Consider the following 107,950-nt stretch of genomic DNA (forward strand, 5'->3'; position numbering starts at 1 on the left):
ATAACAAGATCTTGAGAGAAAAACATTTCCTAGGCAGTACAGAATATTCAGGCCTAACTCACAATCAGGCACAAGACGAGAAACAGTGTACTGCTGACTCCTTGGCTTTACAGAGGTCTTATGTGCTAATCTAGAACTGATCATCCCAAGAATGGAAAGGGAGGCTTATAAAATATGTGGGGAAAACAATCTGAGCAAACCCACAGAATTTTTTTAAAAAATTTGTTAACATATTAACATATGTACATAATAATTAACATATGTACATAATCATACATTGAACCGTATACATCTGTTTTTACCCCTTCCCTCCCACCCCCCCACCCCCACCCCCCATTATATCTTCATATCTTTAGCCATGTGCACAGATTCTTCATTCGGGCAGCAAACCCACAGAATCTGAGGAGAAATGTTAGCATTAATTTTTTTAAAAAACCTCATGAACTTTCTGTTAAAACAACTTATTTCTCAAACAGTAGCTGGAACCCTGCAAATTCAGCTCTTGATTCTCCTTAAACCAGCTTTGTTGCATTGAAATAGTAGTTCTCAATTGGGTTGCAATACCAAACTAAGCAGATATACTGAAGAGTAGTGGGAAATACAGAATGGGAGGTTTTGTAATGTGAAATGTGAAGCATTGTAATGTGAACCATATAGTGGCTACGCCCACTCGCTTCATGCCATTACATGAGAAGCAGAAGTCAGAAGATGACAACTTTAGAAAGCTCAATCGCATTTTTGGAAGAGACCATCTGTTGTGCATAGCGTTCTGCTAAATGTAAGGGGTGTGATGCCAGCATGGAGCTTTCATAGTCAGCTAAGGCATCACATGTCTACCAGTTGGTGACAATATGCTAAAAAGCTGAAATTTGCCATCTCTTTCACACCCACCTTTTTCATATTCACTTTATCTGCCACATACCTTGGAATCATTATTTGATTGGTGGATTGTAAGCTCAAGCATGCTTATTTCCAAGTAAATAAATCTAGCAGAAGCGTCTAGTCTAAGGCTTGGTTTCTTGCATGGAAAAAAAGCATCTCTGCCTTGTAGAATTTGTATTGGGTGCCATGAATTATTAAGGGTGTAGAACATTCCCATGTGAGCAAAAGCAAGTCTCTGGTATTGCAACAGTAAGACAGGCTCACTAGTGGTTGAAGGCAAGAAAACTTGGCCTGGGGCAACCCTACCGGGGTTTTAAGCCCACAGGAAGGCTTGTGGTGGTGCAGCAGACAAAATGGAGAATGTGAGGGCTTGCCTGGAGGAAAATGCCAATGATGAGGGTGGAACATCTGACAACGTGCAGATCCCCAGCTAGAGGATATGAGAGTGTAGTTGATTGAACTCTGCTGTTCCCAGAAAGACAGTGACCTAGCAAGTTTGGGGAAGAGTTTACTGAAGAAGGGGAAAGGACACTGGAGCGTGGTGAGATGTTCCAAGAAAACGTGTTGCAGTTTGGATGGCACAAGCAGTGAAAAAACCTCCCCATGGAAGCAGCCTTATTCAGAATTTTTGCAGGCTAAGGAAAAAAACTAGGCCAAAAATGATTATGAATACAACCTTCAAAGTCCATTTTTAAGGGAGATCAAAAAGTCACAAGTTTGTGAGTAATCATTTAAATTTTCAATAGGATAAGCTATAGTGTTGTAGGAAAGAGACATACTGCAACTGGCAAATCCAATGCATGCATTCTCTCTACATACTGCAGAGGAATTGCACTGCAGCAAGGGAAAAGGTCAGCTGAAGCAACTTTTTAGACATTTAAACAAATAGGGGACATGGTATACAGTTAAATATATTTAGCACTAGGATTTAGTTTAGACCGTAATACCAAACCATGCATTGTGCCATGTGAACAAAGCTCCAGCATATATGCTTTTCTTGCAAACTACTAATTACTGACAAAATCCAGAATAGAGTACCTTTAAACCTGGGGAATGAAGTGGGTTTAAATGCGCCTGTGCTGCAACATGATCATCTCATTCACATCTTTAGCTGATAGTCTTGTAGAGTGCAATATTCTTTTTCTTCTATGGAGTATGCCGTCACTGATACTTTCTTGATTACAGTTGTTTCTTGACTGCATACATTATTTGGAAGGTGGAAATGGCTATCTAATCAAATACAGTAACACCTCTTGGGGTTGTAGTGGACAGCTCAATGAAATGGCGACGGAGCGGCAGCAGCAAAAAGGGCAATTTCCATGCTGGGGATTCTTAGGAGAGGCTAGGGGTGCAGCCTTGTTTGCGATATTGTGTGCAGTTCTGCTTGCAGTATCCCAAAGAGGATATTGCAATGCTGGAAAATGTACAAAAGATGGCAACCAGGATGATTAAGGGATTGGAGTACCTTGCCTGTGAGGAAGGCTGTGAGGAAAGGCTGGAGAGTCTGAGAGCGGAACTACAAGTGACAAAAGGCACAGATTGGACACTTGTCAGCTTCCCTCAAGTTTTGATGGGAAATGTAGGCAGCTTGGCGGAATGTTGGACAAGTGACAGTTGAAAAGTCCATTGGACAGCAGTCGGAGAGCGAAGCTGCCAGACCAGGACGCCTACATTTCCCATCAAAATTTGAGGGAAGCTGACAAGTGTCCAACCTGTGCCTTTTGTCACTTGTAGTTCCGCTCTCAGTCTATTTTTTTAAAAAGATGGCCAATGGGAGCATGACAGATTTATAAAATTATGCATGGGGTGGACATGCATCCCTCTCCCATATTACCAGAAGTCAAGGGCACCTATTGAAGTGGGTCAATAGGTTCCAGACAGACAAAAGAAAATACTAATGTACCCAGTTAGTTGTAATATTCACAAAATGTGGATGTAGTGATAGCCATAAGCATAGATGGCTGTAAGGACAGGCTCAGCAATGGCTACGAGCCACATGGAGTGTAAAGAAAGGCAGCAAACCTCTGACTACCAGTGCCAGGAGGCAGGACCGAGCATCATACCTCGTTTGTTGGCCCTTCGGGATAATTGGTTGGCTGCTGAGTGAAACAAGATGCTTGACTTGATGGACCACTGATCTGATCCAGCACATTTTAAGACTAGAATTTATTGTGTATCTAGGCTGCAAGCCTATCACCTCTAAAGACTGCCTTTTCAGTTAAACAGAGAACAGTTGTACTGTCTAAACACTGGCGTAATACACTTATTACGCCAGTGTTTAGACAGTACAACAGAGCCAACCCAGAAGGTTAATATCTGTACTTTCTAAGTTTCAGCGCTATTTGAGAACTCTTCATTGTGACATTCAATGTTCAAAAACTATATCCAATTCCCAGCAGGTGAGAAGCAGAGAATGGCATTAACTGCTGTCTCATTTTGCCCCCTCCCCTGATCATCGTTCCTCTGGGGCTTTCACAGTTGAGTGTTATTAGCATAGGATTTCTGTAATGAATTTTCTTCAATAGCTTTTGCTTTATAAATGTTGCTGTTTTCTGTAATAACTGAATATAAGAAAAAAGTCAGACACATAGATCAATGTAAATAAGATTTACTTGTGGACTTTACTTTGAGCACCACTTTGATATGCAAATCTGCTAATTACAACAAAGGACTTTTCCCCCTTGTTTTAAATGGGTTTTCATAGATCTCTGGGTACACATCAAATAGAAGTTTCTGATCCGCAGTTGGGGGGAAAGACCCAAGCCCAAGCTCATCAGATCAGACCCTGACCTCTGGCAATTCATGTACAAAGAACTGAATATGAATTTCCAACCTACAAATGAATAAATAAAATCTGTGCTTCCTTTTACTGATCGATTGACTGAAACAGACCACCTGTTTTCACAGTAACTAGTAACAATTAGCCCTCAACATCTTTTTTTTTAAAAAAAGACTAAGGTGTCCTACAACAAATGTGGTCCTGTTAACACATGGAATAAAATCCTATAGGATAGAAGATGCAAAATGTGAGCACAGCTCGCCCCTGGGGACATATATTACTGGCAGGGTGATGTCTCATGTGATCCACTGTCCCCACATAATGTTGTTTCTTCATAAAATTAGAGGCTGTATGATTGTTTAAACACATACATATGCAGCACCTTAAATAAACAAGCAAAATCAAAAATGGCCAATGGTCCACAACGCTGCGAGAAAGCAGTACCACTAATGATGAAACAAGCTCCCCAAAGAAATTATGAATTGTTTGATGTACCGGGAGGTATGTGTTCCATTTGAAGAGCAAAGGCAGCAGGAAGTCAGGCTAATACATGAGGCTCAAAACCATGCTGACCTTTATATGTATTCTAACCTCCCCCATTCCATGCCACACTTACAATGTCTTCCCAAACCACACAGTTTGACTGTTCAGCTCTACTCTCAACAGCATGATCATATATTTTCCACCATGTGATAAAGGTGTTGCCCTCATGTTCTGAATTGTGGGGTCCTTAAAGGAAAGTTGAGGATGAGCACTTCCCTGTAGGGGGGTGGGGTAACCATATCACTTCATAATAGCAGATCCTGGTTTTGGTGAGATTCTCCACTGCAACACAGTTGGCATTCCTCTTAACCAAGCCTGAGGAATTAAATAATTTGCAGTTTTGATTACACATCTTCCTTGTTGTCACTGTTCATTCTGACTTATATTCATATTTCATAGGCATTGGCAATTTATTTCCAAAGGGAGATTGTGATTTTGTGTCTTCTTCCGTCGTTTCTCCCTGTTCATGAGCCAGTCCATTCAGCATAAACGAGCAAGACTTCAGCAAACCCACCAAGAAAAAGACTGTTAAGAGAGCACAGAGGTTTTATTAACAAAGATAACTTATGCGGTTACCAAAAAAACCTCCAAATGATCATTGTACAAAAGCCAGTAACGTCAACTCTGAATTCTTGCTTCAGATTATTAAATTGAAGGATAACTCTTGGTTATTTCCTGAGATTGACTACATCTTGCATCTAAAGAAGTTCAAGACCCAGCTAGCCTTCCTTTCTGCCTTCTCTTTGAGATCTCTGTCACTGAACTCTACAGGAAAACTGAGGAACCATAAAGTAAATGATTTAAGAAAATCCCACATCATTGGAAAAACAACAATTCCCAGCTGACACTCCATTCATCTTGGGCCATGGCAGGTCCAGCTCTCTCATAATGTTACATTTAAGAAGAAGTAGGGAGATTCTGGCTTGTCTCCATTTCCTTTACAACCATTAACTGTTCTAGCTTTGCATTAAACTAAAGGCTTAGTTTATGAAACAGCAAAGCGCCTTACAGAATGTTACGAATAAAACAAACGTTTGTAGACTTTATTGGTGAGAGAGCAATTTTACATGGAAAACATGTAAAGCTGACAAAGCTGTCTGGATTTTAATAGCATTACACTCACTTAAATTGAGCTGTTTTGTAAACTGTGCAAGTTTCATTGTTCATGAGAAGGGCACATTCTTATGTAACAATGTTAACAGTATCCTGTTTTATAATTATGCCATTATGCATTATAAGCCATGATGCTGAGGAGAAAATAGAGCATAGACACCATGTATGGGGAGGAGGCTGGGGCAGATTTCATTAGAAACATTCTATGCACACTTACTTGAGACTAATTCCTATTAAACACAGAGAGACTAACTTTGCATTGCACTAGGCTGCAGAGACACAGACTTCCAATAAAAGTTTTGAAAAACAACCTACTTGGAATATTTGTTTTTTGTTTGTTTTTTAATCTCATTTTTCTTTTCTGAGACAAGGGACGCATAAACATACACACTTCAGCTCCTATTGTTCTGATCTTCCTACATAATATTCCTTCTAACTCCCTCTGTTCCACTATTTGGGAGACAGTGCAATGAAGGTGAACTTGGTACTTCATTTGCTGTATCCATTCCACACATTCCACCAAGTCTACACTTTTACTGCTTGGCTGTCTTTGTTCTGAACTGCAGCAGGTAAACAACGCCTCTTTGTGTTCACAGTGGAACGGCTTTTGCAAGCACTCAAAATGCAGCATGTTTAACATGAAATATATGATACTACATAGAATGCAATTATGTATTTTTCACATTGTCCCATTGAATATATAATTTGTAGAATAATAAAAAATATATGTCAATGCACACACCACTATATGCCTAACCTACTTTTACAAACTTTTTTATTATTGAACTTGGGCCATTATTTTCTTTGTGAGGCTAGTTTAGTACTCCTTAGGCACTTCTGGATTGTCTCTTCAAAAGTATGGCCAGGGGGAGTCTCATGGCAAAGTAGATGCATGACCCTAGAGCCCTAAAATTTGGTAAGCCAGCCATCTTCAGAGCTGTTTGTGGTGGAATACTGAATCATTGAGTAAATGTGGTATAGTGGTTAGAACTTACATCAGGGACACCCACATTTCAGATTCCTCCTCCAGCTTCAAAGCTTTCTGGAAATATAGTTTGAACGAACCTCAGTTTGTAGTGTCCCAACACACCTTTAGTAGTATAAATAAAATAGCCTGAACTCTTCATGCAACTGATGAAGTCAGCCATTACTGGCCACTGAAATCAGGAGTCCAGATCTACCCCCATTGAACATAAGAGCTCATTAAAGTTTAAAGGTTCTATGGCCACTGAATAACAATGACCTGGTCTTAGAGTCCTGGTAGACATGGATCTGGAGGCTAGGCCTACGGCCCATAAGAAATAATGGAGGTAGACCTAGTATCTGAGGCCAGGCCCACCTTCAGTGCCTCCCCCAGATATTTGGTGATGGATGGACCCTCTAAATTTTAAAGAGTTACTGTTTTAAATAGGAGTAGATTTGGCATCTTTAATTTGGAAGCCAGCTTTGTCCACAGAAAACATTGGCCCTTTAACTTTTAAAGAGACAGTGTGCTGCAGAACACCTGGTAGCCTGACACAGTTCATATCTCTCCCTTCTTCCCTATTCCTATTCCCCCCCCCCCAAAAAAAACCTGAAATACTCCTGAAATTCTGGGATATAAGTTACCGTTAATCCTTAAATTTCAGGAGGATAATTTAAGACTGCCCTTAGCTGGTCCAAAACACCTAATTTCAGCTAAGGTATATTAAATGCACTACCCTAATTCTCATGTTGTTTCATGTTGAGCACAATAAGTTAAATTCTTTCTTTTGTACAAATACTGGTAGTTAAACTTTTTTTAAAATGTCCAAAGGAATAAAGGAGCATAATATGGAAATTAAAAAAAAATCACCTTGTGATACATACCAACAGGTTGTTGAAACATTCACTGTAATCTCAAAGATGATTGGGGACAGAGCAGCCGTGATAACCTACAAAAGGTAACAAAAACAATGACTGCTTGTTACATCAACTTCCTGTTACATCCATTCTGAAGAAACTAAATAGAATAAACATCTGTTCAATGCATGCATGTGGAGGAGGCTATAGGGAGATTAACACTTAAAAATTAGGGCTACATGTTTTAACTGATTTAACAGGTAGACTAATTAATTTAATGATTAACTACAGAGTAAAATGCCTTCCCCTACCAATTAATAGGTGCAGTGAAGATCAAACAAACTCTTCTGACTCTTGTAGGATACCATCTGAGCCCTCTCCCTTGTCAACTTTCCTTTCACTTTCTCTTCAAAACTGGTATGTATTTGGCCTTTAGGATGAAACTACTATAGCTTCCTTTTTTTAAAAAAAAAAACCCTGTTTTTATAGTTGTTCAGAAAAGTAAAAAGATAAAATCTATACATAATAAGCAGCAAAGCTAATTCTAGGGACCTTCTTTAATGAAAAAAAATGCTAGTGCTCAACTGAAATTAGGGTGGTCAGTTCCCCGGATTCCCCTGCTCCCACCCTCCACCCCTTGCCACCACTCACCTGGTGGGTAGGTGGGTGGGAGATGGATAAACAGGCGTCCCAGGGTGAGCTCCCAGCACAGTACAACAATGTCACTTCTAGGAGTGACATCACCATGCAGGCCAAAGGAATGCTCCCGCACTTCGCACCAGGCCGATTTGAGTCCCAAACAGGGAGCACTCCCCTGGTCTAAGGGGTGACATCACTCCCAGAAGTAATATCATCATGTCACCATCAGGAGCATGTGTGTCAAGGTGAGTGCCGAGTTCCCCAGCCTCCCACTGGAAGGGTAAGAGGACCTAGCAACCCTAACAAATCATTTAGTACTCTTTTTCTGCCTGGCTGTTCCATGATGGAAACGTGTTTATTTTTTAAGTCATTTTGCTTCTGGTGTTGCTGTGAATAAACAAGGAATAGAAAAAATTCTCTATCCCCAACTTTTATCTAGTTGGTCTTTACGGTCTACTAAGACCCAAATCTTGCTCTTTCATTACTAGAGCTAATAGTTAACTGGCTGGCCTGAGTGAGGACAACAAAAGCCACACATTGGGGCCACCCCTTACCCTTCTGGTGGGAGGATGGGGAGGGGCCAGGGGACTGCTCTCTGTTTGGGGCTCAAACTAACTGAACTAACTGCACACACATCTTCTGGGGAAGTCTTCCCAGTCCAAGCTTCCGTTTGACCTCTGACCCAGGAACTTTTCTCACACCAGTAACTAGTTACAATGAAGGTGGTACCATTTTACTGTAAAGTAAGAATGGCTTTTTAAAGCACAGCAGGAGCAGGCAGGAGAGACAAATCATCTCCCTACCTACTCTCTCTACCCCATGCAACTGTTTATCTCTAATAATTTCTCTCCCACCAAGTCTTACCACTACTAGTAGAAATGACTGAGGGTTTTTTTTGGCAGAAAAACTGTAAAACTGTGGGTGGAAGGTTCACTACCCTCTTCCAATGAGCCAAGCAGCTCATTAAATGCCCCTTCACTCACTAATTTTACAAAAATTCATAACAATCTGCATTGTAAACGTTGTGCCACCATAGCACTGAATTTCACCTGAATGACATACTAAATCATAGGAACAACACCCCATCCTCTTGCGCAAATCCCTCAGCTTCTATGAGTCTTGTACATAAAAACAAATAGCGACTTTACTTTTACAATGAATTATTTTGTCTTTTTTTTAAGTAAGTGAGATGCTGAATTTTTTTTACAAATATCTTTCAATCATTCAAAGTAACTAGAAAACTGGAGTTTCACATCTTCCTTTTAGCGACAAATAAACTCTTCAGGAATGTGTAAGGCAAATTAGTTGAATCATTTCCACTCTCTGCTATAAGCCAAAACTTATATTAGAAGTCTGCAATCTCAAACACAACTAAAACATAGTCAAGAGGGCATTGAGGGCAACCAGAGGGAGAAGAAGAAAAATGGTGCATGCCAATTTGCTGTGTTTATTTTCTAAAAACAGTACAAGTAAAGGGGAAATAGAGCATTCAGCTGTGCAATTTGCTTAAGGACAAAACTGCAAACACATTCCTTTAACTTGGAACATAATCTTTCCACTTTCTAAATTTAAACAAGAATGACTGCATTATTTTTAATACAAGCAAGGCTTTATCTTGATTAATACAATAAGTGTATTTTTAATCCTGTAGAACCTTTGGCAGAAATGAATGAAATAAGATCTCAATCTCCCTCTCTCTCCCACACACACACACAAAATCAGACTGCAGTGTGCTACAGGACCTGGACTAAGTAAATCTTGTACCACAAACACTCCGGGGAGTGTCCAGCAAGTCACAGTGCAATCCTGAGACCACTTTCCTGAACGTAAACCCTATTGAATAGTTGTGAGTAGGATTCTGGATAGACCTGTTTATTATTGCTCTCAGTCACTCACTCTTCTCATATGGTTGTTGTGAAGGAAAAGAGAATTTAAAAAGAAATTTATAGAGCCACCTGCTCCCATCTGAACTTGCCTAGGTGTCATACTCTGTGTGCATTCTGAAGAAAGGGGAGTGGTGACAACACATTTGCACTTGTAGCACCTCACATATAGAGAATGCTTTCTCTATGTATATTTGCCTGGGTGTCTATAGTATAGTACTGAGTTTTAGGAGCCAGGTGATGACATTTCCCAGATATTTATGGTTTCCTCACTTAGATCCCTATATTATTGTATTCATTCAGTAAAAATTGCTGCCATTTTTACTGTTTTTAATATTATGCTGATTTTATTAATTTTTTTTTTCAGATCTCACTGTAGTTTGCCTTTCTATATTGAGCGGTAGAACAGAGATGCATTAATAAAACAATGTATTACTGAATTACAATAAAAAAGCTTCATCAAATGCTTGTATAGGCATTTGTCCCCATTAAAAATAGTACTGTATAAGACAGACACGAAGCCGTCTTATACTGAAGCAGATCACTGATGCATCTAACTTGACTTCTGAAGCAGGAGCCAACCTTGTGGGAATGACCTCGCTCTGCTTCCCAAGCAATTTGCATTCTTCCTTCCATCCCATCGTTTACTATCACTGCATTTATTAACTAGCTTTATATCACAGCTTTTGAGCAGATCCTCAAACTGGTTTGCACACATCTTCATATCCCTGTATCTTCAAACATAATAAACTGGCTCTCACTAGGAGGCATCATTCTATTGTAGCTCATCAGTCCCCCTTATCTGATACCCTCTCCGTACCATTTTGTAACTAGTTAAAAAAATACTCTTGTCTTTTCATGCCCGAAATATTGTTCTCAAACAGATCTGCGCATGTCCAAAGAGCCATGAAAAAAACAAGGGAACCAGGAGGAGCCATTTTTCTTCACCTGGCAGCACTGGCACAGTCAGGCATTTGCTTGGATGTGCACTCTTTAGTTTTTTTTAATCTACGGCTCGAGATCTTTCAATGTCTCAGAGTCTAAGCAGGAAGGAACCAAGTGCTGTTCTACACATGAAAAAAGGTCAAATTTCTGTGAACACAAAAAACAAAATAGAAGAGTACTACAGGTCTCAAAATGAAAAATAGATGTATTATGGGAATCCAAAATGAGAAACATCTTAGCCCATAAAATAAATAAATGGATGAAACATATAATGATACAGTATATCACTGCTGAAAATTGAATAAAACATCAAAAGAGTAAAATACACTATAATGGTCATACAATTATGAATCACTAGCAAATGATACAATATGCAAAAAATACTGTTTACACTAATGACCATATAATCACAATGACACTTGTCATAACCCATGAACAAAATGCACCGTAATAACTGCATCGTTTTAAAACACTGACCTAATAAGGGTAATGACTTATTTGAAGCAGCAGCATCTCCAGATTCTCCTCACTTTGAATATAAATATAATATGAACTGACTTTAAATCTTACTTGAGTTTCAGATACTATGACTCCGGCAGATGATCCAAGTTTCTATATTCTGAGGAGGATTTTTTCAAAATTGAGCTAGCTAGCATTATTTTTGCTCGTGTTATTGTACCATCATTGTGAACTCTATTTTTTAATATTTTGATACTATCAGTGATTGAAATTGTATGGCCGTTTTTCCAGGGCCGGTGCCAGTTTCTGGCACTTGAGGCTGGGGGCAGCTTTAGGGTTGTTGCCGTGCGCACGCGGACTGCATGATGACATCACTGCATGTGACATCATTGCGCAGCATGCTGCTGCGAGCCAGCTCCATTGGCGCAGGAGGCAGCTGGGATGGCATGTGGGTGGCCTCCGAGCCCTCCCGCTCAGTTGCCCCGCGCTGCCCCAGCCACCTGCCATGCCTGGCCTGCAGCTGTGTGCAGGCGGCAGCAGCACAGGGCAACTGAGCAGGAGGGCTGGGAGGCTGCCCACTGAGACTGCTTCACGCTGCCACCGCCAGCATGTGCTCCTGGCTGGGCGCAGCAGCTGCGGGCCAGGTATGGCAGGTGGCCAAGGCGGCACACGAGTGACTTCCCAGCCTTCCCTCTCAGCTGCCAGCGCTGTCGCTGCCAGCTCCATGGCGTGCGCTCCCGCCCCTGGCGCCCCCTCCAGCACCTCAGCGCTTGAGGCGGCTGCTGGACCCACCTCCATGGATGCGCTGGCCCTGCATTTTTCAGTATGAGACTTCTAGTTGTCTTGTGCTGTCTTCTTCACTGTTCCAGTAAGACGGATGGTGAGCTCTCTAATCCCACTGCTTTACTACAGGTACACCAACACAAACCATGATTCTGGCATTAACCAGTGCCTGTAGCCATGGTTTAAACTGGGTCTGCAAGTGATGGTTACAAGAGAACCTGGATTGCATCAGTACTCCTATAATATGAAAACATGGCTTAAAGCTGAGAAAGAAAGCAAAGAGAAAAGGAGCTTGTCATTAGAGAGGGGGCCGAATCACAATACAAACTAAATTTCGCCACAAACCGGGCCAGGTTGTGCTTCACAAACCAGCAGTTCATGGAACCACGTGTTTATGGAACACGTTTGGTTTGTGTTAAACCCCAATACCAGGGCATTTAAACCCCCGGATCAGCTGCTTGTTGGGGATCTCCCTGACAAGCAGCTGATCCAAGCCTGTGGGGGTGAAATGCCCCTTTCCTAGCTGCTGCAAAGTGGCACAGAAAGGGGCATTTAATCCCCCCAATCAGCTTCTTGTCCAGGATGTAAATAGGGGGCATGTAACTTCTTTCCCCTTGGTGGTGGAAAATGCCATCCAGTCATAATTGCCACTGCAACACTGGTTTGCCTGGACTAACCAGGTCAGGGGCTGTGATAAGGTCAGAATTATCATTATTCCCCCAGAACTGTTGGGTAATTGAGACTTGTTTACCCAAGGTTAGCTACTGAGTCCAATCAATTATGGGACTTAAACCAGCACGGTGCTGATTCGTGGCCCAGTCACTTAACCACAACATTTTAGCAACTCATTTCAGCCATCTTTGTCTGATGGATCCAAACCGTGGATCTTCTCCCTTTCACTAGTCTGTTGAGAGGCCCAGGGGTAGGCTGAGACCTGGGAGCTGGGCAAGTCTAGGCCACAGGCTTGCACTCTCTGAGGCCTGGGAGGAGGCTAGGCCTGCCTTTGTTGACATACCACCAGAAGAAATTTTCCAGGCATTCTTGCCTGATGGGTCCAGGCCCTTGGGCTTTTCTTTTTCACTGGCCTGTTGAGAGGCCCAGAAGGGGGCCAAGGCCTGGGAGTTTGGAAAGTCTAGGCCACAGTCCTGTGCTCTCAGAGGCCTGGGATGTGGCTATGCCTGCTTTTGCTGACATTCTGCCATCCAGGCCCTTGGGCATTTCCCTTTCACTGGCCTGTTGAGAGGCCCAAGAGGGGGCTGAGGCCTGTGAGTCTGGCACCACTAGGCTGCAGCTTTGCACCCTCTGAGGCCTGGGAGGCGGCTGGGGCCTGCTGTTACTGACATTTCCACCAACAGAAATTTTCCCGCCAAAAGGAAAAATGAAAGTGAAAGCGCGTCTCATAAGTCCCAGCTGAAGGAAAGAGAAATAAATGAGGCCTCCCTTTTATTTGCAGTGAATTGGCTCCGAGGCTTCTGCTACTCTTTTCTCTTCCCTCCTTCCTTTTGTGGTCCCCATTTACTGCTGGGTCAATCTTACCACAGTTCAGTCAGGGCTGCCGGGATTGGAGCAGTTCCTCTGCTGCTGTTGGAGGCTGCTCCTTCCAAAGAGTTCCCGATAATATTGGTCTCCATGACAGGCTACCGCAGACTCAAACACTGCACCCTCTGGCCATCTGAGGGGGGTTCCTCTCATCCTGAAGGTGGGGAACCTCAGTGGAGTTTTGTGGTTGTGGCTGTGGAACCTATGGACCTCCAGCTCAAACGCTTGCCATCACTCTGAGCAAAACAGGGGTGGGGTAGGGCAGCAGGCTCTTTCCCTTCCTGTGTGAGCTCTGCACTGCCTGTGGCCATGGCCTCCCTGAGTACTGGGATTACAGGCATGCACAACCATTCCCAGCTCATCTCTGGCAGTTTCTTCTTTACTGGGATTGCTGCGCTCTGCAGAGCATTGCTGAAGGCATCCTGCTTGGATGGCAGGACCAGAAAGACTGGTGATTCCAGGGACAAGTCCCTCCTCTCCAGGATCAAAATTAGACGCCTAACCCTATCTTCGGAGAAGAGGAGCTATATCCCAAAAGTATGGACTGCCCCACTCCTAGGACCACCGGAGAAAGGGGTATTTCAACCCCATATCAGCTGCTTGTCAGAGATCTCCCCAACAAGCAGCTGATCCAAGCCTGCAGGGGTGAAATGCCCCTTTCCCTGCCACTTTGCAGCAGCAGAGAAAGGGACATATAACCCCCTGGATCAGCTGCTTTTTAGGGATCTCCCCAACAAGCAGCTGATCCAAGCCTGTGGGGGTGAAATGCTCCTTTCCCTGCCGCTTTGCAGCAGTATGGAAAGGGGTATTTAAACCCCACAAACCATGAACCACGAACCAGTTTGCGAAATGGGGCAAGTTTGTGAAAGTTCATGTTTCGTGAAACCAGACAAACCACGAACCACAGGGTTCATTTTTTCCCCCGGTTCGTGCCCACCTCCACCTGTCATACACCTTGTTCCATTTTGCCATTCAAATACTGTTTCCACATTAGCAAATGTTTGAATTTACATGTCCAATATCAGTTCTAAGAATCATTCAGACATAACAAGGATACAGTAATAAGGATAGCAAAAATACAAGTCAGTGGCATGAACAGAGTTTGAGAATAAGATCCTAGCACCTTAAAGACTAGATTAACACAATTTTAGTTTTCATGAAATCTTCATGAGTTAGAGCTCACTTCATCAGATGCACTACTTGCCACTGGACTGCAACTTGGAAAAGTATTCAGTCACCCAGACCTTGGTGCTGGGCATTTGTTTAGTCAATTTCCCCCTTGTTTAGTCAATTTATTTAGTCAATTTGTTTAGTCAATTTCCCAGTTCGTCTCATGCACTCTCAAATAAAGGCTTATCCAGAAACTTGCACACTTTATTCATTCCTAATCTGCATTTCATTATCAGTCCTCATGGCTAATTAAATTTCAGCACTCACTAATGCTGAAGAGGGCACATTCAGCCCTTCTCAGTTCTCAGGGCACGCCCTGCATAATTTTCTAAGAAGAACTGGGGTGGAGGGTGGCAGTTATAAAAAAACAGGATATTTTTATCATTTGCAATTAATTATCAACCAATTATGAAATTTTTAATGGTAATCTACCAAGACCTTTCCACCATCATTCTAAACATATTTCCCATAAGGCACTAACTGTGTCCTAGGTGGCATACAGGATGCAGAGGTAACTTCCCCAAGGTTTGAAATGTACGTTACATGGGATAAGAGGCCAAACAAAAACAAAAAGGCGGCTTCTTGTGACAGAAAAGTTGCAAGGGCAGAGATGCTTGTGTTCATGCCTCTGGGGAATTTCCCCCCAGAAAAAAGGAGTTTCAAAGAACTCCTTTTAGCAGCGCTAGAATCCCTTAAGAGAGAGCTCTAGGGATCGAAACTTTAGCCAGTAAAGGTCATTTGCAATGAAAAATTCTGTCAAATGATTTGAGATCATTTCCTACTGATTTGGAGCTGCACCAGTGTCTGTGTGTGTGTCGGGGAGGGGGGGATGTCAGGAAAATTGGTACACTGAGGACCAACTCAAATACATACAAGACCCTTCAATTGCATAACAGGGGTTATGTGTAGATTACTTATTTATTTACTGTAGTTATCAGCCACATTTTTCATTGAGTCTCAAAGCTGATTACAGAGTTATAAGAACAATGAAGGAAAAATAATAGTGTAATATATGAACAGTGTAATAGGATGGGAAAGTAGACTAGAGCAACTCCATGGGTTCTCTTTTTGGCTCCTGAAGATATAATGATATTCTGCTATCATGGCTTTTCCATTGATTGGTCAGATTCAAAGGGCACGTGCTTACTGTAGACTGTCTAATAAACACTGAAAGGAGAGTTACTCTGGTCTAAGCTCATTAATTTCAATGGGCTTAGACTGAAGTAGTTTTGCTTAGGATTTCACTGTTAATACTATACAACTTCTTGACAACAAATTATTTGGTCATGATGAAATCCTTCTACTTCTCTGCCTTTTTGTCATTTGCTGTTCTCCATTCAGTATTCAAGTACATAGATAACAGAACTAAAGGAAAATTTAAAACATAAATTAAAAGAATACTTTTTTTCTTATTATCTAGTCCTTTTCATTATGTTTATTCCAATCTTATTTTAATGTAGTAAACTGCTAGGGTTTTTTTACTTTCTTAGGTGCATACATTACTTTGAATTCAGAAGTCATGCCAGAATAACTTATGTCCCTAAACCACACAGAGTAAAACGGTTACCCAGCATTTTAACTATTTCTTTTATATGTTGATCTGTTATTATACATGCTATTTATGCAAAATTTATTAACTAAAACATAAGTCAGTTTAAAGAAAACTAAAATATTGCAGAATTCTTTGTCACTGAAAATAGTGACATTGGGTAATATAGATTTTTTTGTCTCTCAAATAAAGTTACTTATGGCTCTACTTGGGAGGGAAGGTGGCAGTGTAGAGCTTAATCTTGTCAGATCCTGGAAGCTAAGCAGGGTCTTTCCTTAGATGGGATTTGAGGGAAGACTGTGCAGAGGAAGGCAATGGCAAACCACCTCTGCTTCTCACTTGCCTAAGTTGAAAGCTCCTTGCTGAGGTTGTCATAAGTTGGTTGCAACTTGATAGCACATACATACATACATACATACATACATACATATGGCTGAGTTCAAACATCATACATAATTATTGTCTATTGTTATACTCGCATGTTTCTCTCTCCTCCTCCTCTTGTATGCACAGCATGCTTCTTCCCAATTTGGAATTCCAGTTGGCGGAAAGGAAACAAACTCCAGTTTGCTCAAGCACTAGACATCAACAAGACAAGTTATAGCTTGATTCAACACTTCCAAAATCAGGAAGCTGAGTTTCAGAAAGGAACGAGGAGATGGAGGGTGGAAGTGCACAATCATGGCAATGAACTGTGTCCATGCCCATCATAAACAAAAGTTTCTCTGAATACAATCTCGCTGAAAAGTACTCTTCTTGGTTTTCAACAGCTCATGAAGCAAATTATAATAGGAAAAAACCTAGGTTTGCATGCCTTTTTGTTAGATTGTTTTATGTCATTCCCCAAGATATAAAAACATATTCACATGAATTCCAGTAGATGTTGGAAAAATTCAAAAGATCAGCTGATAAGACACTCAAAAACACAAATGATGACAGCTGGCATCTGAAAGGGTCTGGGGCAACAGCCTTAGAAGGGCTGATAAGATGCTATCCTTGTGTAAAAAAAAAGCCTAATGCATTTTCACAGCAATTAACTTTTGACCTTGCATTAGGAGGTCATATAATGCACGACTGTCTATATTCATCAAAGCACAGCTAAGGAAAAAATATGCCATTGTTAACAACTTGGTGAAAAGAGATGAGGAGCTGGGAGACCCATGATTCCCAGAATCTTTTAAACATTTCAGTTTTGAAAGGCCCTGATTCAGATTGCTTCTGCATGGGAAGAAGGCGATTCATCCCCCAACATTTCGGCTGTCTAAAACCAGGAGGCAGCCTTGGAAGGAAGGAAAAGTAAGACAGACAAAACCATGGCAGGGGTGGAAAGATCTCCTCTCCACCCTATACAGTCCAATTTAAACCCACTTGAAATTTACCATTTAAATGTGATAGGAATAGGGTTGCCAACTCTGGGTGGGAAAATTCCTGGAGATTTGGGGGTGCAGCTGGGAAGGGCAGGATTTGGGGAGGGGAGGGTCCTCAGCAGAGTATAATGCCATAGAGTTCACTCCCCAAAGCAGCCGTTTGCTCCAGGAGAATTTATCTCTGTAGTCTGGAGATTAGCTGTAATTCCAGGAGATCTCCAGGCCCCACCTGGAGACTGGCAGTCCTAGATAGGAATATGACAACCAGAGGGAGAATCATCTGGTTTAACCACAGAGATTGGGGCAAATGCTAGAGCACCATCCAAAGCGATGTCACTTTCAGGTCATGCTGGAATTGACATCTAGGCCTTACTAACAGCACTGATCATCCTTCTACCCTTCTACCCCACCCCACCCCAGTCCAGTTCAGTGGCCACTGACAGAGGAGGCAGGTGGCAGAAGGTCTCCTGCCAAAGAGGGAGACCTGGGTTCCATGGACAGGAAGATCCAGTGAGGGATTTTCCAGAGTAAAAACACAATTATACCCCCATGTCCAATGCAGAAGACTTTGGCTATTTCCACATGCCCTTAAACGGACAGCCCACTTACCAAACACTGGCAATTTTCCCTCACAAATCCAGATGTCTCTATCTGCAAAACAGTTGTGGGCTGTTTGGCTTCCATTTTTTCTACACCTTTTTTTGGAATGCACTTTCTGTGGTCCCAGAAAAGGTTCTGAAAAAACAGAAGCCAAATGGCCCGCATCAGTTTTGCAAATGAAGACGTTGCCAGAATTCCATTTATATGCCATCCCTTTAAGAACGTGTGGAAATGGCCTTTCTCTTAATATTTTTCCTGTGTGCTTCATTTAATCATGCCTAATATCCATTCTTTGTTAGTGTTAATAGTGATATACTGAATCATGACTTTGATTTCTGGAACTTATTTCCAAATAAAGGAGTATAAAACCTAGCTTCTTAACATAAATATTGTGATGAATTTTTTTGAAATGGCAAATCTTTTATTCGGAAGTTGTGATATTTAGAGAAACATAATAACCTTTTTAGAGACACAAACAAGATATTGGGACTTCCAGAACTGTACCGAAGCAATACAATCTTTTTGTATTAAGGAAACATGATTTTGATCCCCCTCCATAACTTCTCAGACTTTAAACTGCCTGTGATTGCATGAGGGAATCCATGTTGGATAGTGGGCTACGAGCAATCAATATACTGACTCAGAAGGAAGTAGCCAGGTTTCCCTAGGGGAACAGATATTTTCCCAACAATGGTTCTATTCTTTGGCTTCCTGAGAGCTCATCAAAGTGCAGTCCATGATTAATGATCAAGGTTTACAGGACAATAACATACCTCTTAGACTCATCTAGGAATCTGCCTTATTAATGTAGACTTCTCTGGAAACCCTTTGCATGCACAAAAATTGAACACATTGCCAGCACGAGTTAAGAGCCAAAACAGACGTTATGAATTACACGTGATTGTGCGAGTGCCAGCGATCCTGTCTGTTTCTGCCCGCCCGTGCCCCGTTCCTGGGTTTGTGCACGTGTCCTGCCCCCCGCCGTACGTGAGTGTGTGTGTCCGCGTCTGCACATGTCCCTCTCCACGACCAGCGAGCTGACCTCAATGAGCGGCTGTTTTTCCATTCCCGTGGTTGTAGCCATTTCACTAGCTGCCAGATGGCGCTATTGCCCACGCGTTGCAAGTGAAGGGGTGACGCAGGCCGTGGCCTTCCTTGGAGCGCTGGCCCTCTTCTGTGGCCCTGCTCCGATTAGCTGAATTGTGTGGGGCGTGGTTGAGGCACAAGCGCGGTTGAGGCACTTCCCCCCCGGGTGTCCTGCTATTATCGCGTGCAAAGGGGGGGTCCTGGCTGTGCCTCGCCAGCGTGCCGGTGTTCTGGCTTCTGCTCCTGTTCCACCCGTGTGTGCTCAAACAGGCTACATTAAAACTTCCAAAGGTTTTATTTTTATTTTTTAAGAGGGATATCCAAAAACACAGGGTTTGAAAAAAAAATTATTTCCCACAGACTTTGGGCACACATGGCCATGTCACTTTCCGGCTGGCCTACCACGACTGTTGCAACATTGGGCAAATGCCTGGGGTGGAACATGCTGCCCAGTAAGCCCTGCGGCCACTTTGAAGTTTTGGGGTCCGGGGAGTTTGTTTCGACGCCGTATCCAAGATAGGCTCAGATCGGTGCATGTTGACCTGTGAAATGTCTCCAGACCAACCAGCTTCCAGAGGGTGCGGCGTGCCTCATGATTGGTTGCCTGTGTCATTTGCCCACGCACACAAGACTAGGCTTCTCGTGTCGACCGCACATGTCAGTTGCCTTGCAGGGAAGAATGGCGGAGTGGGTGCCGAGTAACTGGTGGCAGGAGTGGGCAGCGGAGGCAGCCATGGCCTTGGAGGCCAAGGGAATGAGCAAGCACGAGCGCAACACGGCTGAGGAGACCACGGTCCCATTCCACCTAGAGTCTCTCTTCCCGGACCGTGCTGAGCTCTTGCACATGGTCCGCCAGTCGATGACCTCTATGATTGAGGAAATAGAGGTCGATATGGTGGAGCAAGAGTTCCTCGGCACGAGACCGTGGAGTAAGTGCGATCCCCTCCCGCATTTCTTTAATGAACGCTTTGCGGCGCTCCCCCTTTGCGGGTGGGGGTTGGCTTAGACAGTTGTGCGGTTTCTCCAACACACCATCTCATTGCAAGGGGGGTTTGCAATGCAGCCCTCTGGCGCTGGCGCAGAATTCATCCCTGGTCCCCGCTGCTGATAGGCGGCCAGCGTCCTGCTTCATGAGGTGGCATGCCCCACCTAGAATGCACCGTCCATTCCTGCTGCCTTTGATCTGAAGTGTATGGGCCCTCTGCTCCTGTCCCAGGACAACATGAGGTGTGCTGCTACAGGTTGCAGGATTTATCGGGGGATGAGCTCTTGTGAGTCAGAACGGTCTCCTTCAGGCTCTCCTTGGAGAGCCAAGCTGTGGAACCGGGATGCCTACATTTCCTATTGAAACTCGAGGGAAGCTGACCAGTGTCCAAACTGTGCCCGGCGTCACTTGTAGCTTGGCTCGTAGAAACTCATGGTTTCAGCTTCATTCTTGACTGCAGTAGGCCTTATATTGCTGGAGGTACAACAGTTGCTAGTCGATGGTTGAGCTTGCAGTCCTAAGAACGCATTCAAGGACATAAGCCCTCTTGAGTTAAAAGTGAGTTTTCTTAGGAGCAATCCAGAGGAGTAGCTCTGTTGAATTATTAATTTTTTTACGTCATCAGGTTCTGTCTCCAGTGGGGAACCCAAAGCAGCTCATATCATTCCACTCTCCTCCGCTGTATTATTCCCACAGCCCTGCTAGATTGGGTAGGCAGAGGGTGTGTGACTGGTCCAAGATCACCTAGCAAGCTGGCATGGCAGAGTGGGGATATTGGTCCAACACCATCTGCTGCGCCACAGTTGCTCTCAGCAGCATCTTAAATGTTAACAAATTTATGATGGCACAAGCTTTTTATGGGTCAGATGTGTGAGGTATTCCATTCATTTGGCGAAGAGCTTTACATCCAGAGTTACAAACAATAAGAGAAACTGGGAGGCGGGGGGTGGATTTCTCTCACTGTAGTATCACATGCCTTATCAGAGGCAGGAAATGGCCAACCACCTGTTACTCTCTTGCCTTCCAAAAGGCCACCAAGGATTGCTGTGGGTCAGCTGTGACTTGACAGCATTCTCCACCAGCAACCCTGAAAACAAGACACTAGAGGGATAAATCGAAAACCCAGCCTGAAAGATAATACTTGGTCAAAAACATCCTGTGGCCAGGGTTAGATTTTGTACTGAGAGGCAGACCGCCTTAACCAGCATTACACCTTTCCAATCACATTGATCTCAATAGACTCAGGAGGGATAACTTTGATTTGAGTTGGGATGACAGTCAGTCCTTCGTTTTCCTGACGCCCTGTCCCCCACATTGGGAATGGATTGCTTTACGTGGGAGGGCCTTCAAAATGCGCACAGCATTGCAAAGCGTGGCTTGTATGTTGGGCGCTGCAGCGATCCAGCATCGGGGATCGGATTCGCAGACTTGCTGGGTCTTCCCCCCACCTCACTCAACCGAGATCCCAACTAGGCAGTGGCCGCGAAATCAGGGGCACTGCACGGGAAAGTCAGCATTTGCCGTCTGGCAAGGTGGTGCTGGCGGGAGGAAATATCTCAATCGTGTTACCGCTTCTCTTTCAGCCTCTGCCAGGGAGTGCAGAATCGAGGCGGTGGGCATGGCACATGAGAGGATTCAAGCGCGGTGGGAGCAGTTCTGGAGTGAGTTTCTTCCTGCAATTTCACAGTGGATCACACAGCGCAGGGGTGCCTGGAACCACGGGTCTTCTCCAGCGAGGGTGGCCGCCATTGTTGGGGTTGCTCTAGGCCGCAAGGGGATTGCACCTCCTGGTGGTCTCGGGGTTGCCAGAAAATGTGTGGGGTGAGCGGGGGGGGGGGTTCGGGAGGGTTAGGGGCTTGGCAACCCTAACCCCAAACACTAATTTAGAATTTCTTCAGCTGAACTGCAGGAACAGTCTATGCTTATTTAAACCTCTTCCTCCTTCCCACAACGCATCCCTTTCACTCAAAGCACTGCTCAGAGAAAACCTGCAACCCGCAACCCTCACCCCTACTCCCCCACATCCCTTGTCTCTGAGGATACACACTGTATGCACATAGCAACATTGAGGGTGGGTTCGCACACACCTGTGGGAGGAACATCTAGCATAACCTTCCACTAGGAGTTAGCTACTAGCCCAGTAGTTTATCGCTCTTGCCAAATTTGCCTATATTTTTCTCTTTTCCTCTTGTTATTCGTACATTGTTATTTTTACATGTTCAAAAAAGGTTAAACCTTAAGTATCATCTCCTCTACTGTCTACCATTCTAAGTCCTTTCCTAAGGTGTAGCCCAAGATAATGCTCATTTCAAGAACAGAAGTCTCTTTACATGGAGGTCTGGGAGTACTCTGAGCATTTCTGAGAAATGTTCACAGTGGTGTTTCTCCTATTAATATAGGAGTTCTACCAAAACCCCTCTGGGCAGATGCTTTGATAAATAATCATACATGATAAATAATCATACATTAAGTTCATGTAAACTGTCAGTTCTACTCAGTCAAAGTTATCTAGACTCTCAGACAGATCTTTCCCATGGTTGCTTCTCATGCAACTGTTTGTACTTAGATACAGCACAAAATACAGTGTGTAATGTAAAAAGGTGCAAATCCTTTTTACGTGGCTAATGGGAAAGGGAAAGAACATGTAAGCAGTAGTTAATAGACAAATGTACCCTTCATATGCAACCATATGTGTATTTTGCGCTTGACTGTCTCCACCCAAAGCCAAAATGTTGCCCAAGACATTTCTCTGAAATCTCTTAATAAAAAATGCTATAGACTGAACACTGAATTTGCAAAATCACACAATATGCAATTGGGCCAATTATTTTTGCATGTGTCATAGGTTACTTTTTTCCCACTCTTCCAGCATCCTGCCCAAATATTGTTTTTTAACATGTTCGTTATTCAGAACAGAAAGTAGCTGCCTAAGTGAAAATCTGACTGCATATGTACAACCTCCTAGAAAGCTGGCATGTTGCCCAAGTTATTTCAGTTGTTATGAAATAGGAAATTGTAATCATGCTTTAGCTAACTTGTCATCGGTAAGGAGGGCAGCAGCATTAGAAGCAGCACACGAAAACAAAACATCCGTTAATATATTTTTAAATTCATTATCAAAAATAGTAAACTTTCAGCTCCAAAAATACACTCTTTAGTGTCTCTAAAAAGAAAACGACTAAACCCTGTACATTTGGGAATATTTATCTATGCTAATTTTCCATTTCCAACTTCTTTTCCCAACTCATGACTCTTTGGGGAGAACATAATTCAAAGGCAAACAATCCCCAGGCCAGATAACACATTACTTTCCTGCTTCAGATCCATGAGCCCCAAGAAAAATATAGCCAAAATCTTGATTTTGCCACTTTGGGAATATTTCTGCTACTTCTCAGGTGATGTAATGGAAAAGAATTGAAAGGTTAATTTTTATTCAGAATGGAATGAAAGGAGGAACTACAACTGTTCAATATTTTATTTTCCAACGGCAAAATGTTACAAAGCTTTTAAAGAAACATTCATTAATTCAAATACGTAGCAATAATTTTATGAGCATTTGATTCAAAACATGCTGGGAAAGTACAATTATAATCTGGAAATCAGTCTGTGTGCTCCAGATGCAAATTCAATAATTTTTCCACTTTTTATAAGGCTGCTTCCATTCTACACACAACTAGGGTTGCCAGGTTCAGGTTGGAAAATTCCTGGAGATTTTTTTGGGGGGGCAGCCTGGACAGAGTGGGGTTTGGGAAAGGGAAGAGGCCTCAGGGGGGTATAATGCCATAGAGTTGAACCTTCAGAGCAGCCATTTGCTCCAGGGAGACTGGTCTCTGTTGCCTGGAGGTCAGTTGTAATTCTGGGAGATCTCCCAGCTACCACCTGAAGGCGGGCAACCCTACACATAACAGATCATGTAGGTCAATTGGTTCACTTTCTCAAAACAAACAGCAAAGTTCTGAAGGTACAGAAGACTGTGAACGCATCAAAATTCCTGTGCTTGCAAGAATTTTTCAGAGTGGGAGGGTGGAGGCTGGCTGGTATGGGCCAGGAGAGGAAGTGTTAAATGCCCCCCCCCAAACTGTGCTCTTCCCTAGGCAGAAAGGATTTGGCACTGGGCTTTCTAACTTCCAGACTAAACTACTATAATGCTCTGTCCAGAAGCTGCAACTGATCCAAAATGTGGTTGATTGATAGGGATGCACTGCGAGAAACTCCCATTTTACTTAAACTATAGCAGCTGCCAGTTAGTATCTCAGGGCCAAACTACAAGTGACAAATGACACAGGTTGGACACTTGGCAGCTTGCCTCAAGTTTTGATGGGAAATGTAGGCAGCTTGGCGGAATGTTGGACAAGTGGCAGTTGAAAAGTCCATTGGACAGCAGTCGGAAAGCCAAGCTGCAAGTCCAGGATGCCTATATTTCCCATCAAAACTTGAGGGAAGCTGACAAGTGTCTAACCTGTGTCATTCGTCACTTGTAGCTTGGCCCTCAGTCTCCGTCAAAGTGCAAAGTTCTAAATTGTCTTCTTTCATCAGAGTCCTTTTCCACGTGCTCTGACTGTCCAAGGTATGGTGGTAGGCCATTCATAACAATTAGGTTTTAATAATACAGCTTGACAAGTATGTTTTTCACTGGATTTTTATTGTAAGATGTTCGTTTTTTGTTTTTTTTTTTTACAGAAGGCTGGGATAAAAACACTTCAAAAATAAACACATCTTCCCAAATAAAATCCAGCAACGTCTGTTCTTGAGGGCAAGATGTTTACTATATATCAGTCCTGTTTAGCAAAGTTTTCATTTGTTTCTCCAATTTTCTTTTTGTTCCTCTGCTTTATGGCCTAATTATTTACTTCCTTTCTCTTTTTGGGCTGACTATGCAATTCATTAATTGTCAGTTATTTTTTGGTGGAAGAGAGAATTAAGTACTTCGGCAAAACCACTGCTGGATATATTTTTTAAATTTTCTTTTAATTACCTCAATAGCATTTTGATTGAGTGACCTGGCACTATAATTGCATTCTAAATTTTAAAAGTTGCCATAAATCAAATCTTATAAAAAGACTGAATGACTTCAGAGAAAGCAGTGAAATAGGTTTCCAATGGCATAATCTATTTTTGCCATTAAAACTGAAGGGAAAAATCATTTCAATTCCAGATGTTCAAGACAATGTGGAAGCATCACTAGACCTCTTAGCCATTAGACTAACCTACTTTTTGAGCAGATGGGCATACTAATAAAGAGCTCCTAAATGCTTCACAGAGTCAGCAAAGGAAGACTAACAATGCCTTCAAAGTAGGTAACACATCTTCAGCAGAACACCAGCTTACTGACCAGACAACATCTGGGGAGATATACATAAAATCTAGGGGATATATTAAAAAATATAAAATCTGGGTTTCATCAACATATCAGTACCAAAGCTGTGGACAATCTCATTTGAAGAGCTTACACAAATGCATGGAAGAAAATGCTGAACTCTGCAAAACTCCCCAGGATAATGGTTGTTGTGAGTTTTCCGGGCTGTATAGCCGTGGTCTTGGCATTGTAGTTCCTGACGTTTCGCCAGCAGCTGTGGCTGGCATCTTCAGTATTCAGACCCACCAGAAAAATACAACAGATGCTACGTTCAGCAAAAGACAGTAGAGACCCCCTCACCTCTGCAGGAGTATACCGTATACCCTGCAGCTGTGGACAAGTTTACATCAGGACCACAAAGCGTAGCATCCAGAAAAGAATAAAAGAACATGAAAGACACTGCAGACTTGGCCATCCTGAAAAATCAGCAGTGACTGAACACAGCCTAACTCAAACAGGACACAGTATCCTATTCCAGGACACTAAAATACTTGACAACACTTCCAACTACTTCGTCAGATTGCACAGGGAAGCCATTGAAATTCATAAGCATAAACACAATTTCAATAGGAAAGAAGAGACTTTAAGAATGAATAGAGCATGGCTTCCAGCCCTGCAAAACACCAGGCTAACGAAACACTCCACATCCCACAATAGCCCTGCAGAGAAGATTAGTATATCAAGCACCAATCCATATGCAAAAGAACCTCCTCAGGATACAGTGACACCTCCCTCCATTAGCATTCCACACCCTGGGAAACTCCTACAGGATGACTCAGCCCAAACCCACTTTCCTGAGTAGATATAAATGACCTTCCAACATCTTCTCCACACTGTGACACTGAGAGATCTCTGTCTTTTAGTGCTACACCTCTGAAGATGCCAGCCACAGCTGCTGGCGAAATGTCAGGAACTACAATGCCAAAACCATGGCTATACAGCCCAGAAAATCCACAACAACCATCGTTCTCCAGCCGTGAAAGCCTTCGACAATATATCCCCCCGGATAAATCCCACATTATCTCCTATAACTCCTATAACTCCCTTCTACACATGGTAAGACAAAAGGAACTTAAACTGCTTCAAAGCCATTTCCCTGATCCTCACAGCAGGTTAAATGCTTCAGCAACAGTAAGTGATCAACTGTGTTAAAGAAAGCAGAGATCAAGCAGCACTAATATGCAGGCACTCTCTTTCTGTGCATCTGCAAATGGACATTATACACCGGAACTACCAAGTCTATCACCATACCAAATCCAGGCATACAGCCGAATTGAAAAGGATTAAGGGCAGGTGTCACCCAGGAAACTCTGGAGTTACTGTGTGACAACAGAATCACTTTCCCTAGGAAAAGAAGTTTGTAAAGTGGCCTACAATTGGTTAGAACCCTCATGAAAGGGTTCGTCAATAAATGATGAATTACAGCCTCCTTCACAGGCTTAGGAAATCCCTGTGATCTGCCCATGTTGATCCATGTTCTGATTATATCCAAGTTAGATTGCTGTAATGTACTCTAGGTGCTACTGCCTTTGAAAACAGTCTGGAAACTTCAGGTGGTCCAAAAAGTGGCAGCTAGGCTATTGTCAGGGGTTGAATGCTGGGATCATTCTGGTGCTGAAAGATCAGTACTGACTGCCCATTCATTTCTGGGCACAATATAAAGTACCCAGAAAGGCCTTAAACAGCTTTGTATTTTATTTCTGATGGTTAATGTGGGTTTTAAAAATATTTGTTACCGTAAGTTTAAATGCAGGCCTAAGAAGAAAGGGGCCATACAGACCTTCTAGTCCAACCCCCTGCCCAATGCAGGATGAGCCTAAAGCATCCCTGACAAATATTCATCCAGCCTCTTCTTGAAAACTGCCAGTGAAGAGGAGCTCACCACCTCCCTATGCAGCTAATTCCACCTTTGAACTACTCTGACCGTGAAAAAGTTTTTCCTAATATCCAGCTGGTACCTTTGTGCATGTAATTTAGGCTTGGCCTCAACCATTCACTGCCACTGAGACTGCCCCTGTGCCCACTGAGAGTTCTGGAAGCAGCCAAAGTAACTCCCATTTCCAAGACTCACCAGAGAGGAGGGCCAGCAGCCACAAAGAAGAGCAGAACCAAGATGCATCTGACATCAACAGCCCTCATGTACCTTGGGTCATTGATCACACAGCAAGCTAAAGGAAAGCCACACGGTGACTTGAGAGCCATGGGAATGCTCACAGCAAGCCTCACCCAGTCAGATTGGCCTCTGGATGCTGCAAGCAAACCAGCAGCCAGGCCTAGCCTCCCTCTGATGACATCCCAAGCAGCAGCCTCACTGGGAGAGACAGGGAAGGGCGTGTGACCTGGGCCACCCAGGCTGGAGACAGCAAGTTCTTTGACTCCTAGAGATAGCGCAGAGGGCTAGAGAAGGTGAAAACAGAAACTCTCTTAAGTGATGCTTCACCTCTTAGCCCAGGTGTGGGCCAGTATGACGGGTGTGGGCACAAAGGGGTGGGGCTGGGCAGGAGAAAGGATTAAAGGGGCTCCAAAAGCCAGGCCAAGGAGGAGGCAGAAAGAACCAGTCCCTGCTTGGCAAGGCAGCATGGGTTAAGGTTTCCAGGTGCCCACCAGTGGCGGGCAAACTCCAGGGGTTTGCCACCTTGCTCACCGCCCCACCAGTGGTCAGTGGGAGATGGCAAGCTCCCGGAGGTTGCCTGCTACCGGCAGGCACCTCAGGAACGTGCGCTATGCGTGTGCTCCTAACAGACACAGCAACATCGCTTCTGGAAGTGATGTTGTCATGCTGGCCACAGGAGCATTCCTGCGCTTCATTTGGGGCCAATTTGGGACCCAAACAGGCCAAATGTGCCCCGCACAGAGAGCAGGCAAACTGTGTGGAAGCCTGAGAGGGTCTTATTCTATCTAGGTCATGCAAGGTGTGGAAAGGCTTAAATTAGAGGTGCCAGTCCCCCCTTGAAACCAGGGGATGAGTGGGTGGGCCCCAATATAAGTGTCTCGCATGCACACTCCAGAGGCCCTCCAGTGACATTCCTTCTGGTGTAACCCAGAAGAGACAGTGTCTCTTTGGAGCCAAATCAGTCCCAAACAACATTTTTACTATGTTTGGGAATGATTTTGCCCAGATGAGAAACCGTAGCTTCCAGTTTTCAACCAGAAGTGATGTTATCAGGACACAAGACACATGCATCATTTTGCCACACGTTCCACAGCTCCTGGCCTGCCCCCCTGCTTTGCCCCCCTGCTGGCCATGTGAGTAGGGCCAGGGGCAAAAGTTGCAGATCCCTGCTTCCACTGGGGAGCTGGAATCCCTAGCCTGAATGAATCTGTGTCTCTGTGGATGAGAGGAGTGTTTATTCTGTTAGTGAAGATCTATATGGAAAATTGGTCTTTGTGACTGGGTCTGCGAATATACCTTTAATGCTGTTTTGGAACCACCAATCTTAAGAACCTATTCTGAAACAAATACCCTTATCAGTACTCTGCAACCATCACATTAGCTGTTTTCACACACTGATAAGCCCCCGGAAAATCACGCAAAATTCATGGCACAGTGGAGTCTTCATAGTGCAATTTCCCATCATGATCTTGTTTTATGGTGCGATGGCATCAGAAATCACGCCATTAAACAGGATCATGACAGGAAATCACGCTATGAAAACGCCGTTGTGCCGTGAGTTTTGCGCAATTTTCCAGGGGCTTACCGGCATGTGAAAACAGCCATTATGTACTTATAAATAAATTCTACTTCTGATTAAGTGAAAAAGATCTCTTTTTTAACCTAACAGCCACTCACATGGGCTGAACATTCTGTCCTACTATCTATGACAAAGCCTTCCTATAATACCAGTTAAATGGAAGAGATCTAAAGATCAAACCTTTATTGACAGTGCAAATTTTTTGGGAGGCAGCAATATATAGTTTACACAAATGGGGTAAAATGTCACAGATGGTATTAGCTGGGGAATTCAAATCCCCAAGGGAAGGTATTTTCCAGATATAAACCTGAGTAAAGCAAAGAACACCAGAAGCTCTCTGAGTGTGGAAAAAAATGGAGTGTTGGTGGTGATCAGGGACTTCCTGAGGTAAAAGTTTAAGGTAATGTAAGGAGGAGCTGTAATAAAGATCCAAAGCAAGGTTAAAGCCAAACAGCAGAAATGTCATGCTAACAATCATTTCTAATAAGTTTGTATTTAATTACAGACACCGAGCCTGAACACCAAATACTAAAGTAAGACACTATGGTTTGCAATCACACACAAGGTGATGCTGAAATTTTCCCTTGTTCCTACAGTTTTGAGGATATTGAAATTATCTTTAACTGTGCATGTGTAGACTTCCAGATATTGGTGGGTGCCAGTAATATATATATATATATGCAACCTTTTATTTATGAGACATATGAAAAACATGCCTTAAGAAAGAAATTTAATCCCAAATTTAAAGCAATAAAATGCTAGTAGTAGTATAGTGTCAGCCTAGGATCTGGGACTCACAGGCTCAGATCCCCATTCTGCCATAGAAGCTCACTGGGCTCTCAGCCTAACCTACTTCACAAGTTTGTTGTGAAGATAAAATGGAAGAGAGGAGAATGTAAGCTGCTTTGGGTCCTCACCGTGGAGAAAGGTGGGATATAAATGAAGTAAAATAAATAAAAAATAAGCTTGAATAAAAGCGAATTTTATTTATCCATTGCATACAAATTTTACTCTTCCTCTCAGGAGTTCCAAGTACCTTAGAAATGGGTTCCTTGTGGTGCTCCGTCATGCAAGACCAGGTCTGTATAGTTTCAACAGTAGCTACATCACATTTTCAGATCACTCTCTGGCTGCCCATTAAAGCTAAAAAAGAACCCACTCGTTTTAATGGCACCCCGCCTTTTGGTTGCTTCCTCACAGCATGTCCTCATTGCTCAAATGACCTTCCCACACAACCACTTGTGAACAGTACTGATATTTTGTTGATGCTTCCTTGCATATATGCACACCAGCCATGGGTGTGCTCCCATGCTTTGCGCAGGGCTGATTCTGGCCCATTTGGGGCCAAAACTGACTTCAATGAAGTACAGGAGCATGCCCACAGCCAGCATGATGCCATCACTTCAGGAAGTGACATCGTCACACCCCCTGAGAGTTTGCCAGGTGCACACTTTCCTGGGTTGTCTGTTGATGGTGGGTGATTACTGGGGAGGGGGTTTGCCACCTCCTGGCAATCGCCAGTGATCGGTGGGCAGCCTAACAAACCCCCGGGAGATTGCTCACCAGTGACAAGCAACTACTAAGTCTATAAATCCTTCTCTCCTTCAAACCCACTAAACAACTTATTTTTTACCTGTCTCCCATCTTAATCTGTATTTATTAATTTGCTTCATTTTCACACCCCCACAAAGGAGAACCTAAAACAGCTTACATCACTCTCCTTGTCTCCATATTATCCTCACAACAACCTTGAGGGGTACGTAAGGCTGATAGTGTGTGACTGGACCAAAGTCACCCAGTGAGCTTCCACAACAGAGTGGTGATTCCAACCGGAGACTTCCACATACTACACTGCAGCTTTGGGGACTGTTGAACAGTAGCAAGCAGCTGGCCCTGGGTGAGTCATGCAAGTCATGTGTTTCCTTTTATCATTTTGGGGGGTTTTAACCACATAATTTTTTATTTTTTTTTTAGATTTTATATTTTTCTGCAAACCTGGGGCATTATTTATTTACTTTCAATTTCTATTCCACCCTCCCTGACTAGCAGGCTCAGGGCAGATTTTTCAAGTGTGTAGGAAGATCTGTCTTGTCCATTCATGGCTCCAGTCTCCAGATTTAAGAATTCACAGGTCAGGGCCACTTGGTTATTAGTATATAAGATGTTCCCAATGTACAGTTACTTAAAGTTTCTTTCTGTAAACAGGAAAACATCTAAGCCATAAAACAATCCCTCAAAAATCTACTAGTTAAGACAATCAAGTGCTTTTTTGTTGCAATCAATATAACATATTGGGAAAATAAATCCCATTTCTTCTTGCTAAGGAAAACTGATCCAGGAAAGCACTGAAGTGTTCCAGTAGGTTGATGCAAATAACGGGCTTCACTGGAGAACATTTACCTTGCCACAGGCATTTCACAGCTTGGGGTCCAAAAAATAACTCCACAAGTATCAGAAATATTAATTACTAGTAGTAATAGATGCTTGGAACAGACTCTGGGTGTTATGGAACACACTGACCTGCCACAGATTTTCTTGGTTGACATTTTACTACTCTGATACACTGGAATAGAGGATGCTTGACTCATGAAATAGATTTTGTTCTTTATAGGAACAAAGGAAAAGGATATACGCCTGGTTAAGCACTAGCTTGGTGATTAAAAAAGCAATTTAAGTCTGTTCCTTTAATGCAAAAAGCAGCTTAGTAATCATTAGAGGGAAAAGGTACATGGGCAATGCAGGCAGCAAAGTGTGCAAAGCTCAAGAGAGCATGTCTGTTCTTGAACAACAAAGAACAGTGTCTTAGGAAACAAATAAACAAAAGGATTTCAATTAACTCTTAATGCTCATCATACAATATTAATGGATTCCCAGGCTTATTCAAGCCACTAGTTGCTTCATCACTAACTTCATTCATGATAGAATCTAGAGCCTAGTCTCTGAACAGTGGCATTACCAGAGATAAGAGAGTAGCCATAGAAATGACCACAGCTGAACATGTGTCCAGAAATCAATACAACATTGGTTTCAGTGGAGTCCCATCATCTTACATGGAATGAATGTTTGTTTTTATTGCTGAGATATATCTCTAGCTTCTTCACCTCTTTTGTGTCTTCAGATACATTTTCAAGATAGACTTCATTGCAGATTACTAACCTGGGATTACTACTACAGCCTGGTTCTGACCACCAAATGCAGACCAGGATCACCACTATATGACCTGATGGAGAAAAAACCATAGGCTTGCCAAGTTCCCAATGATGGCAGGCAATATCCAGAGATTGTAGTCCCTGCTTGCTGACCATTAGCAACTGATAAGAGGAGGCAGGTCACCCAGAGAGTGTCCACCATTGACGGGAGCCTAGCAAGGAGGGAGAAGAAATGGGAGCAAACACATCCATGTCCCCAGTTGATTATATCACTTCTGGTGTAACCTGGAAGCAACAGCATCACACATAACATAGCTATGTCAACAATGTGATATTGTTGCTTCCATATCACACTAGAAGTGACATCATTGTGGGGCACTGCCAGTGCACATGTGCATAAGGAGAAGATAGGTGAGTGCCTGCTGCCCCCGCAACACCCACTAATTAGTAGGGTGACCTGGCAACACCATCCTTTTACCACTTTCACCTTCTATTTATTGATACAATCAAGGTGGACGTAAAGTGTGGTTGAGGAAAACTGTTTGGATTAGATGATCTTGATAACGAGCTAAAATTTAGATGATAAACAGATACTCACTCCTAAACTCTCCCAAAGATTGCTCTCATCATCTTACCTTTGCTAAACAGTTCCAAGCTGTACATTGTCCAGATGATGTGCTGCTTTTAAGATTTATTGTGTGTAAAGTCAGAAGGAATCCCAGAAGACCACTGTGGAGAATGGTAGATAATCTCATTCAGTTCTTAGTTTAAACTCAGGTACTTCAGAAATCATTATATACTTTAAGTGATGAGCAGTGAATTAACACTGCAATTTATTTTATAGGGCAAAAGACTGAATGTTGCTGTGGCACATTTAGTTTGAATGTAGGAAGCTCAAATTCAAAATCCCACACTGCCATAAACTTACTAGGTGGTCTTGGACAAGTAACCATTTTTACATCCTGAGGGCTATTATAAGGAGAAGAAATTTCTTAGAGTCTTTGGACAAAGGACAGACTACATATGTATTGTGCTTTTTGCAATTGAACTTTAGTAAATTTTGCTGGAAATTTGAAGGTAGCTGCAAGTAGTTGAAGAATTCTTCATAAATATAAAGACAGTGAAGGAGGAAATCAGTTGAAAAGTACTGGGAAAACCCCATTTCTAACTCCAATAAGACCCATTTGGGAATGGATTCCATGTTTCAATGAAGAAAGGTTGATTCTAGCTCTTTAGGAGAGCTATCTGGCAATTACAATCTTGCTTAGTTTTGGTGGGTTTCAAAATTAAGATCAAAGATTAAAAATAAAAACTGAGCTGTTAGAACTACACCCGTTACAAGTAAGACAGTTCCAGCACAACACCACTTACGCATAACACTTGCTAATGTAATGGTCAGATCAGAAAGGAAAAATCAGTTTGCACTTAACTGTTGTTCATCGAGTGTCTTTTATGCAGACACACACAGGACTGCACAGGGCAGGCCAGCTGCAGAGGTTCAGTCTGATGAGATTTTCTAGAGCTTTCCTAAGCGCATGGAGAGCTCCTCTCCTCACCTTGGTGCGAGCTAGTCCTTCCCACCTAAACTGAAACATGACTGGGGGGAGTGCACACTTCCCTCAGTCTCCTCCACTGTGGAGAGGACAGGCTGATACAACAGCACACAGCAGGGAAGAGGGGAGGGATGTGTGCCTGCACAGAAGACACTCAATGAACAACAGTTACAAGTAAGTGCAACCCTGTTTTCATCTTCGTGTCCTCTGTGCAGTCTCACATGGGAGAAAAACAAGCTCACCTGTCTGCAGGAGGAGGGTGTAGGCTGTAGTGGAACAATGATGGCAGCACCCCTTTTACCACAGATGCCTCATTCCTGGAACCTACATCAATGGAGTAATGCTTCATGAAGATGGTAGGGTGAAGCCCATGTCACTGCCTTGCAGATGTCCAAAATTGGGACCCTTCCTCGTAGTGCTTAGGAGGAAGCCTGAGATCTGGTGCAGTCAGCTTTGATTGGAAAAGGACCAGGAACTTTCAGCTTCTCATAGGCAAGTCTAATGGCAAAGATAATCCATCTGGAAATTGTCTGGCCCCTTGCTGGGGCCTGCAAAACATACAAAGAGGTTTCTGTCCTTGAAAAACTCTTTAACCCTGTCCAAATAAAATAAAAGAGATCTCCTAACATCCAATGTGTGCAGGATGCATTCTTGAGGAGACATGGCACTGGGAAAGAAAACTGGCAGTACTATGTCTTGAGAAAGGTGAAACAGTGAAACCCCTCTGAGAAGGAAGGTTACACTGAGTCTGAGGACCACCTTTTCCCAATGTAGATCTAGGAGAGGTGGGTCACAAAGCAAGGACTGTAACTCACCCACCCATCTGGCAGATATGATAGCAACCAAGAAGGGAGTCTTGAAAGAAAGAAAAGAAAGATCACAAGATTGCATAGGTTGAAACAGTTTATACATCAAAGACGTTGGTACCAAAGACAAACTCCATTATGATACAGGAGGAGCAGTGAGTGGGAATAAATTAAACAACTCCTTGAGAAACATTTTTGACAAAGGCAAGGAAAATACAGAAAAACCTGCAACAGTGTTATGGTATGCAGAGATAGCTGCTAAGTGCACCTTGAGATAGGTAACTGATAACCCAAACCCTTGAGGAGAAGCAAATAGCCAAAAATAGTATGCAAGTCACAGAAGAATGAGTCGAACTTGTGTGTTTTAGCACACTTTGAAAACCTGGCCCATTTTGCAGCATAAGACCTTCTGGCGGATCGTTTACGGGCAGAAAGTAGAACCTCTGCAACCCATGAAGCCACATTCTCTAAGGAGTTATTAGCCAAACAGTCAGGTGTAGGGAGGTTATACTGTAGTGTAGAAGCAAGCCTATGTGAATGAGATCCTCTGCTTCTGGGGAAAGGATGTGAACCCCCTTAGATTTTTGCCACAGGGTGGAGAACCCTATCCTCCTTGGCCAAAAAGGGCAATTAGAATACAGGAAAAGTGGTCTGCCTTCAGCTTGGCAATGACCTTTTTCAACAAGAAAGTAGAGTGGAAAGCATAAAGTAGGGTCCCCTGCCAGGTTATTCGGAAAGCATCCCCTATGAAACAGGGGTCCATTGCAGCCAGGGAATAGAAAAACTGGAATTTGGAATTGTGGCAGGAAGCAAGCAAGTCCACTACTCAACACCCTCATAACTGGAAAATAGGAATTAAATAATGGTCCCATAGGGGCCAGTTGTGATTGGAGATACGTGTTCTGCTGAGAGCTTCCGCAGCTGTGTTGGATTTGCCTGCAATGTAAATAGCGATCAGAAAGATGTGATCTATCGCCCATTGCCATAATCGGACTGCTTCATTGTTGAAAGGCAATCAAGTACCCCCGTGTTTGTTGATATAAAATTCCATTGTGGTATTGTCTGTAGCCACTAGCACCATCTTTCCTTCCAGGAGAACTGCAAAAGAAATCAATGCAAACCTCACAGCCCTTAGTTCTAAGAGATTTACGTGAATCTTTCTTTCTGCATAAGACCACAAACCACTGACAGGTAGTTCCTGACAGTGGGCTCCCCATCCATACAAGGAAACATTTGTAAAAAGCTGAATGTCATAGGATAAAGGTCCCAGAGGGATTCCTGTAAATAGGTTTGAGTCTTGCAGCCACCAGGATAATGAGATAAGTAGTATAGGTCTGGGAACAGAGAGCCGTTTCCAGGAATAATCAGATTTGAATTTACGTATAAACTAATTTTAAAGGGACCTAAAATACAGCCTTGCAAAGGACACTACTGCTGTAGTAGAGGTCATTAGACCAAGGAGATTTTGGATACTATGGGCCGTTTGTGATCTGTGCATTGTACAATGTGATATTAAAGCACTTTGGACAGGTAAGAAAGCCCTGCCCTGTGTGTAATCTAAAATACACCAATAAATTGAATTGATTGGACTGGTACCAACTGAGACTTTTTCCAAGTCAGAAAGGGTAGCTAACATTATATCTAGTTGGGAACACAATGACTCTTTGGAAGGGGCCGTGAGCAGCCAGTCATCTAAGTACGGGAAAATGTTACAGCTGTTCAGGAAGAGATGCTCCACCATTACTGAAATGCACTTAGAAAATACCCTGGATGTTGTGGCAAACCTGAAGGGCAAGACTCTATACTGGAAATGAATTTCTGCAAACTGGAATTAGAGGAATTTTCTACAATCAGCATGAATGGAGATGTGGAAGTAAGCATCTCTCAAATTCAGAATAGTAAACCATGCATTTATTTGTAACAAGGAAATAACATCAACAATACATAACATCTGAAACTTAGAAACCTTTAAAAACTTTCAGGTGCCTGAGGTTTAAGATAGGCCTTTCTCCACCATCTTTCTTATTGCCAAGAAAATATCCAGAGTAAAGCCCTTGGCCTATTTCTTGTAAAGGAACAGGCTGAATCACTCCCTTCTGAAAGAGCTGAGAAACTTCTTCCTCAAGAACAGGGGAGTAAGGAATTGAATGAACAGCAGAAAATAATACCAAAGTGGAGGATAGAAACTCTAAGTAGTATAGGAGCTTTGCTTCACAGAAACAAATATGTGTCCAGAAAAAACAATCCTAAGATGATTTTTCTGGAACAGAAAGCAAACACATCCAACCTCCACCACGACAAAGAAGAAACTGAGGGAGGCGCACCCCCCCCCCCAATCACGTGTCGGTTTTGGTGGGAAGGACCGGCTCGCACCTAGGGGAGTGAGGAACGCTCGGCATGCTTAGAAAAGCTCTAGAATATCTTGTCAGACTGAACTTCCATGGTTGGCTTGCGCAGTCTCATATGGGACTGCACAGAAGACACAAAGGTGAACAATAATTAACCACACTTGTAGAGACCTCTATATTCATATAATGAAGTAGATATGAATCCATTTGCAGTGAGGTCAGCAAAGTTATTTTAGATTTTTTCACCTTTCAGGGACAGCATAGTTGATCTCAAATACAGCCAGACTATGACATGACAATTTGGTTGGTTTTGGCAGTTCAGTGGCTTCTAAAATCCTAAGTAGATTTATACTCTTCTAAGTCAATTGAAATCAAAGTGCTTAAAAGGGTGTAACTCTAATTAGGATGGCAATGTTAATCTTTAAAATTCTAAACTGGGTTTTTTGTACAATCATCATCAAAATGAGCAGCAAGCAGTTGCTGTTCAAACCAACTGGATATTTGTCAAACCTTGACCAGTTTCACACATCTTTAAAATAGCAGGATGCTCATGGAAGGCTGCTGGCTTCTTCATACGATTTCTGACACCATCCGTTTACCAATTGGAGGCAGCCAGCCGTGAAAGTGCCATCATCACGGACAGCATCAAAAATCGTGTGAGGAAGCTGGCAGCCTTCCATGAGTATCATGTTATTTTAAAGAAGTGTGAAAATTGCCCCTACCCTGTAGAACGGCTTGCCTGAGGAGGTCAGGAGAGGCCCCACTCTCCTGTCTTTCTGCAAATGATGCAAAACTGAATTATTCAAAAAGTTTTTTTACTCGGATAGGAAGGGTTGTAGGGAGGGGGACTCAGATGCTTCGCTAATGAGTTAGGGACCATAGACTTCACCACTATGTTGCCTTGCATATTATCTGTTGCTTTGAGTATGTATTCCTATATACTACCTGTGCTTCATGTTATCTAATGTCAGTCCTAGAATTGGTTATGCTCTGTGTCAGCAAATCTTCAGTTCTGTATTGGATCCTGGCTAATGCTATGTCTTTGTAAAATCCTATGACATTGTTTATGGTAATGTCCTTGACACTGTTTGGAAATGTCCTTGATACTGATTGTTCTAATCTCACACTATGTAATCCGCCTTGAGTATCAGTGAGAAAGGCGGACTATAAATGACATAAATAAATAAATTCTCTCTCTTTTTACCCAATGTGGAACATTCTCCAAATAATAAAATATACAAGGAAATAAACCCTCTCATACAAACATTGCTATAATACTATGGGCTAATGCTTTGCATTCAATATAAACAACATAATTTAATAGGACTAATTCAATATGCTGAGTATTTACTTCACTTATACCCCAGCTTTTCACCCCAATGAGGATCCAAAGCAGCTTACATCAATGTCCTCTATTTTATCCTCACAACAAACCTATGAGGTAGATTAGGCTGAGAGAGTAACTGGTCAAACAACAGAATTTAATTCTAGATCCTTGTCAGAGTTTCTACAATTTCACTAATTTGAGTCATAAAAAATAAACAGGAATCTTGGGGGACCTTAAAGGCTAACAACATTTTATTCCAGCATAAGCTTTCACAGACTAGGTCTACTTCTTCAGATACAATGAGAATATCCCCAAAACACCAAATATGTTCAGATTGTAGGGACCATTTAAAAGGGCCTTAAAGTTGCTATGAATATATGAAACTGCCCTATACTGAGTCATGCTTTTGGGGCATCTAAACCAGCAGAGTCTTGAGCAGAGAAGACACATCAGATCCTTTAACTGGAGATATCACAGGCTGAATTTGGGACTTTTAGCATGCAAAGCATGTTCTCTACCATCTGTCCACAACCCATTCCATGACAGCTTTTCTTTTTCTGAAATATATATTCATAGTTACATAAGATAAGCTTACCTGGCACAGCAACTGCTGTGAAAGCTATAGAAGTACAGGAATGGAAAATCTAAGGCACTGAAGAGATCACCTGAGAAATAAGGTAGTTCAATGGAAAAATTAACAACTGTAGATCAAAATTGATATGCGTAGTAGATTATATTCTTAAACAACATACACAAAGAAACAAGGCAAACAAGGCAAAGTATCTTCTATAATTAGCAAAGTATTAATTTTTACCTGTTGGGTGGGATGCAAAAGCCAACACCACCACACTGGGGACAAAAAAGCACATTATTCTTTATTATTAGCCTTAATTCTTCAAGACAGACACCAGTGATATTTATTAAGCAATATAACAAATTGTAGTAGAAGTAAAATATTTGAGTTCGCCTGCATTTGAGCTAAGGAGCGATGAGAAGTTTATGTTCATGTACTTTATTTCCTAGCTTTATTTCTGCCATTACAAATGAGACAATGCCCATTCAGGATACAGTAGTCATCCACTTTCTGAATCTCTGAGGGATGATAGTTGAGCATCATCTAAGAACTCAAAATAACATGAAAGTACTATTTCTGAGCAGTGCTGCAAGAAATGTACGTCTCCTCTGGCAAAATTCCATTTGATTCTCAGTTTAGACTTCTTAGACTGAGGCCTGATTGCTTTGGAACATGAAATTACACCATACACTTCAAAATACACTGCTTTTCTGTAACTAATCATTAAAACATACAAAAATGGCTTTATAACACCTCAAATCTCATCATTTTATTAATACAAAAAAGTTACTGTTCATTAGTATAAATTGTATAAATTGTTAATGCAACTATTGGGTTTTCCACATAGGTTTTCCCCATAAATTTTGGCCCTTTGACTTATCCCTGCTGCAAGTTTTTATCTTTAGTTCTTGCTTCAATTTTTTTGGTGTTCCCCCCACCCTGCAATTTCCCCCCAGTTCTTTTGAGATCACTTTTACCCTGATCTTTTTCTTAAAGCTGATTTTGAATTGATTTTTTTCCTAGTGCATAATGTTTCTTTCAGGTTTTGTTTGTCCCTCCCATTCCCACTGACCTCTAACCCACTTTTTGATAATTGGATTTTCATCATCATTGAACCACTCCTCTGCCCCACCTGGAAAGGGACACACCTAGCCACTTGAAAACTTGGCACTCTAGTTTCTGAAATTTACCAGAAATTACAAAGACGTTTATTTATTTGCTCAGACAATATGAAAATGATCTGTTGCCCTATACACAGTAGAAAGTGAATGCACAGTTACCCTGCTTGAATGTTCAGAGATAGGGCAGGCATGCTGGGTGGAGGGATAGGCAGGGATCCCCCCTTTCCCCATATGCTTACCGGGAACAGGTAGTCTTTGTATAATCCAATTTGAAATAGAGATTCTGCGTATAAATTCTGTGTAAAATACACAACCTTGGTTATAGTATAATCGGGAACTTCCAGTTTGGCTAATGGCGGGCTGAAGCGGTCCAGGGAGCTGGACCGTCAAGAGTGACTGTTTTGGGCAGGCCAGGTGCTCAGATCACCGGCTGCCACTCCTCTCCAGGTAGGAGAGGAGCCAGAACGCTACAAGTTCCAGAGAGAGTGAGATCTCAGCGGGGGGGGGGGGGGTCCAGGACGATGGATCTCCCACATCGCTTTGAGGTACTCTCGAAGAAGGACGAGCTAACATCTCTGCAGCACTCTTTGAGTCGTTGTTCGGCATAAGCCCGCCAGGACCCAAGCTTCAGAACCAGATTTGGCTAATGGGTAACGAATGAGGCAGCACGAAAGACCCAAATGGAACAAATCGAGGTAAAAGATTTTTATCTGGCTTTCGGATTTAAAAAGAGAAGGAAAATCTCTACTAAAAATGAAAATTGTGGACTGAGATGATAGAATAAGACAGGAGCAAGACATCTTGAAGGAAGATTTGAAATTTGAAAGATTATAAAGCGTAAAAGAAGAGAAAATAACTTTTGTTTATGCATACTTGCGGTTTGGAGAGAGATAGCTGGCTGTGAGAAAAGGGGAGGAGGTGGAGGAACGGCTGAGTAAATATCGCGAGAGAATGGAATGCAAGAAGAACACCAAGCGGAACTGCTTAGAGAGGCTTGATTTGGAAAACAGGAAGAAAGAAGCAAAGCAGCAAAGAAGTCCCTGAAGAAGCAATGCGAGAAATAGCAGCGAGAAGGCAAGAGGAAGGGGATATTCATCACTTTGAACTACCTTAAAGTTGCCACAGAGACTCTCCGCCCGATATCTGGTGAGATTAAAATAATACGAATATTTAAAGCAAAAGATAAAGAAGATGTCGGGGGGGGGGAGAAATCTAGTGTAAATTTGAAGAGAGTGGAGAAGAAACGGCAGGCTGCTATGCGATCAGCTATAAAATCGTTGGGAGAAAAAGTTGCAGAGGGACATAAAGGGTTGATACAACTTATTCGGGAAACAAACGAAAGTTTAATTAAAAGCATTAAGGATATATTTAAAATAGTTGTGGAATCGAAAGATGAAGAGCAAGCAACTAGGCAGACAACTCAAGGAGACGAGCAGGCAGCAGAAATTGATTACAAAACAGCAGGATGTAACCAACAAAAACGCGAGGGGCGAGGAGAAACGGAGCAGTACTTGCAAGAAGAACTGAATGAAGATTTATCAGGATTTTTAAATATTCAAGTGCAAGGATTAACAAGCATGAAAGAGCCATCCCCAGTTACTTCAAGTGGAAGAAGCTACCAAGTGATAGAAGAATTCAAGTGAAGAAGAAAGCCGAGAAAAGTAATATGAATACAAGAATCAAGCTCTAAGTGGGAGTTACTTAAAAGACTAAGGCCACAGTTTAAAGTCTGAAGAGTTTATTTTTCATTTCTTAGAAGTGGGATGTATGGGGTTTTTAAGGTTAAAAGTCAATTGAAGAATTAGTAAATTAGGATAAAGTGAATAAGGGAAATGTAATGTATAGTTAACTAGGTAATTGATACTAAATAAATTTATATATAAAACGGTAGAAGGAATTAAGAGGAAGGTTAATAGTTTTTTTATTGTTTGTCTATTTGTAGAATTGGGATGTATGATGCAAATGAAATGTTGTGAGCTAAATGAAGAAATTAGCAAATTAAGACAAATGGAAAAATTGGGAAATGTAATGGAAAGTTAACTATGCAAATTGATACTAAGCAAATTTACATATAACTGTAGAAGAAACTAAGAGAAAGGTTAAATTGTTAATTTTAATCTATAGTGCTATTTGGGAAAATATTAAGCTAAATGTATTTAGATAAAAAAATGGGAATCATAAATGAATGGTTTGAAGAAATGTATATGAGCAAAAGAAATATGTTCTGATGGCTTTTTAATAGCTTATTAATAGTTACATAATTGTATTAAGTAATGGTAAGTTAGGATTTTACCTCTAGTTAGTAGGGATAAAGGAAAAGTAATATAGAACAAGTGATAAGAAAATACGGGACCGTAGTGCTGTCGGGAGTCTGCACAGAAAAGGGGGGAGGGGAGGGGTTGGGATGCATTTAGGGACAAAGGGGGAAATGTATTTGTAAGATATGAATGAATTGTATGTCAACCCATCCAATAAAATTGTTTTAAAATAAAAGGTTATAGTATAATCAATGTTTCCTGGAGCTTGATTGTATAATCTATGATAGTAGAGAGTGGTGTCAAGGCATAGCTGACTTATGGCAATCCTTGCTGGGGTTTTCAAAGCAAGAGACTAACAGAGGTGGTTTGCCATTGCCTTTCTATGCATAGACACACTGGTATTTTTGGAGGTCTCTCATCCAATTACTAACCAAGGCTGACCCTACTTTGCTTCCAAGATCTGACAAGGTCCAGCTTGTCCCAGCCATCAAGTGAGGACTATATACCTATATGTTTGAGTAAAATTGTTATGTCATGTATAATTATAATTGTTACATATTTAACATATCCCAATCTTTCTTTTACCATCAATTGGTCTGGCTACCTTCATGCTTCTTAATTAAAATATACAGGAGGGAAAAAGATACAAGCATTACCTGGATGCATAGTTTATATACTGTTGCTCTGAGTCACTAAAGAGAAACAAAATTCATTATTTACAGTGTAATCCCAAGAAGGCTTTCCTGAGAGTAAACCACATAGAATAGTCCTGAGTAGGATTCTCAGCAGATCTGCTTAGCATTGTTCTCTTAAAAGGGGGGGAAACTAATGGCAGCATTTTCTGCCAAGGACTACTTTCACGAATTTCTCCAGGTGACAGATTTGATCAACTGCAGTTTAATTTTCATTTTCAACTGGATGTTTCCATTTTTCCTTCTTTCCAGAAGACCAAAGATACACCTCAGTCTACAGAGCTTTTCTGCTAACTATGGAATTTCATTCCAGTGAAAAAGCATTCCAGTGGGCATGTCACACTTCTCCTGGCAAAGGTGAGGGCTATTAGCAGAAAGCTCCACAGGATCCAAGCAAAACATTTGATAGTAGATCAAATGCAAGACACCCAGGATTTCAAAGTCATATTTGTTTGAACCAATGAACTGGACTTGATTGGTAAACTGAGATTTTAACCCCAGAGTTCTGAAATATAATCAGGGATCAACACAGCAGCACCCAGACAACAGCCTCCTGTCATCGTTAGAACAGTACCGGTAGAGATATTACTTTTCTCACAGGAAACACCCACACTCACTGTGATTGACTGCACATGAAAAGCATGCTGCCCTGGTGGATCCCTGCCAGCCACAAGGACTGTCTGGAACCAGCTTGGTTTATGCTTCCTGGGTTTTCTATACTGCAGTGAATAGGAATTGCTGGATCTATGAACTATGACATCCAAACTTTAAACAAAAGGATAGATTTTTTTCTCTGCTCTTTAAAATAATCTGTCCTTTAAAATAATCTCCATGCTTTATTTATTTCAGTATATAGGGTAGAAAAATAGTATCGTCTGTGGCCCAATTTTGACAGTTTTTCCTTTACCTCCCCTGAAATTCTACTTCACATTGGCACTGACATTTCATTTATCTCATTATGAAATTGAAAGACGCGAATGTGAAGGGGAAAAGAGGGAAGATGAGGCAGGACAAGCAGGAAGGTGGGGGGGGGTGAATAGGTGAGGGTGAGAAGTACAGTCAGTCAGGAAGGGAGGGGGAAAATGGAGCAAAACAGGTGCCAGAGGAGGAAGCATATTTTCCTCCCCCATGAGTCCTTGCAGGCCCTCCACCTGTAATTTGTATTTTTCTGTCTCTGATTCATATTGATTTATGCCTGCATTCACACCATGGACAGTACATATCTAACACAAAGCAAACACACACTTCATTTCCCTTGGTAATCACGTATGTGAAATGTGTCTGTATTATATGATCTGAAGAGAAACTAGTAGATATAGAGAATTCCATTGTTCAATTCTTATCCAACCAAGCTAATGAAGGCATTCTCAGAGAACAATATTTTGAGACTAAGTTTTTGTTGGGTAACTGTCTGTAACATTATGCTGATTTCTTATTCATCACAAGTTACTCTGTTAGTGCTAACGAATGGCCCATAAATAAATTTCCTCTGGCTTCTCTTTGACACAATTTCTATTTCTTTAAGCTAAAAAGATAGGATGGAGCTAAGGAGGGAGAAAGCCTAAACTATATACAGGTACAACAACAAACTTGTATGTGAAGAAAAACATTTTTAATTTGGTTTTGACTCTCCACACAACTATGGCTCAATGTCTTTGTATTTATATATATTTTGTAGCCTTTTTTTAATTACATGAGTTGGTACTTGTTTTCTACTATGCTCTTACTCTGCAATAACAAACCTTTCCCTCTTCATAAAAATCCCCTAAAATACAGAAAAAAATAGATCACCTTAGAGAACTAGGTCTCCACAATTTGTGAAATACTTTGTAAGCCCCTGTGAATCAAATGACATGAAACATGCATCATAAATCATATCATGGTAAAGATACAGAAGAATTAAAATGGATATCAGTTTGAATTTTTTTACTTTCTTTTGCAAAAGTTTAAAAAATATTCTGCAGTATATACAGATGCCATCAGATTATTTTTTTAATCAGAGTACAAAATGGTATTTTGCATTTATAGATCAAAATCTCCTTTTCTTGTTCTCAGCCTCTGCTGCTCTGATCTATTTTAATCTGTTGAGAGTTCTGATCTGCCTATATTTGTTTTCCCTTCCATTTTCTTAATGTTATTCAGTTCAAAGTTGGATCCATTCATATGCCTCTACAGAAAACACATAATAAAGCTTCTAAGTAAATGCAACACAAACAGTCTCTGCTTATATAATTTGTTGGCCATTGTACTGTGGGACAAAACACTGGCAACCACAACTCAAACCCTACCAAAAGGAAAGAGCATTGCACAGTAGGCACATTTGCCTGGAATCTTCATTTTATCCCGTGTGATTTATTAGAAACTTACCAACACACAGCAAATGGGTGACAGCCCAGAAATAGCCATCTGCATCAAACTGCAAAGGAAAACAGCAATATACAGAAAGATAAGCTGTTCCCTCATAAATTGGATTAAAATCTAGTTGTAGCAGTGAAGACTATTTCACAAAAAAAATCCATGACAAAGGCTTACACATTTATGTAAGTTTCAATTAAATTTATTATCTTGATAGTGTATCTTGTATCTTGAGTTGGTGATGCTATATCAGCCCAAGACTGAGCAGAATTTAAACCTGAATCCCCACTTCCAGTCCTAGTCCTGTGCTCTAACCTCTAAACACACTGGCTGTAAATGTGCTACAGGGCCGCAATTGAAGAAAAGTTATAAGACAATGTGAAAAATTATTTGAACACTCATGTCTAAATGCCAAGTGTTATTACCAGCCTTTCAAATATCACCAAGAAAAAGAAAAACAGAAGGCACATGTATATGTAACTATTTATGTAGAAACCAATTGCCATTTTAGAACAGCTAAATGGGAAGCGGAACGGTACAGAGCCAACATATGAAAGGCCTGTTATGGGTAAGACAGCTAGGGGCAGGGCGGCACCAGCACCACTGTCATTGAACAGGTTTCATTGTGACTATTAACCTTCTCCTTCCATTACTTGAGTAAACACTGACAGGATTGGGCACTGCACAGCAGAGGAGAGGCACTTCAAGAGGATCTAGGGAAGTTTCTTGAAACATGCCCAATCTGTTTGAGCTGCAAAAACATTCTCCTGGGCTTTTCAACTCTAATAGTCTTCATAAAGACATCATTCCAGAGGCATAGCCATTTTATTTTGCAGCAGCAAAAATAAACAGGAGTTTTGTGGCACCTTAAAGACAAAGAAATTATTTCTAGGATACCCTTTCATGAACTACTAGAGCTCACTGCTTTAGCTACTATGATTCATATCATTTGAAGAAGTGGGCTGCAGTCCATGAAAAGCTTACACAGGAATAAAATTGTTGTTAGTGTTTTAAGATGATACACAAGACTCCTGTTTATTTCAGATGGACAGTGATTCAGAAACAAGGAGTTTAAAATATAAGGTGAAAAAATTGTTTTATTTCCAAACATGCTCACTGTCTTTTAAATTGTTCTTAATCGCTCCGTACATGCATGTTTTATAGTTGCCTCTGCGAGGAAGCATTTCACCACTGACTTCATTTTAATAAACACAGGGTGAGGTACTCTCCTGGATTTTGTGTTCAGCTCATTGCTTCCCTCAATTTTTCCTTCTCAATAGGCAGGGTCGGCGTGCCCATTGAGGCCACGTAGGCGGTGGCCTCAGGGCGTGGGGTGCCAGAGGGGGCGTGGGAGGAGGTGCGGGGGGCGGAAGCATGCACCACGGAGCTGCAGCCTCCTAGCCCTCCCGCCCTGCGCCGCCGCTGCCAGCACACGCCCCCGGCTGGGCACAACAGCCATGGGCAGGCATCTGCGGCAGCACAGGGCAACCGATCAGAGAGCTGGGAGGCCACCTGTGTGCCGTCCCAGCCACCCACCGCAGCAATCAGACCGGCGGCATGCACGAGCCCGTGATGACATCACATGTAACATCATCACGCAGGCCGGTGAGTGCGTGCGTGCATGCATGCGTGTACGCGCGCACGCGCAGCTGCAGGCCGAAAACCCTGGCGCCACTGCTGTCAATAGACAACCATGATCAAGGGGAAAGACATGTTCCACACCATATGGTAAATTTCACCAGGCTACAACTGCAAGCTTACTTTCAAAGGCTTGACATATGAATGGGTCTTTGCATAGTAAGGTTAGAGTTTATTCTGAAATAACCTACCTACCTGTGGGTCACAGAAAGGAAGGCATCCTGCTGCTACCAGAAGGATCAGCACTCTGAGCAGAAAAAGAAATACCACATGAATGCAATTCAGAGCCATGTATTCTCAGAGGAATGATACATTTCCACATGCTGCCAGATAATGTTCAAGGTTAAAAGACATAAGAGGCAGCCACATTACTGAAATGCTCCCTCGGCAAAGACTTGCACAAGACGCACATTATTAACCTTGCCTTACTTTCTTACAAGACACCCATCTGCTTTTGTTGTTTTCCTTTCTATGACAACAGATCCATTCCTTCCCAATGCTGCCATTTTTTTCAGAGCTGAGAAGCATACTTACTAAACTCTTTTAATGCCAGGATGTGAAATTGGGTCAGGAAAGCATGCCTAGCACATACATTCACTAGGTGTTTGTGTCACAGAAGCCAAAGAGGCATTGTGTGTGAGGGCAAGTAAGAAGACACTGGATGGCTCTCCCACACTGCACAGTGCCTTTATTTTCATTTGGTTCTGAAAACAGCTTCTTACATAAACGTTAAGGTCTCAAATAAAGGCTGGATTGTTTAAAAAAAACCCTCAGATTCTCAGCTTCACACACAGAATTTAAAATCTTATTTTCTATTTGGTCATGTTGTATACAAATATTGCTTCTCATAGCATTGTATATCTGGGAGGGAAAGGCCATTTGACAACATCTTTTAAATTCTCCATTTAAGTGATTTTTTAAAAAAAAAATTAAGAACAGGAATGCTGGTTAGATCCTACAGAAAAAACTTGTAAAGGGAATAAGCAGAACAGATTGTCTCTAACTTGTCCTTCACACAGTGAAACTGGATGAAACATCTTCCCATTCCACCATCAATTTGTCAGCAGAAGAGGGAGGAAGGGGCAACTTAGAATGGGGAATCATACTAACAGTGCAATCCTATGGAGAGTTACTCCAGTCTAAGCCCATTGACTTCAATGGGCTTAGACTGGTGTAACTCTTCATAGGATTGCATTGTAAGTTTCCCTGCCACCCTCTTTTGCTGACAGCCAATGGGTAGAATGGGCAAAGATTCTGTCCAGTTTTATTGTGGGAAGGGCAAGCTTCAGGCCGCCGCCCCCCCTCCCGTGCATTTTGCTTACACTGTCTTCCTGTGTTTCAGCAGAGTATAAATATTCTGGCAGAAGAGAAAGGTAGACAAGAGCCATTCCATTTTATTTATTTTATTTATTTTATTGTATTTGTATTCTGCCCTCCCCGCGAGCAGGCTCAGGGTGGATAACAGCATTAAGAACATTTAAAACATTCCATATAAAACATTTAAAAGCATCATAGAAAAAATATAAAAATAGCAGCACTCTTTTTCTTGATAGTGGCAATACAGTTAATAATAAATAGTGCAACAGTACAGTTGAACATAGCAGCAGTTTAAGAACAGTGGTGGGCAGTTCTCATAGGGAGGGGGGTAGATGTTGTATCCTCCAGCCAGCTGAGGCCCGGCCTCAGCCATAAGCCTGGCGGAACAACTCTGTCTTACAGGCCCGGCGGATAGTAGATCCTGCCAGGCCCTGGTCTCGGTAGACAGAGCGTTCCACCAGGTAGGAGCCAGGACTGAGAAAGCTCTGGCTCTAGTCGAGGCCAGACAGGCCTCCTTGGAGCCAGGGACTGATAACGATTTCTTTCCTCCTGATCAGAGGGTCCTCTGGGGAATATACGGGGAGAGACGGTCCCTCAGGTATGCTGGCCCCAGTCTGCACAGGGCCTTATAGGTCAATACCAAGACCTTGAACCTGATCCAATACTCCACTGGCAACCAATGCAGCTCGTGCAATATTGGTGTAATATGCACCCTATTTGGTGCTTTCATAATGATGCACACCACTGCATTTTGCACCAGCTGTAATCTTCGAGTCAGGCTCAAGGGTAAGCCCACGTAGAGCGAGTTACAGTAATCTAACCTAGAGATGACCGTTGCCTGGATCACTGTAGTTAAGTCACAGGTAGACATGTAAGGGACAAGTTGCCTGGTCTGCCACAGGTGGAAAAAAGAAGACCTGACAACCACTGTGACCTGTGCCTCCATTTTCAGGAAGGCATCTAGGATCATCCCGAGGCTCTTAACCCTTGGAACTGGCACAAGCTGTGCCCCATAGAGGGCTGGGAGCCGGAGTCCCAAATCCAGTCCTCCATGGCTCAAGTACAGGACTTCCATCTTTGTTGGGTTCAGTTTCAGTCGACTCTGTTTCAACCAATCAGTCACGGCTGCAAATGCATGTTCCACGATGTCTGGGGCCAAGCTGGGCCGGCCGTCCATCATCAGATACAGCTGGGTGTCATCTGCATATTGATGACACCCAAGCCCGAAACTTCGCACCAACTGGGCCAGGGGGCGCATGTAGATGTTAAACAGTAAAGGGGAGAGTATTGCCCGCTGCAGGACCCCGCACACCAATGGATGACGGGGTGACAATTTCTCCCCAAGCGCCACCCTCTGTCCCCGACTGTGGAGAAAAAAGACAAGCCACTGTAAGGCAGTCCCTCATATCCCCACATCGGCGAGGCGGTGAGTCAGAAGATCGTAATCGACTGTGTCAAACGCTGCTGACAAATCCATTATCAGCAGCGCTGAACCACCTCGGTCCAGATGTCTGCGAAGGTCATCCATGAGGGCGACCAGCAGCGTCTCCGTCCCATGTCCTGGCCGGAACCCGGACTGAAAGGGATCTAGGGCCAAGACATCATTCAGAAAACCCAGTATCTGTTCCACCGCCGCCTGCTCAATCACCTTTCCCAGAAGCTCTTTTCACTTGCCTTTCCATAAGGACCAGCCTTTCATTATTCAAACATCACTTATTCAAATATCCACAAATCCAACTTTCTGAAAATTTACTATAATGGTCAGAAACAAGAATCTCATTAAACGACTCATCTCCACACAACCTGTTGGAACAATAATGTTTCTAGTCAGCCTGACATTCCCAAGCTTTTCATTGGAAACCCATTGTTCAGTTAATGCCATGATAGGACGCCAGACTCCCACCAAGATTCCTTAAGCATACACATTTATGTTGAGAAACTTACCTACAAATTTTTAGCAGAGAAATTTGCTGCAAAAAAAGGAGAAACAAATAAATTGTAATAAAAAGGCTAGAAGGATAAACAGAATGAACTGAAAAGAAACTAAATTATTACACATACATTTATACTAGATTACCAACAATGTTCCAAACAAGTCTTCTATTATTGTGATACAAGTAGAAAAATAGAACTCACCTTGAAACAGCTTCGATGGAAAGCCAAATTTTTAAAATCCTACACCTTTCCTGCTTTCATTCTCTCAGGGAATAGCCAAACAACTTCTCAGGGCCAAACTAGTCAAAAACCATGAACGGAATTCTAAAGTAGTTTTTATCTGTAATGGCAGTTGAGATTGGAAGGAGGAGATAACCCCCTCCTTATAGCATTTTTCTGACATATAACCCCCTCCTTGCAGCTGCTATGTGCCCCATTGTGGGAATCATACAAGCAGCATTACACAATCTATGTTTCCCTCAGTGGGGCAAACAGCAGCTCTGAGAGGCTGTCTGAAGTCAAGAAAACATCATGTGGGGAAAGTTAAATCTTCCTGAATGTCATAGTTTGGTGAAAGCCAGTTTGGTGTAGTGGTTAAGAGCACAGGACTCTAATCTGGAGAGCCGGGTTTGATTCCCCACTCCTCCACGAAGCCAGCTGGGTGACCTTGGGCGAGTCACCGTTCTCTGGAGCTCTCTCAGCCCCACCCACCTCACAGGGTGATTGTTGTGGGGTAATAATAACACTTTGTAAACCACTCTGAGTGGGCATTAAATTGTCCTGAAGGGCAGTATATAAATCGAATGTTGTTGTTGTTGTTGTTATTATAGTCTCAACCTGAGTCAGGAGGACCCCTGCAGATGCCACTTTCCAATCAAAAAAATCTCCAGCATATTGTCTAGTAGACTCTAGCTTGACCTTCAGTTAAGTGATGCTGCATATATGATAGGTCTTTTCACGAGAGCTAAGATTGCCCACGTTCATCACAGGGAACCAAAATCTTGGTAACTACACACAGTCCTCTTGATATACCTGTTCACCATTTTGTATGAATACCACATATTTTTAAGGTTTGGTACACATAAATCCACATGCATGTTCATTTAATGTATGTATTCCTATTTTAATATTGTATTACCAATTTTAATGTTTGTATTTATATTATTTTAATAGTGTTTTTATATCGATGCTGTAAAATGACTCAAGCACTAAATATGGTAGAGAGGTGGTATATAAGTTCAATAAATAAATAAATAAATGCTGAAAATACATATGTTCCCTATTTACACAAAATGGTAAACACACTATCTCAAGGATCATGTATAGTGTGCTCTCCTAGTATGCAAGTTAGGAATGCCAAAATTGTAACAACTGAAAAGAACTTGGAAAGTTCCAGATCATAGAAAGGGAGCCTACAGATCTATTTGTTTAGAAAATGTCTATGCTGCCTTCTAGAGAACCTGCTTGAGGTGGTTTACAAAATAAAATATAATAAAAAACAGCACAATAGAAGTCGTTAATAAGTAAATGCCCAGAATTAGAAAACCTAGCCACAGCATTAAAATGGCATAAAACACTGAACAGCTTTTTAAAAGTTTCATAAAACAACTCTCAGGGTAAAAAAACAGACTATAAAATGTTAAAAGACCAACCCCTTAATTAAAAGCCTGAAAAAAAGAAAAAAATGGTCTGGTTCTTGAAGGAAAGGTTAAGAGCCAGGTGAGCCTCAAGGAGAAGGACATTCCACAGATGTAGCGCTACTACTGAAAAAGTCTTACCCTCTGTGCCTCAGCCTTCAGAGATGACCAGAGACAAGGCTTTTTCAGCAGTAGCACTTCATCTGTGGAATGCCTCTCACCAGGGTGTGGGACAGAGAGCCGGACTTGTGAGGAAGATCTTAGCTTAGGTGTACAATATGAACACCTCCTCTACATGTGGACACCATATTCATGGCAATTGCACATAGGTGGGTCAGAGTACTTAACCCCTCTTTCCCCTCTATGAGTGTTGAGAGGTTTCAGGAGACATCACTTCCTGTAACTGGTTCCCTTGGAAAAAGAAATAATTGAGGTCTTTCCTCATATCTTTGTAGTAGTTGCTTTATATATATATATATATATATATATATATATATATATATATATATATATATAGAGAGAGAGAGAGAGAGAGAGAGAGAGAGAGAGAGAGAGAGAGAGAGAGAGAGAGTAAATGCCCAGAGGCACAGAGGCATCATTACAGATCTCCTACCCCACATCAGAAGTCATGCGAGAGAGCCTGTGCCCACCAGGGGCTTCAGCTCATCCCTTAATAATACCTGTTTACTCCCCTATCTCTCTCTAACTCTACTTTTCCAGTCAAACACACTATGCCACCTTCTCCCACACACATCTCCACCAGATAAGAGGGGGGAGTGCCTCTTCCAGTCTCAATAGCTGCTTGGCCCTGCCATTAAGGCACACTGAGGGAGAATAACCACAGTCCTGAAGAAGCACAACCAAGAAATAACGGCTCACAGACTCATCTGGGGGCCTGAGTTGCGGGCAATGTGGGGGGAGGTGAGCGGGGAAGCGGTATGGCAGCTGCCATGTTGTGGAGGGGCGGGGAGTGTCCGGGGGCCAGGTGACTCTGCCCAGGCACATCCGGTGTGGGCCCCTGGTCGGATGGGTGGTCCCCGCCCCTCAGCACTTGGCCCGTGGCATCCCACTGACTGTCATCCCATGCCCCCCTCTCAGCAGGGGTCTGAGGGGGGCATGTGGGTCATTGGCTTGGCAGGCAGGTCAACCGATGCTCGGATCTGTGCCCTATGCGCGCCTTTGTTCCCTGAGCTGTAATCTCAATAAAGTTGTGGCCTCTTTACCTCCAGCACTGTGTCCGTGTGTTTCTTGTCACCGTGCCCCCTCCCCGCTCTCCTCCCCCTCACTTAGCACTTGCCTGCAATTACCACTCATACAGGTCAAATTCAGCCACAGTGATCAGAGGCCAAGCACATAGGACAGGACCTCCACATATGCCAAACAAACCCCATTCTTGTAACAGTACTTAACGTTTTATTGAAACTTCCTTTCTACAGAATTAATAATCAAAAATACTTTTTCAAAATAAGGAAGACAGAAAATAATCCAGAAAATGGATTATTTAGTAAGCTAGGAAAGCATAGACTTTTTCATAGGCTGCTGCTTACATTCTAGAAAATTAGATTCACTGTACCTCTTTCTGCACAAACTTCTCGATTCCACAGGTAATAACTTCTGCAGCATTGTGTAAAGTAAGAAAAATAGGAATTGGCTGCCAGGGAAGAAAATGTGACCAAGAACATTAGCATTGCATATTTTCTAAAGGATGCTGCACTTACTTATCTTTTGTGTGCTAATACTAGAAAGCAGGTATTTCTAAACACACCATAGAAGTTGATTCTATTTATCTTATCAATAGCCATCACAGGATTGGAGAGGAGTCATGAAATTTGTTGATGAGCAAAGTATGCAATCTGTCACAGAAACACAAGTACTTACAGTTATCCCTAGAAGCACAATCAAGGTGACATAGATTAACATTAAAGCACATACTGGAATTGCAAAGTTTATGAAGTTATTTATCCTCCTGTTTGAAACACTGGAATCCTTTTTCAATATTGTAATTTTAAAATAAAACCAGTTTTCTGGGCAGTCCCTACACAGAGATAATGTTTTACCATCAGAAATAAAAATATACTACACTTCTTAGAATGTATATTTCCAACCATTGTGAAATCCAGCTACTACTGATTAGAATGGCCCAATTTTGACCTAAAATTGAGCATTCTTACATAACACACTTGAATATAATAGCACTCTAAAACACAAAAGTTGCACAAGTTATCTTTTATTAATATAATGATAAATCCCCACAATTTTTCCTAGTATGTGTAACAGCAATACATTACAGGCCACACACATTATAGCTTGCTGAACCAAAGTGTGCAGGACTGGATGCAAAAAGCTGCACCCGGGTGACTAAATGCACTGGGCTAACTAGCACTACCGCCTGGCAGAAGATGTTGCACCAATACAGCACGGTATGCTGACACGACGGTTCTAACACTGGAGCAGCAGCAACAGATAAGTAAAGTGGGCAGTAAAACAACGTAGCATTAAAGGGCAGACTCTGAGTGGCTCCTCCCTAGCAGCCTTCTATGAACATTACTAGTTCTTCTAATCAAGTTTCTGTTATTAAGCAACATTACCAAATAAATATGCACTACACATGCTTAGTCCCCTCAGTTTAATAGGACTTATTCCCAAATAAGTGGTCATAGACTTACTGCTTTAATCTAGCATCAGATTCTGCTTAGCTTTTCCACTACAAGCTATTAGTAGTGCTAAGCAGATTTAAAGTAGATTTAAAGCAGATTCAACATGTCATAGAAATGAAAGAAAAATAGGACAAAAATTGCAACATTGGGTAGGGAAAGTGTCTCTGATTAAAAAAAACCCTTGATTTAAAATGAAATACAATTTACATAATCTCTTAAAACTGAAACATGACCATCTATAAAACATATTTAATTACAGTCTGCTTTTCTATAGAAAAAAAGAAGAAGAAAAGCTCTACTACTGGAGATTAAGAACTATAAATGGCACAGTAATTCATGTATTGTATTTATTCTTCTGGGCTTTCCACTAGACCCAGAGATGAGCAAATTATCTAAGGGGCTAGCAGAAGATGCCACCCTGTGTATATTACCAAAATCACCCACCATGCTCATGTAGGAGGTCTTGTACTCTTGTTTCATGCCTTCAAACTACATGTGCTCTGCAATGTATACAATACTTATGAATATTAATAATTCTTCCCACTAAACACAAAGGACATCGGGCTGGACTCCACCAACCCGTTCTGCTAGTGGTGGCACTTTCCTCAAATGCAACGGATCTTTTGCAAGAAGCTTTTCTGCCAGTGGAAGGACTCTTGTACTAGCATCGTCACTCCAACAGTGTGGAATGGTAGGATACAAACCTCTGAATTTCTATCTCATGAAGAGATATTTTGCTCAGTTATTATGCTTCTGACAAATTTTGGCACTGATTAGGGGTGATAGCCTCCAAGTGAGAGCTAGAGTTCTCCTGGAATTACAGGTGATATCTAGACCCCCAGGTAACTGCAAAAGGGAGCTCTGGCTCAATCATAATTTAATAATAAAACTTAATCAAAGTACGTAAAAAACTTAATATTAAAAAAGTTTGCAAATGTACAGGCCAACAGGAGGCATGCCAATAATGATATAAGAACTTGCAATGACTTAAAATTGCATAGTGTTTACTCTCCCTTTTACTTTCTTTCTCTTAAACCAATCAATCAATCAATCAATCAATTTCAGGTTTATTACGGTCAAAAGACCAGCCAAGTAAAGTACAGATATTGACGTTTCCTTTGTCAAATGATTCCGCTTTCTGAGTGCTATCACACAGAATTTTACAACTGCGTAAGATACAGTTCTCTGGCTATCCTCTAAAAGATATACCCAAAGGGTTTCAGTACTAAATCCATATAATACTCTAATGGTTTAAATCTATAGAGTAGTTGGATAATTAATTGTATCCTTTCTTCTTGATAGAATTCACAGTGCAAAAGTATATTTTCGACCACTTTATTTGAACAGGGACAACAACGCTGCTGTAAAGGCAGACCGGAGAATCTCCCATACAAAACTGCAGAGGGAAATGCATCAAATCGTGCTCTAGAGAAGGCCCATCTACATCTTTCGTTTGTAATGTCCGAAAGATATGGGGATATGGTGTAACTCAGTCCTTTTTAAAAGCTCTTATAGTGTAGAGGGAGCATTGCCTCATCATTGTGGGACTCTATATTAATTAGTCTTTGGGTGATTAAAGCTTTTGCTTTGTTGAGTCCCATATCAAACAGGACTACCGGGTCCAAGCCAATCAATTTAATTTTATCAGCTATCTTTGAGCACCATGTAGGATAAGGGTCAGAAGCTAACAACCTGGGAATTATACCCTTTGGCTCAAGATGAATTTGTAGCCAGTAATAGATGACATGTTCCTAGATTTTTATTTCAACTTTGGGCAAACCAGCTTCTTGCCTAAGAATGACAGAGTACATCTAGGTGCATTAAATAAAGATCTGAGAAATTTAGACTGAACCATTTCTAAGATCTTAACATTAGCAGTTAGTCCCATTTGTGATCCGTATAAGAGTTGCGCTAATGATTTTGTTTGGAATAGTTTCAGGGCTGCAGGTATAAAGCTCGCACCTTCTCTTCTGAAGAATCTAAGGATGGCATTAGCACTCTTTTCTGCAGCATTTGCTGATGAAATCGTATAGGCTTTGAAGTTAGCATTGAATGTATAGATGACTCCTAGATATTGGAAATTTATAACCTGATCTATAGTGTTCCCATTTATTTCCCAGTTAGTTTTTTTAAAGTGTCTACGAAAACATATAATTTTGGATTTCAAGTAATTAATTGTCAGAAGCTCAGTATCACATTGATTGCTAAATTTTTTATGGCACGCTTTAGACCAATTTTTGTTTGGGACAGGAGGACTGTGTCATCAGCATACATGAGAATTGGTACCTTCGTTCCTACAAGACGCGGGGCATGGACATCTATCTTACATAAACGTTGGCTCAATGAGTTTACACAGATGTTGAATAAGAAGGGTGCTCATAAGCAACCTTGTCTAACACCCTTCTGGACCAGGATTTTCTTAGATAGTTTGCCATCTTGTGTGTACCTTATCTGGAGTTCATTGCTCTCATGAAGTTTAATCATCAGGTATAACAATCTTTGATCAATGGATGTATCTCCCAGTTTTGCCCATAGTTTTCTTTGAGAGATGGTATCAAAAGCAGCTCTGAGGTCTATAAATGCTGCATATAATTTTTTTCTTGGGAGACATTGCATGTTTGTGGATGAGGTAATCCAGCACCAAACAGTGATCCATAGTTGAACGGCCTTGGGAAAAGCCAGGCTGTTCAATTTCTAATAGATTCTCTTGGTCTAGCCATTTGCATAGCTTCAGGCATAAATGTTTAGTGTATAATTTACAGATGACATTCAAAAGGCTGATTGGCCTATAATTGTTTGGGTCATTTATGTTCCCCTTCTCATATATAGGGACTATGATGGCTAGACCCCAGTTCGTCGGCATCTGGGCTGGTTGATCTATGTATGTAAATAAGTTAGCTAATATTGGAGCCCACCAGTCTATATGTGTTTTAAGCAGTTCTAGTATAATGAAATCACTTCCTGGCGCTTTGCCATTTTTTAGCTGTAATATTAATGAGGTGACCTCACTAACTGAGACTGGAGGCCAAGATGGAATATTTGCTAAACAGTCAGTTCTAGGTGATATGTAGTGTTGGTCTTTGTACAGGGTATCAAAGTGTTTTTCCCAAGTTTCCGACTGAATTGTATTTGTCATAACCTTAGATTTGTTCTCTTGTGTTCCCAAAATTATTTTCCAAAAGCTTATATTATCCTTGGTGGCCTTAATAAGTGATTGCCACTGAGTGTGCACAGCCGCTATCTTCTTCTTTTTCATTAAGTGTTTATTCTCCCTCTTCTTTGATTGGGTTTCAAGATTGGTATTTAGGTTTGGGTTTAGCTGAAATGCTTTTAGGCTCTCTATAAGTTCAATCTTGGCTTGCATGCACTCCTGGTCAAACCACTTTTTATTCAGTGGTGTTCGTCTGCCTTTGGAGCTACCAAATCATGATAGGAGGGGGGTAAGCTTTGATATAAGCATATCATATGTTTTTACTATAGCATTTCCATTTTCTATAAACGTCTATGCATGGGAGATAGATTTTGCTTCTTCAGTCTGAGTCCAAATGAGGAATTTCTCACTAAGTTTGATATTCCATTTGTTTCTAACTCTCCCTACCTGCTGTACCACGTTCAGCCCAGTTCTGTCCCTATTCTTAGGGGGACTTAGTATTTCTCCCCAACTAACACTAAGGGGTAAATGATCACTATCTGGTCTCACATCAATCTTGAATTTAATATTACTATTGTAAAGGTTCAAGGAGGCCATTATGTAATCAATTGTTGAATGCTTTATACCCGGCCAATAAGTAAATTGGCCCGGACAATCACCAGGTAACGAACCATTCAGGATGATAAGATTCAATCTATACGCCATTTGAGTTAAACATGCGCCAGCGAAATTTGCCACTGGATCTAATGGTTGTCGGTTAGCATGTATTTGGGGTATGGCAGTGTCTGGGTTCCCTACTCGAAACTGAATTAATATTTGATTATCATTTTGACCCAGCCTGGCATGAAAATCGCCCCCAACTATTATAGATGCCATGGAAAATTTCTCCATAAAACAGCGTATCTGCCGTTCTACTTGTTCCCAAATATTTTTGATGTATGAATGGGAAGGTTGGGGACGCAAATATACATTAAAGCAAACAATTTTACAATTAGTAAAAGATATAATTAGTAAAAGATAAAGAGAGTCTCGGATCCAAAAGCGTTTCGGAGCATGGTAGTTTTCATCCTTGGCTCCTACCTCACTGATCCAGCCCAGAATGGGTGCTCCTTTATGGCAGGCAACTCACTGCCCAAGTATTGAAAGGTCTTAGATCCGAAGAAGGTTACAGAGCACGGTACTTTCCACCCTTGCCTCCTACCTCACTGATTCAGTCCAAGATGGGCGCTCCTTCACAGCAAGCGACTTACTGCTGGAGGATCGAAAGTTCTCGGATCCAAAAGAGGTTTTGGAGCATGGTACTTTTCACCCTTGGCTCCTACCTCACTAATCCAGCCCAGGACGGGCACTCCTTCACGGCAGGCAACCTGCTGGAGTCCTGGAGCTCGGTGAATGCCCTTTAGCGTCAGATGACATAACTGCTTGGGGGTTGGAGTATGTTGGACGCCCTTTAACGGCAGATGATTTTGCTGCTTAAGGCCATAGCCTGCTGGATTATTTATACCTCAGAGCTGAGCAGATGCTTCACTGCAGAAATTGATACAGATGCCAGAGGAACAGAGCCTTTCAGAGTTATACCTCACAGCAGGCCATCTTAGTACCCTATCCAGCATCTTTCATGAAACAAAATACTCTGAGGTAATCTGAGGGGAGGCAGGTATGACAAGCGAAAGTCAACTAGCCTGTTCAAAACGTCCTCAAAACATACAAGACATAAGAATGAGTGAAGATATTCCAAAATTTATTCATTTTCTCTTCAAATAAAATGTTCAATGTTTAAAATTTATGGAGCTCCTGAGCAACATTCTTCCCATTGCGGTGGCTAAAAGAGAACTGAGGGGAAGAGGCTGCTCCTCCCACATAGTCACGTGACCATTTAGGTGGGAAAATGGGCTGAGACATGACTGGGGGAAGCGGGCCTCTAGTGGAGCTTTATGGAAGCGATAAGAATTTCTCCGGTCAGCAGGCCTGCGTGTGCGCAGTCCCAATGTAGGGATGCACAGAACGAAGATTAACATATTGCTCCACTGAACTGATGGTAATTTTGCAATCAGGAACAAAGCATTTACAGTTATTCAGAAGTCAAATTTCCATTTAAAATATCCATCACACAGCTTGTTTTCAAAGACGTATATTAAAACACTGGTAAAGTCCTGCAGTGCTATATTTTGAGGCTCTTTACAATGCATACGCTTGTGTTGTAGGCTAGCAGAGATCCCTTTCCTTTCCCATCAGTCTGTAAGTATATAATCTTCATTCTGTGCAACCACAAATATTGTGAAATTAATGTTGACATGATCTCAGTGTTGCTCAGTTTCCTGTCCCTGGGTAGTATTTTGCATTTAAGGACCTCTGCAACTTGCTGTGGACTAACCTATATCTTCTCGGGAGGCCGGTGGCGAAGCTAATATGCCCAGATCTAGGGACAAGTGAAGAGGCCATGTAGAAGGGGAAGAAAGTGTGGAAGTATGTAACTTGAGCCAAGTTTGTTTCACACAATAAAAAGAGTTGGCATGAAAGCACAGCAGGGTGTTGAACACTGGTGAAAGCCCTGGCAACAGAGAGCCTTCAATATTGATTATTACTTCAGTTGACCAGCTTAAGAAAGTATATCTTTACTCAACGAGTAACTAAATTGTGGGACATTCTGAGGGCTAGAAGCATAGATGATTAAATGGGGGATAGAAGCATAGATAGATTTACGGAGGATATGGCTACTAGACACCTAAAGGCAATTTCCGCATACAGATGTCGCAAACCTCTGAATGCCAGTTTTGGGAGGCAACATCGGGGAAGGCCTTAGAGTCTGTGCCCTGCTTGTTGGTCCTTCAGGGCAACTGGCTAGCTGCTGTGTGAAACAGTATGCTGGACCAGATGGACCACTGATCTGATTGAACAGGGCTCTTCTTCTGTATTTATACTCTATTTAGTCTTGAATAAACTCTTTGCTTTTAAGAGAACTGTGTAGCTCTATTGTTGTTTTTTACAGCATATGCTCAAGAACTGCTCAGTAAAGCTATCCTAAAAGGTAAAGCAAGGGGTTAATGTCTGCTTGTGTTTTTTTTCCCTTCCTCTGCTGCTAGCTTACCCAGTGCCACCTTACTGAGGCTTAATGCAGAGCCTGCTTCCACACAAGAATTTTTCCCTGCACGCACAGCAGGAAGGTGCCACAATATTTGGGAGCATGATGACACACCTGGCTCCTGTATTTTTCCCATTTGTGGGCAGGAGGTAAATGGCAGGGCTAAGCCACACATTTCCTTCCCCCTTTTCAGCCCTTTAGAGGTTTTGTTTTCTTTCACAGATGAATCATACTGCTGCATTATGATGGGGATCAACAGGGGAGAGGGGTTTTGAGCTGCAGGAAGGTGCAGAAATTGTTATCACATCTGTGCTTTTGTGCAGATGTAATGGAGAAAAAGAGGGAGGAACGGAGATGTGGGGCAGCGGCGGCAGCGAGTACAGCAGTGACAGATGTACGTGTCCACCGTTGCCAAATGTGCCTGCATTGGTTGCTGCTGCCACCACAGTAGGGATGCATTTTTGTACCCTTCATGTGAAAGGAGAGAAGCATCAGACATGATAGATGAAGCCAGAGGTTGTTTCGGATAGTGGCAGAATTTACCCTTCATGCTTATCCCATGACTGGGGGGGGGGAGCAGGAGGAAGAAACACAGACCACTGTTCCAGGTTACCACAACCAGACAAAGAACACTTAAGGGAGTAAGTACCTAAAGAATGCAGGTTATATGCAATGTTCCCTCTAAGCCGTGCAGTGTTGTGAGCCAAAAAAAAAAATTGTGAGCTGAAACTTGCACAAAAATTTATCTTGTGGGCTGGCTTGCATAAAAGTTTTGAGAGCACCTTTTTAAAAAAAAGATTGCAACCTACAAACATACAAGAATACAAATATACAAACAGTTGACTATCGCGCAAAGCAGTTTTTAGGAGTTTATAACCTTCAATGGAGTGCCATTGTTTAGTAGCAACAAGTAGTGAAGGAATGGCTGCCTCAGAACAAAAACTTATAGTCACTCTCTTCTTTGTAGTGCTTTAATAATGCTGTCTAATCGTACAACCATACAATACATTTTTAAAAGTTGCTGCCCTTCCAGCACTATGTAAGTACAAAGTGACCCCCCCCCCCCGCACAAACGCTCCCTCTATGCTGTGCAGCGTTGAGCCAAAAATCAACTTCCTGAGCCGAAACAATAACTTGCATTTCAGTTGTTGTGCGAGCACGCCTCCTTTTTTCTAAAACATGTATTTCAGTCTACATACATACAAACGTAAACTACAAACTAATTTGCTAGATTCAGAATATGCTAGTGATAATTCTGAAACTTTAAGGGTGACTGTAGATTGTGTATGTCCAGATCTCTCTAGACTGAAATGTAGTTAAGAAATGCTTTGAAAATACAGAGCTTTGATTGGAAACCTGAGCAGATGTGCAGCTCGGCAATTGGCATGAAACGCTTCTGTGAAATTAAAGAATAATATGAGAAAATTAAGAGCTAGAAATGAATATGTATTACGTGTGCAATAAAGAAGTTGAAATAGCATCTTTACAAGATGCTTTTATATTTGAACATCTTTTTCTTATTTGTCTTGAAGTAAAACAATTGCACTGTTTCAACATTATGGTGAACTTTGCATAGGCATTCATACCTATCTTAATGTACATGTTGTAAAACTTGAGATAGGGCAAGCCATGATTTCTGTCCTATTAGACAACAAAACAGTATAAAGGTGCTTTGAAGAACCTCAACAATAACTCTCTAAAGCAGCGTCTCCTCCTTAGTCCTGTGGTGACCTCGTAGCCATGTTAAATTCCTTACCTACTGGCCATAATTCAAAAAAAGAAGGAAGGACATAAACCATGAAAACAACCAATAAGACACAGGGAAGCAGCTAACCAATCAAAGGGACATGTATACAGGGCATGAGCACAAAAAAAGAAACTCACAGACTGAAAGGTCTGTAAAGGAAGGGAGAACACACATGTAAGGAAGGTCCCCATTAAAACCCGTAGAGAGGAATGACTGTCCTGAATGGAAAAGAGTCCAGTAGCACCTTTAAGACTAACCAACTTTACTGTAGCTTAAGCTTTCGAGAATCACAGCTCTCTTTGTCAGATGTCCTGAATGCACTGCTATCAGTGCTGGTTTCTGGAAGATGCCTGAGACATGCAAGCTGGCAGCAATTGTTTTAAAAATACAAGCATATTTAAAAATCACTTAGAATTAATTGTTCTTGACTTTGCAAGCACAATAGAGGTGTTTTGTAATAAAGAGAATAGTTCCACATTCTGGTTTATTGTATTTTCATGGATCAGCAGAGAAATGTAGAAAGATTAGTAAAAAGCATCATACCCTGGAGATAACTAGCTGCCTCCCAGACATTTACCAGAAATACCCTCAAGGAATGCATGAACGAAGAGAGCTGTGGTTCTCGAAAGCTTATGCTACAATAAAATTGGTTAGTCTTAAAGGTGCTACTGGACTCTTTTTGATTTTGAATGCATAAGGAATGCATAAAGTTAAATATCACAGAATGCAAATCCCCAAAAAGATAATCCCCTCTCCCTACACACCAACAAGAGCAAAAATTAAGCTGCTTGGTGGACCTCTCCTCCAGCTCCCGTTGCCAAGGCTGCCTGGGCGCCCAGTGCCACCCACCGCCACCTCCTTCTCTAGCTTCCAGTACCAGGATTAATGAGGCTTCTGAGACTCCCTGGTCCTGCCGCCGGCAAAGAAGCTGCGCGGGCCACTTCCTTCTGCAGCTCCTGTCCGGTCTCGCTGCCGGCAAAGACACTGGCTCCCCGGTCCCACTGCCAGCGAGGAAGTCATGTGGGCTGCAGCTTTCAACAGCTCCCCAGAGTCTGCTCAGCGCGCGGCTCAGAAAAGCCATGCGTGGGACAGGAAGTCTGCTTGGAGGGCATCTGCCTGCTGCTGCAGACGCCGACGCCGCCTCCTGCAGCTTCTGGAGTTTGGGGAGAGAGAGAGGCCAGGGGCAACTCTCTGCGCTGGGCTTCTCCCCTTCTGTGCTGGCCTCTAAAAATTCCTGCGCTGTATCGCAGAGTGCAGGCTCCTGGGAACGCTGGTTATATGTAGCAGACCAAACTATTACCACCACTTCCACAAAAGGTATAGCCTCGAAGACTGAAATGACAAAGAAAATGCGGACTTTTGTGTGTTTGGACAAATTGATTAATCTTGTGAGAGCTAGGTCAAATCCACATTACTCATTCTAAGTTGCATGTTCCCTGCATTCCCCAAGCAATCCCGAGTGCCGGTCACATTACCTCATTAAACAGATGCATTTCATTCACATTTCTCCCGAATATGTGGTCACAGGTTTTCAACGGGAGTTTCACGGTGGCCGTGAACAGGCCAATGCGCAATTTACGTGGTTTTTTTTAAAAACCACCCCCCCTTCCTGTCTCTCCGGCCGTTCCGAGATTTCCTATTGGCTGATTCAAATTGCAAGTGCTCCGTAGCCTGCAAAAGACTGTTTTTGACTTCATAGCATTGGATTTATTGATTATGCTGTTTCTGAATCAAATCTGGTAGTTTGAAAAATCATTTGGGGTGAATCTATCCTCAGAACGGACTCGCGAAACTTCCTTTTTAACTGTTTTTTATTTTATATTACTGTAATATCGAAATTACGAAATATCGAAATAATGACACTCCAAGGAAGTGAAACTTCAGTAAAATTCAGGCACTGAACTGTCCTGCATAGGAAATGCCCACGAAAGCTTCCCACATGCTTCCAAATTTTCAAAAAAGAAACGGGAGAGAGCCATCAGTGCTGTCAGTGGGGGAAAGAGAGGCATCATTATCTTCAATGATGTTTCTTTATAAGGCAAAATCGAAATAACGGAAAAGTGCGCTAAAAAAAATTTTTAAAAATGGGCGGGGAAAAAAAGTCCCGCCCAAAAAAGCTGTTTTCGAGCGGCCGTGTGACCGGAGGGACGCGCGAGAAAGACAGATTGGAAGCAGGAATGTGAACGAAGAGGAAAAAATCGCGGATTGGAGGCAAACGGAAGATATCCGATAAACATGCAGGTAATGGGTGAATGTGGATTTGACCCTAGCTTATTTATTTGTTTATGTATGTATGTATGTATGTATGTATGTCATTTGTATTCTGCCTTTCTCATTGAGACTCAAGGCGGATTACAGAGTGTGATATTAGTACAATCAGTAGCAAGGACAAGGGCAGGCATTTCCATACAGTGTCAAGAACATTTCCATAAACGTTGGGTAAATGAATACAAGTTTACAAAGACATAGCATTAGCAAGGATTCAATAGAGAGTTGAAGAATTGCTGAAACAACATAGTCAGTTCTAGGACTTACATTAAACAACATGAAGCACAGGTAGTATATAGAAGTACATATTTAAAGCTACAGATAATATGTAAGGCAACATAATGGTGAAGTCTATGGTTCTTAACTCATTAACGAAACATCTGGGACCCCTTTCCTACAATACCGCCCTCCTAGCTAAGAAAAAAGCCTTTTTGAATAATTCGGTTTTGAATAATTCAGTCCTGTAATCAATTTAAACACCTTGGCGCTGCTTTTTGGAGAGGGAAAACGGTGCTGGTGCAGATGGGTTCTTTTCTCCCTGACTATTTTCTTGCTGAAAAATACCAGAGGGCTTTTTTTGCTTACCCCTGCTGGAAAACATTTAGAGATATCTCATTTTTCCCCCTACAGCAGGGATACAAGCAACACACAGGGGAGGTATTTTTCAGTGGAAAACAGCAACAGAGGAAAAGATTAAAGAGCCTCCCCCCTAGGCTTACCAAGCGCATGCCAGTGGCTGGCAGTCTCCCAGGGATTTCTGCCTCTGCCCATCAATCACTAGCTCATTGGTGGGAACAGGCAGGCCCAGGAGAATTGCCTGTGCAGGAGAGGGCAGGCAGTGAAATGGGTGTGCACCTACAATGACGTCATTTCCTACACAACCACAGAAGTAACACCATCGTACCAGGACTGATACTTTAAAAATTGTTTGGGGCTAATTGGCATTTGGGGTCAATTTTTAAATAATCAGCTCTGGCTTGATACCATCACTTTTGGGGCCACATCAGAAATTGTTAGTGGTAGGGGCAGCTGGCATACATGCACAGATAAGCACCCACAAACCTCCACTCCTGCCGGTTGCCAGTGGAACTTGGCAACCTTACTTTCCCCCACTTCCCAGATCATTCTTCCACTTCAAGAGGGCTGCCAACTCTGTCTTGAGAAATTCCTGGAGATTTGGGAGTGGTACCTAGGGAGGACAGTTTGGGGACAGAACTCAATGTAATGTGTAGTTATGCCCTTGCTCTCATGTTTTCCTATAAAATGGTAACGTAAAAAAAGGAGGACATTAAGAGGTAAGGTTGCCCGGTCCCCTGAGGGTGCAGATCCCCTGCTCCCAGCCGCTGCCCTCTGCCACCACTCCCACGCCAGCATGCAGCAGGCGTGCTTCTGTCACTGGTGGAGGGCATGCTCCCACGCTTCACAGGGGCCCAAATTGGCCTGCTGGGGTAACAAGAGGGTAAGGGAGACCTGGAAACCCTATTAATAGGCCATACATTATTTTGATCTAAAAGGACAATAGCTATGCAAGACTCTTCTGAAGCACTTAGAAAATTGCAAGAAAGTGTTAAGCAAATAATCAAAGGAGGCATACAGCCAGAAGCTGTTGACCAGTTTTCAAAAAAACAAAGAATTCCTAGCTCTACAACTGGGCTGTTTGCCACTTCTGCTGCTGAGCAAGAAAGTTTTTTTAAAGCTCATCTAACATGGGCCTCTTGAGACACAATACAATAATAGGAAACACTATGAATAATGCTATCCCAAGAAAGTTGACACCAGACTTTGCATTCTTCCTTTTCTGTAACCAAGTTCACACACATATACATACCCCCTTCCCCTCCCTTATGCTATTGGCTCTTCTTAGAGCCAAGAGAAATGTGTTCTGCTGCCAATGACGGCTCCAGATTGCCCAGCTCAGCTAACCTTCACCAGATGTTAATTGTCTTTGATGATGTTTTTCAGTGGCTCTGTCCTTACTAAAGGAAGCTCAATACCTTATGCTTGGGCCAGCCAGCATAAGCAAGTTCTCATCTCTTGCATTCCAGCATCTTTCTAATGCATCTAAGCTAAAGCTAGAAATTCTCCTTTCATTTCCAGCTTTAGATGCTTAGGAGGAGAAAAAGAGGATTAGATATATGCATCCAAGACTATTAAACACAATTGATGTTCCACGTACCTTACTGCATTTACCTTCAAAATAACCCTGAAAGCTAGGTCATTAATGCCCCCATTTTACATTCAAGGCACCAAATTTGTGAGAGAATGACCTGAAAGAGACTACCTAGTGAGATGAGAAGGAATCTGAACCCAGCTCATTCAGTCCACACCATTCTTTGGCTCCCATGTTTACATCCATGCATAATTATTTACACAATAATATCTTTGTCTTGAATCATAAACTTAGGCTGTTTTCAAACATTGTTGGATAATGCACATTCAATGTACTATAGTAATCATCTGCAACTGAATTTCCCTGTGTAAAACAGGAAAGTCCAATTGCAAACAATTGCTATAGTGCATCAAAAGTAAATTATACAATGTGTGTGAAGACAGTCTTTAAAAATAACAAAAATAAACTCTATTGTCTTGGTGATAAAATTCATGTTAACTGTTACTTGATAGGAGCCCGAGCTGCAATAATCAAGTCAATACTAATTTTGGAATGATATTAACAGATCGAGAAAAAACATTTTCATGACCTTATGTAACAGTGCCCTGTGTGACATAATGCAGCATATAGAAATTCATACCACTGCTGAAGCCAGATCACACTGGCAAAAGTTGGAGTTGGAGAAAAGAAGTAGGGTATAAATCAATGGCACCTAAACTAACCTTCTCAGTTTACTCTCAGAGGATCTATGTTGTGCATATTCTAATTCCCTCGGCAACAAGAAGAGAAAAGAAAAAAACTCTGGCTACATTCTTTTATGATGCTATTGTTTTTGTATTAGATCTTGTAAAGAAGTAAATATATACTTTTATGATCTCTGCATGGGTTAAGCAAGCTGCTTATTTAAAAAGTTTGATCCAAAAGTTTAGCCCTAGGTCACAACTAGACATGGGCACGAACAGCAATAAAAACGAAAAAAAAACCACAAACAGCCCATTCGTCTGTTCGCAAATGGGACGTTCGTGAGTCCCCATTCCAAACGAACAAGTGGTCGTCGCAAGCCTCGTTCATTGCGTTCGGCCACTGTTCGGGAAGCTAGACACTCAGGCGCCTTCAATCAATTCCCCTAGCAATAGCAAGGACTAAACTCTGTCTGAACTCCTTCTGGCTTTCCTTCTGGCTGTAACCCTTCAACTTCCAGCAGAGTGTCCAGTTTTTGCCACTCAGAAGAGAAATAGACCGCAAAGCAGGGGACCCATGGATCATACCTTTCCTGGGCTGCAATCTCTCTGAAACTTGGGGGGTCTTCAGAGGACAGTGAGGACTATGTCCCCTGCAAATTTGGTGGGTATTGGACATTGGGAAGGTCAGTTTTATAACTCTTCAAAGTAGCTTTCAACAGGCAGTACAGTTTTTGCCACTGTGAAGAGAAAATGACAGCAAAGGGGGTGGCACCAGCTCTCCTGGTGCAAGAGGGACGGAGCAGCCCCACAGTACCGGCTCTGCCCACTGTCAAAGGGACAAGAAGATTCTCCTCATCTCTCTGACAGCGGGCAGAAGTGGCTCATGGTGATGGTGGCTCTGCCCGCTGTCAGAGGGACGAGGAGATTCTCCTAGTCTCTCTGACAGTGGGCTTAAGCGGCTCCGCAGCAGCAGCAGCTCTGCCACCTGTCAGAGGGACCAGGGGAGTCTCTCCTAGTCCCTCTGACAGCGGGAAGAAGCAGCCCCACGGCGACGGCGGCTCTGCCCGCTGTAAGAGGGATGAGGAGATTCTCCTAGTCTCTCTGACAGTGGGCAGAAGCGGCCCCACAGCAGCAGCAGCTCTGCCAGCTGTCAGAAGGACCAGGGGAGTCTCTCCTCGTCCCTCTGACAGTAGGCAGAAGTGGCCCATGGTGCCAGCTTTGCCCGCTGTCAGAGGGATGGAAAGAATCTCTCCATCCCTCTCGCACCTGGCAGCAGCAGCCCAGCGCTGGGGTGGGAGCTGGGGGTTGTGGGGTGTTTAAAGGGCCCTGCCCCTTGCATGTGGCATGAAAGGGCCCTTTAAACTATCAGCTGTCAGGCAGCAAGGGAGAATCCCCCCTGCCACCTGCCAGCTGATAGTTTAAAGGGATCTTTAAAGGGCCATGAACACAAACACCAAACATGCTCTTTAAGGGGACATGTTCTGTTCTGTTCGTTGTTTGTGGATGGCAATGAACAACGAACAGGGTGTTCAGAATTTTTCCCCCGTTCGTGCCCATGTCTAGTCACATCCTCTTTCACAATTTCTTACCAGATTTGTGTTATATACAACCAAAGGCATAGGTGGCTTCCATGGTGGAACAGGCTTGTGTTGTTTCCTCATTGTCAGTGCAGCTGCCAACATAACAAAGTTGCTATGGGGATTCCACAAGGCCAGTTCTCTCATAGTGTTTCTGCGCCATCCCCTGGCAGTGACCATCCCCTTCCCCTGGGTCACTGAGGCTTTTTCAGTTAAGGCTTTGAGGCTTTTTCAGCACTCATATAGATAGACCATTAAAACAGTAAGTATAACAGGTTCCCTGAATTCCAAACTTCCATTTTCTTTTAAATTTCAGTATCCAGCCCTTTCCAAGAGAAAGGCACAGCTCCACAATTTAATAGGCTAGAGACCTACTTTTTTTTAAATGAAAGTTAATAGATCAGGGAACCTGTTGCATATTTTTAAAATGTAATGTACCATTGATTTTTTTCTTTTTAAAAAATTGCTTAACATTTTTCTTAAATTCTCCCCCTAAACATATACACACAAAGCAAACCCCCCCTGAAATACAAAAATAAACAAACAAAGAAAGAAAGAAGTAAATAAAAGAAAAAAACTTTGAAAGCGTAGAACATCCTACTAAATATTCTCTATATCTAAATATAGGTAGAGAAGCATACATTTTAACTTTTTAATATTGTTACAATGGTATATAAATATAACAATATTAATTTTTTTAACTGAAAAAGCCCCAGTGGCCTAGAGAAGGATGGCCTTGGTCATGGAACTGGAGCAGGGAAATTGCTAGGAAACCTGTTACATGACACCTGTGCTGTACTGTCAGCTCATCGGCAACAGGAAACTTCTCAAGTCTCTGCCTGCATGGAAACCCAACTTACAGATCATACAAAAGGTTAGATGTATGATTGCCAATATTCCTGTCATTATTTATGAAAGGGGCTCATCATGAGTGTGTTTCAATGAACGTTGCACCTTCCCACTTTACATGAAAAAAACCCAGAATTATAAACTGAGAAAAGTATGGCCAGCTACAAAACTGGAGATGAAGACTATACCTTGATATCACTAGGCAACTTTTGCAGAATATATTAGACAACCTCTGACAACAATCTATAGTTTATTATTAAACTATTTTAAGTTCAACCAGTTGAATTGCAACCCTTTGATATCCAGTAGAACCGCTATGACAAGACAAGCTTAGTAAAAAGAAAGAAATGAGCACTGGGCAAAAACAAAAATGCAAACCCTCATAATTTTTAGGCTGGATCATGCAATCCTTCCCAATGGGGACATAGGAGTGCTTGTGACAGGATACTTGCTATTTGCCTATTTGATAGAACAACAGTGATAGACTCTAAGAAACAAAGACTCTCAAAATATAGCTTTTTTCTTATGAGAGTGGCTTATACTAAAGCTGATCGTTTAGTTCTTTCTTGTATGCTTCAACTTACCTAAAAAAATGGGGAGGCTTATAAGAGGCAAGTCATTCAGATTTAAGACAGTGTTAACCCAAGACATCTTAGTACCACAACTGAAAAATCCATACTTTCCCCCAGTTAAGCCACCTCTACCTTGAGAATACTTAGAATTTCACACAAATTTTTAATGTCTTGCACTCAAACATTAGTTTTTAAAAAAAGAAAAAAATGCACATTAGATTTTATTTGCATATATCTTACCAATCTGGATAGTGCCCTGGAACCTGAGTAAATAATGCCCACAAAAAGTGCTGAAGCTGGAAGCCATGAGATTACTTCAGTCCTGTAAAAACATCAATTGAGCATGCAGTCATAATTCTACCAGGTTCTGGTTATAAATGAATGCCTAAAGCAGACACAACTGCTCCACCCATCCCATTTCTTCTGTATTTTCCTCTGCACCATCACTTTAGTCAGGTGTGAGTACAGAGAAAGTTGATAGGATTGCAAGATGTGTATCTCAGAGTCAAAGCAGACATAATGTTGAGAGAGTTGCAATCGGAGCTCCCAAGCATTTTTCTTTTTAAAAAACAGGGGTGCTGGCTTTGATTCAGACTGAGATTGCAGTGTGGAGGAGAGGAAATTAATCCCTCTCCCCAGGCCATTTTCCTGACTTGAAACAGCAACATAGAACTGCTCTTTGCCCCACGGAGTATTCGTATGTTTGGTAGGGCTGCCAGACCCCCACCCTCCCACCCCCTCCCCCACTTACCTGGCCAGCGGGGGCGTGCACCTTCCATGCGCGCCCCCCTGCGGTGCTGCGCACCCCTGCACACAGCAGCCCCAGGATCAGGCCTGTTTTGGCCTGGATCAGGGCCCCTGTGGAGCGCGGGAGCGTTCCTGCACTCCGCAGGGGCCCACAACGGGCCCAACCTGCACCAAAACGGGCCTGATCCGTGCCCATTTTGGCACGGATTGGGCCCGTTTTGGAGCGGATTGGGCCCGTTGTGGGTCCCTGTGGGGCGTGGGAGTGTTCCTGTGCTCTGCAGGGGCCCACAACGGGCCCAATCAGCACCCAAACGGGGACTGTGTGGTGATGTCACTTCCAGAAGTGATGTCATTGTGCTTGCAGGAGCGCGCGCGCATGCTCCACACGCGCCCACACCCGCTCCGCCAAGGTAAGAGCCAGGCCCAAATCTCCTGCTGGGAGATCAAGGGAGCCTGGCAACCCTAATGTTTGGCCCAACGAGACAAATAGCATATGTGTGGAGCTGTTTCAGAATGAAAAAAGGGAATGAGGGGAGAAAGTTTAGGGATCTCAGTCCTCTGTTGGGGTTGGGAGATCCCCCACTCCCACCTTTTGCACCTTGCCACCACTTACCTGGCCAGGGGGTGGAGAAGGAGAGGAATGGGCCTCCCAGGCATGCTCCCAGGGGCCCTGAGAGCGCCCCCATGCTTCTGGAAGTGACCTCATCACTTTGGTGCAGGACTGTGCATGTGCATGAAGGTAAGCGCTGGGTCCCCCCCCTCCTGCTGGGAAGGTAAGGGGATCTGGCAACCCTAAGGAAGTTACATGCTCTCTCTCTCTGGTTTCCAACCTCCAGGGGTGGCCTTGAGATCTCCCAGAATTACAACTGATTTCCAGAATACATTTTCCCTGCAGAAAATGGTTGCTTTGGAGGATGGATCTGCTGAGGTCTCTTCCCTCCCCAAACCCTGTCCTCCCTAGGCTCCACCTCCAAACCTCTAGGAACCCAGAGCTGGCAACTCTACCTCTCCCCCCCAACCCCGCATCACAATCCTGATCTTAACGAGAGACTAGCCTGTTATTTAAAAAATGAAGTTATAAGCACAGAATCACATCTGACTTGGCCTTTGCTCTTACTATTACTGTATTACAAAGCTATTTACTATCAGCAAAGTTATGATTGTTTGGTTACATGAATTTTCAAAAACCATGAGTTTTTAATGTTCAGGGATATATATTCAATGCCGTAGCTATTTTACCTCCTCAGGAAGTTGTTGCAATGATAGGCCTGTAAAAATGTCTTAAAAGCAGGGATGAAATTTAGCCGATATGGGACACTTTGGAGTAAGAAAGTGCTTCAAGTGATACCTCCCACTTTCTGATTTCTGCTCCTTGTTCCCCAGAGAAACAGTACCAGCAAGAAATGCAAGTTACTTTCACCTCTGCATAAAATGTAATATTTTGGTTTGTCAAAAAGAACATTGGGATCTTTAGTGCAGTATTGTGGTTTATATTACTATTGGAAGAGAACAGCAGCCACTCCAAAAAGATGAAAAATATCCACACCTGATGACAGGCGTATTCCATTTCTCATAAAGTACTGACCTTGCTTTGCTGTGCACCTGATGAACATATACAGGGTTTTCTTAGTCTTCTTGTTTACGCTGTAATTAGCCTAAGTGGATGGTTATTTTTGTCTACTATAAAATACTTTCAAGCCCATTGGTCTTAATGAAAACTTGTCTGCATCAAATTGGCAATGATGATTACACTGCTGGTGACCTGGAGTAAGTTGCCTGCTTAAAACAAGCAACACCACTTCAGCTGCGGCAACTGTGTAAAAATAAAATCCTACAGCATGAGATTGAGAACAAGATTTCAATAAGGAAAACAGCAAGGCTTTTTTTCTGGAGGTATGTGCTGGTACACAGTACCGGCACATCTTTCTGTAGTACTGGCATCAGTTTTGGCTGGTGGGCCTGGGTCCCTAAAGCAGCGAAAATCATATTGGCACTTCTGTTTTGGAAAAAAAGCAATGGAAAACAGAGATCCCTGACCACAATGTAAAGCAAGAATTCCAATAATGTTTACATCTCCAATGCCATCATACAAAATGTAATGGAAAAGGCCAGCAGATATGTTCTCATGATGTAAATACAGAATTCTATGCTGCCAAGAGGGATTCCCCCCCCCAAGGCTGGAAAAGAATGTCAGACACTTCAGGAAATGTCTCAGCCGCAGTCAACAGTCTTGCATGCCAATCCATACAATGGTGAGGCAATGAGTCTTCAATAACCACTCCTAAGTTCCTGTGCAGGACTCATTCTGGGACCAAGTTAGCCAATTACTTTGGGGAGCACAGTGAGGAGGGTGCTGATGCACTGCAGGGGTTCAGTGCATTCTTAGTCACTGGCAGTGCGGGAGGCACCGGGCATGGTTTCTTGGACTCAGCCAACAGTGGCAATGAAGGAGAAACTGGGTCTACTTCCTTGGGGCAACAAAATACCTAGGACTGTCCCTGTCTCTCTCCCTCTGTATTCTTTGGCAAGGAAAAAAAGTATATATTATAAGAGAGGAAGTATAAGTGCATCCGTCTGTGCCTGCAAGGTATGCCTACATAACATATCTCAACTGGGTTAACTGTCATCTCGTCACAACAAATTTTGCAGATCTCTGTTCTGCAAAACTGTTAAAGGACCTCAGAAAAACAACCTCAGTATCAACAACCTTGAGTAAGGTCTAGGGTTGCCAGCCTCCAGGTAGTGGCTGGAAATCTCCTGGAATTATAACTGGTCTCCAGGCCACAGAGATCAGTTCACCTGGAGAAAATGGCTTCTTTGGGGGGTGTACTCTATGGAATTATGCCATGCCAAGGTCCTTTCCCTCCCCAAACCCCGGTTTCTCCAGGTTTCAATCCCCAGATCTCCAGGAATTTCCCAACTTGGAGCTGGCAACCCTAGTAAGGTCCAGACTACTAAATTGATTTAAAACTGTTGGAAAAGGAGGATCCAGCGCTGTCTCTCTCCCCAGGTTTCAGAGGGGAACAAACCAAAGAGTTAGAAAGATAGAGAGGTCAGGGAACTCTGTTTACTATTGTTTACTCCTCTGACTGTCTTTTAATATGCAGATTGCTATTATCAGGATTTCTTCCTCCTGACTTCCTCCCTCCCACTCCTTCTCTTCTTGGCTTTGTTCCAGGCAACACTTCTCTCCTTCTCCTCCCTCCATCTTGGCAGTATGGATGCAGGCCTTGTCTTGCCATCCATCCCCATCCTTAGACTAGATAGGCAGTTAGGATCTCTCTCTCCTCCTTTCCTATCAGAGTATGGAGTTCCCTCAATAAAGAACTCATTTCTTTTCTAAATATAAACCAAGTGTATGCTTTTGTTATTTTCACTCCTACACACACACCAGCCAGCAGAACGAGCTCACAACCACCTATAATCACGCTTCCTATGCCACATGATAGACTCTGCTAGCAGCCCAAACATGGACTCCTTTCATTAGGTTTCTGGGGCCTACATAACGATTTCTTTATCAAAAACCAAATTCAGGTTATTGAGCAGATTATCTGATGCTCAATCTGTTTATTCTGAGGATGAAGAATGAAAACATTAGTGGAAAGCCACGAACTGCCCGATCTTCCGTTCGCAATCCGACGGTTCGTGAGTGTCCACGGCCAACAAGCCAGTGTTCATTAGAGGCCCAGTTCGGTGCGTTCTTCCGCAGTTCGTGAAGCCAGACAGTCAGGCACCATCAATCAATTCCCTTGGAAATGGAGCCGTGGGAATGCCTGAACTCTTTCTGCACTCCTTCTGTCATCCTGGAAATCCGAATGGAAGCCCAGCTTACCTTGATCGGTAGGTCTTCCTTCCAACCATGGAGCTGCAAAGTGGTTACAACCTGGGAGAAGACACCCGGGGGAGGGGGGAGGGGTGTTCTGTAGCCATGGGCACTCCAATCTCATCCCTGCAAACCCTGACAGGCAGCTCTGACGGCCAACCACAGACCTCCTGCATTGCTCAATGGGACCTGTGCTTATAAATAGCAGTGGGCTCCCAGGTTGGGTTTCACTTTTAGCGAGCAGTGGAGTGTGACAGAGCTGCTGCTTGCTACGTGCTAGCATTTGGGGAGAGAGACAGAGAGAGTATAATTGAGTTTGGATTTTGTAGATAGGGATCTATGGTTCCAGGGCTGCTGCCAGGCCCCGGGGCCAAGCTCAGTGGGCACCTCAACTGAGGGCTCACATTATCATCACTGCCTGGTCTGGTGGTCAGGCTTGTGGGTGTGCTGGGCTAGGGCTCTAGCGTCTGCCTCCAGTTCCAAGGCTGCTGCAAGGCCCTGGGGCCAAGCTCAGTGGGCACCTTGGCTGAGGGCTCACATTGATTATTATCACTGCCTGATCTGGTCAGATCTGTGGGAGTGGTAGGCTAGGGCTCTAGTCCCTCCCTCCCTCTGGTGCCAGGGCTGCTGCCAGGCCCTGGGGCCAAACTCAGTGGGCACCTCGGCTGAGGGCTCACCAAATGATTATTACCTTCAGAAACAACAATCACTATTTCTTTTATCTTATACACATATATTTCATATATTTATATCTCATCTAAACAATTTCACGTCACCAAAATCGCACCGCTATTTATATTTGTTTACAATGTTACCAATTATCCACAAGATGGCATTGTTGAATTACTTCTGTGTAGTTCCTTTCATTTTTTTTTACCAGGTTGTCCTTGTTTTCTTTCTCACATTCTTCTGTTATCAATTTCTTCTTGGACTCAATGACTCCACTTCTGGGTGACGCAGATTCTATCCTCTCTTTGAATTTTAACTCCAACCACATCCTCCCAAATGTAGGGGGGAAAGGTACAATTCCAGTCCAATGTTATATATCCACTTTTATGGCATATGGAAAAACAGAACAGCAAAAAGATCTCACTTTTAAAGGTCCCATTAATCTTCTATCTTCTTCTGAAAAGTAATTCCATTCAGCAGGGCAGAGAAAGGCAAACTTAGTTTAGTTTATTCCATAAGCAATATTCACCACCATATGAGTCCAGTGTCAAAAAACCAGAAGAGTCCACAAGGAAAAATAGTTTGAAAAATAGTTCCCCCCCCCTCCACAAAATAAATTCCAGAGCAGTTAGTTCATTCTATGGCATCTGTTAAAAAGTCCAGTTAAAAAGTCCAGTAATCCAGTCTCTGAAAACAGGCAGAAAGAGGGGGGGGCAAAACAATCCACTGATAAGATCCTCTTTGGAAAGTTATTTAATCCTTCTATTTTCAAAATCTTAGAGCCAACAAAGTTATAAGGAAATTAACTCATAGCTCTTTTCCCTCTTGAAAGCCTCTGTAGAGGAGAGTGGCAGAATGCCAAACTCTCTCTCCCTCTTCACCCTTTTTCGAGCAGTAATTTAAAGGCAGCTTATCACTTAGCTTTCCTTGGCAATAACTCACTGTTAGTAAAAGGATAGATCCTGTCCACTGACAAGTAGAAAGTAAAGTAGATAAGTCTGTTAATTCATTCTGGCCGTCTCCATAAATCGTCCTTCCAGATGTCTGCATCCATCCTGGAACTAGGAAATGGTCCTGGGTCAAACCTCTGTCAACTGCTACTGATAAGAGTGACCACACAGGAAACTCCCCAGCTTAGACATTCTCCAAATGTCTTTTTGAGGTATGGAAAACCCCCCCCCCCAGGTAGAGCAGATTCAGTCCTCTCTAGAGCAGAACTCTGAGAATTGCTGCCTCCTTCGACCAAAGCCACAAGCTGTCTCCGAGCCATATTCCTTGATATGATGCATTAATTGCTATATTGACTCCAAAGATTCCTCTAACATAAATAACAGGTCATCCGCATATGCTTGTAGTTTATATTTATGTCCTTTAACAGATGTTCCTTTAATTGCAGGATCCTTCCTTACAGTTCTCATCAATATTTCCAGCATCAGAATGAATATTAGTGGTGAAAGGGGACAACCCTGTCTTGTTCCTTTTTCAATCCATATAACTTCATTCATCATTGATATCTATTTTTGCTTTCTGCTTCTTATAAATGACTTCAATAGCTTTTATGAATCCCGTTCCAAATTCCATCTCTTTCATCTGCTCAATAAAGAATTGCCAATTAACATTGTCAAAGGCTTTTTCAGCATCCAGGAACACCATGGCCATCTGCTTCTCAGGATGTGTTTCATAATATTCTAGTAAGTTTAAGGCAACTCTAATATTATTTCTCAGTTGTCTTTCGGGGAGAAATCCTGTCTGATCTTGATGTATTATATCAGGTAGTGCTTTTATCAATCTTGTAGCTAATATTGTAGCAAATATTTTATAATCACAGTTGAGAGATAGGTCAGTAGTTCTTAATTTCCTTCATATCTGTTCCTTATTTATATATTAATGAAATTGTCACCTCCATCCATGATTCAGGCATAGATTAAGTCAATGTCTCTAGCAATCTCCTCTGGTTCCTCTTCTAGAAATTTGGCCAGGGCTTCTGTCATTTCTGTCATCAGGTCCTCTCCCTTCTGTTCTGATATGATCTAAAATCTTAAAATAAATGCAGTTCTTTCCATTTCTAATCCCATCAAAGAGTTCCAAGTAATATTTTGTTGACAGGCTATTTCTTCTGATCTCTGCATGGCTGTCTCACTCTTCATATCCACTGTTTTAATTTGTTCAGCCATATCCTGAGTTACCTGTTTATTTTCAGCCAATTGTGCCTGGAAGTCATTCATCTTTCCACCACTTCTGTATTTAAATTCTTGATTTGTTCTACAACCTGGGTTAGAGTGTTTTGGATTTTCTCTATTTCTGTCTGAAACATGGCTTTTAAGTTATTCTGGAACTCTGTCACTGTTTCTTGGGCCATTGGTATGGTTAATTTAGGTTGTGCTGGTGAGGAAGGACCTGAAGGCAGGGACCTACTTTTCCCCTTGTTTGCTCATTATCTCCTGGTATCAACACCTTATATAGTCTAACAGTTACTTTTTTCTCACTCTATTAATTATTAACTCTTATTTCACCAATCTTTCAATTATTAATATTTAATATTCAATTGTTAATATTCAATATTCAACATTCAATGTTCAGTATTTAATTAATTCAGTCCCCCCTCAATTATTTCTTATCCCAATTACTAAAAGAGACATAAACAAACCCAACAATTTACCAGATTTAAGTATAAAAAAGGAGAGTTCAACGTCTTTTTCAAATCTCTACAAATTGCCAGACTGTCCAGCAGATGGCAGTAGAAGATTGCAAAGCCAATTGATCTCACCCCTTTTTCTCTTTTTTGTAAGTTTTGTTTAGTTCATCCTTATATGGCTGTCTTCACTCCACAGTATGCCTCACGTGACACATCAGCATTATAGATCCCTTGTAACCCAGAATGGAAACGATTAACAAAAATCTTCTCACACTCTTCTCGTAATCCAGCAAAAGGAAAAAGCAAAAAGTAGGATTCTTCCCAATGCCTAATGAGGACAAAAATATACAAAAAGGATGTAATCACAACTAAAACGCTTGATATTCAAACCAATCTAATATATCCTATAACAAAAAACTTAACAGATCCCAGGTCTCCGAAAACAATACCAGCTTCAGAATCTCCTGAATGAATAACTCTGTGATTCTAATTATTCCAAAATAAGAAGTTAGTCTATAGAGAAAGGAAAAAAAGTGTTTCTATGCAATTGAAAGCCGTTTAATGGGGGGGCGTATTGCCACATCCTCCCCCACCCACTTTTAAACTCCTTTTGAGTAGCAATGTTGTAAAATCCCTTTAAACACACATTTTCAACTATCTTTGGCAGTCCTTGGCAATTAACTCACAGTTCAGATGTAGATTATGTCTCAAGCAGAGTGAAAGTTGAAAGCTTCGCTAGAAAGTTCTGGTGTTCCCAGCTTGGCAGCCATTTCAGCTCCTGCTCTCCGTCTTGGCACAAGGCTTACCTCTGGGTACGCTCCTATCAGCTGCTACTGACAGAAGCTACCTCAAAGGGTTAAACCCAAGCTTCAGAAGCACCCACTAGGTGCCTCTTTGAGATGTAAAGTCTCCCAGACGGGGCAGTTCAGTTTGTCTCTGGGGAAACCTCCCCAAGACTCAAATGATCTTGCCACGACAAAACTGAAAGTCGTTTCTTGGCACAATTGAAAATGCTGGTTCTTACCTTGAAGTCCATAAATGCCTTGGGGCCAGGGTAGCTGAAGGACCATCTCCTTCCATACTAACCAGCCCACCTAGTAAGATCTGCCTATCAAGTCCTGTTCTCTGTGCCCTACCTTCAGTGGTGAGGTGGGTGACAACTACAGACAGGGAATTTTCTGTGGTGGCTCCTTGCCTCTGGAACACTCTCCCTCTTGAGGATCGCCTGGCACCTACTTTACACTCCTTTAGGCACCAGGCCAAAACACATCTGTTTACTTACCATCTTATTTAGTTATTTACATTCTTTATAGTCTGTCTTTCTCACTGAGACTCAAGGCAGATTACACAGCATAAGTCAATACAATCAACAGGGTGAGGCATTGAATCAACAGTGCAATAAGATTTGGATTACAAAAAATCTGAAACAGAGCTGAAATGAGACGTAAGCATTAACATGACATGTTCTGTCTCTGTTTTATGAATAGTTTTATGCTGGCCAATGACTTGGTTTTAATAGCTTGTTTTTAATATTGTTATATCCCTTCAATTATAAGCTGCCTCAAACAGCATTTTGAAGAGGCAGCATAGAAATATCCTATACACCTCCTAAAGGATTAGGTCATCTTCAACATACATGCACACACAGTCCTAAACAGAGTTACACCCTTCTAAATCCACTGAAGTTGATGGGTTTAGGATTGCATTGACAATCACTGATTCTTAGATGATGGTGGCAACAGCATAAAGTACCATTTACCAAGCCTGAGCATGCTTCAGTTCTTACTAACAGATCTAGCTACAATCATCCAAGGTTTTGTAATTTCCCACTTCCTTTAATGCAACAGGCTGCATGCACAGCTGCCTTTGAAGGTAGTTCCAAAGCTACACCCCTCCCCCACAAGGTTCAGCCCACTTAATGATGGAATGGGAAATAGAGAGCATATTGTTCCTTTCTGGCTCCATGGAGTTGATTGCCTGTTTGTTTCCAAATCCAATCCAAAATGCTTGATATTTAAAGCCCTGATAGTCTTTGAGCCTGCCCTCCCATATGTTCCTCTCTATTCTCTGAGCTCTATGGGGCATGCTTTGCTTGCTAACATTTACTCAGGTGAGCTCAGCAAGAACTAAGAAGCTCTCTATACAAGACATCTTACACGGGAATGCTCAAGTAACTTACTTTCCATATGGTCTTATATTCGAGTGTACTCTGTGTCCCTACCAGCGCATGTGTATCTACAATGGGAGAACAAGTGTAAGATCTTTCACTTGAACATCACATGGAAGATGTCTTGTGTGTGTGGTGGGGGGGAGGGGAGAGAGAGAGAGAGAGAGAGAGAGAGAGAGACTGACTCTTAGTCTGTGATATGTTAGTCTTGCTTAGACTGACATCTAGTGGAATAAAGTCTTTAGTTTCAAAAGAAAACAGTAACTAACACAGCCATAGTACAATACCTTTTAAATTTTTATTTATCAAAGACTATAATTAGCTAGTTGTGCTTGAGTCATCACAGAATATTGAGTTCCATTTGTGCCTCTAATATGTTACCTATTTTCTGATATGCAACCACCTGTTGCCCTACAAATAAAATCAATGTGCTGGTGTTAATCTAAACAGGTTTCTTGAAGTACAAATGTCTGTTACATATCATAGTTCTTTTATTTAGCACTACAATGGACTAAACTAAATAATTTGGGATGTTTTTTCTATCACATGTTCTTAAAAATAGCTTCGCATATTTCTAAGACGAGGGAGCATTTGTGTTGTTGATGAGATTAAGCATCAGATCCAATTTTTCTGTTAATTTATTCATTTCCTACAAAATATATAGATCTAATTATTATTGTGAACTGTTTACTCCAATTTCAATAGGCATATAGAAAATCTATTTTTTTTCAAAGTATGAACTTCAATTATTGCAGTGACGGAGGGGAGGGGGAGCTATATATCAGTGATCAATTGATTCCTATTCCACTGGTTATTTATCAGAATAACACACCACATCCAAAATATCTTGTGTTGCATTTCCACTGTACCTTGAACTGCTGCTAATCTCCACCCAGCCCCACTTCCAGAAAATGTGCAGTAGAAGTCCACCGACTAGTGTCTGCCATCTGCAAATGCAAACAAGATTTTTAAAATAATGTACCCCAAATGCTGGGAGCTCTAAGATGAGTTTCCAAACACTTTTTGTTCTTCAAGAAGTAGGCACTCAGGGCCCCAATTCAGACTGGGACCCCAGCGCAGGGAACTACTGCAGTTTTCCCAACCTGATTTGGTCCCACAAAGCTATTATTCGTCCTGTATCAGAGATTTCTTTCCATAAACACATGGAGTTGCCTTACACTGAATTAGACCATTGCTCTATCAAAGTCAGTATTGTCTGCTCTGTATTGTCTCAGCTCCCAGGCTGAGGTCTTTCATATCACCATCTACCTGAGCCTTTAAGATGGAGATACTGGAAATTGATCCTGGGACCTTCTGCATACAAAGCTGAAACATTGCCACAGCTCCACCCCCCATAACTTGCAAAGACTTATATAAGTAATGAGGAAACTGATCTTATGGGATCTTCAGTCAGAGGACTAGCAGTATTCAAATGCAACTTATTAATTCCACACACTAGAACATTTCACAGATGAGAATAAGATGCTTCAGTTCAATGCAACTCCTCTGTTCTCATACTTTTGCAGGCCTTAGCCCTTCCACAGTTACACACAGCTGAAAGCTCAGGTTATATGTATTCTACAACAACCTGCTCTCCTGTTCTCCACATTCAAAGCCAGGAAGCTCTTTTGGATTAAGATATACTAGAGCATTATCAACAGTTGACACTATACCTCAATAGCTGAAATGAGCAAAATCTAAATAAATAATGTAATGAATAATTATGGTACATGCATTTATCAGCATGTGCATGTAGACAAGACTAAACTGCAGAGATTTAACTTCTTTTGTCTCTGTGTGGGAGATGAACCCTGAATAATCATAATTTATTCACACCAGAAACATTTTATTAAGGTGTCCCCTAAGAAAAATAAGGGCAATATACGAAACATAGTTTATCAGGAACAAATGCCAGAAAGTAGAGGCAGTCCCTGGTAAGCATTGATGTTTGGAGAATACATAATAAATATATTCATGTTAGCCACTGCATGATATAGTTGTCTATTTATCAGAACCATATTGGAGAAAAATGTGTTTTTGAAATCATACTTACCCTTGAAAAAGGGTAGGATAAGTGAATTTCAGGACAGACAAGACATACTGGAAAACAAATGCTAAATTAGTGACATTTCATAATAACAATGGTAGCAAAATAAGAAATGTTTACAGAAATAATAAGCATGACTGTTCAGTGTGTATCCCAGGCATGAGAACCTGCTGGTGTCAGTACACACTAGGGGAAAGGGGGTGGGTGTTTTGATATTATGGTTCCTGCAACATCTTTTAAAACATGTAGAGATAGGGGTCAAAAAACAACCATGCAGCCACACAACTGTAAAGTTAGAATGGCAATATGACTACAATATGCAGGAATGTAAAAGAAGGTCCAGGAAGGTACCAGGTGCGCTTCTTTACTGCATGAAAGATGCAGCAACATCTGTTGTTCTAGAATTGTGTGTGTGTGACTGTTATGTGAAATCAAGTCACCTCCGACTTATACAAAGCCTTTTTCTGGCTGTATTCCCATATAACATTTTCAACATATAAACATGGAACATTAAAAGCAAAAAAGTATAGATCAGCCAAACTTGGCGATGCCTTCACAATGTGTGCATATAGCAGATATATTTGGATCACAGAGGCCAGTGCTGGATTAGTTTAGCCCAGATTTCTCAAGGGCAAACTGACTGACCTAAGGTATCACTCACTCATCATCTTGCCATCATTTATTAAATACCTCACCCTACAACCTCAGGGCTGGAACAATCTGGAACCACTTTTGTAACATGTGAAATCAGGCGGGCAGTACTTCAAATTTCATACAGTGTAGTCAGTAAAGGATGAAAAGGAATCATAGCTACAATACACAAAGCAACAGAGACAAATGGCGAATAACTGCCAGCTGCTGCTGATTTTGCTCCACTACACACAATGAATAAGGCAGAAATGTTAGAGGAAAAATATGTTAAAGCAAACAGGAAGTTTACCAATTAGGGATAAATTTAACAGTTAGCAAATGTTAATTGTCATTTCTGAATGCTCATTTACAAACCTGAGATAAGTCCAAAGTATATAACATGCACAGATTTCAGTTTTAGATGTCCATAAAATAAAAGTAATAAAAATACAGTAATAGCAATACTACAGGACCATTATAGTCAGGCATTTAGAATACTGGATTTTAACTAAGGAATCTTAATTTGTTGCAATGGCTTCATTGCAAAGTATCATGTATCTTTCAGCCTCTGTTCCTACAGCCATAAAACAGGAATATGTAAAAGGCTGCTCAGTGTAGCCTGGAGAATTTCTGCTGTTGCAACTTTTCTAAACATCATACATTGGATCTGCTAAAGCCCTACTTTGTGTTTTTGTGTATAAGAACCCTGTATTGTTTTCTACAATCCTAACTGAGTGGCTCACACAGCAGCTAACTAGCAGCAGTACACCACTGACCCTGGAGAGCCAACCAGAAGACCTCAGCAATCATTTGGGAAGTGGCTCTCTGCCTCCTTCTGGAAGCATGGCCAAAAGATACAGGTGGTCAACTGCAGGGCAGCCATCCACACACTCACAAGACGCAGCCTGCAAAGTGAAGCCTGAAAAGAAACAAGAGGTAGAACAATCAAGCCAGCAGCAGTTGTCTTGGCAATAACCCATCCCCAGGTCTGGTCCAGGGAGGAGGAATGGTCACATTAAGGCTGGGTGTCTCATCAGGCCAGAGCAATAACCCAAGAGTGTCTGCAGGGTATTTAAACCCCAACCTCTGATCCAAGGAAGACTTTCTATTTAGTGCCTGGTGAACTCAGATTTTCTATAATGAAAATAAAAATAGCAGCAATAACAGGGAATGCATCATGAAGTAGAATCTCAGGAGAATATAACTGTCTTAAGCTTAGAGTTGCCAACAACCTGGAGAAAATCTGTGTCCTGCCTTTATAGTGGAGGCTTAATGGGATATTTACCTCCACATCTTAAAAGATTTAGCTACCCATTAAAGAGACAGGATTTTTTTCCCTTCAAGTTGTTGCCATCCCTACTTAAGCAGGCAATTAAAGGCAGTAGGGATATATGAGTGGATATGTGGAACCTATTCTACAAGGACACCACCACACAAAAGACCATGTTGTCACCCATCTAAGCCCATCTAGGAGCCTCTGAAGATAATTTCAAAGAGGAAGAATGTTCATAAAGGAGACAGTGATTTGTGACTTCACCACTTTGGTGGTGAAGAGTTACCCAAATGGCTGTTTGTTGAGCAGAGAACCCACTTCATTGGACTTCGAAGTACGTCACTCAGCTTAGGATGGCACTTTAAGGCTTTCGTCTGTGAGAACGCTTTCTTGAAAGCAAGTCCCATTTCTAAGTAGACAGGTTTAGGATTGCTTCCAGCTGGCTAGCCACAAAGGAGTTACAAGGTTTGCTTGTTTTTGTAACAGAGTTCCTGGCATCGCCTTGACTTTCTGCATTAAAAAAATTCAGAGCTCTCTGCTCTCAAAAGCGCAAAGCCTGCAACTGATTATTATGCCATTTGCCACAGAAATGGGAACAAAATAATTATCTGAGCCTTGTGTTATACAGTTATTAGGGTAACATTAAAAAAGCATCTAGGACAAGAGCCAAAACAAACAGAAATTAATGACTTGGAAGGGTTCTTTTGATCCAGCTTTATATTTTAAGGCTCCATATCCAAATGTATCAGAGTTGAGATCTGCAACAAATTATGGGCAGTTTCATTTGTCTTATCACTGGAAAGAATAATGTTTTATTGGGGATATATTCAACTAAAAACTTGTACAAGGTCAAATAATACTACAGTTTTAAAATCCAACATTATTTCAAAATTCACTTGGTCCAAGAAAACAATGATTTATGTTTAACAAAATAGCTCTGCCCCACTTTCTAGCTCACAGGATTTTCATGATTACCAAATAGTGCTGAATTTAGCACCACTCTACTCCCACATAAATAGCTCTTTCATTCTCCTCTCAAAATGACCATTGACTGTTTTGGTTTCAGTAATCATTTTCACAGCTCCAGTAAGTGTCTCTACTGTGTTCTGTATCCTAGTGTAGTGCTCACATTTTCACTGTATGAGGCAAAAGGCTCCATATGTACTGTCTCTAGAAAAGCTGTGTAAGTAGACTTTTTTGTCTCTGTCTTTGTAAGCAGAAATCTGAACCCAATCTGTTCTTTTGCCCCATTTACTAAAGACAGGCAGGGATTGAGAACTGGCTGAATGAGGGAACCATTTTATTCGGTGCAATCCTAAGAAGAGTTACTCCAGTCTAAGACCATTGAAATCAGAGGGCTTAGACTGGAGGATTGCAACGATAATCCTCTGAGAGAAAAAATTACTGGGCTCTCAAAAAGAAACAGAAAGCCAATGAACAGCAGCCTGCATTGTCTGGCCAAGAAATATTAAGTTAGCAGAAGCAAAATACAAGCAGTCCCTACTCCTGCTATACTCGAAGCCCAGCAGCTCATAAGTGAGTATGAAACTAGGTGTAAATATTGGCCATTTCAGCTCATTCCAATAGCTGGTAGTTCCCTCACCTTGTTGGTGAAATACGAAGTCAAGTAGAGTAAACAGAAGGTGAGACCAGCTGCGGGTCTCTTTAAAGGCATCTGTCAAAGCATTCCCTCAGTCCGAGAAGAGGAATGTCAAGGCACTTTCTCCTTGCTGCCATCTGCTAGCTCTAGCACCAACTACCTACTGTGGCTGCCATGACAGGGACACGTTGCTATTATGTGTGCTCCAATAGACACAAGGAAAAGAGCCGGAGGAGCTGCCCTCTTAAAGGGGCAACGCTCCCTCCAAGGAACGAGACAAAGCCACCATCGCCCTGCGGCTTCATTGGCTTGCGTGATCCGCTGGTCGGAAAAGAGCTGTGGTGTGTGGAAAAGGAGCGCTTTATCTCCGTGCGCTTCGAAGACAACTTTCTCAAGGAACAGAAACTTTACAGATAACGAATCTGCTCGTCTATATATGATACCTTTTCAAAGATGACGTCTCAGACGTCCGTTTAGTCAGTATTTCGAGTGGTATTGGAGGGAAATATGCAAGTCCCGCGTGTCTTGGTTTATTTGTAAAGTCTGGCATTGTATACGATACGCTATAATTTAGCTAAGCACAACCACTGAGGTGAACGAATAGGTATTGTGTCACATCTTTGTTTACAGAACAATACGAACAAACTGACATCAACCATTTTAATAACGTGCAAATTGTCCAGCACATCCTCTTTCAGTTCCACCAGAGTGCATCACAGATATATTCCAGAAGAAACAACTATAAGTCTAGACTAATATATGACAATATTAAGGGCCTTAAATGCAAACGTGGTATTCTGTCTGGTTCTGTTCTATATGATGCTATGATAGTTTCCAGAATGCTGGCAAGCCTAATTGACATAAATCCAGTCAAAGGATTTTTCTTGACCCACATAGCTAGTTTTGACTTAAAGTAATCAGTATTTCTAAAAGCTGCCATCTGGCTCAGAGTTAAATAAATGGACAGTATAAACAATATACAAATGGCAGACACTCAGTGCGTTTGCTTCTTTTTATAGCTTTCTGGACCCTATAACTTTTCCCATTTGAAATCACACTTTGATTTAAAAATACAGAAGAAAGTGAACAGTTTATCTGAAGGCTTTATTTAGCTTTAAGCTAGTTTTATTCATTGCAGCAGATGTGGGGTTGCTAACAAAGAATATTTCCATGTGGTGGGAAACACGTGTCATTGTGGTAGTTAATAGCAGATTTAATTCTTTGAAATGACATTGTGGCTGAGCAACAGTCCTCTTACACCATCTTCTGGAGTAAGTAATAGTAATAGTCCAGTAGTAGACTACAGAAAAACAGTGCCACCTTCTCCTAACCCCAGCAGCCTTTCTAGAAGGATGCCATGATCAATGATATCAAAAGCTGTCAAGAGTTCCAGTAGCACCAACAAAGGCACACTCCCCAGTCATACTCAGCAAAGACGGTAAGTCAGGGTGACCAAAGCCATTTCTATCCCTACCCCAGGTCTGGATCTGGTTTGAAATGAGTTTAAATTATCTATATACCCTGATATAAATCTCTATACCCTGATTTGGATAGCTCAAGAGAGCCTGTTGTCAGATCTCAGAAACTAAGCAGAGTTGGCCTTGGTTAGTAATTGGATGGGAGACCTCCAGTGAAGACGAGGGTTGCAGAGGCAAATCACTTCTCTTAGTCTCTTGCCATCAAAACCCTGCCAGGGGTTGCCATAAGTCAACTATGACTTGAGGGCAGCATTTCATTTTTTCATCTAGATGAATAAGCAGCTTGTTCACCACCAGGCCTCACCAACTGAAATTCATCCATACAAATAGGATCTGATTGCACTCCAATGGCATCCTGAGACTGAACTATGGACTCTAAGAAAATGCAGTTGTGAGCAATTTTATCTGCAAAATGCGTTGCAAAAATGCATCACAGTGGGCCCTCAGAACCAAGGATAAGACTCCCCTCACAACACAGAAAAACTTCACCAGATGGCATTGTCTGGATACAGTGGTGGTGGTGAAGTAGATTTGCCTACCAAACAGAAGTTGTAGAGGCAGAGACATGCAAAATATGTGCTACAATGTCATTTCTGGTACAAACCCCAGGAGTAATGTCAGCATGTTGGTGTGACACTTTCAGATTCTACCAAAAGATATATGAACACATATGAAGCTACCTTTTACTGAATCAGACCATCAGTCCATCAAGGTCAGTATTGAGTGGCAGCAGGCACCTAAGCTCCAGGTGGGAAGGTCTCCTGAGAGCTTCCTTTGCTGCCATTACCACTACAAAGTAAGCAAGATAATACATTCTCCACCATGTTGTGTCACATTCACTTCAAGTTTTCCTCCATTTGTGTGTCATCTACCCGCCCAACCATTGCATCGTCCCAAGTTGCTCTGTAAATCAAGGGACACTCTTGCCCCTACAGGAAGAAAGAGGGTACTCAGGAGGAGCAAGTGTGTTCACATTGTTCCTAACTACAGCAGCATCAACTAGAACCCATTATCATGTTACCTTTATAGCCACTGTAGTTGTAATAAGAACTCCTACAAAGACCATAATGTAGATCTTTCTAATGCTGCTGTCACCCCTCTCAGAAACTTGGGACAATGCTGATATAGGTGATGTACTATGTGAGCACAACACTCATGTTATCTTTGTGTCATCATAAGGAGGTGTTGTGTATTGGCTGAGATATTATAAAAATAATGTGAGGGCCTCTAGGAGGGGATCCCACACGATCAAGCCAGGATATTTACCAAGGCAATCAGGGGGTCAAGTGTGTAGTGGAAGCTTTATTTTGGCAGGTACACTAGTAACAAATGCCAAGAAACATCATTGCCATCCCACACTGATCTGTCAAATTACATGGTCATTCCTTACACCAGTACTGCATTCCCCTAGACTCACTGATGCAGGTGTGAAAGCTTACCATGTGATCAAGCAGATTGATGTGTAAAGTAGTAACATAGCTCTGGTTCTTTCATGTAAAAATCCTCTGTGCAGAGCATTCACATTGCTGTAGCTAATAAATGTGCTGGGAAACACAGTGCATAAATACTGGGTCCTCCCAAAGCCAAACTAATGTGATCTTTCTCTCTGAAAAATAGTTGGAAAGGGGAGGAGGGGATAAGCAGGAACTCCAGAGATGGATATATCCAATGGAAACATTTAAGGTCATTCTGCTTTACTAACATTATAGAATTATGGCTAGAGGGCACTTCGTGTGGACTATTTTTAACTATATTATATAGTTAAATATATATATATTAAATATATATATATATTAAATATATGAACTGGGGTATACAATGATCATTAATAGGGAAAGGGATTGCCACGTGTTTTTCAGCAGTACCCACACTATTACTGCAACTCTGAGGCAGGGGTGGGGAGTAGCAATCATATAATTTTTCTGTCTTGACTCCTGGCAGATAGAAGGGTTCAGTTTTGCAGTTTTGTCAATGTTTAGTGGCTGCAAGGCAACTGGTTTCTCTCACAAGTCTGAGTTAAAGTTTCAAAATACTTTTATTAAACTACGGGTCAGGAGCAATAACTTGGGTGTTTTAACTGATTATCAAGGACTATGATTTTAATTATTCTTATTTGGGATCAGGAATTTGTAGCGTTGTCTTCATACAAATTATTTTTTATTCTTTGCTGGTATAAATATGGAATATTTTGTTATTGTTTCCAGTGAAGCTCTTTCCTGCTGTTTGCTGTTTTTATGTTAAGTATGCAATGGCTTTATGCCATGATTGTAGGGAAGCTAAGCAGACAATAAGAAAGTGGGGAAGGCTGTAATTCCCACCCCCTTGCTGAGTATAATCAGTCTGTCACCACTTGGTCACGTCTGTGATAAAGAAACACAAACACCCAATTCCAAACTATTTTCTTGCTTCAGGGAGAGCCTCCACAACCTAAGGCAGGAGATCTGTGGCCTTACATATCCAACAGGAGGAAAAAGGCTAATCTGAAAGAGAAGCTGAGTAAGAGGTTTTCTGGGATTTACTCTCATGTAAGTAAGAGCAGGTTCGCAGTATAGTCTGAACCAGAAGAAGTCTATTGAATCCTAAACCATAGTCAGTGTTGTGTAGTGGTTAGATAGGAGGGTGGTATTGTAAGGAGGGGGTCTTGGATGTTTCGCTAATAGGAGGGTGGTATTGTAGAGAGGGGGTCTCGGATGTTTTGCCAATGAGTTGGGAACCATGGGCTCCACCATTGTTGCTTTACATATCTGTTGCTTTGAATATGTACTCGTATATACTGCTTGTGCTTCATGTTGTCTAATGTCAATCCTAGAATTATGTTCTGTTTTAGCAATCCTTCAACCCTGTACTGGATCCTTACTAATGCTATGTCTCTGTAAACTTGTATTTATCTACCCTATGACATTGTTTATGGAAATGTCCTTGACACTGTATGGAAATGCTTGCCCTTGTCCTTGCTACTGATTGTACTGATCTCACACTATGTAATCTGCCTTGAGTCTCAGTGAGAAAGGCGGACTATAAATGACATAATAATAATAAAAAATAGTGTCAGACTATGATCTGGGAGACCCAGGTGTGGGATCTCCACTGTGCCAGGTGACCTTGGACTGGTCGCACACTCTCACCCCAACCTACGTCACAGGGCTGTTGTGAGAATCAAATGGAGGAGCGGCGAACGATATAAGCCGCTTTGGGTCCCCATTGGGGAGAAAGGACAAGTATAAATGAAGTAAACTTTTTGAAAGGGCTATTTTCCTGATTAGGGGGAAACAATATCAGAAGAGATCCAGAGGAGTTAGCCGTGTTAGTCTGTAGTAGCAAAATCAAAAAGAGTCCAGTAGCACCTTTAAGACTAACCAATTTTATTGTAGCATAAACTTTCGAGAATCAAGTTCTCTTCGTCAGATGCATGATCCGAACTGGTCCAATGCAGAAGAGAGAATATAAAAGTGGCGGTGGAGGAAATTACACACATATATACATACAGCAAGTTAAGAGCTATGGAGAGCAACCCACATTTCTGATCCACCAGGCCTGAGATAGGCGTGAAGGAATAATTGTGCCGGAAGTAGTCGTGATGCAGGAAGGAAGTGCGTTTCAAGATCCAATGAGCAGCTAAAACGTCAACGGACAGGGGGTGGGAAGAGCCGAGGCGAAGCCGGAAGAAGTTTTATTCGGCTAAGACTTCCTTGTGTTCTTTGGCCCGGTTGCTGCTCTCTCGTTTCTCGGCTTCACCGTTCTTTTCTGTTTATTCCTGATATGGATCCGGTGAGAGTCGCGGCTGTTACCCCTCCAGTTGAGGCGAGCCAAGGGCCCGCTTGGTCACAGAGTAAGGTAAGCGAGAAGAGAAAGACGGAAACGAGAGAGTTCCCCCCTCCTGCCCCGATCTGGCCTTAGGAACAGAAAGAAATGGTGGAGCCCTGCGATGAAATGGGCTCTGGCATCTCAGACTTTAATAGGGGTGAGGAGCTCATCGTTTGATGCTGGTCTGCCTAAACAGAAACTCCGTACGCGTAACAGAGAGAAGAACGAGCTAGAATCTTTTTCTACGTCGTGTTAATTTTTTAAAAACCTTTAGTAAATTATGTTACGTGAGAGAACATTAAAAATTATCTCTCTGTGTTTATTATCTGATCTGTATATAAGGTTTTCTCGTTTGTAATCTTGTTATTGTTGTATTCCCATTGTTTTATTGTTAAAATTTTAGAAATAAAAAGTTGTAAAAATGATCTCTCTATAGTAGTATAATTAGCTCTGCCATTCAGGATTCTGTAAGCCATGCCTGAAGAGTTGGGGCTAGAACTGGAAAGGCATGTTTTGTGGCCTTTATATTTGCACCCTCTTCCTTAAATATTGCTGAATACTTGTCCGATAGTAAGCAGAAAATTATCTGGTGAAGTTTAGTCAGGTGTAATGGTGGGTGAAATATTGCCTTTTGGATTTCTGTCTGTCATACAACTTAAATCCACAGGAGCCCTGTAAGGTTGAGAAAAGGTGTTTCCTCTTCCATGTCCCTGGACAAGAAAGGGTTTAAGAAACAAACTGGAAATAGAAATAAACAGAATTGCCTATGAACAACTCATACTGTACCAACAAGATCCCTATGAATCCCAGTTAACTAGCTTGGAGAAATTATAAGCTCCAGTTGTATTTCTTTTTGAAACTTTTTTTGTGAACATGACTTAGGTAAATATTCAATTATTTTGTGTCCCCGTATCAAGAAATAAATTTAGCAACATAGAAATTAGAGGCTGAGAGCTGAATACTTTGCCACTTTGCTGAATACTTTGCTAGAGGCTGAGAGCTGAATACTTTGTACAACCTGGTCTTCACAGAAGTTTCAAAAGTTGTGTCAGCCTTAAAATGGACTTTGATACTTAGTCATTGCTAACATATGCTTTATTTACAGATCTATACATTTTACAAACTTACCATAATAAAACTTTCTGAAGTGTTGGATGTTTATACTAAACATTCTTGAATATGAGCCAACAGAGTGCACTGGAAGGCAAGCCAGTTCAAAATGGATGAATTGCTGAAGTTTTATGTATATAGGAAGTGATACTTTCATTTCTGATGGACATTTGAACTGAATGTACCAGTAAATATTTACATAGCCCTCACATACTTAAAATACAATTAAATAAATTCTAAAGGAGGAAAGAGATTTTAAAATGTTTAAATAGCTTAAAGTATGTTATTTGATTGAACTTGATAAATTTTACATAATGTGTTCAGTCAATGCTTCTTCATTTGCTATTGACTCTTTTGAATACCATTATTTGATTGACAAAATGAAAACTGTTTTCTCAGTGTACGACTTCAAGATCTGAATTTCTTAAACATAAAAGGATTTCATATGTTACTTTTCCATCAGTAATGCGAAGAACATTTTTCTGTCTGGCCAAGTCTAGAAGAGTGCATATGTTAATCTTTTACACTAAAAGGACAGGGCCTAGTAGTGCTTTAGGCTAATGTGGCCATTCTAAACAGCAGTAAGCTTAGAAGGGTGTAATGCTCCTTAGAGGTTGGCACTGTAAGTATTCTGTTGTAGCATAAGCAGTATCTGCACAGATGCACAGAATTATAGAGAAAAAGGTTGTATTATTAAAGACACCTTGGTGAAGATTGCCAAAACAAAAAAAAAGTCAATCTTAATTAACGTAGAAGAAATGAAAAATATTTACTAATTGCTTAATTCATAAAGGGACGGAACTTTGAGTTAGTTAATTCTAGAACTTGTTTGCCCAGTTCTTTCACAATTGCGCTATAATCTGTGATTTGTTAGCACTGCAGAATAGCTAGATTACTAATTTATATCCATTAGTAAAGATAAGCAGAATTCTAATGCATAACAGTCACCATGTTTAACAAGGCCAGATCCTGCAACTGATAGGTATTTTAAACAAAATTTAACCAAATTTTCCCCTCTTCCTCAATGTCTGAGGTGTTGTTTTTCAGGTAAGTTAAAGTAATCAGTCACACTTTAACTCAATAGCATTGTAAATTAATTTGGAATTTTTTGTTGTACAGTTTTCTGCACAGTTTGTAGACAGTGTTCTACAACCTACGAGCCCCTCCTAGGGGAAGATCTTGTTCAATAATAAATTTTTAGTAATTTGGATTGCTGAATAAGTTTGTTCAGCAATGTGTTCAGTTTAAATCAGTGGGGTAAAGACCATCTCAAAATTAATGCAGTTGTAATTCTTTATGATTAATTGAATTTTCAGCTAATTAAAGTTCCAGTTTTAAGAATTTCCATTTCTTCAGTATCTGATGAAGAGAAATTGACTCTGGAAAACGTGTTGGTTTTTAAGATGTCACTGGGATAGAATTTTGTTCTTTCCACTGCACCAGTTACCACTCGGTGACTGATTAACTATCACTGCAACCTTAGGGAAATTTTCTGAAGTAAGACTTAGAAGTAAGATCCATGTTATGCAATGGGGCTTACTCCCAGGAAAGTAAATCTGCTCAGGATTGCTCCCTGTATTAGAGTTTAAATATATTGGCAATTTGTTTATCAGTATTGAAAGTAGTACCAGTAGGAGTCATATAAATAAATTTTTCTATAACACAACCTTAACTGAACTTCAGTGTATCTGTTAAAAGAAATAGGCAAGAATTGTTTTTTTTACTTGCTGAAAAGTCAAACATAAAATAATTGTTCATTGTTGCAGTGTCCATGGGGAGCTCCTAAAAACACAACAATATCATGTTCCCTTGCTGATGTCATGAGTGAACAACTAGCAAAAGAGTTGCAGCTGGAAGAAGAAAATGCTGCTTTTCCAGAAGTGGTATCGTAAGTTGACCATCTGTAAATTCTTGCTCACAGACTTGGCAGATGAGTTACCACTTTAGTTTCCACGGATGCCATTCCATGCATCCTGATTTCTAAGTCCAACTTTAAATCTGTGAAACTAGTGAGTAAACGTGCCTTGGAGCAGGGTACAAGTGTGATTTCAGGAATCTAATGTAGCAATAATTTATAGTCAATATAAGGGCCGCAGCAAGTGGTCTATCTGAGGCAAAGATGACAGCTATCATCCTAGCTACCATTTCCTTTAGTTGGAGAGAAGATAACAGAAGTGCCCCCTGAATTGATCCTTTCACTCTGCTGTGGGAGGAAGTTGAGCTGTAAAGATGCTTTCCACTATGTGAAAGGAATGCTGCATGGTAGAAGGTGACAGGACTCATTTTATTTTACATAATCTATGCAGCTTGCTCTTTTCCTTGGTGCCCACACAGAGCAGCAAAATCAACCTCTCTTCTGTGATAAGCTTAGATGATGTGGTCAGGTTTGGATCTCTATTTTTGCACTCAGTGGAGGGCTTCTTCAAAATGAGGAAGCAGTTCAGAGTCTTCCCTTGTTAGAAACTATACAGTTAATTAAGTAAACTAACAAATAGATGATTGGAGGATTTCATTTTTCTATCATTTTTCTCCCCAAAGAGATCCAAAGCAGCTTATATAGGAAATTCCAAATTATAAAACCGTGGGCTCAGTGTGTCTCATAAAATGAAAACCCAAAGGTATCCATAAAATAATCTTTAAAAAATCAAACAATAACAACCTACACTCACATAATATACTTAAGACCTAAGATAATACACCTACCAAGAAAACTCAGGAAAAATCAAACATTTGCACCTTTTTCTGAATGTCCACAAAGAGGTCCTCTTTACCTACTTTGGCAGTATGTTCCCTAGAGAGATGCGGTAAGAGAACAGGCACAAATTCTAGCAGTGTACAAACAGAGAATCTTAGATGAAAAATTGGCAAGAGGTAGCTAAGTTGAACAATGGAACTGATGCCCAGGTTTATACATGGAAAGATGTATATCCTTCAGATATGTCATTCTGGGCTGTGAAGGACTTTAAAGGTAAGAACTAGGGGCTTAAATTGGGCTCAGAAATAAATTGGCAGGCAAGCATAGGTGTTCATCCCTTCAGAATGCTTTCTTCACTTTCTCAGCCAGAGGAGGAAAGTGCTGCAGCAGCTGTATCCAGATACAAAAATGAAGGCAGATTGGAGCTCCTCTTGCTCCTGTCACCCCTAAAGGAGGCAAGTGGCTGGAAGCGATTCTGTCCAGAATTAGGTCTGATTCTCCCATGGAATTAACAGAAGAATTGCCAAATGGTTCCCTGGAAATAGAGGTTTCTTTTCATTCCAGTAGAAGTTACTATCTATACCAAACCTTGTGCCAGAGGCAGAATTCCCATCTTATAATAGTGTCTGTCAGCACTCCTGCTGCTGCAATAATAACAGTAAGGCTAAATTCCTGTTTCCTTGAAACGATAACACAAGTTTTATTCTCCATCATATCTAGGGTTGTTGAAGGACCATTTATTACTGGAGAGAATGTTGACACTTCCAGTGACTTGATGCTGGCACAGATGCTTCAAATGGAATTTGACAGAGAGTATGATGCACAGCTTCGCCGTGAAGAGAAAAAGTTCAATGGGGACAGCAAAGGTAAATATCATTGGTTATGATTATTTTGCTAGGATAATTTTACCAGTTGTTCAGAAGTCCTTATGTCTCAGCCTTCAGAGATGTGAAGCATGGGAAATATACGGTAATCAGGCAGCTCTTTGTATTTTTGTTTCTGAAGTGTCCATATCTTTTGAGAACTATCGGAAGGTGCATCCCTTTGAAGACAGTGACAGCTCTGAAGATGAGGTTGATTGGCAGGACACTCGGCATGATCCATACAGAGCAGGTAGAGCCTGGATTAACAGTTTATAAAGCCTAGCATTTCTAGACTAATTTCACCTGCTGTTCATTGTATTGCTCTTGACCATAAAAGACCTATACTATAAGTATCTCTATTTTTCTGATAAGTGGTTAGTTTCACTAAAGTATAGATCTCCTTTGTTTTCAACAACCAATCTTGTAGCTTAGGAGTATTTTTTCATTCCATTGTCTGGCAAAAACCAGCCTGGTAGGAGTAATCATATATAAGGCAACCAATTACCGATCTCTAGATAAATCAGGTAAATAATTCAGCAAGAGTGTCTAGTTTATGGGGAATTTGTGCTTCCAATCCTATTGATAAAATTTTCTCCACCACATACGAAAGAAATCTGCCTTATCTACTTTACAGAACAAGCATATGCAGGTACTTGGGATTTCTTTCATTGGGAGGTTGACTACAAAACCAAGCCAAAGGCTTTTCAGAGGGTCTGGTTTTGAGCCATGGCTTGGAGGGAGAGTGTGCACATGCAGACACTGTCTCTCTTGGAGAGAGACAGGAATGAAGGGTAACTGTCAGTCTGTGTGTCTTTTGATATATATGTCAGTTTAAGTATTCTGTAGTTACTTTTAAATATGAAGTGGTTGCATTTGGATTTTTCTAATATCACTTCACCAGGTAATATTACTTTACCCTTGTGTTTGATGGAGCTTTGTTTACTACTAACTTGGAAAATAGGTGTGCTAGAACCAGGCTACAGCTACAGTTGTTCTTGGGCTTTGCAAATTTCTACAGACCGTTCATTTGGAACTTCGTGCAAACTGCCTTGCCCTTAACTGACTCGCTCAAAAATAAGGGGAGGGGCTCCAATGGAATAAAGCCCAGTGCCAAACTAACATGGTCGGACAAGGGCCAGGAGGCATTCAAGCAGTTGAAAAAGCTGTTCACTTCTGAATCTGTTCTGCGCTATCCAGATGAGACCTGCAAATGTGTGGTACAAGTGGACGCTATTGATGCAGCCATAGGTGGGGTCAGCTTGCAGGAGGAGGATGAGAAAAATTTGCATCCCTATGCGTATGGATCCCGGAAGTTCTCAGAAACTGAGCGTAACTGGGCAGTGTGGGATAAAAAGGCAACTACCATGAAATTAGCCCTCTCTAGTTGGAGGCACTGGCTGGAGGGAGCCAAGGTGCCATTTGAGGTGTGGACCGATATTGAAAACTTAAAAGCATTATGAGAACCCTGCAAACTGGGTGCCAAGCAGTTGTGGTGGGCGGAGTTTTTCTCACAGTTTAATTTTGTGCTCAGACACCTCCCTGGGAAGTCCAGTTTTCTGGCTGACGCTTTGTCCTGTCTTCCCCAACATGAGAGTCAGAGGGACAAGATTGTGGACATGATGTTTACCCCTACACAACTGGGAGGGGCAGTCCTAATTCCTGTCAAAATGTCAGGTTCTGACAGATACTCCACTGCATCAGACCAGGCTGAATGAGTTAAAGCTCTTTTATTGGATCACAAGTTCATGCCTTTAACAAGGAATTGACAGGAATACTGGTACAAAGCAAAGCAACCTGTCTTAAACTCCCCGCACCCCTGCCCTTTTCCGAAGCTGGGGACCGTTACTTTTGGTGCTAAGTGTCCAAACAAGAAAGTATTCGTCCAGCGGTGTGAGAAGAACTCTTCAAGGCCAGCTCCTCTCAGCCAGAACGGAAAAGCACGTTTGTAAACAATCCAGCAGCAAACAGATAAGGCGACAGAACCCAGTGAAAGCAGTGCTCTAGCGAAAGTATTGCTCTACCTTCCCCTCCCCCAAAACTGTTCAGCTCTTGAACACTTAGCCTATAACCCCATCCAGTGGAACTCTTCCCCCCACCCACCCCCTCAATCTTAAGCACTTTATGCTATCACCCTGAGCAGGTATCCAGTCAGTGTTGATGCACAGCAGACATCTGTCCAGCATGTCTGACACCTTTTCAGAGGCTTGCTCAAGGCAGGTCAAAAACAACACTAAAATAACAAGAACAATGACATGAAGACTAAGCCATATAAGCAAAGTACAGGCATTAAAATAGTCTTTTGTCAGGCTTATAGATAGAGACCATTTGTTTGTCTGGACCTTAAAATGAGATGAATACTTAATTGATAGCATCAATCTGATTCATATCACAAAATGCTTTCAAAGATTAAATGGTTTCAAATGGTTAAACAAATGTTAACATAAGGTCTTCTGGTTATTAGCCTTAGATGTGTGTGGTTTTTGTGTGACAAGTAAAGATAATGAAAAAGTGTATCTAGTATAGATACTGGATAAGGACATGTGTTCAAATTATTCCTAGATAAACCCACTACTACTCCAAAAAAGGGCTTTATAGGAAAAGGAAAAGATATTACTACCAAGCACGATGAAGTTGTATGTGGAAGAAAAAACACTGCTCGGATGGAAAATGTAAGTTCTGCACTAAGCTAGTTGAGTCCAATCAGTTGTAGTGGAAGGAATACATAAAGTGGCACTGACCCATTGTGCTCTGTGTTACAGTTTCCCACAATTATCCAATAACCAGTGCAGATATTTCTCTTTAAACCTCTTCTTTGCTGTTATTTTAAAACTACTCTCTTGGCTGTTGGGGAGCATTTCCTTCCAGCATACAGCTAGTATATCTCACTAGCATAGCTAATTCCAGGGTTTCATCAAGAACTCACTCTAGTTTTGTGATATAGTCTTTCCCACCATATTACTTTTATCAGCGAGAAAACCAACTTAGTAGAAATAGAATTGGACTTGGACAAACTTGAAAAATCTGGGTACAAGTTCACAGAGCTCATCAGAGTGGCCCTGAGCTAAGTCACTGTCAACATAAACTTCCTCTTTGGATGGTTTAGTAATATGTCTGCTGTCTGAGCTCTTTGTAGGAAGGGCAAAATAGAAATAATCACATCAGTAAGTATATTAATACTGGTTCAGACAAATGCTTTTCAGATGCTTTTGAAAACATGACCTCAGTCTTTGTATTTCACCTGTCTTTGCAGTTTGCTCCCGAGTTTCAGGTTGGAGATGGAATTGGTATGGATCTAAAACTATCCAATCACGTCTTCAATGCCTTAAAACAGCATGCATACTCTGAGGAACGTCGTAGTGCCAGGCTACATGAGAAGAAGGAACATTCTACTGCTGTATGTCTTAATTACTATTTGACATTGAAACAAAATGGGGAAAATTGCAGTTTTACAGGGCTATAACGCTTGGCACAAATTAATACTGTACCGATATCTGAGAATCATCATCCAAGCTGCCCTGTGACACATTATTATAGAATATTTTTAACAGGCTAGTAAATTTGCTTTGTTTTGCAAGGCTAACTTTTTGTTACTTTATTGACAGTTGGAGTACTGCACCCTACATTGTAGTATAAATTAATGGAATTATGTTTATGGAAAATAGCGAATAAATCGGAGGTATTCTGTAGTTTACTGCCTTTAACCTTCCTTAGGCATCCTCATCAGTCATCCATTAAGGAAAACAGTAGATCCTTTTCAGCAGTTCATGCAGAAAAGCTGAACATAACATGTAGTTTCAGCTAAGATATGGAACATTTGTATCATTATCTCTGATTTTATATGTAGCATTCCTTGAGAGATACGACACCTGAGCTATGTTGTGTTTCTGCTCTTAATGTGTATGTAGCGTATGTAAGAAGTAATCAGTGGAGAAAATCCTGCAAAGGATGATTTTCAAGCACCTCACAGAACTGGTCTTGACATTTTTGCAGTTAATCAAAAATATTGTCAGTTGAAATAAACTGACCAGGAGACATAATAAAATATCTAAACATTCAGAAACATTGTATTCTGTTGATAATAGTATCAGACTTGATCTCTTTTCCCCCTTGGGCAGGAGAAAGCAGTAGATCCTAAAACACGCTTACTTCTGTACAAGATGGTCAATTCTGGAATGCTGGAGACCATCACTGGCTGTATAAGCACTGGGAAAGAGTCTGTTGTATTTCATGCCAATGGAGGAAGGTATGACTTTTTTATGTGGTCGTGGTATATAAATTGTGTGTGAAACTGGGAGCAGCTGTAGAGAAGCAGGGAATATGGAATACATTGGTTTCTGTTTTCTATTTTACAGTAGTTAAATAGCAGAGTCCAAAAATTCCCGGGCTCCCCCTCCCACTTTCAAATATGTTATAGATATATATGCCTATGTGGTGTATTGGTTAGATACTAGGATTGGAAAGACTGAGCTTCAAATCTTACTCAGCCCTGAGCTTACTCTAGATCAGTCACTTTCTCTTATCCTACCTTAGTTCCCAGGGTTGTTATGGAGGAAAATAAGGAAGGGAGAAATCACATATGCAAGAGCTGCTCAGAATCAAAACTGCTCTTACCTTTCACTGCCTCTCATTATTACCACTGAAGACTTTAATGGCTGAAATGTGGATTGTCTGGTGATTATAGAGTTGGATATGGCTGTTTGAAAGTGATCTGTATGAAATCATTCTTTATTATTATCTTGTTTGTTGTTTGTATTACACAAGGAGAAGAAGGTGCCATAATTAGGTGCTATATATATAGCCATTATTTTAATTCTATGATTTTATTCTCTTATGTTCTATTAAATTTTTTATCAGTTTTCACTTTCTGTATTAACTTTTATATTTTATTCATTTTGGTTTGTTTTTTCTCAACTTTTTGTTTACCTAATTCATTTAGAGTTGAGTCGTTTTCCCTTCATTTTTTTTCTTGTTATTTAAATAATACTGCATATGAAATTTCTTATCATCTGTGCTGCTTCTGTTTTACTGATTGGTTTAAACTCATTGTTTGCTCATATCTAAAATGCTTTTATTTTTTCTAAAGTATGGGAGATGATGCCAAACCTGTGCCTTCAGAATGTGCCATAAAAGTATTTAAGACAACACTTAATGAATTTAAGAATCGTGATAAGTATATCAAGGATGACTATAGGTTTAAAGACCGTTTCAGCAAACTGAATCCACGAAAGATAATCCGTATGTGGGCTGAAAAAGAAATGCACAACTTAACAAGGTATAGAAATGCTTGGTATAAATATGTTGTAGTACTTTTTTCTTCAAGATCAAGTCTTGAAGCCTAGCTTAATTTGACTGTTTATCTTGTATGGAATCACATTGTCTTTTCTATGTGATTTTGTAAAATAATTCCTCACTGAATTTGTATGATGCTATGCTATAGGCAACTGCTATTTTACTTTAAGCATCTCTTTTGAGGACACAGTCAGTACTTGAATTCAAGACAATTTTTTCGAGTCCACACAGGTCTGATAACACCGCTGATATAATCAATAAATAACAATACATTATTTTTTAAAATGCATTAACTTCTGGTCAAATGCTTTTCTGTTTTCTACAGAATGCGGAAGGCAGGCATTCCTTGCCCAGAAGTGGTTACCCTTAAAAAACATGTTTTGGTCATGTCTTTCATTGGTCAGGATCAAGTGCCAGCTCCTAAACTAAAAGAAGTAAAACTCAATAGCGAAGACATGAAAAAGGCCTACTACCAAGTTCTTCATGTAAGATCAGTGTTACTAATGACTTCCTTTTTATAATTCAGCTTGTATTCAGACCAGGATCTTCTGGACCCTTAACAGCAGCACTAGGGGGCATTTTGAACAAGAAAATTAAGGCAGAAGTCCTTATGCCCAATAAAAAAACTCAAGTGAAAGTGAAGACTGCTTTTAAAATTACTGTCTTTGATCTGTATTAGCTGAAAAAAATCAGAACGACTTAATTAATTGAAGTACGTGTGAGATCAAAGAACCATTCAACACAAAGGTTCACATTCTTTAGCCCACTGGTTTTCTCCTTGCTTTCTTTCCCATAGTCTGATACTATCATTTCTGTTAAGCATTTTCTGAGTGTATCATACATTTTAACAGTTTTTTAGTTTGACTGAAGAATTCCTTGAATAATCACTTGTTTCCTTCTAGATGATGCAGCAGTTATATAAAGAGTGCAGTCTAGTTCATGCTGACCTGAGCGAATACAACATGTTATGGCATGGTGGACAGGTGAGCATATTCTAAAGGAAGGAAAGTTAATTGTCTACGTGTTCTCATCTAAATATAACTTCTAATGTTTACCTTAGGTCTGGTTAATTGATGTGAGTCAGTCTGTGGAACCAACCCATCCACATGGACTTGAGTTCTTGTTCAGAGATTGCAGGAATGTTTCACAGGTAAGAAATCTGATAACTGTGGTGTTCTGTGATAGAACCTGTGCTGTTGCATCACTTGTGTTTTGTATATACAAAAAATTATTTTCAAATTATGAGTTAGCATTTGCTTCACCATATATCTTAGCAATAATTCTAGGTAAAAAAAGAAGGAAGTTGCAAATTTGTCTTTCAGGGATCACAGTGAAAATCTAATTGAGTAATTAGCTTTCTTGACATCTAGTGATTCCGCGCACGTTGGATAATGCACTTCCAATCCTCTTTATAGATCATTTGGAATGGATTTTTTTGTGTGTGGGACAAAAAATCCACCTCAAACGATTGATAAAGTGCATTGAAAGTGCATTATCCAACGTGTACGTTATCAGCCATCATGGTGTTTCTCTTAAAACATATATGCAAACAACATAGTCATGGTAATAAACTTAGAAAGTCAGGGTATTTTTGTAATACTCCCTAAGCATATCTTGGTTCAAGGTCCTGACCTTAATCCGAAGATGTACAGAGAGAGCCCCCTCCCTGAAGATACGCAAGTTTTCTTGCAAACAGGTCTCAGGCAGAGGACAGTGAAGGAGGCAGCTATAGGCTCAAAAACTTTTGTAAAAGTTTTGTTGTGTGACTAGAATAATAGCCATCTCAGAGAAAAGGGAGGGGGTGCCCGTGGTGGTAGAAGATCCTGTGTTAAGTTCTTGTTATGTCTAATTAAAAGGAAATAGTAGGTATTTAGAAAGTCCTTTCTTTGCCTAAGAACTGCTGTCAGTCAGACTGAACAATGCTTTGCCTTACTAAAAGACAGCATCATATGCACATATAACTGCTAAACTTAAAAAAAAATGATAGCAGGATTATAAAATATGGTACACTTACATGAATGATGGGAAACAAAATTTCTCTTTAATTAAAGTTCTTCCAGAAGAATGGTGTATCTGAAGCACTCAGTGACCGAGAGCTCTTCAGTGTGGTCTCAGGTTTAAATTTTACAGCAGACAATGATGCAGACTTCTTAGCTGAGGTAAGGGTGTGCAAGCGTGTTGGGGGAAGGGGGTAAAGGATTTGTTTTTGTCACTTTAGGGGGGAAAACCTTGCAAACTGGTAGTCATTTGAATGGACAGTTGTCAAAAATGTTGGTTTTGTTCCGTGGAATAATTGTAATAATTTATTTACAGAAATGTATATGCAGCCCCTCCAGAGACCCACTCAAGGCAGCTGAATTATCTGTATATATTATCTATATACAAACAAGACATCAAAACGTTATAGAAACTAAAATTATACCGATAACCTAGTGTAGAAGTAGGTGATGAAAATAGCACTTCACTTCTGCTGGCAGGGACATGTAGCACAGGGTTTGGGAAGAGAATCAACTGATGGATTGGACACAAAAGGAGGTGAGCCTTCAGGCACCTAGCATCAGACCATTTAGGGCCTTAGGGGTATGAAGTAGTACTTGGAATTGTGCTGGAAGACAGGCAGCCACTGCAGACATTTCAACTGAACAGCTTCAGACAATAACCTACCTACGGTATTTTGGATCAGCTGAAGTTTCTGAACAGTTCTGAAAGGCCATCCTACATAAAGTACATCACAGTAATCTAGCCTGGAGGCAATCAGGGTATGGATCACCATAGCCAGATCACATTACAGCTATAGTGGGTGTATCAGTTGAAGCTTACAAAAGGTGCTATGTACCATGAACAAACCATGAGCCTTAATCTGTGGCCACAGTCATGTAGCATGCCCATCGGCATCATCCAGAATTTATTCTTTCAGGAGGAGTGCAGTCCCTGGCAGCACAGGCTGACTCCTCAGCCTCAGAGCTTTGTCACTGACCAGCAGCATATCAACCTTGTCTAGTGAGGGATTCAATTTACTTCTGCAGACCCAGAGAATTAGGGTTGGGTGTCATCTTTGGTGGCACCTCACTAGATTTCTTCTTGCAGTTTCATGTATAAATTAAATCATGGGGGAAAGAAGTGCCTCGTAGCATAAATGCTATTTTAGAAAGCAAAAAATGAGTTATGGTTTATACAGACAATCTCTGACATTTTATCTAAGTATAATGGTCAGCATTAAAAAGCCTCTTAGATGTGGTCAGAAGTTTGTGTGTAACTGGTATTTTTATTTTGAGAGAGAGAAAGGATACTTAAGTTACAGACATGTCTTTAAAGGCTTTACATGCACCAGTGGTATACTATGAGTCCTTGCTGCTAAACTTTCAACTGACCTGGAAGCAGTAGCTTGACTAAAGCTTTTGCGGGGGGCAGGGGGGGGGTGTACCTGCAGTATCTTATTGGCTGTCCTCTTTGGTTGTGTGGTGTTATGTGTATATCTCTGTTTTTATCAAATCATTTAAATATTTTATATATACCTTATGTTAAATGCTGTTTTAATGTTTGCTGGCTTGGGGATCCTATCTGGGTGGGAAAGAGGTATAGAAATGTTTTAAATAAAGACAGAGCCCACTGTAAATTTGGGCTTGCATAATTAATCCTCTGTGCTCAGATTAGTATGAACATTGTAAATAGTCTGTGCAGGTGCAGTGTTGACTTCCCTCAGGCTGTGTTGTCCATTCTCCTATTAGAGGTACAGTGAATTCCAATATAGACAATGCCTAAAACCTCTTGTGTTTTCCTGTTTTATAGATTGAAGCTTTGGAGAAAATAAATGAAGATCATATACAGAATCACGGGAAGAAGGTGTCTTCATTTTCAAGTGGTGAAGAGGATCCACCAACATTTTGCAACAAATAACATTTTGAAAGAACTCATTCCTCCATCTATCATTTAGTGCAGTGACTAAATGTCATATGCCAAAAGCAACAGAAATCGTGGTCAGCTCAGATGCTGTTAATGAAACTTCAGGGGAATATGTGTTGGTGTGTCAGTTTGTTCACATTAGGGCTGCTGGGACTTACCCAAATAGCTCTGCGGGGAAAAATGGAATGTCACATCTTTTCAATCTGGCAGAATTTTCAAGTACATCGTACCCAAATTAAATGTGAGTTTTAAATACAATTTCCAAATTGTGACAATTTCAGATTAAACTCTGAAGTACAATTAAGTGCTAAATGGTCTTTCCCTCCCTTCCATTAAATAGTGGTATTCCTAATTTTTACAAGTTTGACCTTGTTCTTAAATTTTCAATGTGTATGCTTCAGGGATCTTATGTTACTAAACTGTTTGATTTATATAGGTTTACTATTTTCCCCCAAAAAACCTGAAATGAAAGCATCTTAGTATAAATGACATTTTATACTAATTAAAATCCTAAAATATTTTCCAAGTTTTAACAAAAAGAATATAGAAATATTCAGTTTGTATAACTGAACGCTCATAACGCTCATAATTTCTGTTAATTCTTTTAATGCTGTGTAACACTCATAATATAATTTAATTATAGCTGATTTTTCCAAATATTGAAGTTGACAAGAGCAAAAATATTTGTACTGAACAGTATTTAAAAGGAAGATAGATTAGGCAACAGTAACTTTAAAGAAAAAAATAGTCTAAATTATGGAAAAGGAGTAGAGAATGCTCAAAAGAACCTTCCTTAAAGCTAATCCTAATTGCATAAGATTGAGATAATTGCAGATAGTTCCCTTCTTGTAGAGTATATTTAAGGAGTAAAATCAAAAACATCAGTTTTATTTGAGTGTGTAGGCATTCTGACCATTACTACATCGTGATGCAGTTCATGACTCACTTTACTTAAGAATCGTATATGGAAATCAGCACACCATGTTGTTGATACATAGATGAAGAATTCAGAATTCAGTGAACATGCCCATGAACTGCGTATGAAAGCATCACAGAACTCCCAAGAATAGTGTCTCTCTTCACTCTTAGTTTTTTTTTCCCTTGAGTGGATTTATGTGAAACTAAATCCATTCTGGTAAGGACAGTATAAGAAAGGGCCATCCATTCCTCAAAACACTTTGAGAATGAATTGATGTCAGTAGGTTGGTTCCACCATTGTATTATCACCTTTCCTTGTCCCGTTTCCTCTTTAAGTTTGTCCCTCATGATGCTGTAATGAGATACTGTTTTTGTGTGAGTAGCCTGTAAAAATGCTTGTTGCATTTGAAAATGGGATGTGAAATAAACAGATGATGTCTTACAGCTGTATTTATTTCTAGGTTTAAGTGCCTATGCAAGTTTAAGACAAAACTTGGTTCAGTATCAACATAGCGTGTAATAGTCCCTCAAGTATCAACTGGTACTTTCACCTGCCAACAGGTGGCCCTGCAGCTTCTATAGTACTGCCACCAATGACCTGCAATAGGTTGTCAATGCAGGCAACACAACACTGCATCTTGTGCATCTGTGAAGACTTCAGCAAAATCCTTTTAGTACAGGAACAATTTTCCCATGCTACATTTAAAGTGGGTAACATTCTATGCACTAAATAATAACATTCGATCTACATACCTCCCTTCAGGATGATTTAACACCCACTCAGAGTGGTTTACAAAGTATGTTATCATTATCCCCACAACAAAACACCATGTGAGGTGGGTGGGGCTGACAGAGCTAGGAGCTGTGACTGACCCAAGGTCACCCAGCTGGCTTCAAGTGGAGGAGTGAGGAATCAAACCCGGCTCTCCAGATTAGAGTCCCGGGCTCTACACCACTACACCAAACTGGAAAAGATGGATTGCAGAGAGCTGCTTTGGTGCAGTGGACGGTGAATCACCACTCAGCTGTTTTGACTCCTACTGCTGTCAGCTCTGCAGGTGGCCTTGGGTAAGCCACTCCTCTCAACCCCAGCTGTATTGCAGGAATAAAAAAAACACTGACTTTGGTCACTGCTCTGGTGCACTAATCTGTCTACAAGAATAGTATATAAGCAGAGTTATTAAAAAAAACGTAAAAGCATCAAACTGGCAGTGGTAAATATTTTTTAAAAATTTTCTCATTGGGACATTCTTTGGAAAGCTATCTTTGAGAATCTATTCCAGAATCACTTTATACTCTTTAATTCTCGTATTTCTGTCAAATGACACACTACTAGAATATACACTTTAAGGCAAAATGTTTTATTTGAAAGTGTTAAGTCTTGTTAACCGGTTCTGTTGCAGCTTATAACGCTTCTAGATTGAGTTAATTTCTGTTAATTCTTTTAATGCTAAAAACCAATTATTTGATCTGCCCTATCGCTACAAAATTAGGAACAGCCGTGTTAATACTAGGGCCTAATACTGCCCTAATACTTGAGCAGATCAATTTTTGATCTGCCCTATCGCTACAAAAGTAGGAACAGCAATGTTAACACTAGGCGTAGTGGCGGCGGGGTTGATTAGCTTCTTGAGGGGTAAGAAAACATCACGTCGGGTCTCAGCTGCTTTTCGGAACCAAGCAAGGTGTGGAGGTGGGAGGA

The 107,950-nt window shown here is 41.4% G+C and overlaps 2 protein-coding genes across 9 annotated transcripts; one reads left to right on the plus strand and one right to left on the minus strand.

Moving 5' to 3' along the window:
* Positions 1 to 3,474: 3,474 nt before the first annotated feature.
* Positions 3,475 to 86,356, minus strand: TMEM241 (transmembrane protein 241). Of its 8 annotated transcripts, none has more exons than XM_054984904.1 (15): positions 86,192 to 86,356; positions 82,692 to 82,738; positions 81,508 to 81,585; positions 70,838 to 70,919; positions 53,475 to 53,552; positions 50,274 to 50,299; positions 47,208 to 47,259; positions 45,387 to 45,435; positions 44,811 to 44,856; positions 42,984 to 43,019; positions 39,189 to 39,223; positions 38,970 to 39,039; positions 32,976 to 33,069; positions 7,152 to 7,230; positions 3,475 to 4,729 (listed from the first exon to the last, which is right to left on the minus strand). In XM_054984904.1, the coding sequence occupies exons 1-15, from the start codon at positions 86,261 to 86,263 to the stop codon at positions 4,575 to 4,577; spliced, it is 999 nt and encodes a 332-aa protein (XP_054840879.1). In that variant the 5' UTR covers positions 86,264 to 86,356; the 3' UTR covers positions 3,475 to 4,574. The 8 variants fall into 8 exon arrangements, 6 of the variants coding, with proteins under 6 accessions (XP_054840879.1, XP_054840880.1, XP_054840883.1 ...); XM_054984905.1 differs by having other exon boundaries at positions 4,572 to 4,729; positions 7,166 to 7,230; XM_054984908.1 differs by lacking the exon at positions 32,976 to 33,069 and having other exon boundaries at positions 4,609 to 4,729; positions 7,166 to 7,230.
* Positions 86,357 to 91,339: 4,983 nt separating this feature from the next.
* RIOK3 (RIO kinase 3) lies at positions 91,340 to 106,698 on the plus strand. The gene is made up of 13 exons (XM_054985246.1): positions 91,340 to 91,500; positions 94,347 to 94,468; positions 95,996 to 96,141; positions 96,281 to 96,388; positions 98,698 to 98,807; positions 99,389 to 99,532; positions 100,254 to 100,381; positions 101,222 to 101,410; positions 101,753 to 101,912; positions 102,330 to 102,410; positions 102,488 to 102,577; positions 103,479 to 103,586; positions 105,217 to 106,698. The coding sequence occupies exons 1-13, from the start codon at positions 91,426 to 91,428 to the stop codon at positions 105,322 to 105,324; spliced, it is 1,569 nt and encodes a 522-aa protein (XP_054841221.1). The 5' UTR covers positions 91,340 to 91,425; the 3' UTR covers positions 105,325 to 106,698.
* Positions 106,699 to 107,950: the final 1,252 nt, after the last annotated feature.

Source organism: Eublepharis macularius, chromosome 7 (genome assembly GCF_028583425.1).
Source record: "Eublepharis macularius isolate TG4126 chromosome 7, MPM_Emac_v1.0, whole genome shotgun sequence".
NCBI lineage: Eukaryota > Metazoa > Chordata > Lepidosauria > Squamata > Eublepharidae > Eublepharis > Eublepharis macularius.

Coding starts and splice junctions, on each gene's coding strand:
- TMEM241 (XM_054984904.1), bottom strand. CDS start 86,263: ATGCCTTTAAAGAGACCCGCAGCTGGTCTCACCTTCTGTTTACTCTAC. Junction 70,920..81,507: donor GAGATTAGCAGCAGTTCAAG/GTACAGTGGAAA, acceptor ATGTTTTTACAG/GACTGAAGTAATCTCATGGC. Junction 39,040..39,188: donor TTTTGCATCCCACCCAACAG/GTAAAAATTAAT, acceptor CTTATTTCTCAG/GTGATCTCTTCAGTGCCTTA.
- RIOK3 (XM_054985246.1), top strand. CDS start 91,426: ATGGATCCGGTGAGAGTCGCGGCTGTTACCCCTCCAGTTGAGGCGAGC. Junction 100,382..101,221: donor TTTCATGCCAATGGAGGAAG/GTATGACTTTTT, acceptor TTTTTTCTAAAG/TATGGGAGATGATGCCAAAC. Junction 102,578..103,478: donor ATTGCAGGAATGTTTCACAG/GTAAGAAATCTG, acceptor CTTTAATTAAAG/TTCTTCCAGAAGAATGGTGT.